General features: G+C 43.0%; 1 protein-coding gene, 1 non-coding gene and 1 pseudogene across 5 annotated transcripts; all 3 read left to right on the forward strand.

The window, feature by feature from the left end:
• The first annotated feature begins 20,498 nt into the window (after positions 1 to 20,498).
• On the forward strand, positions 20,499 to 20,572 carry TRNAN-GUU (transfer RNA asparagine (anticodon GUU)). Its single transcript has one exon. It is a non-coding gene; the product is annotated as a tRNA-Asn (tRNA).
• A 110-nt stretch (positions 20,573 to 20,682) lies between these two features.
• On the forward strand, positions 20,683 to 76,995 carry LOC147897983 (RNA-binding (RRM/RBD/RNP motifs) family protein). 4 transcript variants are annotated; one of them, XR_015541695.1, is made up of 7 exons: positions 20,683 to 21,028; positions 21,131 to 21,607; positions 40,805 to 40,982; positions 49,452 to 49,549; positions 49,696 to 49,763; positions 68,016 to 68,112; positions 76,323 to 76,335. XR_015541695.1 is itself a non-coding variant. In XM_087380791.1 (7 exons), the coding sequence occupies exons 1-7, from the start codon at positions 20,816 to 20,818 to the stop codon at positions 76,606 to 76,608; spliced, it is 1,197 nt and encodes a 398-aa protein (XP_087236917.1). In that variant the 5' UTR covers positions 20,683 to 20,815; the 3' UTR covers positions 76,609 to 76,995. The 4 variants fall into 4 exon arrangements, 3 of the variants coding, with proteins under 3 accessions (XP_087236917.1, XP_087236918.1, XP_087236919.1); XM_087380791.1 differs by lacking the exon at positions 49,696 to 49,763 and adding an exon at positions 76,561 to 76,995 and having other exon boundaries at positions 76,323 to 76,408; XM_087380792.1 differs by lacking the exon at positions 49,696 to 49,763 and adding an exon at positions 76,561 to 76,995 and having other exon boundaries at positions 21,131 to 21,604; positions 76,323 to 76,408.
• Positions 26,696 to 27,466, forward strand: LOC147897984 (uncharacterized; annotated as a pseudogene).
• Positions 76,996 to 144,179: the final 67,184 nt, after the last annotated feature.

The raw sequence follows: 144,179 nt of genomic DNA on the forward strand, positions 1-144,179 counted from the left end.
GGTGATATTTCACTCTATTGTGGCATACACATTTGGGTGCACCTGGTATTTGGTGTGATTCTCTCTTGAGGCACTAGCATTTGGGATTTTGTTTCATTTGCATCATGGCATTCTCTTCCAAGTCTGAAAAGGAGTTTTTCAGCATTAAAAAGTTTGATGGGACAAACTTTTCTTTGTGGAAAGAACGAATAAGGAATGTGCTTATTCAAAAGAAGCAGATTAAACCCTTGGCAGGGATTGAAGCTAACCTGCAAATATGTCTGAGGATGATTGGAATGAGTTGGATGCATTAGCAAAGTCTACTATTAGACTTCATCTTGCAGAGTCAGTTTATTTCACAGTAGTAAATGAGTAGACTACGGAAGATTTGTGGAAGAAACTGTGTGCCACTTATGAGAAGGAAACTGCCTCTAATAAAGTTTACCTCATGAAGAGGTTGTTTGAGCTGCAGATGAAGCAAGGGGTCTCCATTGCTTCTCACTTGAATGAATTCAATATTATTTTCAGCCAGCTTCAGGCTCAGAAAATGAATTTTGATGCGGAGACTAAGGCAATATTTCTCTTATGTTCATTGCCATCCTCATGGGATACCTTCCGTACAGCTGTCAGTAACTCTGCACTTGGTGGAGTACTGAAATTTGATGATGTAGTGGGTAGCTTGTTGGCCGAGGAGATTAGACGGAAGTCTATGGATGGCAACAAGCAGGATGCAGCCTTAAATGTGCAAAGAGGTAGATCATAGTTCAGGGGGAAGTCCCAAGAAAGAGGGAAGTCTCGTAGCAAATCCAGGGCACGGAACATTGAGTGTTACCATTGTGGCAAGAAGGGCCATATGAAAAAGGATTGCTACAAGCTGAAAAGAGAGCAAAAGAATAAGAAAAAGAATGCAAATTGGGGTGCAAATCAAAAGGAAGAAAGTCCAAGGGAAGACAAAGCAAAAGTAAAGATCGAGGAGATCAATGCAGTCACACATGATAGTGACAATGACGTTCTCTTCATGTCTAGTTTATCTGCAGAGTTGCTTACCACTTTAGATGATGCATATTCCCAGGATTGGATTTTGGATTCTGGTGCTTCATTCCATGTTACTCCCCATAGGGAATGGTTCTCCACTTATGATAGTGGAAACACAGGTTGTGTGCATCTTGGAAATGACTATGCATGTGACATAGTGGGAGCAGGTGACAAAGTTTTCTTTTGCAAATGGGTCTGCATTTGTTTTGAAACATGTGAGACATGTGCCTAAGCTGACCAAGAGTCTTATTTCAGTGGGTCAGCTAGATGATGCTGGTTTTCACACCACTTTTGGCTTTCAGAGTTGAAAAATTCAGAAGGGCTCTATGCTTTTGGCCAGGGGTGCCAAGTGTGGGACTTTGTATCCCTTACATGTATCAGGGGTATTTGATCATGTTGTTGCAATAACCGAGCAGCCAAGCACTTCTTTGTGGCATTGCAGGTTGGGGCACATGAGCTAGAATGGAATGAAACTCTTATGCCATTTGGGTTATGTACCGCATTTGAGTTTCTCTGATTTTGAATTTTGTGAGCATTGTCTCTATGGGAAGCAGACTAAATCAGCCCATAAAAGAAGGGGAAATAAAGAGTTTGAAAAGCTTGATTTGGTGCATTCAGATGTATGCGGTCCCATGCCTACACGGTCATTAGGCGGGGCTGAATACTATGTGACATTCATTGATGATGCAACTAGGAAAGTGTGGGTTATGCTATAGCTCGGAAGAGTGATGTGTTCCAGGTATTTCAGAAATGACTGGCCTTGGTTGAGAATCAGTCAGGTAGAACGCTTAAATGCCTACGGACTGACAATGGTGGAGAGTATCTCTCTCATGACTTTCAGCATTTCTGTGATACACGTGGGATTAAGAGGGAGCTCACATCCCCTCGTACTCCAGAGCAAAATCCAGTTGCAGAAAAGATGAATCGTACCATTCAAGAAAGGTTGCAATGCATGCTTTCCAATGCAAGTCTTTCTGGTGGTTTTTGGGCTGAGGCAATGAAGACTGCAGTGCATGTGATCAATAGATCACCTAGTAATAAGCGTTTGGATGGTGGTATTCTTGAAGAGGCATGGAGTGGCAAGAAGCCCTCTTACTCTCATTTGCATATATTTGGGTGTGAGGCATATGCACATGTGGCCAAAGAGCTTCGAAAGAAGCTAGATCCTAAGTCTAGGAAATGCATCTTTCTGGGTTATGGTGAAAGTGGAGAGATGGGCTATCGTCTCTAGGATCCAGAAGCAAAGAAGATCATACGCAGCCATGACGTGGTCTTCAATGAGAAGAAGATGCATAAGGCACCCATGAGGGATGTGGAAATGAGGAGAATCACTTTCCAGGATGTGAATCCACCTGCATATGTTGATAGACAGCAAGCTATCCATGCACCAAATGTGCAAGAAATGGTACAACCAAGTACTCCCACAGGTATACAATCAAGGGTAGATGATGGATCATCTATTGGTGGAAATGATGAGCCAAATGTGGCTGATATTATGCAAGTGGGACAGCAAGCTGAAATGCCATTGAGAAGATCATCTAGAGTGTCTAGACCGCCTGATAGGTTTGTTCCAGGGGTAGACTGTGTGATGCTTACTGATTGCGGGGAGCCTTCTTGCTACAGAGAGGCTATGATGTGTGAGGATCAACGCAAGTGGGAGTATGCTATGCAATCAGAGATGAGTTCACTTATGAAGAATAAGACTTGGGACTTGGTTTCTTTGCCACATGGAAAGAAAGCATTGCCATGTAAATGGGTCTACAAAATGAAGGTCACAGGTGATGATGTGCCTAGGTACAAGGCCCGTTTGGTTGCTAAAGGGTTCAAGCAAGAGAAGGGTGTGGACTTTGATGAGATATTCTCTCCAGTTGTGAAGATGACCACACTTAGATGCATGCTTGGACTAGTGGCAGCAGAGGATATGGAGCTTATGCAGATGGATGTCAAGACAGCTTTCTTGCATGGGGATTTGCATGAGGAAACTTACATGGTGCAACCGGAAGGCTTTGAAGAAAAGGGCAAAGAGCATTTAGTTTGCAAGCTGAAAAAGAGTCTCTATGGTCTTAAGCAAGCACCTAGAGAATGATATCAGAAGTTTGATGCTTTCATTCGGTCCCAGGGTTTTAGAAGGAGTGAAATTGATCACTGCCTCTACACTAAAAGGGCTAAGGATAATAGCCTGATAATCCTGGCACTATATGTGGATGATATGCTATTGCCTAGCAAGAATACTTATGAGCTAGATGCATTAAAGGCCAAGTTGCATGAGGCCTTTGATATGAAGGATTTGGGACTTGCAGGTCATATTCTTGGTATGCGCATCACGCGTGATCGGAGTAGGAAACTCCTTTGGCTTTCACAAAAAGAGTATGTTACAAAAGTATTGCAGCGTTTCAATATGGAGGGGGGGAAGGCAGTGAGTACTCCATTGCCTCCATATGTGAAACTGAGTCATACAGATAGTCCCAAATCAGAAGAGGAGAGGGCCATGATGGCTAACGTTCCTTATGCATCAGCGATTGGGAGTCTTATGTATGCTATGATAGCTACTAGACCAGACATTGCATTTACAGTGGGAGTTGTTAGCAGGTATATGGCTAATCCAGGAAAGAGGCATTGGGAGGCAGTTAAGTGCATCATGAGGTACATGAAGGGTACCAAGGAGATGTGCATCTGCTTTGGTAAAGGAGACATGCGTGTACTTGGGTACATAGATTCAGACTATGCAGGGCATGTGGATAGTAGGAGATCCACTTCTGGTTATGTGTTCACCTTTACAGGTGGTGCAGTGTCGTGGATGTCTCGTGCACAGAAGTGCATTGCTTTGTCTACCACAGAGGCTGAGTATGTTGCAGCCATAGAGGGTTGCAAGGAGGCTATATGGCTTGATCGGCTAGTGGGAGATTTGGGGATTCATACAGGTGTACCGACATTGCATAGTGATTCCATGAGTGCTATTCAGCTAGCACGGAATCCGGTCTTTCATGCAAAGACCAAACACATTGAGCTCAGGTACCATTTCATTAGGGAGGTACTTGAGGACAAGCGCATAGAGCTTGTCAAGGTTCATACAGATGATAACCCTGCAGATATGCTGACGAAGAGTCTACCTAGTCAGCGGTTTGAGTATTGTCGTGTATTGATGGGCATTGGATAGTATGCTCACTGGTTGTTCTCCCTTAAAGGCACATTGTCCTTTAAGTGGGAGGTTGTGGGGGTTAAAGGTCACTGTGCCTTCACCCCAGTTATGTACAATACTCAAACACATATATAAATGAATGAAAAAGAAGATTAGGGTGGTTCTGCACCCACCAAAACTTGTGTGGCTCTCTGTCTCCCTCTCTCTCTCTCTCTCCTTCTTCCGTTCTTGCTTCCGTTGAGAGCACTCTCATAGGGAAGGTGGCATTCACTCCCTAGAGAGAGCAGCGTGGGATGCCTTCCTTTTTCAGTACAGTGGCACGGATGCTTGGCATGATGATGCTTTTCACACTCAGCCACATTCTCTCCTATTTTCTTGGTGGAACAGGAGATTGCAGATGCCTATACATGCACGGATTGACAGAATTTATATGGGTGATTGGGCTCTTGATAGAGGTAGTACTGTTTACATTGTAGCTAGGTTGTCCACTTCGTATCATTTTCTAGTGGTTTTGATGGTCTCAGATCCCCATGTGAGGTGTCGCTCTGCCAGTATTAGGATTCCAAATTTCTTTCTATGCAAAGGAGGGCCTTACATCTTTCTATGCAAAGTGGTTTTGATGGTCTCAGATCCCCATGTGAGGTGTCACTCTGCCAGTATTAGGATTCCAAATTTCTTTCTATGCAAAGGAGGACCTGGGTATCTCATTTGCAGGATGGCCAGCTTTCTCCTTCAGACTTAGCCACAAGCCTCTCTAATATCACTGACTTTAATCTTTCAGTTGCTTGTATCAGAAGGGGTGAGATCCTCAGGCGTGAGATAGGTATCCACTAGTAGTTGGATGCCCTCTAGAGGGAGGAGCAGAAGAGGCCTTCAGATGCTTGGATTCGAAGAATCCAACCCCCTTGGCATCTTCCATTCTTGAAGGAATGCTACATTGGAAGATCTATGGTAGCCTGCGCGATTCATTCAAGGGGTGATGGCACCGTTGAAGGTGTGGCGCTCCTACATTCAACCCTCCCATCACCTCGACACATGGCAGGTTGGCCTCGCCTCGACACATGGCAGGTTGGCTTCTCTCCTCCCTCCTTGATAGAATAGATAGAAATTCCAAAGTTTTAGGCATTCTACACACTATCATGTATGTTGCAAGTGGGCAAAATGAGCTGTACTTTTGTTATGCTCTACGAGGACAATGAAGGAGCCCACACAATTCTTGGCCAAGGAAGGATGAAACATGCTTAATTCACGGTGAATTGTTTTCACTCCATGAAACTTTTGAACACAAAGCTTCATTATTGCTTCATTGCTTAGCACATCCTTTTAGAGCAACATTCTATTTTAGACAGTCTAGGTCACCTCCATATTCTGCTCTTGACCAATATGTTTTTTACACAGATTGTGGCTTTAATTACACTGCTTTCACTATAGCCCTACAAATATAAACAATGCAAGTGGCATCAACACAAAGCATTGGATGCGTCAATTTTACGAGCAAAAACCTATGAGCAGGTTTATACGAGTGTGTTTTTTAAGAGATTTTAAAAATAGTATTTCTTTAGGAAACATGGTTTTTACACTTTTATTTTAATTAGAACTAGATCCCTTTATCATAAAAATATACAAACTAGTCACTCATTCATTTTTACATAACATAAATCTTCTTATTCATAGACATCCCTTTGTACCCTTGTTATTGCCTTAAAAAAGTATTAAAAAATAATTCATTTAAGAAACGTCCCTTATAATCACTCTCAACATAATAATATTATACATAAATAATTACTTATTAAACACATTTATATCATATGGCAATATCTTTCAAGTGTTTTTATAGTATTAATAACAATATATTTATGGACATGTTTCTACAGAAGTTTAAATTACTGTAAATAAGTATTAACTTGGGCTTATATATCACTCTCATAAAATACATGTAATATTTAATACTATATATGCAAGTTTTTCCAAAATATAACCCCATAGATGTGCTCAAATGGGGTTTTCCGATCAATTTGAGTGGCTGAATGACTATATTTGGACATTGGATGTGAAAGTTATGTCACTTTTAAAAGTGCTGTCCAAGGTAGTTTCACCAGCGAAACTACCTTGAAAGACCTTATTCAAAGGGGTTTCACTGGTGAAACTACCTTGATAGCTTGCTTCAATGAGTTTTCTTTGGAGAAACCCTTTCATGAAGATAGGGTGAGAGAGGTTTTTCAATGTCACCCCCTATTAAGTAAAAAGTTGTAAGAAGGATCATAAGGGAATTTTCATAGAGAAGTCTACTCTACATTCTTCAAAAGCCATCCCATTATGTTCTCACCATTCCCAAAGATTCACATAAATATTCGTGTATAAAATAGGCATTCCTATAATACTTTTCATATTTCTAAGTGAAACTATGTTTTCTTCTGATCCATTTTTGTCATATTTTTGCATAGTTGGAAGCTTTTTTTCCCCTTCGCTCAGACGCTCGGAAGATTTCGCTCGGAAAATGCTCGTCCCCCAAAGCATTGAAGTAAGCTATGTCTTTTTTTGACAATTGAATGGCCACTTTCAATGACAGTGTATCTTTCGTCTGCTTTCAATGTTTTCTGGAAACAAGTGAGGGGAAAGCTCCCCTATGTTTATTATATATGGAGAGAACTATGCTAACTCTCCATCATGCATTACGTGTTTTTTTCTTCAAGCTCAAATTTTGTCACACTTACATAAGCACGAAAGTGATGTGATGTGATTAATGTCATGAAAATCGCATTCAAATGTGCTAGTATTCGTTTATCTTGCAAGGTGCTTACCCACACACCATTTATTATCTTCTTTGTTGATTTGGATTGTTTTGATGTCAATGTTATGTGTAATGTCCAACTTTAGCAGTGTCTCTAATAGGGTCATTGAGACCCCAAAGCCATGGGATTAAGGGCCATAAATGGCCACCGCTACACACATGTGCAAAGAGGGCTCTTGGATTATAATTTTGTAAACCAGGGCAAAAATGAGAACACAAGAAAATTTGTGAACTCGAGCAAGTTTAAAGATTTGGTAGTGTTTATAATATTTATGTACTATGTGCATGGGGCGCACAATGTGCATGAGGGTATAGTGGGAAAGGTTGTGGATTTGAATCTTGATTGAGATGCCCGTAATATTGGTCACGAGTGTCATTTTTTTTTAAATGGTCAGTTGATCGAATAGCCCATATTCATGGCCCTTGATTGAGGTTGTAATGACCTAATTAGGCAAGGCTCTCTCCAACCTTGGGCACACAATGGACCACAGCCTTGGATGGTAGAGTGCACAAGTGCGCATGAGCACTGTTAAAGCAGTTATCAAAAGGTAGCTCTAGAAGCTTCCTATCACATCTCCATAACACACTTGCAAGAAACAAATTGACCACATCCACACCATACATTTAGTCTTTAACCTTATTAAAAACTAGATTTGCGGAGGCAGCCTTTCCATCGTGGAGCACATTACTACTAAGTCAAAATTGAACTTGAATCCTAGCATTTTATCAAACATTTAAAGGAAAAAAATGAACGAGTGAAAATATGGACATGAGACACAACACAGTGTCTGTTAGGACCCAAACCTCCCTGCAAATGTCAAGGGTGGTGATTTATTATTGAGTAGCTTGGGTTTCCTCACTCCCTTGCATTGAGAACATGAATCAAAAGAGAGGAATGTTGTAGGAATTCACATTGAAAACAAGCAATTTTGAATGGACGAGCAATTGAAGATATTTGTATGATAATATATAGTATATAATTATTATAACCACACATAGTGTGGATGGAGAAGTGGCGTGCTTCCTTCCCCAAAGAGTTGTAATCCAGGGGAACGGGCCCTTCCCTGGGTGCTGAGAATATAAGCGCGAAGAATAAGTCTCGTGAATGGATAAGATACTGGCATATTACCTGGATGTCAATAGTTGTAATCGCTCAGCCCGTCGATGTCTATCTTGGTGGAGTTTGCATTATTGTGATCACTACATTGATCAACTCCATCACATCTTCGACTTGCACGTAGCTTCCTACTTGTAGCACTAAAATCATAGGATGTTGTTGTGATGCAGGGGATTAAGGGAGAAGCGATCTGCTCCACTAGGCAATTGGGCATAAACATCGAAAGGGCAAGCTTGTTGCGAAATGCTTTTCCTTCTCCTTTGATCACATATGGCTGATACGATTAACCGTTTGTTGGTGACAAAGAAAAGTAAAAAAGCATGTGGGAAGGCTTTTTTTTTTTTTTTGAACACACCCACACCACACTCACGCACCCCTGGTCCTATTGAGGGGCACCTCGCCTTGGACCGGTGGGCAATAGGTCCATAGCTGTGGCACTCACACACCCCACACACAGGCACCCAACCACAAGCTAGGACTGCATGCCCCAGCCTCCAAGACTTGAACCCATGACATGAACACTCAAACCACTAGGCCAAAGCCTTGGAGGCTTGGGAAGGCAAATTTGGAGCAAAGGAAATAAATTTGGAGGAAATTGAGAACCGTTGATCTTGACCAAATCAACATCTACAATTGTGACAATTGGTTTCCTCAAGGCTCAACGAATCAAAGCTTCTCTCTAACAACGATGCCGGAATTTGAAATTCTCTAGTCCTAAGAAGGCAGAGCTACACTTGAAATTTAGAAAAGAAGAGCTAACAAAACGCTAAGAAGCACTGCTTAACAAAACGCTGTGCAAATTGAAGAGTGTAGAACAAGCTGTTTATTTACTCAGGCTTGCGGCGTGCACCTAACGCAGGCCATGGCGGATGGAATCCTGGGCCGAGCTCCTCCAAGCGAGTGCAGTAGCTCCTCTACTAGTACATCCACGTGGTTAACGTTTTGGAGATCCTCTTCTGACACGTCGACAGCGAGCAAACTCCATCACTCCCCTACTAAAATCTATAGGCTTCCTCACCATGACCTAATACTTAACTTCCAAGCTTGGTGTCACATTTTGGTACAATCAGTCATCTTAGATGGAGGGGAGGTGTTGGATCTCTCAAGGCTACATGACCTCATGGATTACCCTAGATTCCTTGACTGAAGGTCTTTGCTGGCTAACTATGGTAGGATGGGAGGAGGCCATTTTTGTGAGAGACTACCTTCATAGTTATAACATGCACACCTATCACCCCTCCAATATCATTGCCCTATATAACATGACTTTGGAAGAACTCCATAGGATGCACATCACTGGCATTAACTCCATAAGACGCATGCCACTGGCATTAAATCTTTTAATGGGGAGTTAATAAGCATGTAGCATATCTCTCAAACCTACCAAAGTTAGAATGGGACCTCACAGGAGCCACTTTTGCCTCCATCGATCTAATCCCCTTGCCACCACCACCACCACCACCTCCCCCATTCGATACTAACCCTCCTTTGATTAACCACCTTTTTCTTCCACAAAATGTTGAAATAGTTAGTGATGCTAGTCACATTGTATGAATTGAAGAGAGGTTAGAAGAGTGGTAGGACAAGAAAAGTATATGATTGGAAGAGAGTGATATAAAAGGTTGTGATTGGATGACCATGATTGAGAGGATTATAAGGATCATGTATCTCTGCCTATTTAAGGAGGCATCTTTTAATGGAAGTACCAACCCTTTTCTCTATTCCTGTATACTTGCCATGGCAATCCTTTTTTATCCTCCCTAGACTCCCAAGACACACAAACATACCTACCCCAACCACAAGCACACCACCACCTAATAATACTGTAATAATTCTCACTAAACCACTTGCACTAGCTCTCAGCATTGCATTCACCACTACTACTATTCCCATTGCATGCATGGAGCCATTGAGAGTGTTTGTTGAGGACCTTGCAAATATCTTACAACACTCATAGGCAACCAACCAAACTCCAACCAGAAGACCTACCGAAGTAGCCCCAACCAACCCAGAAGAGTAATGAGGAGAAGCCACTTGGCATAATGATGATCTAGGATCCCAACCTCCTAATCTACAAAGATTTCATGATAGTCAGCATGTCATGGGTATACCTAGTGAGATGTCACTGCAAGACATAACATCATTACAAAGGTGAAAATAAAGTTTAGTAGATCTAAAGACCACAATGGCCCAGGTGATGGAGATATGTGCCCTAACCTATCTCATCGCCAAAAATTATTGAAGGTGGGGTAGACAACATCTGTGCACCACTCGAGGCAGCTACCAACTAATGAATCCAAACCTCGAAGAATCCAACCCCCTTGGCATCTTCCATTCTTGAAGGAATGCTACATTGGAAGATCTATGGTAGCCTTTATGGTACATGATGAATACATGGAAGATCTATGGTACATGATGAAGGTATGCCGCATTGGAATATCTATGGTACATGATGAATACACCCCATTTATATGCCTATCCTTCACCAATGGGGTTGGACAGAGTTTGCAAAGTTGAAGGAAGACAATCCAACTATAAAATATCAAATTTCCCTCTTTTGTTATATAGACTGCACCCATACTATTATAAGTCTTGCGTATTTAATGGTAGAATTTAATAGGCAGCATAAGAAAGTCCCAAATTTGGCTGGGCAACTATAATGCACCTTTTTTGGATGCTGATTCTTTTGCCAAAGATGTCACCAACAAGGCAAGATCTTTATAGCCTAATAGTATGAGCATACAAAGGGTCCTAGGAGAGAGTCCTGATCTATGGGGTGGAAGCATGTCCATCAATTGATGACGTTTTTTTTCCAGCTTTTAGAAAATCAAATGGCCTAGATTTGGGAGCATTGATCCCATAGCTCTCCCATTGTGGGAGATAAGGAGGGGGGCCTAGTTAGAGCACAAAACAACATCATAACAACGTGGCTTTATAAACATGGCATAACTACTAGTTTACATAATGTATGCAAGGGCCACCTCTCATGATTGTTTTTATTCTCTTTAGGTGCATTTTTTTATGAAGTACAAATGTGATAATATTGAGTAGCTTCTCTTCATATGAGCATTAAGTGTTTGCCTTAAGCAAATTGATATTTATTGCTTCCATTACATGCCTTGCAAGGTCTATTACAAATTCCTTGTTTAGGCAAGGTATTTAAGCATTTCACCATGATTGCTTTATGATGCCCTTTTGGACACAAGTGCTAGACACAATTCATTGTCATTAGATGTTGGGAATCAATTACGCACACATTTGGTTGAAACTACTCTCAAAGTTTAAGAAATAATAACATACGAGTAACTTGACCCGTCTATGACAGGCTAGCGACCCGCTCCGCCGGGTCTCAAGACGCTAAAATGTCTGAAACCAACAATATAACAAAAGAAACATTTAATTGCAAGCAACATACTCTAACTAAAAAAAATCTCTATGACATAGTACTTCAAAATATTACATCCGAAAGTGAAGCCAGAGAACTCATTGATATGTCCAAATACACATCCCTAAACAAAGTCATAACTGAACATACAAAATCTACAATAGACACACAAACATCCCTAAAGGGAAAAGTCTGCAGCCGTGTACTATAGGGAAAAGCCTGCGCTAGCCATGTACTCCACATCCGCCACATCCAAAAAAAATTCTCTATGACAGAGTACTTCAAAATATCACATCCAAAAGTGTAGTCACATGTCTGAACATGCAATAGCTACATCAAAGAACTGATTGATATATCCAAATACATAGCCGTAAATAAAGTCATAACTGAACATACAAAATCTACAATAGACACACAAACATCCCTAAGGGAAAAGTCTGCGGCCATGTACTGCAGGGAAAAGCCTGCGACGGCCATTCACTCCACATCCACCACGTCCGCCATGTCTACCGCGGCTACGAACATAAATCGGAGTACCAACAATCGTATCTGGACCAGCATCACATAGAAAGATAATTTAGGAACTATAATTATTGAGCCATAAAACTTTTATACATGTATGTTGGTAAAACCCAACTCATTCTTTAGAGTACTTACTCAGATGCAAAGGGCTATCAACAACGCTCACAAAGGTGTACGTGTAGTCCCCATTTTGCCCTTGATAGAAAATTCGTGTTCGCACACATTCATAGTATCCCAACCAGCGAACAGTGATGGTCTGTGGTCCATCATCCCTATGAAGCCGGCAAGCCAGGACAGCATAATATCCCAAATGGACTCGTCCATCCAAAGGATTGTGGACGTAGAGATTCATTAGAAACCTTGAATCAGGAACAGTCCTAAAAGACAAACAATAGCATGTTTCCCCACTCACATATAATCCAAAAAACCTTTTGTTTTAACAAAAATAAAGCAACAAACAATGTACACAGTTCTTACCCAAGGTAGCTCTCCAGCTCAAGCAAATCCAACAATAGTTATGTGCTCTCCAGAGATCCCCAACCCGCAGGATCTGCAATTTTCTAAAAGTGAGTGACTATACTATTAAACATGTCAACATAAAATGTGGTTGTCAAGCAACTATGTACCTTGCACCTGCGCTCTTGTTTCGGTGACAAACGTGAACTGCCTAGACATCCTATCGCATTGCAAAAAAAGAACGCACGTGTCAATCTACATATACTGGAAAAAACAATAGGCTTTGAAGAGAAAATAGCCTGTAGTATATTGCAAACCCATAACTCAAATGAAAAATGAAATCCAAACATTATCAAGGACAAAGTCATGAAATATTACATCTCACTTCATATTTATATAAATAGCCAACATTCCCGAAGACCTATGATAGTTGGAATATTGAAAGAACTTAAAAAAAGCAAGTCTGATAATACACTATACAAACCCCTAATATGAGGACTATGGCTGAAGAGGTTTATTGCACTTAGGGTTCTAGGAAAGTCCTCTAAGTTAAAACTGATATGACATAGGAAGGCTCAAATGGTTAAGTGGGTACTAGGGTTAAGCATAAAAAAGAATAATAATAAGGGCAAATAGCTAAACTAGCAATGTCTCGAGGACCAATGACAGGTTCCCTGCCTATTGATTATGACTCTTCTAAGCCATGTAAGGACCTTTCAGCATCCTCTTTTAAGGGTTGTAGGGTGGGGTCTTCTTCAAACATTCATTGCATTAGGGTGGATCCCTCTATTGAAGGGCATGACACCCCTTCTTCATCTACCCTTTCATGTATTTGCAAGGCTTTTGAGGCTTGAGTATTTATCTCATGTCTTGGATGAATTGTATCAGCACTCTAGCTTGCCTTGAGCCTCTACTCACATTCCTCTTGGCACTTGGGTACCAATTTCTGTGCCTCGGTGAGACATTGTTTCCCCACCCATGGGTTGGGATATTCACCGTGACCCTTACGTGTTGTGGCTTGGCCATGGGCTGAGGCCCTTATTGTTCCCTCATTTGCCTCATGCAGGTGTTTGTTGCTGCCACTATTTGATAAGGTACCACCAGAGTAGGAGGAGGTTGCTAAGGAGACCGTGTCTTCATCTGACCCATCTTGGATGATGACCTTATTGTGTCCCTTCCCAATCTTCACTACACCCTTACGGCTTACTTAGTTGCCTCCCTACTAGGCTGAGCCGTGCTAGCTTTTTCCCTTTTGTGCGAAGCTCTTTATTAAGGGATTTAGCTTGCAACCTTGTGATTACATTCAAGGATATTAATGAGACTTGGCCTCTTTCAATGCTTAACAAGTTAAGGCTTATGGTCTTAGATGGCCTTCTCATCGGGCAATCCTTAAAAAGATGGTCCACACCACACCCAGTGCACAATGGTGGTGGTGTATTAGACGTTGGTGCACATGTGACATTCTGATTCATTGCTCCCTTGAGGGAACACTCATTGGATTTGTGGGGCCCTTGACACATAGGGCATTGAGTGGGTTGTGTCTTGGTGAAGTTGTTCCTATCTCCCATTGTTTGAGAAAGCGGTGCCATTTGGTAGACTAGAATGCATTGGTCATCTTGTATAATGTAGTGACTTATAGTGTTGGACCGATTTGCATTATCACCATATTAGGGGTACTCATTTCCACTAAAGGCAGGTTCAGGGTCGCCCCAATCACTAGGTAGCTCTTCCACCAATACTTGATTCAGGGGAGTAATTCATGGTTCTGGTGGTTGAGATCCCAATAATGGTGGGGCTAATGGAATATTTTAAGCCCTAAATAGCCCTTAATTGCCTGATCTAGCTCCTTGTATTGCCAATTGTGCCTGATTGGACAGATTGGGCAGTGCAGGCAATGGCAGATGTGGCCTTTGTTGATACATGGATTGCGGAATGACCCTAGGATAACGACATGAGATGTATCATGATTTCCCCAATGAACACAATGGGCACAATAGAGTGTTGGCCCTGCCCGGCCCTGCCCTAAGATGAGGGCACTCCTTAGTGGGATGATTTCCATTGCATACCCCACACCATATGTTATCTCTTTGTGGTTATAGATGGGGGTTACTAGGAGCATCTTTTGGTGCTTCTAACTTCCATTGTTGGCTCAACTGTTTAATAGATCTCTTGCCAACTCTTCCATGTTTAGCACCTTGGGCGTCATGCTTGTATCCTTAGTTGCTTCTGAGGTTGAAGCTTGTGCTATTTGGGACATATTAGAGAAAGCTAAGGATTTGCAATACACGAGGAGGTTGTAGTATGGTGGGCCCTATCCCATACTTTGGTGGTCCTAATGAAGGGTTCCATGGATTCGATGGCACAAGCTTCGGAGGGGAGAATCCAAGCCCACTAGGCGTTTGCATTGTGACTTGGGTTTGGTTGGGCCTAACAGGATGGATTGGAGGTCCTCTAGGGAGTGGTATGTTCCCTGCATGCATAGGCTTATAAGAGGCAGTAGTTGGGTAGGGAATATCTCCCATGTTTTGTTGCCAAGGAGGAATCATGGGGGCTTCCGAGGTGGAGGTTCTTAATTGTGGGCCTTTGAGGTTACCCCTTTGCTCTCACATTTGGGACCCTTGTGAGAATCTGGGTCCATATCCATCCCCATAAGACTGTCTATCATTAAATAATTGGTACAATGGGGGTTGATTGCCCATAGGTATAGTGGGACTTGGTTCCTAGAGCATTGCTTTTGACACTTGCGGGTGGGCTGGCACTTGAGGTTCTTATGGAGCTCTAGTTTGCCGAGCGAATGGGTTTAGCAATTCTGCTGGGTCTGTCAATCCAAACCTTCCCATGATATTGGAAAAGGTTTCCCTTATTCTAGTTGCCGGTGTAGATGGGGTAGGAGAGTGGAGATCATTAGAGATGGAGTTCAGAGCCACTGAGGCTCTAACATTAGAGAATTCACCCATGTCTCTATGACTCATGAACTATTCCGAGCAAAATAATTCACATGGCAATGGCTATTGCAAGATGTGAGAACCAACTTTTGAGCTTGTTGATCTTGAGGATGCCAAGCTAGGTATGGAGGTCGACAAGATGGTATTTGAGGCAATGTCTTTAGGCTCAGGATGAGCTTGTAAGACTCTTCCTGATCTCAAGATCCTGTGTTCATTGGCACAGTTGAGGCCCCAATTCTAAGTTGAGTCCACCTCTCGACGCAGGGTCAAGGGCGACAACCCCTTGTGGCTTCCCTACAGACGTGGGGATAGACCTAAGGCAATGATTGGCAGGATAGAGCTAAGGCCATGACCGATGGGATAGTAGGTTGGTGGGATAGAGTTAAAGCAACGACCAATGGGATAGCAGGTCGGTGGGATAGAGTTAAAGCAACGACCGACGGGATAGAGCTAAAGCAACGAGTCAACGCATGTTTGACTGGTGAGATAGAGCTAAAGCAACGATCGACTAGATAGCAGGTTGGTGGGATAGAGTTAAAGCAATGACCAGCGGGATAGAGCTAAAACAACGAGTCAATGCCTATTTGACCAGCAGGATAGTGCTAAAGCAACGACCCGTGGGGATTGAGCTAAGGCAACAACCAATGGGGATAGAGCTAAGGCAATGACCCGTGGGGATAGAGCTAAAGCAACGAGGCGTGGGGATAGAGCTAAAGTAACGATTGGTGGGATAGGGATAAGGCAACGAGTGAATGCCTATTTGACCGACGAGATAGAGCTAAAGCAACGACGGTTGGATAGAGCTAAAGTTCCAGGTCAACGCTTGTTTGATCGGAGGGATAGCTGACTACTGACAGTAATTAATTAGGGCGATGGGTTAGGTACTGACATGTGTCAGGTCATGGGGATAGGGCTAAGCCGATGGGTCATGGGGATAGGAGCTCGCAGTTTTATCGTATGGTTTTTGATGATTTTTTATGATTTTGAAGTTCTTGTTTGTGTTTTTTTGTGATAGGGGGATGCTAAACTACCTAGTCTACCTACTCAATGCAAAAAACAAGAAAGAAAAACAACATTTGAATGCAAAATGAGAGATTTCTTGAAGAGGTGACTGTTAACACTGAAAACCACTTCCATTTTCAGCATGATTCATCATTCTTGGTTGTTTTTTGTGAGTTTTGACACCATACACTCCTTAGCGATCTTCCATACTATCTTCCTACCAACTTAAAACACTAAAAACATAAAAAGCAAGCCTCAAATTATCCAAAATGTTTTCCAATAAAAAATGAATGCTTCTTCTTTTTCCTTCCACTAAAACTCATGCTTCTTCAATCATTCCACTCCTACAACTCCACTAACAAAGCTCCAAGTATCTTGAAGGAATGCTGATGGAGCCTCCACTCCAAGCTATTCCTTGTGAGAGCAATGCAAAGCACGAGCTGTCCGCAAGTGTCACTCAAGGGGCTCTCAGATTGTTGCAATGTGTTTCCACGAGAGAAAGAGGGAAAGAGGAGATGGGAGAAGAGAGGGAGAAGGGGAGGAGAAGAGGAGAATGAATGGGGATGGAGTGGCAAACACAAAGGCACTCAAGGAAACAAGAGAACACCCAAAAACACTCTTGGAAGAGAAGAGGGAGCTTGTATTCCAAACTTGTGCATCCAACAATGAAGACCAAAGTCAACCACTTGGCCTTTTATACATGTCACCTTTTGAAGGGAGGGCCAACTCTATTCCCTATATACCACTCTCTTTCCTCATTCTTTTACAACCATATTGGGCCTATTTGGCTCCAAGGCACAATCCTAGGTCTATGAATTTGCCATCATCCATCAAATGACATTGCCAACCGGCGGTGGTCTATTGTTAACCTATTGGTTAACACCATTAAATGACCCTTTCAACCTTGCATTTGTGCCCCTTTAATGGGCTCTCTTTACGCCAAATCCTGCCTTTTACCAGGGTGCCTAGCCCACATGTATGGGCCTTCCATGTGTCCCATGTGGCAAGCATGATGCTGCCCACATTTGGTTTCCTACTATTGACACAGCAAGATTATGCACATTAGCAACCACTCGCCATTTTAGATTTGTCCATGTGGCTGGCACCTACACATTGTCTTCACATGACAGCCATCTCAAGCCCATTACTGTGGGTGTCCTGCACCTCTTTCCTTATCATTTGGGGGTTTGCAAGTGCAATGGTGACCCATCCAACCCAACAATGCAAAATGGCGTGGTATCTGATCCTTTCCCCTCTCCTATGCAATCAAATGCTACATTAACTCTGCAGATAATAGCATCCCTCATCCACCACGCCAGCATGGCTACATGTAGAGATTATGCTAACAAAGCAGATCTCATTAGGCTTCAGCCCTTCATCCTGCATTTGATAAAAGAGATGAAAGGCTTTGTTGCTATTACCATGCTGGGCATATGCTGCAATCAAGGCAGTCCATGTTACCATACTTCTTTTGGTCATTGTTTTGAACAACTACCATGCATCCTCCACACTACCACACTTACCATACTCACCCTAACTAATCTCATTAGGCTTCAGCACTTCATCCTGCATTTGATAGAAGAGATGAAAGGCTTTGTTGCTATTACCATGCTGGGCATATCCTATAGTCAAGGCATTCCATGTTACCATACTGATTTTGGGCATTGTTTTGAACAACTCCCATGCATGATTGCCGTGATTCTGTTTTTCTTGGCTCATGGAATAAAATTAATAGTAGCCCTCGTCCACTAGGCTGCATGCAGATATTATGTTAACAAAGTTGATCTCATTAGGTTGCATTCCTTCATCCTGCATTTGATAGAAGAGATGAAAGGCTTTGTTGCCTATTAACATGTTGGGAATATGCTATAATCAAGGCTGTCCAGGTTACCATACTTATTTTTGGCATTGTTTTCAACAACTCCCATGCATCCTCCACACTACCACACTTACCATACATGTTGACAAGCGCATTACTTACAACCTCATGTGCTCGAAGCCACTCACATTAGCAAAGGCTTAGATCATCTTACACTCTTGGAGGGCTATCATGCTTGCACACGCAGATATGCATTTGTTGTTGAAAAAGCTAGACTTCCTCCTCTTGTTCTACATATATTGAGATCATGATATTCCAAGACACTATATTGCATTCAGGCAACTCATTTGGTTCCAAGCATTGTTCTTGCATCTATTGAACGAGTTCAAAAGCCTCTTGGCCATGCCCATGGTGATCATATGCTAAAATTATGGCATTCCATGACACCACACTCCTATCTTGTATTTTCTCAAACATGCTCCTTGCCTCGTTCACCCTCCCACATATATAGTACATGCAAAGGAGGGCATATTTCCCATAGTAGCCTCCATCCTCCTTGCCTCATCCACCCTCCAACATATACTATACATGCAAAGGAGGGCATTTCCCAAAGTAACCTCTCACCCAAGTCTACTATCAATGGCACTTACATGGATTGTTTTACCCTCTATTAGGGCTGCATGGCCATTGCACATCGACAAAACATTGACGTAGGTACTGCCATTTATTTTCATGCCTGCTAGTTGCATCTATGGAAAAAGCTATAGTTCCTCCTATTAGTATCCTTGTTCTACATATATTGAGATGATGATATTGAGATCATGATATTCCAAGACACTATATTGCATCCAGGCATTTTATCAAAGATAATTCGTGCTTCTTTTGGACGACTACAATTCCCAATAACCAATAAGACCCGTCTCCCAAATTCCCAAATTTAGTAAATCAAATAACCAAAAAAAGAGAATTAAACTTTAATAATTTATGTTAGCGAAATTGTTCATTGAGCCTCTCTTGATTTTACAAAACCATCAATTGTGGTTTATGAATGAGACAAGTCCTATGAATGGCCTTTTTTGTGTGCTAAAGTGCTCAATCTGAGCTTTCTAAATGAATTTGCAACTAAAAACTCCAACAATCAGCTTGTAGCAAGACTCATCATCTCTTTGAATACTTTAAGAGCAATCGACATGCGTGGAAGGTCTGATAGCCAAGGCAAAAAGAGATTCAATTCCTTCAATGAGTGCAATTCAAAGTTGTTTTTAAATCCAAAACATCAAAGTGCAAATATTGAGATGGATCGTAACACAAGGGCCCTCATCGAGTTCCTTCACGACCATTTTCATGCTGTCTTGGTGCTAGGTTGCATATCGGCTTCCCTTCTTTGTAGCGCAAGGTCATAATTGTTTCGCTCTTACTCTCCTTAGGCAGACTTGCTTACCCACAATGCAAAAAATCCCTCGCTCTATGATGAGGGAGCATTTGGTTCCTAGACGACGCATGCCTTCATGAAAAAACAGCTTATTCTTTGTCTCTGATGACTCTCTCCACTGCGTGCAGCCAGCTTCCTCAATTGCAGCTCCTCAATAGTTTTTTATACGCTCGTCCTACACCCATAGGTTTCTACGATGTGTCCATCGTGCCATAGTTTTTAGATTACTATATACAAAGAGAAATTACAATGACATGAATTTCAAAGGGGGCACACAGGCACGAGGGGAGGGTGTGGCAAGGAATCTCATGTCAAGCACATCTTGCAAAAATGAGGGGGAGTGTTGGCAGTGTGAGGATACACAATACCTAGAGTGAGCCCAGATGTGGATGCAATCGCGGGATATTTCTACCAAACCACTCTTCCAGATTGAAGCCAGAAAAGATCGATTTGTTGAGCATGAGTTAGTGCTAGAGGATGGGAGAACGGGGCCGATAACAATGGAAGCGAGCAAGGAGGCAATGATGGATGGGCTATTGGGAGGTTGAAGAAGACAAATCATGTGCAACAAAGATCGATCATGAGTCATGACAGGTGGATGGAAGTTATGAAAGGCTTAACACCCTTAAATCATAAGAAATCAAAGGGCTCCTTGTTGTTCGCGTGGCTTAAGGAGAGGCCTCCTTTCCCTTTCATGGACTAGGCTGTTCATGTAAAAATCTCTTAAAACTTATTGTTTTAAAAACATATTAAAAATATTATCATGTTAAAAACATCTCTCTCGAGGGGTTTTAGGCCAACTTAAAAAGAACATAGGTGGCAGAATTGACGTTAAAAAAAGAAATAATTTTGTGTTTTCCTTAATGAAGTACACACGCTGGAATAGCTCAGTTGGTTAGAGCGTGTGGCTGTTAACCACAAGGTCGGAGGTTCAAGCCCTCCTTCTAGCGTTTTGGAAGAGAGTGCAAGTTTTATGTTTTAGTGCAAAAGCGCACGTCTTGTGCCCTTTCTTTTTAAAGTGAACACTATTAACAACAAATTTTGCTACCCGTCCTCTTTTTCTCTTTCTCCAAGGCCTTGGCTAGCCTCTTTCAGAATTGCCCACATCGGCTATGTTGCTGTTGCAATCCTCTTTCCCGCAGGAGGGCGTCAAATAATTACCCCCTGCACAATTCACATACAGCAAAACCGAGATGGCCATGCTCCTCAGTGAATTGGAGCGCTTCGAGCAGGAGATGAAGGAATTGGGCTCCGAGCTTTCCGCTCCTCTGGTTCCCCGACCTCCTTTGCCTCCTCCCCCACGGCCCGTTCCAAGTCCAATTAGTGTCATTTCATCTCCCCCTGTTGCATCTTTGTCTGCCCAGCCTTCCACGTCTTCTTCGTCGACTTCCCTATTCCTATCACAGGTAACTGTCCTGGGATCTTTCACTGTTTCAGGGATTTTTTGCTTCTCATGTCTGCTTCCAATCAATTATAGCCCTTACATATTCTTTCTTGTTGAATTGCAGTCGCCTTCGAGACCTCCCCCTCCAAAACCACCTTCGCTTCCACCGCTAGCTAGCCCCCCCATTTCAACTGGACAGGTGACTGCTACCCCTTGGCTAGTCAGTCCTGCAGGGGGGACTTCAACCACGACAGTCTCGTCATCTCTTTCGGTGTCAGCCGGGCTTCCAACTTCTGCCTCTTCCCAATTCACATACTCGACATCTGGTTTAGCTTTTCCGCCACCTCCACCTTCAAATCCTGCTTCAAACCCTGGGACATCAGCTTCTTATTTTCCTGTGCCTATACACCTTCAGCAGCAGAACCCTCAGCCGCAGCAATATCAGCAGCAGCAGCAATATATGCAATATCAATCACAACAATACCAACCACAGACACAGCAGCCAGCCGTCGTGCAAGCCCCGCAATACACATACCAAGCTGTTTATCAGGCACCCCTCTCAACTGCAGACATCTTTTCTCTTCCACAACAACAGCAGGTGGTTGTTATCTACTATGTTAAACTGTACAATTGTGGATTTTGAGTTTATCTGCATATGTATAACTTCAATATGACACCCAGAATTATCGAATTCTGCACCTTATCCTGTATAATTCGCTCAATATGTGCTGATTATTTTCATATTGACGAACCCTATTTGCAGGATACCTCACTGCATGCAGTGTGGATTAAACAGGATGGCCTAGTCGAACAGGCTAGATGTTTGTCTAAGTCAATATAGGGTTAGGCTTCAGAGCTAAACCCTAATCCGAGGCAAATATCATTTAATGCATCTTACTGCTTCCGCTGGATTATGAGGATGACTTTAGGACTAGATTAGAAGAGCACACATCGCAATTAGTGCTGTGTAGATCTAGGCTAGGGAGTGAGTGGATTGGTCCACAATAGATGTTGATCTAAGTCACTATAGGGTTAGGCTTTATAATCAGAGCTAAAGCCTAATCCGAGGCAAATATCATTTGATGCATCTTACTGCTTTCGCTGGAGTTGTGAGCCCCATATGAGGATGATGTAGGGCTAGACTAGAACAGCACACATCACACTTAGGGCTTTGTAGATTTAGGCTAGGGAGTGAGTGGATTGGTCCACAATGGGCTGTTCATATGCCCGATCCATATGAGCTGTTTTAGGGACCGCGTGGGCCAGCCTTATGTATGCGTTTTGCAGCTGAGATGTGGTTTAAATTTTAGGTGAACGACGGCTATTTGGTGGGCAAGGTTGGCTTATCTCATGGTCGGCTGACAGGTGGAGTTGGTCTCTGCTTGGGATGGCTGATGTCTTCATGACTGGTTGGTCCTTCTAGGTCTGAATCGACTGGTCCAGGTAGGAGGGCAGGCTGCGCCTCACCATATATTGGTGTCAGCCCTTGGACAGACTAGGGACCAGTTTTAAGGGAAGGGGAGCAGACCAGCACCTCCCTCCCTTATTTAAGGGTCCATAGGGTTTTACTTCCCTCAACCAACAGCAAGCCAATGAAGCTCCAGAAGAGCACATGACAACAAGAGGAATGGGGACTTGTCGCAGTACCACATCGCACTATTTTGGTACCAGGCTGAGCACTTTAAGGGTCCATAGGGTTTTACTTCCTTCAACCAACAGCAAGCCAATGAAGCTCTAGAAGAGCACATGACAACAAGAGGAAAGGGGACTTGTCGCAGTACCACATCGCACTATTTTGGTACCAGGCTGAGCACCTTGAGTACTGCAGGTGTGAGGTACACCATGAGGGTGCGTTTGTATCGGATTTTGTATGTGTTAGATGTCATTTGTACTTGATTCCTGTGGGTTCCAATACCACACATTGTGACTTTCCACTCACACTAGGGGAATGTTAATAATTGCCCATGAAGGTGAAGGCTCTCATAGATTGACCAGTGGCGGTTGGTCAGAATATGGATAGCAATCATTTGTCTGCGCTCATAGCCAGCAAACTTCCAAGGAGCTACAATGGGTTGATGACAACCTTGTCAGTTTGAGAGAAATCCAAGCCACTCATGAAGCTCGGTCCATTGTCGTTCCAGGAGGTGGCTACAAAAGTTGTTTGAGAGAGTTGGTGATGACAAGGTCTTTGTTGCTTTGGGCAATGGCAAGGTTGGGGCTAAGGGTAAGCTCAAGAAGAAATATTCTAAGGGATCTGAAGATGACTTTAGTGAAGGATTTGTGAAAGCAAAGATCAAGGAGTTTCAGTCTTTGAAGTGAAAGCCTCAATTTCAGCATCTATCCGAGGAGATGATGACCAAGCAAGTTTCAATATCACCAAAAGAAAAGGGAGATCAAGAGCTTTCTCTCTTTTCTCCATCAAAAGACATCTCTAAGCATTCACATACTTCAAGGAAGTGTTCCTGGAGTCCTGCATCGCACCAGAAGCGTCATACTTCAAGAAAAGGAGGGACGAGCTCGAAGCCTCACAGGAGACGAAGCCGAAAGCATGGAAGAAGATCTCCCAATTCAAGCCTATCCTCTTCTAGTTCTTCTTCTTCTCTTCCGCATCTTCTTTTCGATCCCGGGACGCTCTCGTCATAAGCGCAGAAGAAGGAGATCCAGATCTCGAAGCAAAGACTTCAAGGAAGGTGGTAAGTCAGTCAAGTTTACTACTTTTAATGGAAAGTATGGAGCCACTCAAAATGCTTTGCAGCTCATTCATCAGTTTGATATAGCCTTCAAAACGGGGCACTATCGCGAGAAGTCCAAGTTAAAGATTGTAAGTCTTCACCTGATAAACAGTGCCAGTGCTTGGTGGGGAGCTCTTCTAGTTGCAGAAGAGACTCCAAAGACATGGAAAGACTTTAAGAAGCAGTTTTATGAGCAGTTTTTGCCCAAGAATTTCTTTGATGGTTCATTCAGCCTTGGAAAGTGTGTGCATGGCAGCCTCCAACACCATCGAGACATATAATCAAAAGTTTTGGACAGCTTATCTTCAGATCACACCCTTCAAAGAAATTTCAGAAAATCCGAAGATTTGGAAGTATCGAGCGGGATTGCTTCCCAACATACGAACTCAAGTAAGCATTGATTGATTCAAAGAAGACGAAGCTCGGAGATTTGATGCATTCAGCTTCTGTGGCTGAACTGTTAAGGGAAGACCTCCTTCACACTATGGCAGAAAATGGGAAGGGTGTGGATACAAGAGGGTTGTGGCACGAACCCAAGGCTCAAAGAGATCTTAGCCTCAGAAGCCGAGGGGCCCATTCAAGCCTTTCAAAGGGAAGTCAAAGTTTACTCCAGAACAAGTTGAAGGAGGGTAAGTGTTTCCTTTGTGGAAAAGAAGGGCATATGGCTACCTAGTGCCCCGAAAGGTCTGCGGGTCCAAGGGAGTAAAAAACGCCAAGAGAACTGCCAAACTTGTGGCGGGAGGAGTCCCATATATGTTGGGTAGAACCACAGAACCAGGAAACTAAGAACTTTGCCTCACATGGGGTAAAGTAAGAGATTAGAATGCCTTAATTCTTTTTGATCTAGGAGCTACCGATAATTTCATTTTAGAAGATCTAGATTTGAGACTAGGAATTAAGACAGAAGAATTGGGATTATCATTGGATGTAGAGCATGTTTTTGAAGGGGATCTAGTCAAAGTCACACCTTTGATTGGAAAGCTCAGAATTCATGTTTTTGCCGTACGCGTTCCGTATGGCCGTATGTACAGCTTTCCGTACGTGACTTTTTAGGGGGGGCGAAATCGGGATCTATACCTTATACTTTGATGTGCCTCCTATTTTCTATTCCGTACAACACGTTTGTGAAGGCTCCCGAATCTCGAGAAAGGCTGTACGCCCATGACCCGACTCTCCCGCCTGCAAACCGACCTTGCTGCCTCAAGAGCCTATTTAGGCAGCCCTTTGCCCTCTTCTTCAGCACATAGATGACAGTCCCGAGTCCCGACTCCCCTCAGACCTTCACTCTTGAGTTTGTGCAGCCTCTACCTACCTTGGAGGTGAGTGGTCACTGTACAGTTGCAGCCCGCAGCCTGCCTCTACGCTCTACCTACTCCAAGCGTCAAGGTAATTGCAATGGCTGCTCTCTTTCCCCGTTTTGCAGCAAGTGCTCTCTCTTTAGTTGATGCTAGATAACAGGGCTGCTTGCAAGGGCTTCAAGCCCTCTTTGGAAATTGTTCCTTTGCCCAATGCCTTATTTGCCCTCTTTTGCAAATTTGTAGCTTGCAGATCTGCAAATGGGAAGACAAAAAGGACCAGAATGGGAATTTGTAGAGGCCTTAAAGCCTTTGGGGAAGGGCCAATACACTTGCAAATGTAAATATTGCCCTCATTCATGGGATGGAGGACCGACACGTATAAGGACATATTTTCTTGGGCTCACAGGCTTGGGGGTTGACGCTCCTCCCAAAAATGTGAAAGATACTTGTCGAAGATTGCAGGCAAAGGCGGCTTTGAAAACTGCTACAAAACATCTTGTTGAAGATGTGGCTGATTTGGGAGATGCCTCAGTGAGTTTTATTGCAAGTGGAAATGCATTTGTCAATGCATATGTGCCAAAGCAAAAGAAGCAGAAGATGTCAAAGGGAGCCTTGGCCAAGGCATGGGAGTCACAGGCACGGAAGGATGCATACATTGCTCTCCGTCGTTTTTTCTTTGCAGAGGATATTCCTCATTGGAAGGTGAGGAGCCCTTACTTTTGGAGATGGTTCGTGCCATTGACCAAGTTGGGTCTACCTTCAAGCCTCCATCCCACAATGTTTTGCGCACAACGGAGCTAACTAATGAAGCAGTATGCATAGATCAAGAGATGCTACAGTTCCGGGATAAGTGGAAAAAATATGGCTGCACCATAACTTGTGATGGCTGGTCTGACACTCGGCACCGGCCTATAATCAATATCATGGTCTTATGCATATTTGGTTCAGCCTTCTTGAAGTCCGTGGACACAAGTGGGCAGTATAAGGTAGGGGAGTACATCTTTGGGATACTGAAAGATGCCATTCTTGATGTTGGGGCTGAAAATGTGGTGCATGTGTGTGGGCAATGCATGTAAGTGTGTGCGACTAGGAGAATTGGTGGAGGAAGAGTGGCCTCACATTTTCTATACTAGATGCACATGCCATTGCCTTGACCTCTTGTTTGAGGACATTGGAAAGCTTGCATGGGTGAAGCCAGTGTTGGTACATGCTAACATGATTGTGACATTTGTTACCCGGAAACACACCGTGTTAGCAATGTATAGAAAATTCAACAAGAAGGAATTGGTGAAGCCAACACAAACACGGTTTGCTTACATGTTTATCATGTTAGCAAACTTGTTGGATGAGAGGGTATACAATGGATTGCGCCGCATGGTTGTCAGTGATGAGTATTGCAAGAAGAAGGTGTTACACATTGTGAAAGCACAACAGGTGTCTTCTATTATATTGGGTGCTTCATTTTGGCAAGATGCAAGACTCATTGTGAAGCTTTGTGCACCTATTTTGAAGATCCTTCGCCTGGCTGACAGGGAAGGGGCTACCATGGGACTTGTATATGAACTCACTGATCGGATGGTCAAGAAGATGGCAACTATTGATGGGATTAACTTCCCAAAGTTGGCTGATGTTAGAGCCTTGTGTGTTGATAGGTGGGATATGATGCATTCTCCATTGCATGCGGCAGCTTTTGTTCTCCATCCTATTTGGAGAGAGAAAAATCTAGATAGTGACAAGGAGGTGCACGATGGGTGGATGGATGCCATAGAGCAGTACACCAAGTATGATGTTGACAGCCAGGGCACCTTATGTGAAGAGTTGGATATTTACAAATCCATGTCGGGCACATTTGCTCGTGCGATTGCAAAGGATGATAAGAGAATGCACCAAGGGGTGAAATGGTGGGAGACATTTGGGGCTCACACCCCAAATTTGCAGCGGCTAGCTCTGTGAGTGCTCTTGCAAGGCACATGTGCTTCTCCTTGTGAGAGGAGTTGGAGCACATTCTCTCTTATCCATACTAAAAGAAGGAATAGGCTGCTTCCAAAGAATACTGAGAAATTAGTATACATCCATACTAATTTGCGTCTCATTTCCAAAATCAAGGAAAGGGGATTTGAGAAGATAGAAGTGACCCTAGAAATGATCAACAAGGAGAAGGATGATGATAGGCTGCTAGCGAGGCAAGCAGATACAGAGGGAGAAGACATTGCAGCCCCTATTGTTACACTTACAAGAACGGTGGATGTTACTGCAGCTTCAAGCAGCTCTAGTCTTTTGGAGTTCCATGGCGAGGCAGATGAGGATGATAGTGATGAGGAGGAGGAGGAGGAGGATGAGGAGGGTGCGGGCATTGATGCAGATGATGATGATGATGATGATGAGGAGGAGGAGGATGAGCACGAGGATGAGGATGAAGATGCAGCTTGAGGCTTGAGCCTCATCGGTTGTGAACTGTCATGCATTTCAGGCTTTATTTCTGGGCTGTGGCAGCCTTTTCTTTATGATGTTTTGCCTTTCATGTTTTGGTGTGGGTGGACCATTCATTGCTAGGATTAGGCTGCCATGTGGGCAGCACATGGGCAGCACATGGGCTGCCATGTGGGCAGCAGAGAAAGAGAGGAGATACCTGGCAGGTCAGGTCCACCATGGTGGGTAGAAGTGGCGCAGGAGTGCCACAGGGCTGTCCATGGATGGCGAGGACAAGCATATGCAGGGAAACCTCAGTATGGACTGGCTGGAACCCTTCTAGGGCCTGGAACAGGGCTGAACAGAGTTGCAAGAGAGGCAGCAAGTTATGGAAGGCCGATAAGCAGGTTTGGGGCTGGTAATGACCCCATGAACAGGCTGGAATATGGGCAGGCCTGCCTGGGCCAGTGGTAGCCTGCCACGGGGCCAGGAAGGGACAGCCACAGGCTGGAGGAATGCCCCCAAGGGGGGCTTTATAGGCATCACAAGAAGGGATCGATGGAGGCCTGTTTGAGTTGGCTGGTAGAGGGCAGAAAGTCGGCCAGTACGAGGGGGCAAGCAGCCCCTATAAAAGGGGGACCTAGGGGCCTCCCCTATAAAAGGGGGCCCTAGGGGCCTCATTTGTCATCACTTGGAGTAGCCCTCAGAACAATAGACAGGAGCAGCATAGGGGCAGCCTTGGGCCTACATTTAGGAGGAGAAGGTGACCCAGAAGAAGCTGCAGATTGAACTAGAGTGGCAGCCCACCTAGGCTGGTATCCAGACAGTAAGGTGGAAGATATCGTTTGGACAGAGAGTCTCCATATGCTCAGTGGAGCACGCGGGCTTAGAGATCTAGAGTTGTCAAGCATATAGTAGGAGGACATTTTGGTATTGTATTGTGTTTGGTTTTGGACGGACAAAAATATATAAGTGTTGCATCTATATTTGTCTTTGAGCACAATCTATTTGCTGGCTCGCACACACATGAATGGTACTTGGGTCCATCTATCAGTCTTCCACTGCGGGATCCCTTTTGGTGGGATTTCATTTTCTAACACTTTTACGCAGGCCGTCTGCTTGCTAGGAATAAGTATGCAAAAATTACTAAAGCTATTAACTATAGTTAAACAATAAGTATTGCGTGTACTTGGTGATGTCGGAAGGGGTCCCATGAAATCCATGGTGATGTCCTGGAAAGGACTTTTGGGAATATGCAATGGCATAAGCAAACCTGCTACCTTATTATGGGACACTTTTGATTTTTTGGTAGATCTGACATCCCTGCACATAACTGTAAAATGACCTTTTGCATTTTAGGCCAATAAAAGCAGGGTTCTAACTTCTCCCAATGTACGATTGATGGCTTGTTGGCCACCTGCCAGGGAGTTGTGGCCATCATGGAGAAGCATTTGTTGCTTGTCTTTCAGCACATATAATCGATTCTTGTAGGAACTCCACCCATATTGAATTGAATAGTGGTTGGGTACGAGAGTAGTGGCTACCTGCCAGGGAGTCGTGGGCATCATGGAGAAGCGTTTGTCGCTTGTCTTTCAGCACATATAATCGATTCTTGTACAAACTCCACCCGTCTTGAATTGAATAGTGGCTAACTGAAATGGAGCATCGGCTGGGTTGTTTTTACCAGGAACATATTCAATTATACCCCCGAACTGTTGAAAAATCTGACTCCATCTGTATTGCTGATCACTCCACTGTGAGTTTGGCATTGTTTGAAGCCGTTTCATGGCTTCATGATGAGTTGAACCGTGAAAGCCAGTATCTCCCAGGTAGAATCCACATCAGCATGTAATGTGTTAGAATTATTAATATATTCTAGGTAGTGGCCAATGTAATGTAATAAGTGAGTTAGGGGCACTTTTCCCTCTTAGAGGTTTTCCCCCTAAGCACGGTCTAATCTCTAACTACGGTTAGTGATTAGATAGGGTTTTATTACTAAGACAAAACCCTTATCTCTTTCTTTGTACTCACACGTCATTCACTTCAGTTTAGTACACTTCGGGAGTGAACTACGTTCAGCTTCCAGCTTCTTGCTTCTAGCTACCGCATTTCAGCTCAATCACCAAGCGCCATCTCCCGTTCATCCGTATAGCTCCATCGCGACATGATGTCCGTATAGCCCATACAACTGTACGGATTCCGTACCACGGCTTCTTTCGTCCGTACACATGCGCAGCATTCTGTTTGTACAGTCCGTACGACTGTATGGATTTCCGTACATGCGTGTCAATTCGTTCGTACAGGCCGTACAGTTCTGCATTTTCGTTGTCCATACAGATTTCACCGTCCGTACCGCCCACACATTTCCTTACAATTGTCCGTACTCTGTACGGATTCCGTACAGTTCTGTACTTGCAGTTTTTTAATAGGCTAAAGGTGTCCGGTGTCCGTCATTTGCAGGCAGAGTTCATTTGCAGGCTCACTAGTGCATTCAACCATTGTTTGGCTTATCTTTTGGGAGCACATTTGAAGCTTTAGCAAACATTGCAGTAGATTTGCAAGTTTTGGAGAATTTTTGGGGCTTTTGCAATTGCATTGCAATCTGGTAGTGAAATTTGGGGCTTTTGCAGGCAGAGCGCAATATGTGTAACATTTGGGGCTTTCAGATCATTTGCCCTCTTATGTATGCAATTTCCCGCAAGAAATTGGGGCTTTTGCATTTGGGTTGCAATTTTGCAAGTAAAAGAGCATTTTGGAAGTTTGCAAGCAGTTCTGGACTCAGTACGAGTCAATTTGCAGACTTTTGCCATTTTTGCAGATTTTTGGGCATTCAGCAGGGCATTGAGGTACATTTTGAGCCTTTGATAGGCTGTGACATTATTTGTTACTATGGGCAGATTTTCTTTGGAGATTTTACTTGTGCATTTGACATCCCAAAAAGGGATTTTACTTGGTCAATTTGTTGTGTTTTTTGAGATTATTGAGGTGCATTTTGAGCCTTTGATAGGCTGTGACATTATTTGTCACTGTGGGCAGATTTTCTTTGTAGATTTTACTTGTGCATTTGACATCCCAGAAAGGGATTTTACTTGGTTAGTTTGCTGTGTTTTTTGAGATTATCTGGTGAAAATGGCTCATAACAACCCCAATGAGGTGTTCGTAGTTCTCACATAGGAGGATAAGTTGGATGGCACCAACTACTCCTTGTGGAGTTTCATGGTTCGCAATATCTTGGTTGGCAGACATCTTTGGGATTATGTTAATGGAGATGAAGCAAGACCAGATACAGTGGCTACACTTGTCACTCCTACAGCTGGAGGCAGGGGTAGAGGTACAAATGCAGCACAAGTAGTTGGAGCAGCCGCTCTAGGAGCTCTCACAGCAGAGCAGAAAAGATGGGAATCTAGAGATGCATAAGCTCTTTCAGTGATTTCTCTATCTGTCAAGAGGTTCATTATACCTCACATTCGGTCATGTAAGACATCTATGGCAGCTTGGGAGATACTAGAGAGTATGTTTGCAGCAAGAAATGATGCCAGAGTTTCCTTTCTGAAGCGAGAGCTTTCCCATACACATATGGATGAGGGAGATTCCATGAATTCTCATCTCACAAAGCTTTAGGACTTGAGGGAACAGTTGCTGAATATTGATGAAGTCATTCCGGATTCATAGATGATCACCACTACTCTGAACTCTCTTCCTAAGTCCTATCTCGGTTTCCATTCCTCGCTGAATTTGTCATTGAGGGGGAGGGCAGCAATCCTCTCTCTTTTCACGAGTTGGTAGGACTTCTGTTGCAGGAGGAGCAGACTCGTAGAAATATGGCAACCCGGGCTTGGCGAGCATGCCATGCTCCAAGTTCAAGCCCAAGGATAAAGGGCAGCAAAAGCCACATGCCAATCAGCCCACACATCAGCATAAAGCTGATTTAGGACAATCCTCTTATAAGGCTAAGGGTGATGCAGATAAGCAGAAAAAGAAGGGCATTTGTCACTATTGCAAGAAGCCGGGTCATTATATTGGAGAATGCAAGAAGCGCATAGCCAAAGAGAAGAAAAGGGATTCCGGTATGGCTGTGTTAGATGCATCAGCTCCTCATTCTCATGATGGGGGAGATGTTGCAGCCAACTTTGTGGAAGAGCACTATGCCTTTCTGTCTTGCACTTCAGATTTTTCAGTGGGTAGTTCAGATGCTACAGCCAGTAATGATGATGACCCTTATGCTTTCTTGACTTGTATGATCCTTCAAAGGATGCATGCTCTCTTAATGTCAATGAGACACTTCATACTTGGTATTTTGACAGTGGTGCTTCAAAGCACATCACTTCCAAGAAGAGTCTGTTTGTATGTTTGCATCCTCCACCCACCAAAAAGAAGGTGACTTGTGTAAATAATTCTTCTTATTCAGTGTGTGGAGTGGGAGACATTATTTGCACACCCATTGATGGCACGGATTTCAGAATTTTAGATGTTCTCTATGTGCCAGGCATAAAGAAGAATTTGCTTTCAGTGTCCTCACTCAATAGAGGAGGATTTCAGGTTGTTTTTGATGATGATAAGTGTGCAGTCAGAGACAAAGAGAATGACTATGCTTTGATGTTGTCTGGCACTTTGTATCGGGGTCTTTTTCAGCTTGATCTATATGAAAAAAGATCCGATCTTGCATTATCAGTGAGCACTCCCACTGCTGCGATGCAGAATGGGGAGTTATGGCATGTTTGGTATGGGCACATGGCAGCTTAACGACACTTTAGAGGCATGATATGGTTGATGCATTGCCTCCTTCAGAGTCTCCTACTCCTCATGCATGTGAAGGTTGCATCCTTGGCAAGATGCATAGACTTCCTTTCAAGAAGGATGGTGCAGTGTGAGCTACGCGGAAATTACAGCTTATTCAGAGTGATGTCTGCGGTCCCATGAGGACACTTGCTTTTGGGGGTTATCTCTATTTTGTTACATTCATAGATGACTTCACCACCTACACTTGGGTCTATGGTCTCAAGGCAAAATCAGAAGTGTTAATGCATTTCAAGCACTTTGTGGCTATGGTTGAGAATGAGACAGGACTCAAGGTGCAGACACTTCGCACAGATCCAAGGGGAGAGTATATGTCTCATGAATTTGAGGCATTTTTGAAGGAGAGAGGTATCACGCATTAGCTTACAGTGAGGCTTACACCTCAACAGAATGGCAAAGTTGAGCGGAAGAATCGCACTGCCATGGAGATGGATAGATGCATGCTTATAAGTAAGAAGTTGCCTCACAGGTTTTGGCTTGAAGGCCTCATGTGTGCCAACTATATTTTGAATCGGGCTCCCACAAAGGCAATCACTCCCTATGAGGCATGGCATGGGAGAAAGCCTTCAGTGGACCATTTCAGAGTTTTTGGTTGTGTTGCATATGCCCACGTGCTTGTGGAGTTGCGACACAAGTTGTTAGATAAAGCACTTAAATGCATTTTTGTGGGATATAGTTCACAAAGCAAAGGCTATCATCTCTACAATCCTGCTACACGTAAGATTTTTGTTAGTAGAGATATTATATTCTCTGAAACTTCAGCACATATAATGCTGAATTTCAGATTCCAGCTTCTTCAGATGATGTGTTTGAGGGGATGCTTACTATAACATTTGGTTCCTCGCTGAAAATCAGAATTTACAGCAACCTCTTCCAGATCCACATGCCCCGATTCAGCCAATGGCACCTCCATAGGGTGTGGATGAAGTTGTTAGGCAAGAGATTCAAGAGAGACATGCAGCCAATGTTGGAAAGGTCACCTCCCCATCTGTAAGCCCCCAAATGAGGAGAGCGTGGGGGAGGGAGACCTAGGGCAGGATGTGCCCAAAGAGAGATTACCTGGATGTGTAGATCTGGGACAGATCTGGAGCATTCATGGTTGGTGGGGTATCCCAAGGATGAAAGGCTGCATCAGGAGCAGCTCATGTGCAGGAAGATGATGGGGACACAGTGTCTTGGATTAGGCCTGGCATGAGGCACTCAGTGGACTGCAGCAGGACCCTATGAAAGGCGCGCTGACATTAGCATGTGTACGGAGCAGGGTACAAAGCTGTACGGATCTGTACGGGCTGCTGCAGGGCAGTGTACGGAAGAGGTACGGCCAGGACAAGGCGCCGGCAAAGGGCTGCAGCAAGGTGCAGTATAATGGGGGTCTATGGGCAGGTCTATGGCTTGCAAGCAGGGCTGACAGGTGGCAGGACAGCAGCAAAGGAGCTGGACCCTGCATGGAACAAAGGGCCAGCAAAGGGCCCTTATATAGGGCTGGTTGGGCTGAGCCAACCAGGTCGGTTGGGCCAGCCAACCTGGTCTGTCCAGTCGGCCCGGTCAGGGCAGACTGGTCGGTATTTTTGCCAGGCCTTAGGGCCTATAAAAGGAGAGGCTTGTGGCCTCATTTCACATCCAACAGTTCAGCAAAAGCAGGAGCAGACAGGAGCAGCCAGGAGCCACTCCCTTGGGCCTCACACTGGGGGTGAAGGAGAGTTGACGGTGAGCTGCAGACTGAGTTCCTAGAGGCTGGACCTTGGCTGTCTTCTAGGGCAGCAAGGTGTTGTGATCACATTCTCTGGAGCAGCCCTCTGACAGCAAACAGGAGCAGTAAGAAGGCAAGCCTTGGGCCTATACACAGGAGGTGAAGGTGACCGTGAAGGAGCTGCAGACTGAGCTTGAGTGGCAGCCCACCTAGGCTGGTTTCCAGACAGCAAGGTGGAGAGGATCGTTCTGGACGGAAAGTCTACAGACGCTCGAGGTGGAGCACAGCCAGTAGATTGGAGAAGGAACTTGTGGTTAGATCAGAGGACCACACCATTGGTGGTGGGACTCTGGATCCATCTATTTTGCATTGTGTCCATAGTTTTGGACGGAAATATATATTTTGGTGGTTTCTCTATCTGGCTGGTTCATTGTCTATTGATGAGTCTGCACATCTATATTGAATGCACATAAGTAAAGAAGTTTGTGATTCCACACCCCACACGCACACTGTGTGAGCTCCTGGGCATTACTATAAGTCTTCCGTTGTGTGTACCCTCTGTTGGGTAAAATTCTAACAGCCAAAACAGTCGTGAAATGGTTGCTACAGACTCTCAGGGAGAGGAGGCTTGAGGCCCCATTGCCTTACTCTTTTGAAGAAGCAAAGGATAATGTGCATTGGATACATGCCATGCACAATGAGTTGCAGTCCATAGAGAAAAATCAGACTTGGGATGTTGTGGATTTGCCACTAGGTAAGCATGCCATTGGTACCAAGTGGGTTTTCAAGGTGAAAAGGAAGCCAGATTGGGTCTATTGACAAGTACAAGGCACGGCTGGTTGCAAAAGGCTATGCACAGAAGAAGGGCATAGATTATGAGGAGACGTTTGCTCCTACATCCCGGATGACCACCATACGGTCAGTTATTGCAATGGCTGCAATTTTGTGTGGAATGTCCATCAGTTGACTGTTGGACATAAAAACAGCTTTCGTTAATGGGGACTTGCAGGAAGAGGTTTATGTCAAGAAACCTCCTGGATTTGAACTTTTTGGCAATGCACTTCAGGTTTGCAAGCTTAACAAAGCTTTATATGGGCTGAAACAAGCCCCACGTGCATGGTATGCCAAGATAGATGCATTCTTGGCAAGTAAGGGATTACACAATAGTCCCACGAAAAGCACCCTCTACATCAAGAAGGATGGGGGATATTTTAGTCATCATTATTTATGTAGATGACATGCTGCTCACAGGGTCAAATGAGGATATAATTGCAGATTTCAAAGCTGAGCTGAAAGCTGAATTTGACATGACAGATTTGGGCATGTTCAATTTTTATTTGGGGATCCAATTTATACAAGACAAGCGTGGCAGTATGTCTCAATCCAAGTATGTGCAGAAGCTCTTGGATAGGTTCAACATGCATGATTGTAAGCCTATTGCCACTCCCATGGAGCTGGGGCTGAAGCTTACTATGTATGATGCTGGTGAATCAATGGATGTCACACTTTACAGCTAGGCTGTTGGATGCCTCATATACTTGTGCAATACCAGGCCCGATATTCAGTATGCAATATCTTAGGTGAGCATATATATGCACAGCCCAAAGACAACACATTGGCAGGTTGTAAAACGCATCTTCAGATATTTGCAAGGCACAAAGTCTTTTGGCTTGATGTTTCCCAGGGGGGTGACTTGCAGATGCATGCTTACAGTGATTCAGATTGGGCTGGAGACTATGATACCAGACAGTCCACTAGTGGTAATTGTTTCTTTTTGGGCAACGCTTGCATTTCTTGGCTGAGCAAGAAGCAATCTACAATGGCTACTTCCTCATGTGAAGCTGAGTACAGGGCAGCTTTCACAACGACAGTTGAGTGTGTTTGGCTGCGACGTTTGTTCGCTGATCTTCGTCTCAGATGGGGTACAGTAGTGATGGAGCAGGAGCCAGCAGCAAGGAATGTTATGCTCTAGCCAATATAGCATGACCTCGGAAAGATCGGTAGGGCATTTTCTCTTAGATGACCGACTTCCGTAATATTTTACGTGCGTAAATTAAATGGTCAAGGGAAGTAACTGCCAAGGTCCTAGGTGAGGGTGTATTGGCATCGACTAGGTGGTTCTGAGTGCTCAGGCCTAGGTGCACCTAAATGTGTAAGAATGCCAAGGGGCAAATGTTTTAATTGTGCCCCAAGAGAGGGGTAAATGGTGTACCAAGCTAAAGGTCTAAAATGGTGACATGTGGCAAGAGGGAACCATCTAGGGAATTGTGGGCTTGTGGATAGGCATGAAGGAAAGGAATTACATATCTTTGGTGTGCATGCAATCCATGAGTGAGGCTGGGAGGATAATCGGATGCCAGCGCCTGTAATTGTGCCGGGAAATAGAAGAGATTTAAATTAGAGCTTATCATTTGGTATCAGAGCGCAGGCACGGGATGTGTGACGACGGACAGTACGTAGTGTGATAGTCACGAACGTCATCACAGGCGCGGGATTTCTTGGCGTGAGGACCTGGCTTCTCGCGTCATGGCTACTTGAAGAGGGAAGATGCGTGGCTGACTGGCTTGACGAGGTACGGCGAGGACACGACCAGAGTTGGGGGATGGAATTGACGTGCATCTTCTCCATAATGGTCGTTCGCTCGGAGCCTATCTTTTGCAAGTTCCCTCGCTTGTGCACCCTAAGACGAGTCGCTTGCGCACCCTAAGACGAGTCGCTTGCTGAGTTGGCGCTTTGTTTCCTTCAAAGGTCTGATCGACGCTGGCCTATAACGCTCTGCTCGCTTCCATGCGGGGCAGAGATATGATTATGAAGTTTGGAGTTCCAAAGGTGACTCTGATATTGATACCGGCACGATCGAAAGTGTTGCAAGCGCTGATCAACCTGAAGCGGAGTCTTCTGAAGAGGATCGCTACATAGCTGTTCCGAAGGTCACCCGGTTCTTCAAAGGAAATCGGGATATCTGCATTATGTGGAGTTTCAAGGGGGCATTTTTTTCCTTCTATATAAATTTACAGTTTCCAGTTTGCAGTCGATTTATTCCTGTACAACAGAGGGAAAGTTGAAGAAAAAAAAAACTATTTTCCCTTTTGAAAGAATGGAGGCAGAGGGACAAGATTCCAGGGTAAATCCTGGTAAATCTAGAGCGCGATCTACGCAACAAGTGTCCCATCACACAACACCTACTCTGGTGGGTAGGATTTCTGTACTAGAAGATGCCTTACAACAGATCATGAACCAATAGCTTCAAGTGAATGCTAGTCAAAATGAAATTAGAGAGATGGTGCAAGCCTTGTCGGCTAGACCATCTAGAAATGAAAAGGGCAAAGCTCCAGCAGAGCCAGAGCCCAGTATACACTCGTCGGAACGTGCGAAGGTCAAGGTACCTAATATTGCTAATTATAGACCGAAAAAGTACGCTGGTCAGATGACCGAGCGCAGTTCTGATGTGATTGAGGTTTGGTTACACAAGTGGGAAGAAGCCTTTGCCATTTGTGAAATCAGATCTGATCTAAAGAAAATTCACGAGACCACTCACCTGTTTATTGAGGCAACGGATAGGTGGTGGATAAAACAACAAAAAGATCAGGTTGTCCCTACCACCTGGAAAGGGTTTAAGGCTGAATTTAAGAAACACTTTCTTCCACCTGACGAAGAGTCCCGAGCTTGGGATGCTTACAGAAACCTTCGCCATAGGAATTTGTCGGTGGCAGAGTACACTGACAAGTTCAGGGAATGTGTTATGAAAATAACAGACCCTCTCCCTATGTCGGTTCAGCTGAAGGACTATATCTATGGACTGAACGATAAGATTAAAATGGAAGTTCGGGCTAAATATGTGACTACATTAGATGAATCTATTGCAGTAGCCCTGAACTATGAGGATGCCAAAGGCAGACCTAGTGGGTTTGTGCAGGCAGGGACTCAGCATGAGTACCCGAGAAAAGGGAGATTTCAGAGGAAATGGACTTCAAAGCCAAGTGTCTCGCAGCCAAGTGGCCAAACCAAGGAGGTGAAGCCGGTTGAGGGACAAGCAAAGACAAGCACCACCGTTGGGGTGAAAAGAAAAGTAACTCCAATGGCAGCCCGGGCTTGGTCAAAGTCCTCGTTGACCCCTGAGCAAAAAGAAAAAGCTAGGAAAGAAGGATTGTGCTTTGGCTGCCTTCAATGACATCAAGACCGTCGCACGGCCGATATGATAATCTCTGAATGCGACGTGAAAATGCAGGAGAGTCCTAATGCGGAACATATGCAGATGCAATTGGCGGGACCTTCTCAGAGGTTAGTACGTGTGTTGTTAAGTGTGTCTGTTACTAAGTTAGTAAGCGGTGCACCTGATAACATCCTTTCAAGGCCCGCAGCAACGGGGTATACGGTTTTCGATGAGCCCGAGTTGATTAAAATGAAAGGACAAGTAGTCAATCATGATGTGATTGTATTGTTTGACTCAGCGTCAACGCACAATGTAATTAACTCGAAGCTTATTAAGAGGCTTAAGTTGAAAACTAGTCCGTCTGACTATGCTTAGACGGTCAGGATGGCAATAGACCTCCCTATAGATTAAGCTTTACAGAAGAAGCTGAGGTGCGAAGACAACTGGAAGAATACCTCAAGCTGGGGCAGATTCAACCCAGTTTTTCACCTTTTGCTTCCCCAGTGATATTAAAGAGGAAGAAAGATGATACTTTTCGCCTTTGTATAGATTACACAGCATTGAATAATATCACTATTAAGCACAGGTATCCGATGGCTCGAATCGATGATTTGGTAGATGCATTACATGGGGCCTTAATTTTCAGTAAGATAGATCTTAAGTGTGGCTACCATCAGATCCGTATTAGAGTCGAGGAGGTGCATAAAACCGCTTTTAGAAGCAGGTTTGGACATTATGAGTTTTTGGTAATGCCCTTTGGACTTACCAATGCTCCAGCTACATTCGTCATGCTTATGAACGATTTACTACGTCCGTATATCGGAAAGTTTGTAGTATACTTTATTGATGATATTCTGGTATTCAGTAAAAGTATTACTGAGCATCATGGACACTTAAGAATAGTGTTCAGTACTTTGAGGAAAGCCAGTCTTTATGTAAATAAGAAGAAAACTATACTGTGTATGGTCAGACTTGAATATTTAGGATTCATAATTACTCCTGAGGGGGTAGAAATGGATCAAAAGAAAGTGGCTGCGATACTGACTTAGCCAATCCCTCAGAGTTTGACCGCTTTGCGATCATTCTTGGGATTTGTCCAATTTTATCGAAGGCATATCAAAGGATATTATCGCCATTGGCTGATCTGACCTCAGATAAAGTACCTTTTATATGGGGATAGAATCAACAGGAAAGTTTTAACACCATAAAACAAGCTGTGGTCACAGGACCGGTGTTAAAAATAGTTGATCCCCAAAACCGTTGTTCCTTGAAACTGATGCAAGTGGCATTGCGGTAGGAGCAATTCTCCTCCAAGAGGGAAGGCCAGTAGCCTTTGAAAGCAAGAAGCTCTCTCCCTCTCAACGAAATTGGCCAACTCATGAATTAGAGTTGTATGCTGTTGTCCATGCTTTGAAAACATGGAGACATTATTTGTATGGATCAGAGTTTTATGTGGATGTTGATCATGATACTCTGAAACATTTTTGTAAACAACCTGACTTTAGAGGCCGCCAAGCTAGGTGGGCAGAATTCATGCAGGAGTTTAATTTGACGATTCGGTACTGAAGAGGGAAGGATAATAAAGTTGCTGATGCGTTGTCACGCATTATGCATAACATGAGTTTCACGGTGTTAGAGAGTGCCTCACTGAGGGGCATCACTTGGTGCATACTGACAGCCAAAGGAGAGCACGTGGGTACAGGAGAGTGCTATCCAATGAATGTGCACAACAAACGTTCGCCGAAGCTCACTAAAGAGCACACAGTGCAACCTGAGGAGTACAAGGACAGAAGTAGGAGCAGTACTTGTGCTCACCACAGCATCCAGGGCAGTGGATTGCTGCATGTTTGGGAATCTCTGGTGTAGCTTTGTGTAAGGAGTGTTTAGCTCAGATTTTGTGCAATAGACTCCGATATTTTTGGACTGTTCTACTGTTGTCGATCTCCTTAATTCTCTTGTAGGAGTTTTGGATTAGAGCATTCCCTTCTCTTCTCTCAAGGTTCTTCTGTTTATCCATTTCTATTGTTGCTGCATGGAGAAACTAGCCAAGGGTCTAGTTTTTTCTAACCAGATGGTAGTTCACCAGTCGCAATCAATTGAAGTTCATTATGTTAATGGGCCGGCACCTTGCTTTTAAAAGCTCAATGCTTCGTTCTGTTTGTCCAGTTGTGGCTTTCATATTATTGAGGTTGTTTTCACCATAGATATGGATGTTGCCACAGATGTGGATGTTCTTTCTAGCCTAGATGAAGTTGATGCACACCCTTTCAACTGTTCATAGATTTCATAAGGGGTGTACTTGAGTGTCATACATATTTCATAGAACTGTCTTGTTTCCAGTGGCAAATATGGGTAACGCCATCCTTCTCCCCTGGTTTTGTAAGTAAATAGTTGCTTGACAGGGCCTCTTCTGTTGTCTTTTTTACTGAGAGATTCCTCCTGTGTTGGTGGTGCTGAAGGACCTTTCAGGGAGAGTAAAGTTGAGTTTTTTTGAAGCCTCCAAACAGTTTGCCGAAGTTTTCATGCTCATTGTTAGTGTCATTTTATGACTTCTTGTTGTGACTGATGATTAATACTGAGAAAATACTTGACTCCTGATTAATGCTGAGGAAATACTAAGGTACATGTTTGTTGATTTGGCATTGCTAGTTGCATAGTTCGCATGATTAAACCCAGAAATTTCATGTCCATATGTTCTACTTTGTGTGCAAGCTGGCAGGCTCAGCAGTTATTCCAAAGGGATGCACAGACCATCACACCCGAAGCTCTTGAAAGTGTGAAGGCAGCTCTAGCAAGTGGAGATAATGAACATAAGGCTGAAACCAAGAAAAAAGCCATCCCACGAAAGGCAGCAGGGCAGACTTGGGAAGATCCAACACTAGCAGATTGGCCTGAAAGTATGGTTTCTATAAAATTTAGTCATTAATGTATTTCTTTGAAGCCAGCTAAAAATGTAATTGTGTGCTCAGCAGAGAATGAGAAACGATGGAACTGAAATTTTTTGACAGTGGGAAATTAGAGGTAAAATAAATCTCACAACTGTTGAAGAAATCAGCACAGGGGAGAACGTGAATACGTGGAACTGAAATTTTGTGACGGGGCAAGTAGAGCTAAAATAAATGTCAAAAGGTGGATCTCAAGCTTTTTGACTGGTACTGAGTGCTAAAGTGCACTACTAGGCTGCATGGTGGGTGTGCATGAATGGTAGGACTGAGATTTCCTATTCCAAGGTTGTACTAATTTCAATGATTTATTTTAGCAGTAAGGCATGCCGCATAGTTGCATATTGTACACAAGCTTTGGTTGAATAGATTTTGATAATATTTTCATGAAGAGTGTGTGCTGTAGTTTATGGTAAAGCATACATTATTTGCAGTATTAGCATAGGGACAAATAAAGGGTCGAGTGGCATCACCTTGAATTCCTCAATCAGGGTGCTGAAGCTTGCATTTGACTCTCGCCGTCATAGATTAGCACCTTGTATTATGTTATGCGTCTTCATCTGGATCTGCATGTAATTTGACAAGCATATTAGTGTTATCTTCAAGGCTTAGAGTAGCAAAATATGAAATCAGAGTGTAACTGAGCTTAATACAGTGAATGCTTCACTGCTATTGAATAGAAGAAGATAGGAGGTTTATTGCAAATGCACAAGCCTAGTACACAGCATTGGCAAGCAGTGAAGCGGGTCTTTCGATACTTGAAGGCCACCCAGCATTTGGGTTTACTCTGTGGTTCAGAGGTCCCACTTGTTTTGCATGCATTCACGGACAGCGACTGGGCAGGATGTTACGACACTAGGGTGTCACACAGCGGCAACTGTTTTATGCTTGGAGCTTCATGCATGTGTTGGTTCAGCAAGAAGCAGCCTATAGTTGCCACATCTAGTTGTGAGGTTGAGTACAGAGTAGCTTTCACAGCTATAGTAGAGTGCGTTTGGCTTCACAAGTTACTTGCAGATCTTGTGTTTGGCGGTTGCTAGAAACCCATTGTTTCATGCGCGCACAAAGCATATTGAAGTCCACTATCACTATGTTCGAGAGCGATTGTCTAGTGGAGACATCCAGTTGTCCTATGCTCCCACCGAGGATAACTTGGTAGATCTTTTCACAAAAGCTTTACCGCGGCCTAAGTTTGAGGCATTTCGACATGCTTTACACTTGGCTTCTTTTGTTATGTGAGGGATCACTCTGTACATATCATAGGTTGCTATATCCCTCTGGGACGAATATGTGCAACCATGATGTAGTTTCTAGGTATTCCTGAGATATTTATAGGATACTTCAGCCATACCATGCAGGGGTTTGTTAGCACTTAGCCCTAGTATGAGCCTTGTAGGTCAGGTCAACTCTATGAGTTGACTTCTTTGGTCAACCATATGGTTGACTTGGGGGCCATATAGGCTACCCTTTGTATTTTCCTCTTATCCACTTGAGCAGTACTACGTTTTGCTCTAGCTTGTTGTTTGCTTCCCGCACTCCACTCCCGTTCCATTGCTTCTTGTACCCAACAATTTGAGACCAAACATGGCCTCCCGAGCGGAGTACCGTCATCTAGTCCATCGGAAGAAACGAGTCTTTGTTCACCGAAACTAGAGATACTCAGATTGGCACACCTATGCCCGCACATTATATGACATCCCCAATGAGCCCACTTTTGATCTCTCGCACACACCATGACCCATCTCTTGCACTATATTCACTAAGGGGGGCGTCAATGACGCAATAATGAAGCTTTATAATGGTCGAGTGAAAGATCACAAGGGTTTATGCACTGAGTTGCAGACTGGATTGATATCCTAGCCTCGATCCTAGCAAAGCTTTTCAATGAAGCAGTTTGCCTCGGTTTTCCACGCACATGGACCCTCAACACCATCACACCTATTCACAAGGTAGGGGATCCCATGAGCTTAGAAAACTACAGGACCATTGATCGGGCATGTCATGTCTAAGATATATGCCTCAGTACTTGACATGCCGCTATGCAGGGGACTCAGGGCAGGCAGGGCTCCAATGTGATTACGGGACAATGGACTACATACTTGCACTCAAGAGTGACATAGAGGAGGCCAGGGCACGGAAGCATAGGGTCTATTGTTGCTTTGACCTTTGATAGGCCACTGGTTTGAGATTATCTCATCATACACATACCTTGGGGTTCTATTTTTTGGCCCTATGTTCACGATGAGTTCGGCGATGCAGGCCTACCTGAGCACAGGATACGCCTCTCTTGTGCTTCCACTCACACTTCTAGGACCCACGGACCAAGGTTCTCCTCTTTGACTCCTTTGTCCGACCTGCAGGCATGTATGGCGGCCCTTGCTAGGAGCCAGATCTCTCCTATACAGAGTGGACTCGAGTGGAGAGATTACAGGTTCTTTTGCTACACAGATGATCTGTAGTAAGCCATTAGTTCCCCATCAGATCATTCAAGCTGAGTTCGGGGCATGTCTATGGCAGTTAGATGCGACATTCTAGACTATCACTTACCTATACCGCGTGCGAGACCAAGGCTCTTGTACTGTAGGGTGATGTAGACTACCTTGGTTGGTGCTGTCCTCTTCTATGGCATCAGCAGCTTAGGGTGATCAGAGATGCTGGTATGCACACACATGCTAGGATGATGGTTCGAGAGACTATTTCCATATAGACAGGCTACCACCCTTGATGCCCCATTTGTTTCGTTTCGGGGCGACGAGCTGAACCAGATCATTTGAGAGGATCTTTTACAGCTACACACATTCAGGACCTGGTTGGCACCGATAGAGGTCCCTATGAAGCTCAGCTTCTATAGGGATCAGTGCTTACGCATCTCCAAGGAGGATGTCATTGACCCGCCAGGGTACACTCAGCTCCACCTACCACACTCACTTAGGATTGCCATTGGGCAGTCCCATGTTTTGTCCCACCGACTCCGTATCGAGGTTGGATGAGTGGAGGGCATCCCAAGAGAGAGTCGTATTGCACACTATGTGATCGACATGAGATCGAGTCAGAGAATCACTTTGCCTTTCGTTGCCTAGTCTACTTCGAGATTCGTGGACGATACCACGCCTCTTTAGAGACGGCTTCGGGCCCTTTTTCAGACTTCTTCATACCCAGAGTAGAGGTGCCTCTGCGCTTTCATTCATGAGGCGGTCCGACATAGAGACAGGGCCAAGAGGTGTTATCAAACTCATCTTAGAGTGTGATCACGGAGTTCTTCCAGCCATAGCATACTACCCCCTTGATCACGGATAGCAAGCGAGGTAGAGACCACGAGATCGAGACGTGGCACATTTGAAAGAGGAGAGATGCACATATCACACTAGCTGACATCTCATCTATGTTCAGACCCAAGGTACGGCGACAGGGGTTATTGTGGCACTTGTCAGACGTAGAGCCACTGCCAGGAGGTCACGACAGACTAAACTTCTAGACAATAGACAATGATCTATCACGGGCTTTTTGCATGCACATCCTAGTCCGTCACTGGGCATATTTTGAGATTTCATGTTGTGTTGTATATCAGATTAGGTTGTATTTGGTATGATAATGATGATGTGTGAGGACTATGACTATGGTGATATTAATGATGATGACATTGACTATCTCCTACACAGTTTTTCTAGCATGGGTTGGTTGGGATGCTCATGTAGTAGCTCCACCCTTTTTGCTCATTGTATCAGGTTTTCTATCAGTCTCATAGACCCATTAGTCTTTAGTAGACTTCAATAAACTTACTTTCTTTCATTCTTTCCTATAGCCTTGGAGCCCCTCAAGCTTGTGCCTTCTCTCCCCTCTCTCACATGCAGCCTTGCAGTCTTGAGCCCCTCCCCCATGCAACTACTTTGCTCACTCTTGCTCATTGTATCTGATTTTTTCAGTCTCATAGACCCTTCGGTCTTTCAAAGACTTTAATAAACTTCTTTCTTTCTTTCTTTTTACTGCAAAGCATAGCCATTTGTTGGAGATATCATAGCCAAAGAGTATATAAAGGTTTGTACTTCACTTGTCTTGTCATACTCGATGAATGAATCAAAGCCTTAATGGATTCTACATTTGTGTACCACTTCTTCACTCCCTAGCCTATCTCTCTCTCTCTCTCTCTCTCTCACTCACACAATGTTTTTAACATGGTATCAGAGCAGGCTCACCTTGCCATGTCATTCCAGACCTAACCCTAACCCAAAACCCTAATTCTGCTTAAGCCCTTCTTCTTGCAGCTGCCTCAGCTCTGCTCATTTCCGCTTCAGATTCAGCCTCATTTCCATCTCTGCACAGCCGCCTTCTACCTGTTTAGGGTTTCTGCACAGCCGCCATCCTTGCTGCCCTCATTTTGCATCTTTTTGTGACCATTTCTGCTCGTTTTTCAAGAGGCGGTTGCACACGTGCTGCTGGTCGGCATCTTCTTTAAGTGGTGTCTACATCAGAGGTGATTTCGGGTGTTTTTGTCATCTGCTCGAGCATTTCAAAATCCTAAATCACCTTGGGGCTGCATTTCCAGCCACCTTCGAGCCACTCTTAGCCTCCAGCTCATCTACAACAGTTGTGGAGGCCTGCTACTTCATTTCGAATTGTTCTAGGGAGCTGCCTTCCACATGGACAGCCTGTTTTTACACTTCAGAGTGCTCTGGTCACTGGTGAGCTGTTGTGAGGAGTCCAGACCTGCTGCAGCACTCAGCTCTACATTTCAGGGCATATAGCTGCTGGTTTTTGATTCGGGTTCATTCAGTTGTCCATTTCGAGGCGTATTCTTGTTGCTTTCCATTAGGGTTTGCATTTTGGCACCTTCGAGGTTATCCAACAGCAGCTGGACACGTTTATTCACTCCTTTCTCAAGCTGCTAATTCATTTCAGAGCCCTAGACATGCTCCTTTATTGGCTGGTTATGCATTTCATCTTGCTTCCTTTGCTACCTCAGTTTGACAGTATGGAGCCTCGTCCTTGTGGTGCAGACTCATCTGCACTCCCTTTAGCTAGGGATGAGCAGCATGACAAAGCATTGATGCTTATTGGTATGAGTTTGGTCAACAAATTGCTTCATCATTTTGACCTCACCACTTTAGCTAAGGAGAACAAGCTCAAGAATGTTTATGCTACATCTACTCGACCTGAGCAGGAAGCTTCATCTTCTATGTTGCATGATCTATTCCTATCTGAGGAGTTAGATGATGCTTAGCTCTTTGTGTGTTTGTGTTGAGTCAATAAAGGTTCTCCGCCTTGAGTTGTCCCTCTAAATTGAATGCATTTGGAGTCAATAAGAGGTACTCTGCCCTGGGTTGTCCCCCAAAAATGAATGTTTTGTTTTTAACTTTGGTTGGATGGTATTGACCACCCAGTTCCGAGTAGGGGGGGGTGACGAGTGATGGTTTATCCATGCTGTCCACAAGCTAACTGAGAAGTCACTATCACACCGGAGGTGTTGGATAGTTGGACTTGCTCTTTGCAGTATTGCGGTGGAGGGGGGGTTGGTCTACTCCTTGCATGTTGGGTCTCACAATCTTTGCTCTGAAGGGGGGTGTTGGAGATATCATAGCCAAAGAGTTGTTGATGTGATGCTTGGTGTGTAGTACTAGGAGATCTAGTACTAGCGTGAGTCATGTGTGAGTGCCACGTGTCACTATGGGACTTATCCCATATGCACTTGGTGCAAGTGTGTGAGTGTTTAGCCTATATAAAGGCTTGTAGTTCACTTGTCTTGTCATACTTTGAAACCGGCCTCTAATCACTCAGAGGGCAGTGGAACTAAACCTTTAATCACTTCAGCACTTATTTACAGCTCACAAAGCATATATCACAACCATTAACCATTGCATGATAACCATTTGGCATTTACCCATTTGTTCACAAACAAAACCACTGAAAAAGGGATGGAGGCTAGAATGCCCCTGCTCAACAAACATAGACAAGTGCACCTGATTGGCCCCAAACACTGTGGCGCCCCTTTCGGTATTTCTTTATATTTCATAGTGAAATGATTACAAGTTGCATCTGGGAGACCTTCCCTGCAACTGAGCACGCAGCTCTAATTCACTAAGCCTTCGCAAGGCTTTCAAGCATAGAACACCATCACATAAGTGCACTTAACCCATAGGCTCAACCCAAAGGCATTCTCTTTTATGAGTGCAATTCCATTGGCTGTCCAGATGCAATCACACTGCACCCCAGCTGCACTCTCTTTGAGTGGTTTCCAGATGGCATTCACAAAGCTTTTCAAAGCTCCAAAATAAAATCAGCAAAGTACCCAACCAAAGAATGACTCATGTAGCACTGCCTGGGCACCTGTGAGCCAAGAAAGAGGCGGCACACGAGGCCAACCAATAGCTTATGGCAAAAAGAAATTGGAGCAGCAAAATCACAACTCACCAAGCCCTGAAAACTCGAACCAAGTCCTCAATCGCCAAGAGGACATAGTAGCCAATGCCCAATTGCATTCTCAGCCAAAGAGGAGTACAAAGGCATGAAGAAAGAGCATTTACAAGAGCCGACCAGCAAGAATTCCATTGAAAAATGCGAAAAGAAGCACTTGTGTCGCGAAGAAATGGGAGTTCTTGGGCTCAAAAGAAGCGTGCTTTAGAGAGGCTTGCATTGAGAAGGTTTTGGAGAAGTTTCATCGCTGGAAGGTCCTCTAAAGCTGAGAAAAACCAGTCAACCAGCGCGTGGGACCACTCGAAATTCAACAGAAAGCTGTAGCTTTGCAAGAGGAGAGGCCCAGGAGGCGGTAGAAGCAAAAAGGTCTAGAAAAAGCCACTTTGGCAAATTCGACCAGCAAAAGAACCGCTCAGCTCTGCCCGTTTTACCAAACGCACGGAGGGAAAAGCATATCACTACGAAGGGGAGACAGAGGGGAAGCCATTGGGCCAAATGGAAGTCGAGGAATCCAAACGGGTGAGGAGTTATGAAGAAAAACGGAATTCAGCTGAAGGAGGCTGAAAAACCAGTCCAAAATCTCAACAAAGGGAGAAGATGAGAGAGAAAACCACACATGTGAAGTTTAGAAGGCCCAAGAAGGTCCAGGAATGGCAAAGGAGCATGTAGAGGAATGGCAAAGGAACGGAAGTCGAGGAATCCAAACGGGTGAGGAGCTATGAAGAAAAACGGAATTCAGCTGAAGGAGGCTGAAAAACCAGTCCAAAATCTCAACAAAGGGAGAAGATGAGAGAGAAAACCACACATGTGAAGTTTAGAAGGCCCAAGAAGGTCCAGGAATGGCAAAGGAGCATGTAGAAGGTACTAGAGCCACCTGGAACTCTAGGGGGGCCACTGAAGGTACATGGCCCTCTAGGGGGGCCCATTAAAAATGCCACATCATCATTTCCCAACAACCACTCTTTTAATCCCTTGGAGTGCCTTTGGGCCTAGGGATTACGCTTATGTGCTAGGCACCATGCCGCGTTTAATTACACATTATTAAGCCCATGCTTGGACTTTTAAAACCAAAGTTGTCACGGTCTTGTAGTATATTAAAGTACTTAGAATTTCACGCCCACGTGACATACTTGATGAATGAATGAAAGCCTTCATGGATTCTACATTTGTATACCACTTCTTCACTCCCTAGCGTATCTCTCTCTCTCACTCACACCATGTTTTTTACACCATTACCTGTCCTCTTCTCTTCTCTTAAAACAGCCAGTTCCTTGCTGGTCCCTTTTTTACTTAGCTGTATAGCCGACTTTCACCTGATAGCAACCAATTAATTGCCACCCCCTTTGCTCAGCAATGCAGCCAGCTACAGCCTGCAACAGCAAGCCATCTTTTCCATACTTCATGCTCAGTTAAACAAGCTGCTACAGACATTTTTTGGCAGCCCTAGTGCTCTGCTAACATTCAGCCATTAGCTAGCTACAGCCAGCTATCTACCAGCCCCTGGATCAGTTCCAGCCAGATTTGGAGCACTATGCTTAGCACATTACTAGGAGACATACTTCAGCCAAGCAAGCAAGTATGCACTATGTAGAAATGCTCGATGTATTCGTCTTGGTTATGCCTTTTGGCAAACTAATGCCTAAAGGTTCACACCCTAAGGCCATTGTTAACAATATAGAGAAATAGGGCCTAAAGGTTCGCACCCTAAGGCCATGGTAAACAATATAGAGAAATAGGGCATAAAGGGTTTCCTTCTCAATTTTTACCAAACCAGTGCGATTCGATATACAAGACCTCCCCTTTGCCAATTGCTTGTCAGCTTTGTGAGCTTACATGCTAATATTCCACAAACTTCAAAGTAGGATACATGTTGTGTGTACGTCATTTGCACTAGTTAAGTTTTTAACAGTCCTCAGTCTACTCACCATGTCGTGCATGCTTTCTTGACTTGTACACTTCGTCCATATGCATGTCATTATGTGATCATGAAACATGTTACCTTATACTTTTTTGCAGATGATTATCGGTTGTTTTGTGGAGACTTGGGGAATGAGGTGAACGATGAGGTTTTGACGAAGGCATTTTCGAGGTTTTCTGCTTTCAATATGGCTAGGGTAAGCTATTTTCCTCATGAAGCGTTTGTGCAGTTAACATGTACAAAGGTTTTGAAAATAAATTTTTTGGGGGTGAGAAATTAGCATTAAGAAACATGGGGTGTATTTTGTGAACGCTTTTAAACATTTTGGGCGTTTTTGTGTAGATGCTGATCCAACCAAAGTTTAAATACAAGGGGTGTTTTCAAGGGAGTTGTTGTCCATGACTATCTGCGTAAGTTTATTGCACACCTGAACAAGCCTTTTAAACATAATACACCTATATGCCAAGTGTGCCTTGCTGGTTTTACCGGCTGTGATCGTAATGCCACCTTAAAAGCGGCTAGAGACATCTGAGAAGTTTGTCCATGTTTCATGTTGTTCTTCCTAGTATCTTACATGCGAACCAGGGCTTTCCTAGGTTGCTGAAGCATATATGTAGCATACGAGATGTGCATGGTCTCTTTAAATACAGACTAGACACTTGAAAGGAGGTTTCATCTTGCCCTCCATTCATCATTGTAAAACTAACACTAGACTAAGCACCTTATTTGAGGCTTCCTTTTGCTCTCCATTTGTGGTTGTAAAGTCAACAACCATTGGGATGACCGCATATGCAACTGTGGTTTGTTCTTTTTTACATAATCTGTAGGAAGAGTCTGATGCACCTTTACTTTGAGTTGTCTACATAATTTGGGCATAGGATTCTGCTTCTATATTGAACCCATAAGTCTGGCTAAATAAGCTCCATTATATACAAGTTAAAACTTCGTTGGATCGCTTCTTAAAACTAAAAGCTTCCTTTCAAAGCAAAGAACTCTATCTAAATAGGGAACTCTTGATTTCTATTTTTACTTCTCCTTCTCTTGACAAGGTAGGCTTGAACTCAATTTTGAAGTCTCTTGAGGTAATGTGAGAAGAATTTGGAAGTATGTAAAAACTTCGAGACAAAAGGCTTTCAACTATGGAGAGATAGGTAAAAGGCTTTTAGAGCATCCAAAATCTTCTATCCTTAGAGAACCTTGTTGTTGTAAAAGTAAGAGATTCCAAAGCTTTATTGATGTTGATTTAGGACATGTAGTCACGGAGCTGATACTTCAATTTTGGTTTCCAGTAACTTAAGGGACCTTTTCATGAAAGAGCGAAATTTTGATTGTACTCTTCAAAAAGAATCTTGCCTTTTAAAAGCTATTGATAAGGGAATCTCAAAGTTGCTGTGCACATAGAAGAAAGTTTAGGAAAGGGAAGACTTTGAAGAAAGTTGCTTTGAAACTAGAAGTCATTCCTTCAGTTAATTGCTCAAAGCAAAGTAACGATCTTTCTAAAGAAGATGAAAGTCTTCTTTGAAAATTCCATAGGAAATTTGTCATATCTTATATGGACAAATGTTCCCATAACTTTGTTTTATTTGCAATAAGTTTACTTAGAATGTCTTCTGATAGAAGTGAACTCGTTTGCCAAAACTTAGGTTCCAGCCTTAGTTTCTCTAAAGGATTTGATCTCAAAACATAAGAGTTTTTGCAAGTCTTCAGGGTGGGTTTGCAATCCAAGTATCCTTTTTCTTTGTGTTGCTTGAAAGTTTCACAAAACTCCAAAAAAGCCAAGATTTATTGCAGCTGCTTGTGAGACTACTTTAACAGATGTCTCTAAATGGCTAAGCTAGTGTTTCAAAGCCATGTTGCCTAGTGCCCATGAACTTTGGAGAGACGTATTAAAGGAGGCAGATGTGCCCTTGCATTCAAGCTGCATTTTAAATGACTCTGTAGGATTGATTCCTATTGTAAATTTTTTAAATTCCTCTCAAAGAATTCAAGAAAAAGAGTCTCCTATTCTCCTCCAAACCTATAATTTTACTTTTCTTTATACAAAGATCGAGCTGGTAGATCTAAAGTTTAGAATAAAAAAGCTAATGGCTGAAGTTATTAAGCTGAGATTTGACAAAGATAGGTACAAAGTGCTAAAAGTTGAGAAAACAGCTTTATTTTTTGACATTTTGTGGCTGAATAATAAAGATAATGACATTGGTTGTAAAAAAATATACACAAAGGACGTAAGTGTTTGCTCTTGGATAGATTTTTAGATAATCTTTACATCACAAAAGGTGATTCTTTGTTTCAACAAATTATAGGAATCCCTATGGGCACTAATTGTGCTGTCCTTTTAGCCAACTTTAATCTTTTCACTTATGAATTTGAGTTTATGCAACGTTTTATTTCTATCAAGACCTGCCCTATCATTTTACATAAGCTTATCCAAGTTAGGCGTTTTATAGATGATCTATTCGTACCAGACGTTCCTGACTTTCAAGACTTTATGTACAAAGACACTTGTGCTTTTGGAGAAAGAATCTATCCTCGTGACTCTAGTGAACTGGATTGCATTTGAAGAGGGGATTCTTGTGTTTCCTAGATCTTAGACTTTCTGAATCGATCGGAGGATTAGAGGTTGATATATATGATAAACGTGAACAACCTGAATATAGTGGTTTACACATTATATCTATGGTATTTCGGCCGTAAGCATGTTTAAAATGATTGAACATAAGCTGAAAATGAAAAGCGGGAGCTAAACAGCCCGTTTTTCTTTTAGTTTCAAAAGAGAGTTTGATTGAGTATGCATGTGCTTTCTAAGTCAGGAATGTAATTTTGCATCTTTGTAGGAAGCGGTACATAGGTGTAAAAGGTTCATTTGGTTTTTTTTGTTTTAAATAATTCATTCATTCTGTGAATTCTTTCTTGATTCCTACATGAGAGAGAGAGAGGAGAGATTTTATTCCCGTTTTTTGGTTGTTTTTGTTTCTTGATTTGTTTGCTTATTTTTGCTTAGTCACCTTCTTCCTTTCTTCTTTATTTCATGTTTTCTTTCTCTTTTGTTTATTTGGTGTGTTTTAGTAAGCACTTGGTTTGCCCAAGAGACTCTGTGGGTCTTTAGAAACCCAGTATAGCTGCTTATGCTTGGGCACTGATGACAACATAAGTGTTGCTTTGCTTGCTGAGTATGTCTACTTTTTGTTTTTCAAAAATTTTGTTACCTCATTTTTCTTCTCTTTTCATTTTCTTTGTAGAATTTCAGACTTTAGAACAACAAAAATATGAATTTGTATGATTGGATATATTCTAGTCTTAGAAAGGTATATGAATGTATTGGTAGTGACATAGACATTGCACTTATAAAAATGGTTGTAAAAACCAACTCCTCATTAGATCAACCTTCGTTACATTGAGCACGTTTCTTTAGCAACCTAGCTTTTGCAACTAGGTAGAGTTACTTGGTCCTACTACTTGAGCTAATCGATAGCATCTTAATTCAAGCTTAACATATATTTTTTCATATAATACATGCCTTGACTCATGACCACTGTCAATTTGGTAGCTGTGGCCTTTAGAAAACTAGTCAAATAGTGATTTTTATGCGAGAGACTTTTTCACATGGTGTTTACGATGTGTAAATTCCAACGTAGAATGCACCAGTTGATGCATGCTACACTATAAGTCATGTCAGCCCTAAGAATGCAAAAAGACATATACACATCGGCCTATAGCTTATTGAAAGGTCTATGTAGCCATCAATTTATTAGCTAGGCGTTAGAACTGAGATACAACAGAATATATCATTTTTCCTTGAAGCACAAACTTTTTGTAAGGAAAAAGGAACCAAAATAGGGTGACGTGACAAGCAAACTGACTATCGTGAGATTGAAACTGCACTATGTTCTGTTTTTAGAGGATGAGTTTGGATATGTTCCTGGATTCATCTAGGTATATGCTTCTGCTGTATTAGCGAACGTGCAAGTTTCACCTTGTGAAGTTTTCGTCCAAGTTACGGCCTGCTAGTATTGCGATAATTCTTTCTATCTTAAATGGTGCGTTGCCCTCTCAGCTAGATTTAGATGCTCGTTTGGGAGAGACTTTCATAAGCAGTTGTAGCTTGAATCAAGAGATTTGGACTACTTTTTGATTAGCCTTCTCTTTTAGTGCTAGCCTTTGTCATGGCTGAGTTTGCCCTTCACCTCCCGAGTGCCGACAGAAACTCAGTACGAAGACTTTGTATAAATGGATGCTCCAGTATGTGTGGGTGTGTGGATTTGTATGTGTGAGAGCATATTTTTATACTATGGTCTACACCCACTGTTGGGCACTGATGACGTCAATGGGGATGTCATAGTAGCTAGTCCTTGCTCTGCGTGATGGAGTTTATGGTTTTCAATCTTATGAGTGACTATCGTGAGATTGAAACTGCACTATGTTGTGTTTTTAGAGGATGAGTTTGGGAATGCTCCTTGATTCATCTAGGTTTATAAACTTTGAATGACAATGGAAGTTATAATTTTATCTTGAAGCAAAAGAAAGACAGCTCTTAGCCCTCAAGAGGGCACATAATTGAATTGAAGTCGAAGTTGAAGTAACTTGATTGGGACAACCCTCTACTAATTGCAACAATTATCATCTAGGCCGGGAATATACAATCCAGTAATAGATTAAGAAAACAAGGGGGCAACCACCCAGCAAGAACAGGAGGGAGAACTAGGGTCAAGGGAAGAACATGATGAAGCTGAACAAACAAAAAGGAGAAGCTTAGACAGGAACTGAAGCTAGCCTCCCAGATTCTACTGAACAAAATAGTAAACCATTGCTTCAGCTCAAACTTTGACTAGCTCCATGCTCACATCATTTGGCTATGATGCTCATGGAAGTCGCTCCTCGTTCACCATACACTCTTACACACAACTGACCTATGATGTGATGCTCCTGAGTTCAACAGTGGCAATTTGTGTCGTTCCATGCCCACCCATTGCCAAAGATGAACATTGTTGAACATTGATGAAGCTATACCTGATAGTTAGCTTATATCTACAACTCTGAATTCTTTGCTAGAGACTTATTTGTCTTTTCATACTTCTTTGAATTTGTCCATAGTATAATTCCACTTACGTTTTAGGAACTTGTGGGTGGTTGTTGCAGAAATAATAGACAAGGAAAAATGTGTCTGTTGACATGCTCAAACCTTGTTGGTTGAACTTCTTTCTGTAGTCTGTACTAGTGTAGAGAGAGAGAGAGGTGCAAACAATAAATGACTAGTGTTGGCGAAAGCAAGAAAGAAAGAAAGGTGTATTAACATCTTCAGGAGACCTCGCGGGTCTATGGGAGAAGATACAAGATATATGTAACCCATACAAGCCACTGTGAGCTGAAGCAAAGGGCTCACTGAGGCCCTTGCTGAGTGCTAAGTGCTAAGAATGCAAAAAGCTAGTAGTTAGTACAAAATATATAGGAAAAAAGAGCAATCAAGTACTGCTCAGAATCAGAGCTCCAAGTACATGTGGAGGCTCTATATAACCTGGCTCCCCTGATGGCCCTCTGATGTGATGCAAAGAGCTCAGGTATCTATGTCTCTATCGGACTGTCACCCGTAGTGGCAGGGGGCACACTCTTTTGGATCTCTGTATCCGATGGGCTACATTGAGAGTAATGCCTCATCTTTGGCGGTCCCCTTTGAGGACGGCAGAGATAGGTCAAACCTCAATTGTCGGTGCTTTGGTCACCCCACGTGTCGTGTGTGGTCTCCGTGTCTCTCGTCCAGCCACATCTTGGTGATGGGGCTCACTGCTGCTGATCCATAGTGCTCTGGTCTCCTCGAGCTCCTCCCCCTCAATCTCATCTAGTGTTGGCTCGAATGCGTAAAAATCAGTGACGCGTGTCTGTGCTTGGTCTAGCTCGGTGTCTTGAGGCATCGACTGTAGCTGATCTTTGGCTGGCCGCACAAGGGAATCTCTGTGTCTCCGTGTCTCAATTCGGTAGAGCCCAATGCAAACCTGGTCGGGGAAATGTATTAGTCGTGTGAGTGATCCGAAGCCGAGCCCCTCCTGAAAGAGACAGTGGTATCGCTCTCGGATCTCATAGTAGGCCGGACAAACACATAGAAAAATCTCGACCTCCCCAATCGTGCATAGTCTACAGACCCACTGCTCTCTAGGTATGTCGGCCCTTCTCCCAGCAACTGGTGGGACGAGACTCGTATTTGTCCGATAGCAATCCGCAAGGTGTGTGAGACTCTCCTAGCCTCGAGGTATTGGGGCTTGATGATGAGACCATGCTCCGATATCCTCAGTTGTGGTCATGATAGAACTGGGTCTTGGTGGGAAACTGTTGATCCCCCCCCCCCCCCCCCCCCCCAAAGCCCGAGATGTGTCAAGTTGGAGAAGGTCTAACGAGCTGTAAAATAGTCCCCCGACCGCTTCTCAAGGTTTTCTTGCTGATTTCATCACCAAAACTTGCTGAAGTTTGTTAGGGCAGGTGCATAATCGCTACATGATTTCTCCTCCATACGACTTGTTTGTATAGCCGTATGCGGTCTACTTTTAGAACTGCGATTTCACTGCACACCAAAGACTATGATTCCTAACCCTTCCACAGAGTCGAGAGTCCTCGGTAACGAAGCCATGTGAAGAAAACGATTGTGCTCATATTGTAACACATATTTTGGGCCCAGTCTCTACCAATTTTTACATTGTTTCAGTTGCTATTTTTTGCTATAGGCTGTTGCTGCTTGGAGCTTGCATTTGCAAGACAATCAAGTAAGTTGACTTTCAGACTGTCAGGTGTGTCACAAAATTTGGGGCTTTTGGTACGTTTGCAGTCTATTGAAGTGATATTTGGCATTGGGAGCATTTGCCTCTTTTTAACACAGGGATATCCACCCAAAATTTGGGGCTTTTCTCTATAATTGAGGCTTTTATCTAATTTCTTGCACATTTGGTGCTTGGACAAAATTTACCCTCTTTCCCCCCAAATTTTTGGGTCACATTTGGGGCTTTTGGCAGTCTGGTTTGTGCGTTGGTCCAAGTGCATTGGGTATATCCTAAAACCAAGGAAAATCTGTTTCCTTGTGCACCAATTGCTTGTGCAATGACTGCAACCACCAATGACCACTGCCAACAATGACTGTGATAATAGTATTACTTATATTAAAGTTGAAACTTAAAAGAGATTACACCTGGTGAGTATGATAACTTAGACTACCACTTTAGGTACATTTGAGCAAATTTGAGTTGACATTTGTCTTTGAATTTGAGGCTGGCATGGGGTTTTCTTGGAGAGAGATTTGGAGAAATTTACAGTCAGACTTTGCAGGATATATTTTGGGGATAGTTTTTTGCATTTGGCTCAGTGTTGAGCAGTCCATTTGGCATTCAAATTTGCTAAGCATTGCTTTCATCTTTCACTTGACATTTGCAACTTGCAGTCAAATATTTGGGCAACCAACTCATTGCAGTGATGGCCTTGAGGCTTTAACATTTGTGGGGCACTTTATTTTTTTGGGGATTTTTGCAATGGCCAACGATGACTTGCTTGGAATGCTGTCTGATGAGGACAAGCTTGATGGTATAACTATCCCATTTGGTCGTACGTGGTGCATCACTCGTTGGTATCCAATAATTTTACTTGGTCCAGACCAGACGTGTCTGTTAGGCATAGCCACGTGCTGCCACCCTCCCACTACAGGTGGGGCTACTACATGATCCACTACCTTGTTGCCATGGTGCCTCCCATGACGGAATATAATGTTGGGATCAGAGGGATGCACAACACGTGTCACGGGGATGTGAATTTCAATGTGCAACTAAACCCGTGGACATTTTGGGACTGGCCTAGAGGAAGCGCCAACTTCCTAGAAGTACCTAGTCCAGTTTGAAGTGCACCCACTAGGCCCAAATGCTAGGTCAAGGCAAGGCTAAGAGGAGTCTAATTATTGGGCCCAAGGTGAAACCAACGTTTCATTGGTTAGGAGGGTTAGGACTTTAATGTGGGGAGCAAACCAACTGTTTCATTGGTTAATGAGAGGCCATGTGGCAATCCTTCATGCATGCTTCTTTCCTCCTTCACCCTTCTAGACGTTTTTGGAGGCAAAAACCATAGAGTATGGATTATCACGCCTATCTATCTATCTCACTCACGCATTTTGGGGTATCTCACGTCACGCGTTTTGGAGAGAGCTACGATTGGAACTGACAGAAGTAAAGGCTCGACTTCACATTCTGGAAGGGCCTGGTAAGCAGGCAGTAATTGATGAGGCTGTAAAATCTTGTAAGGATTCCCCCCCTACCCCGCAGCTAGTCTCTACAATCAAAGATCTTGTTCACATTAAGTACAAACTGTTAAGAAAGAAGTGATTGTGGAAGTGGACACCAAAGCAAGTCTGTCTGATATTCAAGCAGAGATTAAAGAACATGAAGCTAGATGTGATAATGCGCTGAAGATTAGAACAAAGGGACTCTCAGAAGATTGGTACAAAGTCGAGGACACATGTAGTGAAATATTGACAAAGATAAAAGCAGGATTGCCCAACATTGAATGGACGGATGATGATGAGCACGATGACGACGAATCCAGTCCAGCTTCTATGACACACTATAAAGGTCATGCAATCCTTACACTGAAGTCAAAAGATATGCGGATCAAGCTTCTTCGACAATCTTACAAGCAGAAGGGTACCAAAGTATGGATAGCTGAGGAGCTCACACAAGCTCAACTTAAGAGTAAGGCAACTGAATTAGCTAAAGTCAAGGCTGCGAGAAAGGATGTTTATCGTGAAGGCGTAGCTCTAATCAAAGAGTTTAAATCAAAACCAAAAGACTCCCAGTTTTAAACTGATGTATGGCTGATAACTCTTTCAGACTATTATGTAGGTACTCTAAATAAATTGGGGTTGCTTTTGTACTCCTTGGGAGCTGCCATGTGCTCTCCCTTAAGCGGATGTACTAGAGAGTTTCTTGCTGTCCCATAGACCTTTTGGTCTCTAGTGGATGTTAATAGACTTTCTTTCTTTCTCTAGCTTGGCACGCATCCCAAGGTGCCTCCATGCTGTTGTACATCCTTCATAGATGCTGCATAGATTAATAAAAGCCCAGGACTGTAATGTAATACAGATACATAGAATGGCTGGCATATTTGTCCCTACGCTCACGATATGCAGTCAGCTTTTCTTTCACTTGGCTTTTGTGAGATGAGCAAATTTAGGCAAGCAAACAAGTTGCAAGAGAGAAAAGGCAGAGATGGCAAACCATGTTGTAGCTTATCTCTATTCCATAAGCTCTATAGCTTGAGTCATTTGACAGGCTCTCAAAGTGGATGATCCACTCATTAGCAATGCGAGTGTCATAAGAGCAAGCAAAAAAAGAGCAACCCACTCAATCTACACAACTAGCAGTAATCCTTGTGAGTAAATCTTGCATGTATTCTCTAGTGAAATGAACAGGCATGACTATAGATGACTGGAGGTCCAAATGTCTTCTATGGCAACGCAGCTACAGTGCAATGGCAATGTTAGATCGAGTGCAAGCTAGAATGTGTGTAGTTGTAGCAACTAGAATGTGCTACTATGTATCTGTTTAGTCAAGAAAATATACGTACTTGCAATGGAAAATCCCAGATCTACGTATATTGTGGTTCTTTCTCTGCTGTACGGCTCTCCTTCCTGCATTTTGAGGCTGCTCCTCTGCTGCCCGGCGAGCATTCTACGCTGCCTTTCAGTTCCTCCTCTTCCTAGTTGCCGTTTCTTGCTGCTGTTCTCTTGCCCTGTGAATCTGCTGCACCCTGGAGGTGTTCCAGCTTGGACAGAGCACCTGGGAGCTGGTTGAAAGCATCTGGAGCTGGTTCGGGTCTTTTTGCTGCTGTTTTTCGACTCCATTGCGACTGAGGGTCATTGTGCTTGCTGGGGGCCTGGACAGAGGATAGGTGCGAGGATAGAGTTTGCCCCTCTTCCAAGGACAGTGGGTATGGTCGTTCTGACCCTCCTTTTGACTTCATTTGTAGTTTTTGAGCTTTACTCTTTTGGTAATCGAGGTTTCTCCCCTGGCCACTCAGGCTTAACAGACACCCAGTCACTGAGGGTGTGCCTAGATTGCTGTCAGAGGAAGAATGTTGAGTTTTTCTTCCAGCTTTGAGGTCACTTGTGCTGTTTGGGATCTGTGTTGGTGCATTGTCGCCTTGAGAGGCTGGATAGTGGATTGTGGGATTGCCAAACCCTCCAGAGCAAGTTGGATGCTGTGTGTAATGCATTGCCACTCACAGTTGGACACAGATAGTGGAAATGCCTTAGCCTTGCTTGCCAGTTGGGTGCTAATGTGCACTGGAATTGGATGCAGGTTGTAGCCAATGATTGGCATGCACCGTGGAATTGCCAGTGAAGCAAAGTACAAGGGTGAGCGCTTGCAAGATGGAATCAGTGAAGCAAAGTACAAGGGTGAGGCCTTTCTCTCGTGTTTTTCTCTGAACCTGCAAGTTGGTTGCTAGGTCTAGGGCTGTGTGCCAGCTTTGGACAGCAAGGTTTCAATGTATGGAATTCACTACCAGTTTGTACATGGAGGATCTTCTTCTATATTTCGGTCAGCTATAATATCCACAGCTGGACAACAAAGGATTGGCATGCCGCACGGGTAATAGCTTGGGTAGAGCTGTGTGGCTGAGGCTAGTTGTTGGAAACAGCTCCGGGTTGTGTGCAAACTTTCTGTGCCAGAGGGATTGATGCTGGACAGTGCCTAGTCAGTTTATGTGGATTCTTGGAGCAGCTCTCCAAGAGCTACCTTCAGACTGTTTCCTACTGTCCAATGCTGCATGTCAATAGCATGATCATCAAGTGGCTGCAAATCAGGCTGAACATTGGCATCTTCAGGAGGTTATGAAGTGCCAGAAGCTTTGTGATTTGTACCCTGCCAAATCTGATCTGAATCTGTGTTTGAATGAAAGAGAGGCAGCAAGGAATCAAACACATCAGATGCATCTACTGATAGCTGTTTTTTACAGTCTAGTCAAGGTAAAGCTGCATTCTCAGCCAAAACCACGTCTCTATTAACAGTAACCCTGCCTGTGCTAGTTTGATACAACCTGTATTCTTTCCTCTATGAGATGTAGCCAATAAAAATGGCATTCAACAACCTGTGGAAATCTGATGGTAGTGTATGAAGGGTCAATGGCAAAAGAGAGAGAGTACAGTTACGTTAGAGTCGCACTAGTCTTAGCCGTCACATCAAACTTGGATAATAAAAAAATAGAGAGTACAAGGTACTTGTACCTAGACCTAGGACTAAGTGTCCTATGTGGCCTAAAAGGCACTAACACTACAGGTGCCTCTATTTATGCCTACAAGGCACATACCATGGCCTATAGGGCATCACTAGAACCACCAGGAGATGGCCTACAAACCCCCCTCCAAGGGATGGGCTGAAGTACTCTGGAAACGTCTCAGAATACATGGTATTTTCAGGTCATGGTGGCACATGTTCATCCAAAAGGATATAGCCACCTATGAATGTACAAGGGATGTCAGATCATGTAACAAAGGGAACCAAGTGTAAAGTGTGTCGGAAGACTTTGAGCTTGGGACGAGGAAGTGCCTTTGTAAACATATCTGCTATGTTGTCCTCTGTGGGAAGATAGGACAACTCTATGTCTCCTGCTGACAACCGCTCTCGAACATAATGATAGTGAACTTCAATATGCTTGGTACATGCATGAAACACTGAGTTACGCGCAATGGCCAAAGCACTCTTGCTGTCAGTGTAGACAATAGTGGAGGATGTCTGGCGAATACCAAGATCTGTAAGTAACTGTCGAAGCCAAACACACTCTATTGTAGTGGTGAAAGCTGCCCTGTACTCAGCCTCACAGCTAGATGTGGCAACTGTTGGTTGCTTCTTGTTGAGCCAGAGATACATGAATTGCCAAGCAAAAAACAATTGCGATTATGTGACACTTTGGTGTCGGAACATCTTGCCCAGTCACTATCCGTGTAAGCATGCATGGTAAGTGAACCTTGATCACCATAGAAGAGGGCTAAATCCTGAGTGCCTTTGAGATATCTGAAGACTCTCTTCACTGCCTGCCAATGCTGTGAACTGGGCATGTGCATGAATCTGCTGAGCTGAGATACTACATACTGTAAGTCAGGTCTAGTGTGACATAAATAAATAAGGCATCCAACAGCCTGCTGGTAAAGAGTGATATCGCATGGTGGGCTCCCATCATGAGCTGAGAATTTGAAGCCAGGGTCCACTGGAATAGAGATTGGCTTGCAATCCTCAAACTGAAAAGGATCAAGGAGCTGTCCAATATACTTGGACTGAGACATCATGATACCCCCCTCAACATGAGTAACCTGAATGCCCAAATAATAATGGAGCTGTCCCATGTCTGACATTTCAAAGACTTGCTGCAAATCAGTCTTGAAAGCTGCAATTTGCTGAGTATTTGGGCCCGTGATGAGCATATCATCCACATAAAATCAGCACTAAAGAATCAGATCCACTCCCACGGACATAAAGAGTGGGTTCTGTGGGACTATTTTGAAAACCAAGGGATAGTAAGTGTGCATGAATTTTGGCATACCATGCCCTGGGTGCCTGCTTCAAACCATAAAGGGCTTTTCTAAGCCGGCATACCTTATTTTTAGAATTAACAACCTCAAAGCTAGGAGGTTGTGTGACATATACTTCTTCCTGCAGATCCCCATGAATAAAAGCAGTCTTGATGTCAAGTTGGTGCACTTGCTAATGATGATGGGCTGCAATGGCAATGACACATCTAATGGTAGTAATCCTGGATGTGGGAGCAAATGTCTCCTCAAAGTCAATGCCTTGTTGTTGGGCATACCCTTTTGCAACAAGACGGGCTTTGTATCGATCTAGGCTGCCATCAGATTTCCTTTTTAATTTGTAGACCCACCGGGTTCCAATGGCATGCTTGCCTGGAGGGAGATCTACTAATTCCCATGTGTCATTTTTAGCAATGGAATGTAAGTCAGCTCTCATTGCATCCATCCACTCTTTGCTGTCAAAAGCATCTTTATGGCACAAGGGCTCTTCATTGCAAGCTGTAGCAAGGAGTGCAAACTCAAGAAAGTGACCATGCATGTGTCTATTCCCTGATCTTGTCCGATCTTGTTTGTTGTCCCTCAATGTATCAAGAAGCCATCTGGGAACTTGCCTTTGCTGTCTATTGACAGCTCTTTCTTCAATGACTGCATCATGAATGGTGGGATCATTTTGTATCAGAAGAGAAACTTGCAAATCAGCATGAGGTAGTGGCTGATTATTGCTTGGTGGAGGGCCTGGAGGAGGCTCATCTTGCTGGTCAAAGTCCTCTTCTGAGGATGGCAGAGGTAACCGAGATTCAAAAGCATCAAACATGTCAACATCTGGCTTAGCTTTGCAGTCCACAAGAGGAGAAGCTGAATGTTCAGCAAAGATTACATATGTAATGACAATAATCTTCCCAGTGTTTGGTGGATATAACCGATACCCTCTGCTCTCCTGGCTGTACCCAATAAATATGCATTTGATTGCCTTGTCATCAAGCTTATGTCTTAGCTGAGATGGTACATGAACATATGCAAGAGACCCAAAAACTCTCATGTGTGAAAGTGAAGGCTTCTTGCCTTTCCATGCTTCATAAGGTGTAACAGTCTTCAATGCCCGTGTAGGTGATGTATTCAGCACATAGTTGGCACACATCACTGCATCAAGCCAAAATTTATTGGGCAAAGACTTGGCCTTAAGCATGCATCTGACCATCTCCATTGTGGACCTGTTTTTCCTTTCAGAAACAGGATTCTGCTGAGGAGTGTAAGGAGTAGTGCATGAGTGAATAATGCCCCGTGAAGACAGAAATGCATCAAACTCCTTTGACATATACTCTCCCCCCCTATCTGTGTTGAGGGTGACAAGCTTGCATCCTGATTCATTCTCAACCATATTCAGCCACCTCTGAAAGCATGAGAAAACTTCAGATTTGGCTTTTAAAGGATATATTCAGCAATATCTCGTGAAATCATCAATGAGAGTCATGAAATACTTATACCCCCCAACGGCATTTGTCCTCATTGGGCCACAGACATCATTGTGTACTAGCTGCAATTTTCTTTGTGAGAGTTTTGGACAATTCTTTTGAAAAGGAAACCACCCAAAAGACAACCCTCACACACATGTTTGGAAACTGTGTGAGTTTGAGGTACATCATTTGCCATCTACTGTGAATGTAGCTTTGCAAGAGCTCTATAATTAGATGACCCATTCTCTCATGCCAAAGATGAGTTTCAGCAAGCTGTGAATCTGAAATTGCAAATGCTTCAATAGAAAGTGCAGCTAAGTGACTTTTGCATCTGAAATTGCAAATGCTTCAATAGAAAGTGCAGCAGAGTGATGATCAAGGTGATAAAGCCCCTTTTGCAAAGTGCCAGTGAGAACTATGGCATTGTCATCACGAATATCATATACTAGGCATCTATAGCCTTAAAAAATCACTCTGAAACCTGAAGTAGCAATTGCTGAAATTGAGATTCCAGGGACAAAGAGAACATTTGTCAAAGTGACAGGATGGCTTGAAATGGATGTGAGCTGCACATCCACTCCTTTTACAGCATATGAAGCATTATTAGCACATGTAACAATCCCCCCTCGAGGTGCATCAGCGAAAGAATGAAACAACTGTCTGCAAGATGTGACATGCTTGGAAGCACCACTATCAAAGTACCAGGACTGAGCATCATTAGCAGTAAGGAATGCATCAGCTTTGGAGGGATCAAATGAGCAATGGACAGCCCATGCCCAATCATCCTGAAGAGCATGTGCATGTGAAGCCTCATGAGATTCAATAGCATGTGAGGCATTAATTGTCAATCTTGCTTTCTTTTTCTCCGAAGCAATGTGCTTTTTGCATGTTGAAATGTCATGTCTAGGCTTGCGACAATAGTTGCATCTTTTCTTCTTTGACTTATCTGCTGTATTTTTGGATGCATGGGAGGAATTGCAGCTGCTATGGGCAGATTTTGGCTTGCCCATAGGCTTGGAAGCCTTGCTTTTTCCTGTCTGCTGTGAAGCAAATGCATGATCAGGAATAATGGCTTGTCTATTAGCTCGACTTTGCTCTTCCTGCAAAAGCAAAGTAACTAGCTGATCAAAAGAATAGTGGTCTGGATTACCCATGGCCACTAATCGAAGGGTTGTAGCAAACCCTGATATGTATCTGGCAGTTCATTCAGTGTGGTACTGACAAGCTGTGAATTTGGCACCACCTCATCAATGTTGGCAAGTTGTTCCATAAGGTCCTTGACCTTTGTTAGGTATGCATCCATAGAGTCACCTTCATTCATACTGACTTTCTGTAATTGCCTTCTCAAATATGCAACACGTGCTTCATTGCGAATCTGATAGAGAGAAGCCAATTTGTCCCAAGCATCCTTTGCTGTCCTGCAAGACCGGATGTGTGGAATAATGATTCTCTTGCATGATAAAGCAATACATGAATGTGCATTTGCATCTCTTGCATCCCATCTTGACTGTTCCTGAGTTGGAAGAGCAGTAGCAGGAGTGCTAGAGGATGAGGCATCAGGAGTAGTACCCCCGGCAGAGGGACCAGCAGTAGAGGCAACCAATGTGGCATTGGCTGGCCTCAGATAAACCCCAGAAACAATATTCCACAAATGCTTTGCAATAAGAATATGTTTCATGAGATAAGAACACATCGGATAGTTGGTGCCATCCAACTTATCATCTTCACGAAGAACACCAAATAAATCTTGATTGTTCCCAGCCATAGCAAATGTGATACCCTGAAAGAGACCTGAAAACCCAAAAGCCTCAAGGCTATCACTGCAAAAAGCTGGCTGTCCAAAAATGACAGCAAATATCTGCAAATTTCCGACCTAAATCAAAGGGCAAATGCAGATATGACCCAAATGTGACTGTGGCAAGCAATGTTCACTGAAAAAACAGCAAATCTGGCAAAAGCCCTAAATTTAATGAGGGCAAATAGGCCAAAAAAAGAGCAAATGCAGAAAAGCCCCAAATTTTACTGAAATTTCTGCAAATGTGACCCAATGTATGATAATCTGACTCAATGTCCTGCAAAAGTGACTCAATGTCCTGCAATCTGACCCAATGTATTGCAAACAAACAAGAGATTGCAGACCAAACTCCAAAGCCCCAATGTTCTTGCAAGAAATTGCAACCAAAGAAGGTGAAAGAACTGGAAGTCCCAAAAAAATACCAATGTCCTGAATATGACCTTGTACGTGCAAAACCTGTACAAAGATCTCGAAAGAAGTACTAGCTTATGGGCAGCTCAAGTACAATGTACAGTGACTGTACGGATCAAGTATACCGTACAATGTACGGTATATGGCTGAAGTACAGAGCCTTGAAGTACGGCTGAAGTACGGAGGCTCCCACGTGCAGGTATGACGTGTAGTACGGACAAGTACACAGTGCACGTACAAATTAGTTACTAGACCTTTCGTACGCTTGTACGGAAGATGTACGACGATGCATGTACTAATGTATGGAACGTAGGTACTCTGTACGACGGCGCAAGTACAAATGTACGATTCAGGTGTGTAACAGGTACCGTGTACGGAATATACCACGTAGATACGTACGGAGGTAAGCGCAGATACGTATGGTGGCGTAGACTAAATGTAGGTACGTTGTACGATGGCGCAGGTACATCAATGTACGACGAGTGTACGGGCAGCTGGTACAGACCGTACGGAAAAGGTGCACAGGAAGAAGATTTGGGCTCTGATACCACTACAGTTACATTAGAGTTGCACTAGTCTTAGCCGTCACATCAAACTTGGATAATAAAAAAATAGAGAGTACAAGGTACTTGTACCTAGACCTAGGACTAAGTGTCCTAGGTGTCACATAGGACTAAGTGTCCTATGTGGCCTTAAAGGCACTAATACTACAAGTGCCTCTATTTATGCCTACAAGGCACATACCATGGCCTATAGGGCATCACTAGAACCACCAGGAGATGGCCTACAGTGTAGGCCGGTATAAAGCCCGCCTTGTTGCAAAAGGTTATGCTCAGCAACATGGCATTGACTTTGAAGAGACTTTTTCTCCTACTTCATGCATCACTACCATTCAATGTGTCATAGCCATTGCATCCCACATGCATTAGGCACCAACTTACATTAAGACAGCTTTCCTTCGCGGTGATCACTTGAAGAAGTCTAGGCTAGCCAACCTCCCGATTTTGAGATTGAAGGTTCTGAAAATCAGCCGGATGAAAAAGACCCTTTATGGATTGAAGCATGCACCTAGGCATGGTATGCCAAAATACATTCACATTTGTTGTGCCTTGGATTTTAGAACAGCCCCATAAAGGCCCCCGAACATGTGTGCTAGAGATCAGACTTCCATGCCGCCCCATACCACCAGAACCCGTTACCAACGAACCATCAGCACAACATTTTGTGAACCCCATGTAGAAGCCAGGAGTCTAGGATCAAGATCTAGATGAGACCACCCAGTGGTGTGCACTCGCTGATTATCAACACAATAGCCTTGGCCACTCTTACATAGAAGAGCATCTTGCTTTATGGAAAGCGTTCTAGCTAAATATAACCAACTAACCCTTTGCTAGTGTTCAAGTCCTCTAGTCCCACGCTAGCATACTCCCCTTAATCCCAAAGTCCCCTAACACGGATGGATTAAGTTCACTAATCTGAGGATTACTATCTAGGTACATTAGAAGGTTGCCTCACTCAGTGTGAGTGATGTCTCAGATGTTGTTTGGAAATTTGACAGTGGTGCTTCTAGGCACATTACTTCCAAGAAGAATGTATTTGTAGATTTGCAGCCTGCTCCTGTTGGCAAAAGACCCAACAATTCTTCATATCCTGTGAAAGAAGTTGGGGGGATTTTGTTGTCATCAGTTGATGGTACTACTTTATACCTTCCAAATGTCGTATGGTAGATGTGCTAAGTTGTTTTGCACGTCTTTGCTTTACTTATTTAATGTGCATTGTTTTTGACTTGCAGTTGTGCGAGTTCTGAATATTTCTCAAATACTGAGATCAATGTACCATTGTCACATTGAAAATAAAGTGTACAGGAAGTTGGAGAATTGTGAGTCATACGTGATGACTCAAATTTACAATTAGAAATAGGCTCTTGAGAAACGTTTTTTGTATTGACTTTTTAAGGTTCTTTTAGGGAAGTTATATTCTTACTGTTGATTACCTATCAAATTCAATGCATCTGTCTAAACAAGTTGCCCCTTGTTGTCACGGACCTCATTGAGAGATGTGGATTATTGTCTTGAGATGTGAAACATGCATATCTATTTGGTCTCTTTCTTTGAACAAGACTTCTACGAATTTTCTAATGTGACACAAAGAAAAAGAATAGTTCCTATGTTACTTTGATTATTAAATAAAAATGTGTTGCTGGAGAAAGATGCTTTTGGTGAAAAATTGAGAGCATGCTTATCAAATTTACTTGTTTAGGATGAACCTTATTTATTTGAGAGTTGGTGTTATGATATTTTTCTCGTATACATCTTTTCGTTCTTCTCATTGTTTGACACAAATTGTTAAATTGGTTTTAATGGATAGATAATCTTTTCCTTTCTTTCTAGATGTGAAAGGTGTGCATGAGGTCAATCAATATACTGATTTAAACTCTTTGTGAACATCCTAAACACAGGTAGTTCGAGACAAGCGCACTGGAAAAACAAAGGGTTATGGGTTTGTTAGCTTTTCAACTCCGTCGGAGCTTGCTCTAGCCCTGAAGGAAATGAATGGTATGTACATGTGAAAGCTAACTGTGGTCTTCTTCATAACCTCTTTTGGTTTATTGACACGCTTAGTATATGTTCATCTCATTTATCCATGTTTTATGTTGAAATGCACTAGAAAATGAAAGGAGTAGTTCTTTTTCATTTTAAATACATCTAGTACACCATCAGACTTGAAGGTGATGAAGGTTGGGGAAGATGTGAAGAACTAGAAATTCTTGAACGCAAATGGGTGCAATGCTTGCAGAGTTTTGACATTGATTAGGCCCTCATTTGCGAAAAGAGCGCTCTTGTGAGAGCATTTGTTTCTGTAGAGAATAATACGTGTGTTCACAATGAAGGGGAGGATACCCCTTAATTAATGTCCCTTGAGATCATGCAAGGTCCATCTTCCCATACCCTTACCCTATGACCCATGCACCTACAACACTCTAATTTTTTCCTTCCCTTTCCTATAACCCCTAGGACCTAGACACATGGGTGCACATCTTCATTTATAATAACATTACATAGTTTAGCGGTATCATCTTCACCGCCCGATCTGTTATAAATACAAACATATGCTGCACCATCAAATTGGAGCTTAATGTTATAAGGTTCTAATGAATATTAATTAATAAATATTCACTCCTTTTTGCTTCTACCATCCATTGTCCCTTTATAGTCTGTGGGCATCTGTGAAATATCTTTTTGCTTCTACCATCCATTGTGCATCGTTTGCTGGCTGCTTTTTAATATATATATATATATATATATCTTCTTTCCACGGTACTCTTCTCTACAATTTGCTTTGGAGCCAAAACTTCAATCCCATCTTCAAGTTCAGGCTTCTCTTGATACTGAATATCAAAAAATGCAGAAGTATTGCCTCGTTATCTCTTCAAATTTCTCACATGAAAGACATTCTTCGTGCGGATTGGGCTGGTAATCCGAAGTCGTATGCTTGGGATCCTTGTTCTTAATACAAGGTCGCTGAAATATGAAATGGACCATAAAATTCTGGTGCTAGCTTGACATGTTTTGTACTTCCCTTCACCAACCTGATTGTTGTTTTACTTGCTTGATAACATGTGACATATCCTCAACAAACTGGTCAGCAAGAAAACTTCAGTCCTCTAGGTGTGCTATTGGAGTACGTAAGGATTGCCTATACATGATTTCAAATGGGGCTTTCTTGGTGGAAGTATTTGTCACCAAATTAGTACTCCTCCCACGACATAAAGAGGAATCTTTATAACATTGAAAGTTGACCTTGGTTAACTAGAGTAAGCTTTGTTTTACTTTTTCTTTGCATTGATAAAAAGAGAACTATGGGAATGCCCCCAAGGGACTAGGATTAGTCCAAGATTAGAATGCATGCATTTGGCAATGGGTCAAAGTGTTGGTATTTACACAATATACCACTTTCCCTATACTAGGGAAATTCCTGCAAATCAACTGTGATTGAAGCACACAGGTGTTGGAATATGGAAGAAAGAACTAGAACTAGAAACTAGAAATGAGATGACAAGACTGAAAAATAAGAAATACCTTGAGAAGAGTGTAGACAAGACACAAGCTAGACTGATTGATTACAATGATGTGGCCCATTGAATATATGGGCCAAAGTACAAGACATAAAGCAAGAGTGCTTATGGGATAATTGTAGAAGTGCCACATGGCACACACTAAAGACTAGACTTAGACTTAGACATATGTAGACTAGGAAATAGTACTTAGTGTGCACTTATCTCCAACACCCTCCTTAGTAAGACAGAAAGACAAGACTAGAAGACAGACTTGATAGACTGAGAGATAGAAAACATGACAGACAAATGATCCTAAGACACCCCTCCTCAAGTGATATCCTCATATGGGTCCACAAGGGTAAGGACAAGATGGATATAAAACACAGTCAGATTGATAGACAAATAGACAGACAGACAAGACTAGATAGACAGAAGACTGACTGTAGACAAATAGAACGACCAAGACACTAGAACCCCTTGACCTACATCATCGGTGGTCAAGGTGGTAGACAAAACATAGAAGTAATCAGAAAGCCCACTTCTCATCATGTGAGGAAGGAACAGCAGGATCAGCTGATGGAGATGTTGCAGCAACATGGGCTGAGGTAGTTGCAGGAACTGATGTAGAGGTTTTGGAGTAGCAGTCCTTCTCCCGGTGATTATCATGGCCACAAATGGTGCATGGATGAGCCTTGAAACAGTCCTTCTCCACATGATTAGTTTTGCCACAATGGGTGCAAGGCTTTCTTACCTTAGAACTTCCTTTCTTTGCTAAAAATGCAGTGTCAGTTACCTTTCGTTGTTGAGTTCTTTCTTCCTCTTGGAGAGCATTGATGATACCCTCAAGAGAAGGATTATTATGATACTTGAAGGTAGTGACAAGAGTATCATAGGAGTCAGGTAAGCTTTTGAGAAGCACAGCAATAGCAATATCTTCGGAGATGGGAGACTTGACTGACGCAAGCTGAACCATAAGACTGCGAAGATAATTGACATGAGAGGCTATAGTAGCTCCTTCCTGCATATGTAGATCAAAGAATGAGATCATAAGTGCAATCTTAGAGTTTTTTGATCGGGCTCCAAAAAGAGTATCCAGAGTGATCCATGCTTGAGGAGCAGACTGTATGTCGGAGATGTGATGAATGTAATCATCTCCAAGGCCGAGCAATATGATAGCATAGGCTTTGTCGTTCTTGGCAGCAACAACTTGCTCAGATGGACCTTCGGGAGCATCACGGTGAACAATGTCCCAAAGGCCTTCTTTCATAAGATGGCACTTGATTTTGATCTGCCAAGTATGAAAGTTGGACCCATTGAATTTGTCGATAGATATGAGAGAATGAGAGGAAGATGCCATGTAGGAAGGTCTTACCTCTTGCTAGGATGCAAGGGCAGTGTCTATTCCCTTACAATTTTGCAGAAATAAATGAGAGGAAGAGATCCCAGAAGCCGGTTCTCTCACCACTTTGTCAAGGCCATAGCATATGACAGCCCATTGAAGCAGGAGGAACCAGCAAAAAAGGAGAGAATGTTCAGCAAACTGAAAGAGGCAAAAGCTCAATACCTTAATTCCGGGCAGAAGTAGAAGTGTAAAAAGGATGTAGATCTCCGTGAAGATGGAGCAGGAGAAGTCGTCAGCCTGTGCAGGTACGGATTCCGTACAGTCGTACGGACTGTACGGACAGCTGTACGGACGACGTACGGTAGAGTATGGACGTACGGACGACGGCGAGCAGAGTACGGATGACGGCGCAGAGTACGGACGACAGATTTACACAGATCTGGCGCTACAGCAGATCTGCGCTCAGATCTGCGGCTGAGCTGCACAGATCTGAAGCGCAGATCTGGCGCAGAGACTTGGAGCAGGCGGAGCACGCAGATCTGAGCGCAATGGCGGGGCAGAAAGAGGGCAGATCTGGGAGGAGGCGGCCAGCAAAAGCGTAGAGGAGGGCGGTGCAGAGGTAGAGGTGCCACGAGAGGCTGAAGACAGAGATGCCGGAGGGAGAGGTAAACTGAAAGGAGAAGACGAAGCTATGGCTACAGCAGAGTGAGAGGAGAGGAGAGGGGATCTACATGCTCTGATACCATGTTGGAATATGGAAGAAAGAACTAGAACTAGAAACTAGAAATGAGATGACAAGACTGAAAAATAAGAAATACCTTGAGAAGAGTGTAGACAAGACACAAGCTAGACTGATTGATTACAATGATGTGACCCATTGAATATATGGGCTAAAGTACAAGACATAAAGCAAGAGTGCTTATGGGATAATTGTAGAAGTGCCACATGGCACACACTAAAGACTAGACTTAGACTTAGACATATGTAGACTAGGAAATAGTACTTAGTGTGCACTTATCTCCAACAACAGGCATATGCACAGGCATAATCTGTCTTTGCTATAGCATCGAACCTTCATGCAGACTAATCATTTACGAGACCCTCTTCACGTAAGCGGAGCATCAACAGAGACTAATCAGGAAAAAAAAAACAGAGTTGACGGAAGCTCCCTGGTTGATCGCTCCTGCCTCTCGATTTGGTACCGTGATACCAAATGAACCAGACTTTCTCTATTTTCTGTAGATAAGTTATGACGCTGCCCGCACTAGCCGCCACGGCCTAGCCAATTCACAACGAAACGATAGACTCTCTGTTTGGAATCTGTCTCTGCCTACGAGCTGCCTGCGTGGCCTTGGAGGGCTCTAACTGTAAGTCTGCCAGGGAAGCATGTCGAAATCTATTACTAGCCAGATAGCCACGTAGCACATCGAAGGCCTCCCGTAACACGAACCCCTGTTAAGCCCGAGCAAATATTACAGACAGTGCGGGAGGGCCACCACGTCGTTCGTTGTCACGGGCAGCAACCCCTCCAAAATTCGTCGATCACGTATCACTTCGCAGGCCAGCGCCGATCAAACCCACGAACCACCACGCATCCCGTGTCTGCGCTCCAAGTCTGCTGTCCACTACCAACGAGCAACTGATACGTTCTTCAATTGATAGCAATTATACGCTTCACGTTCCGTTAGATCACCGCACAGTTACTATCGTCGACCAAAATTCGCCCATCCCTTGATCTCAACTTCGCTCTGATACCAAATGTTATAAACTTTCCTACTAACTACAACAGAATCACGGGAGTAGCACCACGATTATCCTCCCAGCCAATTCCTGTTAGAGCATGAGAGCTAACAGAGAAGTCGAAAAATAAAAAAATCACGTAAAAAGCCATTCTCCTTTCTCTTACTAACTCCAACAAGCCCCATCTCCCTAGATGGATCTAGATGGCACATGTCATCATCATAGGGCCTTCCTAATGCATCTTTTCACCCCTCTCTTGGGATACTTTAAATTTCCTTTGCCCCTAGGCACATTTCTTGCATTAGGCCCTTAGCCTTAGATCCACCTAGTCTGGTGCTATCAGCCCTCACCTAGGACCTTGACATTAATTCCCTCTCGATCATTTACATGAAGCGCAAACAAATATATTACAAACATAGATCCTTAAAGGGAAATGTCGAATGATTCTTCCGAGGTCATGCTACCTCGGCTAGAGCGTAACAAGTACTGCTCAAATGCAGCTCAGCCTACCATCCCCTGCCTACAGATACACTGCTGTGAGGTTCTCATATGTGGGCTCACAGGTGGCTCAGTGATCTTTTCTAATAGTGTCTTCATTCATATTGATTCTTTGGTATGTTTTCCTCTTGTGTGTGGTACAATGTGAAACTACTCGATGCTACGTGCTCAATTTTGGGCTGTATTTTCCTAGCTCTCCTGCAATCTCACATGTTGTTCGTGAGTTGCCTCCCTCACTTCCTCTTCCTTCACTTCCCCCTCCTTTAGTTCCTTTAACTTCCTCAGTTCCAAGAGTTTTTTCTTCTCGAGACTATAAAAGAAGACTACTCTACCTAGATAGATTAATGTCTCTGGGTCTTTTTTCAATAAAAGTTTTTGAAAAATATAATGTCAAAGTTTTTTTTAAACTTCAATACACCTTGGAAAACTTCTCTTTTGAGGATTTGAATCTAAATAAGCTCCATTATATACAACTTAAAACTTCGTTGGATCGCTTCTTAAAAGTAAAAGCTTCCTTTCAAAGCAAAGAAGTCTATCTAAATAAGGAACTCTTGATTTGTATTTTTACTTCTCCCTCACTTGACAATAAGGCTTAAACTCAATTTTGAAGTCTCCTGAAGTAATGGATTCTCTCCCTCATTTTGTGAGAAGAATTTGGAAGCATCCAGTAGTAGCTTGGAAGTATGTAAAACTTTAGGACAAAAGGCTTTCAAACATGGAGAGATAGGTAAAAGGATTTCAGAGAATTCAAAATCTTCTATCCTTAGAGAACCCTGTTGTTGTAAAAGTAAGAGATTCCAAAGCTTTATTGATGCTGATTTCGGACATGTAGTCACAGCTGATACCTCAATTTTGCTTTCTAGTAACTTAAGAGACCTTTTCATGAAAGGCACGAAATTTCGATTGTATTCTTTTAAAGAGTCTTGCCTTTTAAAAGCTATCGATAAGGGAATCTCAAAGTTTGTTTTGCAATTAGAAGAATGTTTAGGAGTTCAAAATATCTTATCAGAATGGAAAGGGAAGATTTTGAAGAAAGTTGCTTTGAAACTAGAAGAAGTCCCTTCGGTAATTGCTCAAAGCAAAGTAACCATCTTTCTAAAGAAGATGAAACTCTCCTTTGAAAATTCCATAGGAATTTTGTCATTTCTTGTATGGACAAATGTTCCAATAACTTTGTTTTTATTTGCAAAAAGTTTTACTTAGAATGTCTTTTGAGAGAAGTGAACTTGCTTGCTAAAACTTACGCCCCTGCCTTAGTTTCTCAAAAGGATTTGATCTCAAAACATCAGAGTTTTTGCAAGTCTTCTGGGTTTGTTTGCAATCCAAGTATAACTTTCCTTTGTGCTGCTTGGAAGTTTCACAAAACTCCCAAAAAGCCAAGATTTATTGCAGTTGCTTGTGAGACTACTTTGACGGATGTCTCTAAATGGCTAAGCTACTGCTTCAAAGCCATGTTGCCTAGTATCCATGAACTTTGGAGGGACTTATTAAAAGAGGCAGATGTCGCCTCGCACTCAAGCTGGGTTTTAAATGACTTTGTAGGAGTGATTCCTGTTGTAAAATTTTTTAATTCCTCTCGAAGCATTCAAGAAAAAGAGTCTCCTATTCTCCTTCAAACCTATGATTTTACGATGCTTTACACAAAGATTGAGCTGGAAGATCTGAAGTTTAGCATAAAAAAGCTAGTGGCTGAAGTTTTCAATCTGAGATTTGACAAAGATAGATGCGAAGTGCTAAAAGTTGAGAAAACAGCCTTATGCTTTGACTTCTTGTGGCTAAAAAATAAAGATCATGACATAGGTTCTAAAAAGAAAAGATACACAAAGGTAGTAAGTGTGGAAGATGTTTGCTCTTGGATAGATTTTCTTTTAGATAATCTTTATATCACAATAGGTGATTCTTTGTTTCAACAAATTATAGGAATCCCCATGGGCACTAATTGTGCCGTCTTTTTAGCAAACTTTTATCTTTTCACTTATGAATTTGAGTTTATGCAACGTCTTATTTCTATCAATACCTGCCCTATCATTTTACATAAGCTTAGCCAAGTTAGGTGTTTTATAGATGATTTATTTGTACCAGATGTTCCTAACTTTCAAGACTTTATGTACAAAGACTCTAGTGCTTTTGGAGAAGGAATCTATCCTCGTGACTCTTGTGAACTGAACTGCACTTCAAGAGGGGATTCTTGTGTTTTCTTAGATCTTAGAATTTCTCAATCTACCATAGGATTAGAGGTTGATATATACGATAAACGTGAACAACCTGAATATAGTGGTTTACACATTATAAAATGCTTCACATTGACTCAAACATTTCTGATTTGGCAAAATATGGAGTCATTTCTTCCCAATTCCATAGATTTTCCCGCCTTTGTACAACTAAGGAGTCTTTTATCACTCAATGTAGTAATTTGATCACTTTACTATTACACAAGAGGTATAATCCAAGGAAAATAATGAAAAAAGTACGCACAATCTTACATATGAAGGCTTTTATCTATGGTGTATCGGCCTTAGGTATGTTTAGAATGATTGAACATAAGCTGAAAACAAAAAGTGAGTTTCAAAAGAGAGTTTGTTTGAGTATGCTTGTGCTTTCTAATGTATTTTTGACTCTTTGTAGGAAACAATACATAAGTGTAAAGGACCATTTAGCTTTTTACGTTTTAAATAAGAGTGAGAGTGAGAGTGAGAGAGAGAGAGAGAGAGATATTCCAGTTTTTTGGAAGATTTTGTTTCTTGACTTGCTTGTTTATTTTTGCTTAGTCACCTGCTTCCTTTCTTCTTTATTTCTTGTTTTCTTTCTCTTTTGTTTATTTGACGTATTTTAGTAAGCCCTGGGTTTGCCCAAGAGACTCCGCGGGTCTTTAGAAACCCAGTATAGCTGCTTATGCTTGGGCACTGATGACGACATAAGTGTTGCTTTGCTTGCTAAGTATGTCTTCCTTTTGTTTTTCTTAAAAGTTTTTGTTTACCTCTTTTTTCTTCTCTTTCATATTCTCTTTTATTTTCTCTTTTATTTTCTGTGTAGATTTTTGATCTTTAGAACAACAAAAAATCTAAATTTGTATGATTGGACTTATTCTAGTCTTACAAAGGTATATGTATTTTGTAATAAAATTGCAGGCAAATATGTGGGAAACAGGCCTATAAAACTCCGTAAGAGTACCTGGAAGGAACGGACAGACATGGAGGCTCTAGAAAAACATAAGGTCAGGGTTGACTCTCCTGATTTTCTGTATCAACTGCTGGGTATTGCTTGCTTTGGTTAGTCAGGTTTTGTAACGTAGCTCCATCTGTTGTTTACAAAGCTATGTGCAGTGTAGTTGTGTCTTCTCTGTAACTTTTCTCTACTGTGCTGCAGAATCACAAACGTCCGAAGACCTCAAAGAAAAATGTTCTGCACAAGTAAGGATGTGGAAGATATTTTAATGAGAATGGGCTTGAAGGAGAGAAGAAAGAGGAGCCTTATTTTTTCTTGTTGTGGCTCAGAATTTATTTTTAAGGCTTGCATTTAGGCTTCTTGGAAATGAGGCTTCGCCACCATTTGTAACTGCTCTAGGAATGCAAGATCATCTGTTGTTCTGGCTGTACTGTAGTTCTGCCCTTGACCCTTGAATAAAGTATACATAGACTTTAGTAATCATCATGTTATCTAATGCTGGCCTTACAGCTTGAATTTGTAGCTTATTTAAAAGAAGGGTTTGGGATGACTGATTGTAGAAATGAATGTGCTAAGAGTGACACAAGCGTTGAAGTTTGGAACCTTAAACTTTATATAATGTCTCACTTCAGTCAATATCTGGTATCATCTGATAAGATTTGAGTCTTATTTGCCTTTTTGTCAAACCCTTGTTGGGTATCAAAGCTTTGCTTCATTTGCGAATGAGAAAACATGTATTCGAGGCAATGATAAAAGCGCGATGTCTAGGAAGGCTGTCTTGAACCTCCGGTGCTTTGTGAAGTAGCTCATTTCTCAAACAGTAGGTTGTTAGCTTGACGAATGCTGAAGTTTTGCCGACATTCGTTTATGCACTGTTTAGGAGTTGTGAGACATTTGAAGTGCATGCTCACTTTGTGGCAGGTTTGATGCCTCACGGGGTTGGAGATAGTTGCAAATGTCATGGTAGTCAAAATCTTTTACACTTAAGGCGAAATTTGTAGTCAAGGTATTTGATGACCATTTTCAGAGTAGTTTCAAGACGTTTTCTCAAATTTTTTCTTGGTATGTTCTTTCTTTCCTTGAATTAGCAATGAGTAGATTGAGAAGCACTCCTATCACTAGTGTAAGGCCTATTATGGAGATGTAGTAGGTATGCGCTTGGTGGAGTAAGGGAAGGGGGATATTTATTTTTTAGTGGAGGAACGTCATGGATCTAAATCTATCTCTTACCCTATATCCTAGGCCATTAGGATGGGAATACTCACTTACATGCTAGGTTTCCAAATTTTATACATTAAGGAAACCTAGTAGCATTGCTATGTTGTCAATCTTGCACACGAAGCTTCGGAGTTTGGGCGTCTCTTGGATTTCTTGCAAGGGTTGCAGTGCCCTACGTGAGTTCCTGCATAGTCGATTGCACATCTCTCTCTCTCTCTCTCTCTTTCTCTACATTGACGAGCTTGAGACAATGATGCAGACATTGGGGGGGGATGGATGCTCTCTAGTTGGCACGTTGATCCGGATATTGCTATATGCAAATGATGTGGCACTTTTATCTTCATCAGCAGAGGGCCTCTAGAGACACCTTGATGCACTACAGTCCTTGTATGAGTCCCATGATTTAAAGAGTAACCTTGGTAAACCAAGGTCGTGATCTTCAATACATCTCGAGCCGTTATGCGGTAGGAGTAATTCATGCTTAATGGATCACCTGTTGAGATCGTTTCATCATATACATACCTGGGTGTTATCTTCTCTGGATCTATCTTCTCCATGAGACGCGCGATAAGCCCGCTTGAGCATGGGAATACGCTTCATTGGTCATATTAGAGAGGCAGTGTGTGTTCCGCTTATACTTTTAGGATCGGTGGACCAAGGGATTGCTGTTGGACTCCTTGGTCCATCCAGCGGGGGTGTACGACAGTCCTTATTAGAGCTCAGGTCTATTAGATATAGAGTGGGCTCGTGTGGTGTGGCTACAGGTTCTCATGCTATCGCGGATGATTTGTGGTAAGCTATCTGTTTCTCTCTAGATTATTCATGCTGAGTTTGGGTCATCCCCACTACAGTTGGATGCATCATTTCAGGTTATCATCTGCCTATACTAGGTGGGGGGTACGGGGATTGCACTTTTGGGCGCAGCAGATTACCATAGCTAGCATTGTCCTCTTCAATGGCACTATCAGTAACAGGTGACCAGAGATGCTGATATGCATGCATAGAGATATGGTTTAAGTGATTGGGGCTCCACATGGAAAGACTCCCTCCTTTCAGTATAGCATTGACGTGCCATTCTCTCCTCTCTTGTGACCTAAGATCAAGTAGATCATTCGCAAGGATCTCTTACAGCTACACATATTTTGGACCTGGTTGGGACCGAGCGAGCTTCCAGTGAAGCTCAGCTTCTACAGGAATCATTGTTTACACATTATAAAGGAGGGTTTCATTGACCTACCATGATATACGCAGATCCACGTACCCCCCTCATTGAGGTTTCCTACTGGACAGTTTCGGGTCTTTTCACATAGACTGTGCATTGAGAGTGGCAGGGCAGAGGGTCTACTCCGGAAGAGGTGCACATGCACATTATGTGACACACAGGAGGTCGAGTTGGAGGAGCATTTCATTTTTAGGTGCCCAGTTTACCATGAGATTCGAGGACGCTTCTCTGGCCTCTTCAGAGAGTTCTGGGGTGCTGTCCCGGTTTCTCTCCTATCCAGACCAAAGATGCTTGGCGGCTTTCATTGAGGCAGTTAGGCACTATGATCATCTACTTCGATCACGGAGACAGGAGTAGACCTCCTTAGTAGACCCTTCTCAGAGCTCGATCACAGAGTTCTTTCAGCCCGAGCAAGGGGACCCCATACTATGAGGCCCCTTCATGATTAGGATCCAGAGGCAACGACACGATTGCTCAGACTAAGGATTGACAGAGATTACACTTGGAGATATCCTCTCTCTGTTTAGAGTAGGAGCTCGACTGACAGGGGTCATTGTAGCCCTTGACAGGCGTAGAGCTATGATCAGGAGATGACACAAGACCACGCCCGTGAATAGCCGACAACACTATCGTTGAGTTCATGCTCCCACTGTCTCATCCACCTGGATGAATTGATGATGATGATGATGATACTGATGTGTAATCGATCACTCTGACTTGACTATGTACTACTTAGCAGTAGCTTTTTGCATTCTGCATTGGTGTGGATGCTCGTTTAGTAGCTCCACCCTCACAGTTTGTTTGTATCGGGATTCTCACAGTCTCATAGACCCATTGGTCTTCCGAAGACTTTAATAGTGTGTGTGTGTGTGTGCGACCTATGAGATGTCCATGACCACCTTTTGTTGAAAGCCAAAAAATTACACAAAGGCATTGCACTGTGCCACATATTGGTCTTTTCTTACATTAGGCCAAACCCATATAAAAAATCTCCTACACACGGGTTGGTATTTTGAGGTTTACAAATTCTATAGTGAGCTTGTGCAAAGAAAGCACAAGGACTCTCATTTGTCAACCATAATGTGCTTGGCCATGGGCAAATAAAGCAATATTTTATGCAAGCTTGAGAAGAAAGTTATTTAGCTTCTTGTGAAAATGAATATAAGGAATCTGAGCTAGAAATGTCTAGAGGTGTCCCTCTCACCCCTCGTGCACTCCTATTCTTGTAGTCTGTGTGCTCATACATCATGTGACATTGGTGATCTTCACAACTATTATTTAAATATGAATTAGATCACCTTCATGCATGGGCAAAGTCAGGTGGTCTTTGGCCATGAGATTTCTTTGAATGAGATGGTGGTGGTTGCCATGTGGAAAGCACAGGGATAGATCTAATTCACATAACAATTATTACGTAAGCAGTTGTGAGGTATTGCTACCACGACGACGTGTAAATACGAAAACCAACGCATAGCAATTAAGTAATTCACACGTCTAGGCCCTTGCGAATGCAAAGAGCATTGTGAAGCCATATGCCCAAATTTCTTACATTCAAAACAAGCTCCTACAAATAGACCCCACTTGAGCTTGTAGAAAGCACTTCCCATGGCAACATTATTTACAGTAACAAAGTAAGACTCTGGAGTGGGATTATTAGTATCCCACAAAATGTAAAATCTATTTGAATTCCCATTCGGTCTAGGAGTACATACCACCTTGCCTAGAGATGCAGCAATTTCAGGAAAAAGGGAAGCCAAACATTGTGGGAAATCCACCACATCTACCCAAACTAGACATCTATGACAAATGAGGGCTTCATAGTCCCTGGTCGGTGACCATGGCAGGACATGTACCCTTGGCTACCCAAAAAGGAGAGGAGAATGCTCCAAGAGTATCTGCTTATGCTCCTCGTCCATCATGGTAAACTCAAAAAATCCCCGTGCTGCATAATGAACTTTTTAAACAAAATGAACCTCTAAGAGTCCTTTTCAACCAATTTCCAACATTTGTAGCAACAGGCATGTAGCTTGGAAAGAAAATAATGATAGCATGCTTGGCATAATCCCTCACAGGGTTAAGAATGATATCCACCTCAAACATAAGACCCAGAGTGGGGACTGGGTCTTTCTAGGCTTTATGAGTGTCTTAACACACACACACACACACACACACGATAAATTTGATTTGTAAATGTATCTCACACACACACACACACACACACACACACACACACACACACACATGAATACTTCCCTAACTATGAATTATTCTTTTATGTACCCCCGTGAAATCTTCCCTTTACACTTTCTTTTTAACCACCCCACATACCAAGCCCACTAATCGTCCCATACCTTCTCTAATCCATTCTTAACCCATGCACTCATTCACTCCTTAGTCCACTTGTGACTTAAACTTCTCTTAAGAATCCATATGGTTGTCTATTTTCCTAGGTAAAGCGATAACAAGCTAGGGAAAACAGACATTACCTATCTACCCAAACATAACTATGATGTTCTAGTTTGTTTGGATGGTGGTAGGTAAGTGGACCCCGACCTCAGAACCTGGACTGCCTGAGGATTCGACATATTTTTTCAATATTATATTTGTCAAACTCAATATTATTAAAAAATTCTTTATTTGATCGAAATTTTTGCAAACTCTAGTTGCATTTTTTAACTTAGATGTCTCAAACATTTTTTCCTAATCCTTTTTTAAACTTTTTATCCAATTGATGGAATTAATTATATGGCGATTAGAATTTTTAATCTAAATACACACACACACACACTTTTTCACTTACACATCCTTTCACAACCCCCCCCCCCCCTTGCCCCCCCCTAAACCTATTATTCCCCTTTTTTGTTGACCCCATACACGTAATATATTGCTAACCTTCATTGTCCCCTCCCCCAACACTCAACATTGACACCCCACTCTAGTGTCGCCCATTCTTTTCTCCTTTTCTTTATTGTCTCATTATCTGGCACTTATTAGCTTTTTTTGTTAAAACCCCGCTAGCTTTAATTGTCAACCTCCCATAATTTTTCCTTATCTTTTTCTCCCTAATCTAAACACACACACAAAATAACCCCTTTTATTTTACTCATACACACAACACATACACACACACACACACACACACACACACACACACACACACACACACACACACACACACTTCTTTGCTTTTAACCATCACTGGTAGTCATTTTTTACCCACACTTACATGACTTTGTTATAATTTCTTATTTCCTTTGCATATATGATACTTGATCATATGGCTTTAACTGACAATAAACACTTTAAGTGTTATATTATGATGGATTTTTTATACATTAGCTTTATTTGATTGATTTATACAAACTTAACCACATGCAAGAAAACCCAAACCTACCATTCCCACCACAATGACTGCCGTTTTCCACCGCCCATGCAATTTACCCTTCCCACACTTCCTTCTTTGCCGTTATCCAATGCCCATGCAAAGGTCCTTTTTATACTCTCTGCACCCTTCACCTCCCTATCCTTCTCTCATGGCCTCCTTCACTTATCCCTCTACTTAGCCACCCTAGTCTTTCATTGCTTTTCCTCTACCTTTCATGACACCTTATAGCTCTTTTCCTCTACGGTTTTAACGATGGCGGATGTTCCTCTTCTTGTTTATTGAGCTCTCCTTTTGGCTAGCCCTACTTCGCAGGTCCACGATAATCAACAACACCTCCTCATTCTCCTCTTCCTCGCTCGCTTTCTTGCTCTACCTGCGCTTTCACGACTTTCAGGCTTCCTTGCAAATTCACACAATCGGCAGTGTTGACATAAATAGCCACCTTGGGTTCTTGCTCTCATCTTTCTTCCTCACGTTCCCCAACTCGGAGCCTTGAATTTCTCATGCAAAGAAACCTCATGGCCAAATGAATATAATCTAGATACCATCTCATGCAAGTTAATCTCATGGCCAACCTAGAAAGCATTGGCCACTGTGGTATTTGGCTCAAGTGAGGGCCCCCGTTGTGGTTGGATGAGACCTATTTAACAGTCACCACGATGGTTGGATGAGACCTAATTGATGCCAAGCGTGTGTGATTAATTGGCAGCTTGAATTTTGATACTGAATGTGGACCATGATGCCAGGCATGGCAGCTCCTTCATGATTATTTGGACAAGCTTGCATGCGAGTATATTATACTGATGTTGTTAATTACCAGTCACACACCACACTAGCATGTGATTAATTGGGTGGTTGATTGGCGGCTCAAATTTGATTAATTGGATGCAGCTCATAATTATTTGGAATGCACAACCAAGATTGTATGCGATTTAGTAGAGTGCAATTAATTACCCGTCATCTTAGTGGCCCATGATGTTAGGCATGGCGGCTCCTTCATGTTTCTTTGGATGGGCTTGCATGCAATTATTTTGAGTGTAGTTAATTACCACTCACGGTGGTGGCATGTGATTAAATGGTGGTTCATGATTCTATAATTGGATGGGAGCATGAGATTATATTGAGTGCAGTTAATTGCCAGTCATCGCGGTGGCCCATGATGCCAAGCATGTGATTAATTGATGGCTTGAATTTTGACTAATTGATGGTGGCTCACGATTATTTGAATGGCACCATCAGGCTTGCATACGTGGGTGCAACTGATCTTCTAGTCACCACGGTGGCCCATGAGTGATTTATTGGTGGCTTGAATTTTGAATAATTAAAGGTGGCTCCATTTGACTCCAGTATTAATATTTAAGTGTGGCCCCAAACATGGAGAATGCTATTTGGACACTTTTCTTCATGCGCCCCACAGCAACTCTCATCCGCTCATCCAATCCCACTCATCTGCTCCACTGCTCATTCACTCCCCTGTTTCAGTATTGTCAACTCTTTTCACATCTTCATTATTTCAAGCTTGCTACTGACCCTAATTTTAGCCCCCCTTGTATTAACATCATCCCCATATTATCTGATTTCTCCTACAAGGCAATCATTCCTTGCACGTGCACAATCTTCGGATTCTCTAGCAGCTCCCCAAAAATCTCCACATCATCACCTTGGATAGGATGTACATAGCTGGCCTCTTTTTAGTTGTGTTCCATGGATAACCTATAGATGTTAATGAAGGAATAAGTATTTTTATGGAAGAGTTTTCTCATCTTGTTATCAGCCTTAGATTTTGATGTTGGGAATTGTGCACGGTCTTCGAACTCTCCATCAGCTCCCAAAAAATCTCAACATTGCCTCCATCAACTCCCCAAAACGTTAGACTTGAATGAGATGCAACAAGTGGGACTTTATGAATACGATTATTAGTGTTGTTGTCTATCATCAAAACTTTGTAGTGTTCAATAAAGGTACTCAATGAGGCTCTCCAATTTTTAATCCTCTGTGGACGTAATATCTTTTGTTTAACTTTTGCTCAGTGAGGCTCTCAACAATGGTTGAATTATGATCCTCGTCGGATGAAATCTCTTTTGTTTCAAATGTAATATAATCCTATTATTGCAAATACTATCTTATCTCTTTTGTTCAACTTTTGCTCAATGAGACTTTCAGCAATGGCAGAGTTATAATCCTCAGCGGATGAAATCTCTTTTGTTTGAGCTGTAATATAATACTATTATCGTAAAAACTATCTTTAGGTGTAATCTCTTTATTCAAAATTTTCTCAATGAGGCTCTCATCACAATGGTTGAGCTGTTATTCTCGTCAGATCTAATTCTTTTATTTCAACTTTAATCTAATACTATTATCACAAAAGTTGTTGTTATTGATACTTATTGAGTGAAAATGATTTAGGATTAACTAGAACGAGTACTAAAATAGCTCCAAGAACTAGCATGGTCGTTGCACAAGAAAATGCATTTTCCTTAGTTTAGGATTAAGTAAATACCCCTTGTTTTGCACTATTAATTACACCCTCATTACACTATAACAACATCTTTCAACCATCGGGCTGCATTTAAAACTACCCACCTAATGGCACACTAAGAATATAAATTAAACTATTGAAAAATACAATTATTTATATGGATCTTGAGGGGATGCCTTTAGGGTTAAGGGTAGTATCGACATGCCATTAGACATATACGGTATGGTGATATGGCCCTTGCCCCTAAAGGAGACCCTTCAAACACCATATTGACATGCAAGGGAATCCCTTAAGGCAACTGATGCGAAATATATGAATGGGACCCATCTAGAATCTACAAAAAAACTCCATTGTTGTGGGACTCCAACATGGGTCTCACATGGCCTAGCCAATGAATGTCTAGGTGGTTGCATAAGGAAATAAATATTCCTTGGCTTAGAAGTAACTACAACCAGTACTAAAATAACTCCAAGGACCAGTGCGGTGGTCAATTGTCGAAGCCAAAATCAACACCTTGTAAGTGCGGTGGTCGCACATGATTTAAGCATGGATTTTGTGACTCTAGATCTATTAATAAAGTACATTTTACTTGTACCAGTGTGGAAAAGTTGTGGGTAGATGATAGGTGGCAAGCTATGACAAAAGTCCTATAGATAGATGATAGGTGGCGAGCTGCTGCTGCGGGTAGATGGGAGGGGGTGAGTTGCGGGTAGATGACAGGGTGTATCCTAAGTCAAACATTAGACTATGTAGTTAGGACAAGCTGTGAATAATTTGATGCACAAAGATGCAGCACAGAGACTGCGTGGAGGAGGGCAGTTTTCCTCTGCATGCTCATGGAGCAAATGCATGTAGTGACATGTGTGAAGATCTATACTGTTGAGAACAATAAGTTTTGACATATTGTGTTTCCTTATTATGTCAGTGAAACAATCATTAAGCCAAGAAAAAATGTGATGAGAGCATGAGTTCGCCCCAAATCCAAAATCTCACCCACTAGTGTGCCACATCATGGCCCCAAAATTGCCCCTAAAATAGTTCCACAATTGGCTACACTTGATCATGCATTGACTCGACCATGGAAACCGATTATAAAATACCGAAGCGGCAGCAGAAGACACATTTGCAACGAATACAGAGAGACAGACAGTCTAGACAAATACCTCCTTGTTGAGCAACTAGTCTTGAATGCAAGAGATGCACCCATTTGAGTAGTGCCATGAAACAAAGAACATGAGTTGTGGTTTCAAAAGGGTAGGAGCATTTGAGATAGAAACATTAGGTCATTTGAGGAACTACCAAGCTCACGTGCTCAAAATATTTACCTTGCACTCAAGGATTCATCGAAGGTCCACTCTTCCAATACCCTAGGAGTTACATATATAAGAGGTCATACTCTCTAACCTAAGGGATGGCCTCTACAATTGAAAGGGGTGCATAGCTTAGATTAGCTAGCTACCAAGAGGGAGGAATTAGCTATGTTATTTTCATCTAAAATAAACATGAAATGGCTTGGGCAATGTCAAGGATATTGGCTGTTAGAAGGACCAATGTGATTCCAGTGATTGGTAGCAGTTTAGTGGAAGCAATACAACCCAATGTGAGAAGCTTGTGGGCATCAATTAATTGCTAGAAAAGGAGAGATTGTCTAGCTGAGAAAGTTGTCATTGCAGTGGCATTGCTTTGGCACAATAATATGAGAGTTTCTCCAAACAAGAAGGATTTTTGTAAGTTGTGAATTCAACACAAGCAAAAAGAGGAGCACATCATACACATGCTTGACACAATGTAGGTCAATCAGACTTCCAATGTTGTCTTTGGCTTTTCCCCCCCCTTGCAAATCATTATGTGAGAGAGAGAGAGAGAGAGAGAGAGAGAGAGAGAGAGAGAGAGAGAGAGAGAGAGAGAGAGAGAGAATTCTTTTCCAAGCCTGGTGATTCAACCACCGTGCAGATTCTAGTTGGATGTAGCCATTTTTTGTAGAGTTTGAGGTGACGACGGAGAGCCAATATTTGTTTGTTAGGGAGTCTTGCAATCGAGAGAGAGGGAGATGCTTATCGAGGAGGGGAGAAATGGGGGAGAAATAGCAATGGTTGCAACCAAATTTTATTTTTTTGGCTGTATTTTGCTATTACCCTAGTCAATTTTCATTTGCATTTTATGAAATTCAGGGAGTTTGGGGGTTGAGGAGGGGAGAAATAGCAATGGTTGCAGTCAATTTTCATTTGCATTTTATGAAATTCAAGGGGTTGGGGGTTGAGGAGGGGAGAAATAGCAATGGTTGCAGCCAATTTTTATTTTTTGGTTGTATTCTACTATTACCCTAGTCAATTTTCATCTGCATTTTATGAAATTCGGGAGGTTGGGGGTGATTGATATTTGTGTTGTGCTGGCTGAGCACTTCTTAGCAATGTTCAGTAGTTTTATGTTTTGGCATATCCACTTGTTTTTGTTACATTATGAGCAATGTAATAGAACTTCTTGAGCACATATTAGTGCTTGTTAATAGTTTTTAAAGATGTTATCTTATGAAATGAGGGTCTATGTGGAGAGAGAGAGAGAGAAAGAGAGAGAGAGAGAGAGAGAGAGAGAGAGAGAGAGAGAGAGAGAGAGAGAGAGAGAGAGTTACTTTTGGCAAGAAAAAACCATTGTGTTGGTTGAAGCCACCATGCTGGATAAAGCCACGGTGCTGGTTGAAACCATAGGTTTTATGAATACTCTTTCAAATTTGTTAGATGAGTAGGCAGAGATAGAGTTCAAATTTAGGGATGAGAATCCTAACATAAGGATCGAGCAAAGAAGCTTTGAGAATTTCAAACCTTGGTATGTCAAGAGACCCAAAGAAAGGAATATGTGTTGCTGCAAAACACAAAGGCACTACAAGGGAAACAAGAGAACACCCAAAGACACTCTTGGAAGAGAAGAGGGAGCTTGTATTCCAAACTTGTGCATACAAAAATGAGGAACAATGTCAACCATTTGGTCTTTTATACAAGCTACCTTTTGACGGGAGGGCCAATCCTTTTCCTTTCTGCAACTCCCTTTCTTTACATTCATAAGGCTCTTGGGCCTGTAGGGTGCCAAGGCATCTTTACTATCCTTTCCATCTCTCCTTTATTGTCCACTGTTGTGTGTGGGTAATAGCACTTGTGTTAACCATATAAGAGTGCCAAATAGTGCTTGTGTTAGCCTCGTGCCTTCGAGTCCAAAGCCATATGAGGCTCAAAACCTGTATACAAGGCTCAAAACCTAGAGTGGTGAGGCCGATCTTGAGCTATTTGTGGCTCAAGCCCCATGACGCCTACAACTGCTTAGGTTATTTGTGACTCAAACCCTGTGAAGCCTGCACTGTACTCCCTCCATGGTTACACATTGAAGTAAATCATGAAACCTAATCACCTCTAATCACTCATTACCCTAATCACCTCTAATCACTCATCACCCTCCATTCTGCGAATGTACTCTGTGGATGATAACATGCCCCCCTTTCTGTTGTTGAGCCGCCCTTGGATCAACCATGTTGGAGGAGGTGGGTAGAGAGGAGCATCTGGAGGCTGTGTAGCAGTCCAATTGGTGGGTAGTGAGCTGAGGTATGAGTGGAACTTCCAAAAATGGATGGTGTGCATGTCCTGGTATATGTGGATGTGATGGCCATGGAGATTGCGGACTCGGAGGTAGAGGCGGAGGTTTGTATCGCGAAGGCTCCACTGTAGGTCTGCATCCAATTGATGTCGGCTTGAAGACTATCAGGAGTGCTGACCCATAGGCTTGGTTAATTGCATCACATCATTGCCCTAGGGATAATTTGTGGACTCTATGATGATTAGACACCATGCCTAGAAGTTAAGAAAAATTGGGTGGGCGGCAAGGGTTTGGAGGTTTGAGGAACGAAGGAGAGAGAGACTAGATGGCTAAAGGTCTAGCGAGAAATAAGACATGGCAAGAATGGTGTGACAAAGATCGGGATTACGGAGGGAGTGGAGCAGTGAGATCGAGGTGGAAGATGAGATTTCTGTGCACGAAGGGCGTCAAAGTGCATTTGGAGGGTTTGGGGGATAGTGCGTGGGGCGACTTGTATGCGGCTGACTATGTGGAGGCCTCCGTGTACATTTGAAATTATTGCTGCTCATGGTCTTCGAACCAAGAATCCTCTGGGTGGCTGGGGATACGTAGCCACTCATTCTCTTCCTGCATTGACACAGTTAGTGCCCGTTCTTGTGCCAAGAGATCTTGGAGGGTCTGGATCTGGTGGTCATAGCCCTCCTGAGTCCTTGCTTGCTATGCCTCTGCTTGCGCTCAGTTGTTCCATCTATAGTTCACATGCAGAACTCTGCCTTGTCGACCTTGTTCATGAGTGTTTGGACCATGGATTCACTTGTGGTGAGCTCATCCTTGAGCTTGGTGACTGAGAGCTTGAGCTCCTCTGCCTTATTGCGGTACTCCTCTACTTGATCGAGGGTAGTTTTCCCTGTGTCTTGGGCGGTGACCATTAATGTGTGGCTATCACGCACGGAGAGCTAAGTGTGAAGGAGAGTTGGGAGGCATGTTCCTTCCGTCTCTGTAGAATTATTCGTGCCAATTGTGGGAGCTGGGCCATTGCCTCAAATAATTGCTACTCCATTTGATCGGCATGGGAGAGTTGCTCGACCGTCATGTGGCTGTATCCACTTGGGGCCTAATAATGGGGCCCACAACAAAACTATAGAGCTTCGGTGAGGCTTGCCCATGGAGAGGATGAGGAGCTAGTGAGACGAAGGAGGTGGTCTCCTGTGGGTGGGCCGTAGTGGAAGCCGAGACTTGGGGCGCAGAGGGGGTTGTTGAATAGTTTGAGCTCCTGGGTGGAGGCCAATGTAGATCGTCTCATCTCCCGAGAGATCGTCAACCATGATGGGCTCCTATTGTACACCCTTGCCTTTGGCTTGGGGTTCCAAGTGCTTGATGCGATATTGTCAGCTTAAGAACGCTTGCACCTGGCAATCCTCATATTAGGTGAGCAACTGATTGTGGTCAAGTTGAGTGGGGCGGCTGACTGGAGTGGCACTAGGCTTTGTTCATTCTCGCTTCAGGGTGATCTCTGCCTCCTCTTAATCTATTGGTACTAGTCCTTTGGCATTTTTATCGGGCAACCCATAGCCGATTGGTGGTTGTTGCTGCAGCATGTGATAGAGAATGGGCATGTACAAGATGGGGTGGCCGATGAGGTCTTTCGGCATTTGATTACAAAAGTAATATGCCTAATTAGTAACTTAGGGGGCTGCTAGTCTCGCCAAGATGTTGGACACGATCGATTGGTGGTGATTTGTGTGCTTGACTTGGGTTAACCATTGTAGGACTCGTGCCTGCTTTTCCATGTCTAGCTTGATGATTTCGAGAAATGAATGTGCCCCTTGCTCTTGTTGTGATCGTACCGAAAGATGTCACAGAACCTCGGGCATCTTCTTCTTTATAGAGTATTTGTCATTGATGACCAGTAGGTCGAAGGCGGCTCACACCACGTCCGCGTTGAGGTGGTAGAAGTGGGGAGTGCCCATCGCATCATGAAGGATGCAAACATTCGTATCAGAGTTGTAAGGCTAGAGAAATTCTCCCAAGAGCCTCATATCCAAGTGATAGGGAAGGTGGCAGTCTGCCATAGGTCCTAGACCTATCACTATGAGCGAATCTTGAAAGGCCGACTCCTTAAGCACTTGATATGCTGCTGCATTAGGGTGTAGTTGTGACCCTCGTATGCATAGCGGGAGTGGATGGCACACTCGTCGAGCTGTTGGAGCCATGCCTCTCCAAGCGGCAAGTGCGTTTGTGATCACACAATTTTGTATTCCCCTTATGTGAGAGCCGGGGTGCACTTCCTTGATGTCCTTGTGGGGGGTGCCTGTCATTTTAGGCACCTCTTTAAATGGAGTGGCTGATAGGAAGAATAGATCTCTCATGGAGATGGACACGTATATGCTAAAGGGTAAATGCTTGCCTAATAGATTTTGGATGGAGGCCATAATGTGTGCAAACTATGCCCCTACACATCCTACTTGGTGTCACCTTCCTGGAGGAGATATGTCACCACATTTTGGAGTTTCCAGCTTCTGCAAGGAGTTTCATCGCATGAAAGAGGCAAAATGCTAGCCGCCTCTTCTTTAATAGCATCCACTTAGCAAATCGCCTCTTTTTGGAGCCATTTTGGGTTGATCCTGAGCAAAACCACGAGTGATTTTACAAAACCACCTGCGAAATCAGTTGGTTTTGCTGCTGTTTTATATCACCTTTAATGAAACCGGCCTCTAATCACTCAGAGGGTAGTGGAACTAAACCTTTAATCAGTTCAACACTTATTTATAGCTCACAAGAATATATCACAACCATTAACCATTGCATGATCACCATTTGGCATTTACCCATTTGTTCACAAACAAAACCACTGAAAAAGAGATGGAGGCTAGAATGCCCTTGCTCAACAAACATAGACAAGTGCACTCGATTGGCCCCAAACACAATGGTGCCCCTTTTGGTATTTCTTTATATTTCACACTGAAATGATTACAAGTTGCATTTGGGAGACCTTCCTTGAGCACGCAGCCCCAATTCACTAAGCCTTTGCAAGGCTTTCAAGCATAGAACACCATCACATAAGTGCACTTAACCCATAGGCTCAACCCAAAGGCATTCTCTTTTCTGAGTGCAATTCCATTGGCTGTCCAGATGTAATCACACTGCACCCCAGCTGCACTCTCTTTGAGTGGTTTCCAGATGGCATTCACAAAGCTTTTCAAAGCTCCAAAATAAAATCAACAAAGTACCCAACCAAAGAATGACTCATGTAGCACTACCTGGGCACTTGTGAGCCAAGAAAGAGGCAGCACATGAGACCAACCAATAGCTTATGGCAAAAAGAAATTGGAGCAGCAAAATCACAACTCACCAAGCCCTGAAAACTCGAACCAATTTCTCAATCGCCAAGAGGACATAGTAGCCAATGCCCAATTGCATTCTCAGCCAAAGAGGAGTGCAAAGGCATGAAAAAAGAGCATTTACAAGAGTCGATCAACAAGAATTCCATTGAAAAATGCGAAAAGAAGCACTTCTGTCGTGAAGAAATGGGAGTTCTTAGGCTCAAAAGAAGCGTGCTTCAGAGAGGAATGCATTGAGAAGGTTTTGGAGAAGTTTCATCGCCGAAAAGTCCTCCAGAACTGAGAAAAACCAGTCAACCAGTGCGTGGGACCACTCGAAATTCAACAGAAAGCTGTAGCTTTGCAAGAGGAGAGGCCTAGGAGGCGGTAGAAGCAAAAATGTCCAGAAAAAGCCACTTTTGCAAATTCGACCAGCAAAAGAAGTGCTCAGCTTTGCCCGTTCTACCAAACGCATGGAGGGAGAAGAAAATCACTACGAAGGGGAGGCAGAGGGGAAGCCATCGGGCCAAATGGAAGTCGAGGAATCCAAACAGGTGAGGAGTTATGAAGAAAAACGGAATTCAGCTGAAGGAGGCTGAAAAACCAGTCTAAAATCTCAACAAAGGGAGAAGATGAGAGAGAAAACCACACATGTGAACTTTAGAAGGCCCAAGAAGGTCCAGGAATGGCAAAGGAGCATGTAGAAGGCACTAGAGCCACTTGGAACTCTAGGGGGGGCCACTGAAGGTACATGGCCCTCTAGGGGCCCATTAAAAATGCCACATCATCATTTCCCAACAACCACTCTTTTAATTCCTTGGAATGCCTTTGGGCCTAGGGATTAATTACGCTTATGTGCTAGGCACCATGCCGCGTTTAATTACACATTATTAAGCCCATGCTTGGACTTTCAAAACCAAAGTTGTCACGGTCTTGTAGTACATTAAAGTACTTAGAATTTGATGCCCTTGTGACATACCCCTCTCTTGAAACAGCAAACCATAGTTTGCTGCCCCAAAACACAAGAGTGAGCATGAAATATAGCATAAAAGAGTATACAAGAAAGCCGCAGCTATAGTATACAGAGACAGTGAAAATATGGCTAGGAGAGGCATGCATACATCCATATACATTGCTCAAAATCTATGTGATCCTCGGCGATCAATAGTCAAGATGCATCAATATCATGAAGTCTCACAGTAGAAATACCGTCAGCTCAGTATCTCGGATGAAACATACAGTGTCATCAAGCAACCTCATGAAATTACAGTGAGCCCATCCATATTGAGGGAGTGGAGATGCTACCCCCCTCTTGAACACCAGGTAATGCTCCAGACGCTCGCTCTGCTGAACTACCTGTAGGAGCCCGGACCACAGTCAGCTCTAATTGGAAAGCATCAAGGTAAAGCTACAATATCCCAGGTGAATCTACCAGTTCACCTTCCCTCATCCATTTCGCATCAAGTGATGGGTAATTTTGAAATTTTACCAAGTAGCGACGGATAACTTTATCCTTGAGCTTTCTATCTCTGTGTGCCAGAATCTGCTTTGGGACCAGAAGTTCATCCTATTCTTCCACTTCAGGCTGCACCTCATTAGGTAAATCCTCAGGAATATCTCCATGATATTGCTTTAATAAGCTCACATGAAAGGCATTATGTATCTTCCAATGCAGAGGCAACTTCAGCCTGTAAGCTACCTCATTAATCTTTTCAGAAACCTGGAAAGGACCATAGTAACGTATGTTCAACTTTGTGTACAACCTTTCCTTGCCTTTCTTATTTTTCAGCCTTGCCTTCTAAAAATGCAGCAAAACCCAATCACCTTCTATAAATACCAATTCCCTGTAGTGCTTATCTGCTGCTCTTTTTTGCTTGTCCTGACTTCTTTGCAAGGTATATTTGATCTTCGTGTAAGCCTCTTCAAAGCTTTCCACAAAACGATCAGCTTCGAAGAGTTTCTCTTTTGTATGCAAAATGGGAGGTATCTTCTTGGCACCTTCCACTATTTCAAAAGGTGCTTCACCTGTGGATGTGTGCACCGTATTATTGTAAGAATATTCTAGCAAAGGCAAATAATGCTCCCATTTGCTTTTGTGGTCTGAGACATAGCATTTAAACATATCCAAGATGGTAGAGTTTTCCTGCTCTGATTGTCCATCAGATTGAGGGTGAAAAGATGACGAAAAATTCAGGGTAGTGCCCATATTTTCAAACAGCCCTCTCCAAAAGAGGCTGGTCATCCGTGGATCTCTATCACTGATCAGGCATCCCATGATACTTGAAGACATGCTGCAGAAACAATTTGGCCATTTGATCTACTATAATTTTCTTTCTTACTGGCACAAAGTGGGCTTGTTTGCTAAACCTGCAAATTATTGTCCACAATCCATCATGTCTAGTAGGAGAAAGTGGAAGATCAAACACAAAATCCATAGCTATGCTTTGCCATGGTCTATCCGGAATCGGCAAAGGGTGTAACAACCCAGGTGCCTTCTGCCTGTCAAACTTTACTTTCTGACAAACCATGCATGTTCTCACATATTGTTCCACATCTTTCCTCAAAGATGGCCAATAAAAGTATTGCTCCACTGCTGTAATTGTTGCTGTAATTCCCCTATGTCCTGCATATGGAGGAGCATGAATTTCCATTATGAATTTCTATCACATCTGATCAGTGACATAGAGTCGTCCATGCATCAAAATTGAACCCTCTTTCAACATATAGTGATCATGCCTTTGACCATCAGAAAGCTGATCATAAATAGTTGAAAAATCAGCATCATTAAATATTGATCTTTCATCACATCTAACACATTGTTGTAAGCAATGCTCACTGCTGAAACACTGGGTTTCTTGGAGACTGCTTTAGGCTGTGGTTTCTTGGAAAGTGCATCAGCCACGACATTTTTGTTACCCGGCACATGTACAATTTGAAAATGGAACATTGAGAGGAAGTTAGCCCATGTCATGTGCTTTTCAGATAATTTTCTCTACGTGAGAAAATATCTAAGTGACTGATGATCTGTATGCACATAAAAATCAGCTCCAAGAAGGTAACGTTTCCATGTGGTCAAAGCATGTATCACTGCTAACATTTCCTTCTCGTAGGTCTGCAAGTACAATTTAGCATCTTTGAGAACTCTACTCTCATATGCAACCACTCTGCCATCCTGCATGAAAGTGCCTCCTATGCTATTCCCACATGCATCACAAGTTATAGCAAAGGGTTTTGCAAGATCTGGCAAGATAATAACGGGTTCAGAACACAACTTTTGCTTCAGCTCTTCAAAAGCTGCATTTTCCTTTGGTCCCCACCGAAACGGTACAGCTTTCTTTTGTAAAGCATGCAAGGGAGAAGCTTTTTTTGCAAAGTACCTTATAAACCTCCGATAGTATGAACACAACCCAAGAAAGCTTCTGACTTCATGCAGATTTTTCAAAATTGGCCAACTCCTTATGGCCTCAACTTTTGCAGGATCCACCATCCTTTGACACTATATGACCGAGAAAATGAATCTCATGCATAAAGAACTCACTTTTCTTGGTGTTTATTAATAGCTTGTGTCTTTTCAACTCTTGAAACACAATAGTGAGGTGTTTCCTATGCTCCTGCTCATTTTTAGAGAACACAACTATCCTGGTGTTTGGCAGCCCGTTTGTTGTCTTCTTTCTTGCTATCCATAAAGCCCAAATTCTTCTCTTGCATCCATGCATATGCTGTCCTTGCATTCTCAATTAATTAAGTCATAGAACCCACCTTGGTTTTGATGCAATAATCATGTAGCTCACTAGGCAATCCACAACATTACCTCTCTATTTGCTCTTTCAAAGAAACATGCCTGTAAGATCTCAATGGCAGCAAAACATCCCAAAACCTCTAGGTGTAATCATCAAGATTCTTGCAAAGTTTGTATGATAAGTCATGCCAGTGTGAAAGTACTTCAACTTCAAAAGTTGGAGTAAGCCAAGTAGAAGAGAACATGCTTCAATTCTAGCCAAGGAGCAGGTGCATCTCCATGAAGCATAAGGTTGGTGTACCACTTAAGTGCATTGCCTTTCAAAAATGTGGTGACCTTCCTCATCTTGGATGCTTCTGTAAACAAATCCCCAAGAAGTGCAGTATCAAACTGTTGAAGGGATGTGAGGGCTTTGTACCTGTCCTGTACTCCATTATATGTATCAAACTTGACATGAGAACCACCATCCTTAAATTCTTTATATACATTTGATATTGGCTGTCCCAAAGATGGTTGTATATTTGTAGCATTCCCTTCACTAGGGAGAGCCATGCTTGGCTGAACATTAGGCATGGGAGCATATGCTGTGGCTTGCATGCCTGGCTATATTCCCACATTGTCATACATGGCTTGCTTTCTATGCCCAATTGGTGGTGAAATTAACATAGCATCAAAGATAGAATCTGAACCAAAATATTCACGTTGCTGCCTCAAATATGGTTGAGGTGGTTGAGCCACATTTATCGACTCCACATTATTATTTTGAGGAGTAGAAGTACCCAAACCAAGGCCCTGTGCTGGCTGCTCATACTGTTGCACTAGCTGTACTTTTTGTACCTCTTTCTCAAGTGCTCTTTTGGGTGATCCCTCTCTCTTGGAAGTCACTTTCTGTGTCATTTTTGATGGCTGTCCCTCATGGGAAACTGATGCATGAGTGTGTGGTATGCCATGAGAAGCTAATGCATGTGTGTACTCACTCTTTCCGTGCTTGTGCTTTATTGATTTCTTCTTCTTCTTGGCATTTTTTTACACAATCTGAGCCAAATTTTGAGCAGGTGAGTCAAAGTAGTCACTGCACTTGCAAGCTATGCATTCAACATAGTAGCATCATCTGACTCACTTCTAGAACTAGTATCACCATTGAGCTCAGTTGTAGCTTCATGTGTAGCCTGCTCAAAAGGCATTTGTTGTGCTCCCTGCAGCTATACACTAGTTGGATCATTAAGGCTTTCCTACCTTCTCCTTTGAGGAGTTGTGGAGCTCTCTTGCTCATGGGTACTCACCATGTTTATGGTTGTAATATTTAGCTGCCAAAAAGTGCAGCAAAGATATCCTTCCACCAAACTACTGAGGCCCACCTCTTGAGAAAGAGTGTGTGGTATCCCAGCAATGGAACCAATGAAACCAGCCTCTAATCACTCAGAGGGCAGTGGAACTAAACCTTCAATCACTTCAGCACTTATTTATAGCTCACAAAGCATATATCACAACCACTAACCATTGCATGATCACCATTTGGCATTTACCAATTTGTTCACAAACAAAACCACTGAAAAAGGGATGGAGGCTAGAATGCCCCTGCTCAACAAACATAGACAAGTGCACCCGATTGGCCCCAAACACCGTGGTGCCCCTTTCGGTATTTCTTTATATTTCACACTAAAATGATTACAAGTTGCATCTGGGAGACCTTCCCTGCAACTGAGCATGCAGCCCTAATTCACTAAGCCTTCGCAAGGCTTTCAAGCATAGAACACCATCACATAAGTGCACTTAACCCATAGGCTCAACCCAAAGGCATTCTCTTTTATGAGTGCAATTCCATTGGCTGTCCAGATGCAATCACACTGCACCCCAGCTGCACTCTCTTTGAGTGGTTTCCAAATGGCATTCACAAAGCTTTTCAAAGCTCCAAAATGAAATCAGCAAAGTACCCAACCAAAGAATGACTCATGTAGCACTGCCTGGGCACCTGTGAGTCAAGAAAGAGGTGGCACATGAGGCCAACCAATAGCTTATGGCAAAAAGAAATTGGAGCAGCAAAATCACAACTCACCAAGCCCTGAAAACTCGAACCAAGTCCTCAATCGCCAAGAGGACATAGTAGCCAATGCCCAATTGCATTCTCAGCCAAAGAGGAGTACAAAGGCATGAAGAAAGAGCATTTACAAGAGCCGACCAACAAGAATTCCATTGAAAAATGCGAAAAGAAGCACTTGTGTTGCAAAGAAATGGGAGTTCTTGGGCTCAAAAGAAGCATGCTTCAGAGAGGAATGCATTGAGAAGGTTTTGGAGAAGTTTCATCACCGAAAAGTCCTCCAAAACTGAGAAAAACCAGTCAACCAGCGCGTGGGACCACTCAAAATTCAACAGAAAGCTGTAGCTTTGCAAGAGGAGAGGCCCAGGAGGCGGTAGAAGCAAAAAGGTCCAGAAAAAGCCACTTTTGCAAATTCGACTAGCAAAAGAAGTGCTCAGCTCTACCCGTTCTACCAAACGCATGGAGGGAAAAGCATATCACTACGAAGGCAGAGCATATCACTACGAAGGCAGAGGGGAAGCCATCGGGCCAAACGGAAGTTGAGGAATTCAAACAGGTGAGGAGTTATGAAGAAAAACGGAATTCAGCTGAAGGAGGCTGAAAAACCAGTCCAAAATCTCAACAAAGGGAGAAGATGAGAGAGAAAACCACACATGTGAAGTTTAGAATGCCCAAGAAGGTGCAAGAATGGCAAAGGAGCATGTAGAAGGCACTAGAGCCACCTGGAACTCTAGGGGGGGCCACTGAAGGTACATGGGCCTCTAGGGGGCCCATTAAAAATGCCACATCATCATTTCCCAACAACCACTCTTTTAATACCTTGGAATGCCTTTGGGTCTAGGGATTAATTATGCTTATGTGCTAGGCACCATGCCGCGTTTAATTACACATTATTAAGCCCATGCTTGGACTTTTAAAATTGAGGGGGATGTGGAGGTGCAGGCAGAGGTACCAACTTCCGCAGACCCATTATGTGCTAGAGATGTGGCGAGTACGGCAACAACCGAGATGACTGTACACAAATGTTCTCGAGGGACCCTCTTGTACACAGTGCAAACACAATCAACCACTACACCAGAGATTGTCCCAATGGCAGAGGGAAATCAACATGGTTGATGTAGTGACAGGGGAGGGTGACAAACCCCATTTGATTGGTGCAATGTTGGGAGCTGTGACAATGTCACAAATGAAAGGTGACAGTAGTAAGGATGACTTCACATCAATATCAAATGCCTCATCTCCAACTAGTACCAACTCAGTCACTAGGGGAGCATCGCCACCTCCTTCCTCCAAGGTGGACAATGGGCACAGGAATGCATCACCCTGGTCCTTCTCTGCTAGTGGATCAGAGAGACCCCAAAGGGTTTTACAAAAGGCCTGTCACTAGCTCTAAGAGTACCTCAACTCCAAGTGAGCAATCTATGCCTTCAAGGTACCATGAGGTGGTCAAGAGTGTCACCAAAGATCTTCAATCCAATTCTGAGGATAAAGGTAACACACCTCAATTTCCTTCCCGCAACTCTAGAACAGTGAGTTTTGCAATAGAGGTGACAACTCTATGACAAAAATGTAAGAAGGAAGCACAAGCAAACCCATCTCTCTTACAACTCGAAGAGGGAACAAGTATGCCCTGATTGCTATAGACTATGGCACTAAGTGGGTGGAGGCGAAGGCCTGCACTACTCAAGTCGTGGCCTCATTCTTGTAATATCAAATCATCTCTAGGTTTGGGTGTCCTATGGAATTGATGCATGACAGAGGTATCCCTTTTCTCAATGATGTCATTACTGACCTCATCACCCAACTGCAAATCGTTCACAAGACATCTAGTTCATACTACCCTCAAATGGTTTGGCTAAGAGCTCCAATCAGACCATGTCTCATATTGTAGCTTGTTTATGTCTTCATTCCTTGCCGGATTGGGATATTCTACTACTAGCCCCTCTTTTTGTTGCTTACAGGATAGCATACAAGGCCAGCACTGGATACTCACCATTCCAACTAGTTTATGGCTTGGAGGTTGTTATGCCCTATGAGTTCCACATGAAGACTACTAGGGCCATGGCAGAGATGGATGATACCTTGGAGGCATGCACACTCGAGCGATTATGGGATCTTGAAGCCTTGGACGAACATCGTCATGAAGAAATCCTTGCCTAGGAAGTATGGCAAAGGAGGCACAAAGCATGGCATGATAGACATCTCAGAAAGAGGGAATTCCAAGTTGGTGACTTGGTCTTGTTATATTCCAGTAAGTTCCTAAAGCATAAGCCCAAATTTGTCAGTGGCTAGACAAAGCCTTTCTTTATCACAAGGATTATTCCCAGTGGAGGGGTTTACTTGGCCACCTTGGAGGGCAAGTTACCAACACCCGTGAATGGCCCACGGGTAAAGAAATATCATCCTCATTGAGACTTTCTCTATGGATGATGATTACCATGCCTTTTATTTGGATTTTATTTATTCAAAAAAAAAAGTGTATCCTTTTTTTGGTGGGAGATCAATAAACTGTTACTCATGCTTTTTCCTCGTCCTCTGGCTAGATGGAAATAGCAAGGGCTGTGGACAAGTGGCTGGGTGTAACCATTTCCCTAAATTCCACATGGGGCTCTGGGCTCCCTCTTCACCTCCTTGTCACCCAAGTTCACCCCTCTGTCACTCCTTGTTCACACCTATGTCACCCCTTGGTCACCCCTCTATCACCCATGTTCACACCTACGTCACCCCTTGTTCACCCCTAGGTCACACCTATGTCCCCTCTATCACCCCTTGTTCACCCTATGTTCACCCCTCTATCACCCAAGTTCAGCCCTCTGTCACCCCTTGTTCACACCTATGTCAACCCTCGGTCACCCCCTTGTCATTCCTTGTTCACCCCATGTTCACCCCTTGTTCACCCTATGTTCACCCCTCTGTCACCCATGTTCACACCTAGGTCACCCCATGTTCACCCTTAGGTCACCCCTTGTTCACACCTAGGTCACTCCTTGTTCACCCTTTTGTCACCCCTTTGTCACCCCTTGTTCACACCTATGTCACCCCTTGGTCACCACTCTGTCACCCCTTGTTCACTCTATGTTCACCCCTTGTTCACTCTATGTTAGGTCACCCCTTGTTTACCCCTAGGTCACATCTATGTCACCCCTTGTTCACTTCTTGTTCACCCCATGTTCACCCTTAGGTCACCCCTAGGTCACCCCTTGTTCACACCTAGATCACTCCTTGTTCACCCATGTTCACCTCTCCATCACCCCTTGTTTACTCCCAGTTCAGCCCTTGTTCATCCCTGTTCACCCCTATGTCACCCCATCTTCACACCCATGTTCTACCCCAGGTCACCTATTGTTCATCCCTTTGTCACCCATGTTCACCCCTAGGTCACACCTATGGCACCCCATCTTCACACCTCTTGTTCTATCCTAGGTCACCTCTTGTTCACCCCTTGTTCACCCCTATGTCACCCCTAGGTTACTGCTTGTTCACCTCTCTATCACCCCTTGTTCACTCCTAGTTCAGCCCTTGTTCACCCCTGTTCACCCCTATGTCACCCCATCTTCACACCCATGTTCTATCCTCGTTCACCCCTATGTCACCCCTAGGTTACTCCTTGTTCACCCCTAGGTCACCCCTTTGTCACTCCTTGTTCACCCCTTGTTCACCCCATGTTCACCCCTCTGTCCCCCATTGTTCACACCTAGGTCACCCCTTGTTCACGCCTATAGGTCACCCCTCTCACCCATATTCACCCCTATGTCACCCTTGTTCACCCCTTGTTCACACCTTGTTCACCCCTCTATCACCCATGTTCACCCCTAGGTTACTCTTTCTTGATACCTAGGTCACCCCTAGGTTACCCTTTGTTGATACCTAGGTCACCCCTTGGTCACCCCATGTTCACCCCATGTTCACCCCTTGTTCCCTGTGCCATCTTTCCATCTTTTCTCTCACTTTTGGAGTGGCCACGTCTCTAGCCATGTACATTTAAATTTTTGAACTTTGCGGGATTTTGAAAATCCATCGCCTTGTGCATCCTACCACCTAGCTATTTATGGTGAGGGCCTTGTTATTTTTGGCAGCCCTTGGCCAAAGCTACATGGATCTTGCATCCCTTCTTCCCAAAGGATATTTTTAGCTTACCTGCTATTATTAGCCATCCTACTACATCACCAAAGGTATTTGTGTGTATCTGAATGCTGTCTTCACTATCACTCAGGACGATTTCGCATCGCTATTCTATTCCAAAATTTGGGCGATTGGACGAAATCGCACACGCAAAGGTACATGCACCTATACTTGTGGACCTCATCTCACCTACCTATTGCACCTTGTCTTCTTCCACCTCCCTCCCATACTTCCTCTTCTTCTCTTGGTCCACCTTCATCTATTGTTGTTCCCCTCTTCACATCAACCTCTTCCCCACAGGTTTCACTAGCTGCCACTTCAGTGCCAAAATCTTATTGCCTCTCCCTCTCCTGTCTCTCACCACATCCCTATCTACAGGACTTGTCTCATGGCCATCCCCTCTTGCTAGCCTTTGGTGCTTTTGCATCCATCCCTCTCAAGGCTCATGCCTTTCCATCCGTTTCTCTCGAGATAGAATCAAATTTCCATGATGATGTTCTTCAGGTCACTCCTCAACCCTCCTCAAGTCTCACCCATGGCATGACATCACCACTTACCTCCTTCACCGACCCAATCATCACATCAGTATTAGCAAGCTGCATAGGTACTCACCTATCCTCTATAGCATAGGATGGACAACCTTCAGTAGTCATGGGAGCAATAACCTCTGCCTTGGAATCTCACGCCGGAGAGGCATCCGAGCAATGCAGGCTATTGGATTTGAATCTTACTTTGGGAATCTCTGCTGATGCGAAGACATTTCCTCGAGTAGCTCGACGACTAACACCTGATCAGACTATGGAGGATGCTGACCAGGACCCACTTGATACACGACCCGTGAAGGTATTTTTGCAGCGGATAAGTTACCGCTTTCAACTCATTGTCCTCCATTGCCACAAAATGATATGCAAGATATATACTTTGCCTCCTCTTTGGGAGAATTCTTCACCCATGAAGTACAGATCGAGGAGCAGATCCAAGATCTCAAACGGCTTCTGTATGCATTAAAGCGCAAGAGGTCTCTTGTTTGCATAAAAGAGGAGAACCTAGATCAAATCTTCACAATCCCCTTACAAGAGACCCTTGCTTGCAACAGGAAAGCGTCCAGGGCTCCGAGCTATTATCTGGATATTGACACACTCGCTCCAGTGGCAGCTCTAGAGACCCCGGAAGATGAAGAAATGCAGGCAGCCTTTGAAGAATATGGTGAAATCATGGACATGACAGATCGCATGACCTATTGGAATAGGTATGCATGGGCCAAACGATCACTTCACATGGCTCAACGCATCATGGATGACAGCTTCATTCAGATGGGTGCTCCTCTCTTCAATACTACATGGAAAATTTGCAAGTTATTGTCACAGAAGCAACATCTCCGGTTGGAACATGAAAAAATGGTGGCAAATCAGCGTAAAGAATGGGATGCAACCTTAGAAGCAAAAGAAGCTGAGTGGAAACAACTTTACAAGCAAGGGAGGCTCAATGGAAAGCTCAGTAAGATGAGCTTGAGCAGTGTCTTTGGGTGAAGGAGGCCGCATCAAAAAGGCTATGGAGGACATTCACTCAGCCTAGTAGGCTGAGTCAGAGGGAGCTTGCAGCCCTACGGGATAGATACACCTCTTTGACAGAGGGCAAAAACTCTGTTGACCAACAGGTAGAGGTGTTGCAGAGTCACATATCTTCTATGGAACAATCTCAGAAGCATATTCTCAAGGAGAAAGACCATCTCCAGGTTTCACATTCCAAGTTGCAGGAAGATTTTTCATGGGCTACAAACAAAAAATTTTGCTCTCAAATATAAGCATGATCATTATAGGTCTGGGTATCATCGCTACAAATCCAAGTATGAAGACATGCGCAACATCATGGACATGATCGAGGAGGAGGCTAAGACCAACCCCGCGACATCCACACACCCACCACCCCCTCCCCCTCCCCCTGCCCCTCCCTGACCTTCAACTAGCAAGTAGTGGCTCCTAGATTTCTTTATTTTCTTGCTCTATGCATTTGGATTTTGCAGTTCTCATGTACTTCCTTTTATTCTACTTCACTGTACAAAGAACACGAGGTGTGGTATGTAGATAATGGAATTTTGGAGATGTCAGACCATGAGCTAGTTTTATTTTAGTTTCGAAGATGTAGGGCCATGAGCCAGTTTTATTTCAGTTTTGGAGATGTACCGCCATGAGCCAGTTTTATTTCAGATTTGGAGATGTAAGGCCATGAGCCATTTTTATTTCAGTTTTACGGATGTAAGGCTCAAAGCCATTTTTATTTGAACAATCTGTACTTGTAGTTTTATAACATAGAACCTCAGTCATTCACCAGGATGATGACATCATGGTCACCTGAGTAGCATGCCGAGATGGTTAGACCTTGGTCACACCTGGTCGCAGCGTGTTCACACCTTGGTCACTCTGGAGTGACTAGTACATGACTTGGACATGATTGGAGTAGTACATGACTTGGACATGATTGGAGCAGTACATGACTGGGACATGACTGGAGCAGTACATGACTTGGACATGACTGGAGCAGTACATGACTGGAACAGTACATGACTTGCATATGACGGGAGCAGTACATGACTGGAGGAGTACCAAGCCTTGACCTCGACCTCGACCTCGACCGCAAAGCTGATCATAGTGAAGTACTAGTGAACTGGGCTGTAGCAGTTAAGAGAGTGCACATGTGGTACACATGTTGGTGCACATGGGGATCCAGCAGTTAAGAGATACAGGTGGTGCACCAATGCTCACCACCAACTAGTGTCAAGTGCATATGGATTAGATAGGAGTACACATACTCATTGACTCCGAAGAGGTTGGAGAGTTGCAAAAGCCATGAAGGATGAAGCAATGGATAAATGGTGGAAAGGCTAAGGATGTGAAGTACCAGTGTTCTCAAGAATGCAAATGTGTGCAATGCATGCAGAATTTGAATGCCGATTGGTCCTCCAATGGGGAAGAGTGCCCTGATGAGAGTACTTGTTTCTAATTTGACCTACATGCAAGGTGTGTGAGAGATGGCGGATGAATGCAAGGTGAATGAAGAATGCTATGTGAGATTTACAATGAAAGGGTGATACCCTTTCATTAATGTCCCTTGAGATCACTCAAGTTCCATCTTCCCATTTACACCTACCCTTAGCCTATGACCCATGCATCTACCACTCAATGCATCTTAATGCAACCTTCCCTTCCTATTGCCCCTAGGGCCTAGACACGTGTGTGCACATTTTTATTAATAGAATAAGTATTACATGTCTAAATTTGATGCCGTCTAAAGCAGCGGCTCCAGTTCAACTAGTCCTTTTTTCTGAGATGATCCACTGCCATAACAAATCGGTCGGTGTCCATCATAAATACAAATACATGTTACACCATTGGCGTATAATATATAATAATGTTTTAATGTCTACTAATCATAGATTAGTGATTTCTCTTGTCATGACACTCCCTTTTGCTTGAATGGGCAGAAGTCCTCTTCTGGATCCTTTCTTGTCTCTTTCCCTTGCAAACGCTTTTCTCTTTTACTTCTGCATTTGTATCTCCTCTTCATAATCTGCAAATAATCTTCTCTTGGTAGTACACTATCTCTTTCAAATCAGAACTTAAATCTCATCTTCAAGTTCTGGTTCCTCTTGATGTTGAATATTCAAAATGCAAAAGTACCAATGCAGTGCCTCTTCAATATCTCTTCATGCTCAAAATCCTCTTTTGAAAACTTAGCTGCCGAAATGTCTTTATAGTAACCTGCTCAATAAGCTAAAACATATTCTCAACAAACTGGTCAGTATTAAAATGATTCTCTCACCCAAATGTTTCATTGAACTAGGTAGACCTTGGCTATATACCTTTGTAAGACTAGAATAAGTCCAATCATACAAATTTAGACTTTTTTTATTGTTCTAATCTACAAAGAATATAAAAGAGAAAATGAAAGAGAAGAAAAAAGAGGTAAACAAAAACTTTTATGAAAAACAAAAGGAAGACATACTTAGCAAGCAAAGCAACACTTATGTCATCCTCAGTGCCCAAGCATAAGCAGCTATACTGGGTTTCTAAAGACCTGCGGAGTCTCTTGGGCAAACCCAGTGCTTACTAAAATAGGTCAAATAAACAAAAGATGAAAACAAGAAATAAAGAAGAAATGAAGTAGGTGACTAAGCAAAAATAAACAAGCAAGTCAAGAAACAAAATATTCCAAAAAACTAGAAACTCTCTCTCTTATTTAAAACATAAAAAGCTAAATGGTCCTTTACACTTATGTATCGTTTCTACAAAGAGGCAAAAATACATTTCTAACTTAGGAAGCACAAGCATACTCAAACAAACACTCTTTTGAAACTAAAAGAAAAACGGGCTATTCAGCTCCCCGCTTTTTGTTTTCAGCTTATGTTCAATCATTCTAAACATACCTAAGGCCGATACACCATAGATAAAAGACTTCATATCTAAGAATGTGCGAACTTTTTTCATTGTTTTCCTTGGATTATACCTCTTGTGTAATAGTAAAGTGATCAAAATACTACATTGAGTGATAAAAGACTCCTTAGTTGTACAAAGGCAAGAAAATCTATGGAATTGGGAAGAAATGACTCCATATTTTGCCAAATTAGAAATGTTTGAGTCAATGTAAGGAATTTTTATAATGTGTAAACCACTATATTCAGGTTGTTCACATTTATCGTATATGTCAACCTCTAATCCTATTGTAGATTGAGAAAGTCTAAGATCTAAGAAAACACAAGAATCCGCTCTTGAAGTGCAGTTCAGTTCACAAGAGTCACGAGGATAGATTCCTTCTCCAAAAGCTCTAGCGTCTTTAGCCTTAGATGATTTTGTGATGGAGAACTACTTAATCTATAGAAACTATAGACCTTCAATCACTTTTTCCAACTCTTCTATTTCAGCCCTCTTCATCCTATAAGATGCTCTATGGAGAGGAGAAAAATATTTATTCCCTATCCATACTCTATAATAAATATGCCTACTCTCTATTCAATTTATACATCCATATACTAGTGTTGGATGAATGGATAGCATTTACTCTTGGTTCTATGTTCACCGTAGAGTCCTGGGATAAGTAAGTAGAAGCCTCACCCTCCTGCTTGAATGCTTTGCCTTTTTCTTTTACAAAATTGGTTTTGACAATTTTGGCTAATAGAGTAGGACATGTATGCCATGGATGCCCTGGCTTATGTTTCTTACATCCAAAACATTTACCCTCCTTAATTATCTTTTTCTTCTCATCATCAGTCATGGGAGGAAATGGTATCCATCCAGGACGTGATTGGCTGTTAACATTTTGTACAATAGCTTTCTCCTTTCCTTTATTCAAGGGTTTACGAGGATTCAATTTTCTCTTAGCAATCTCAGCCAATTTAGTGAGGTCTTTCAAGGTGGTTGGGTTGAACATCTCAACCTCATATCTCACTTTCGGGGTTAGGGCTACTAAATACTTCTTCCTTCTATCATTCTCACTCTTCTCATGTAACTCTAAAGAGAGTTTCCAGAACCTAGCTGTAAATTTAGCGTTATTCTCATTATCGAATTGCTTGAACCTTTTCCAGTGGAAGGTCAATTCTTCTTCATGCCTCGGAGGCATGAAAGTGGCCTTAAGCTGCTCTACAAATTTAGACCATTGAAGAATAGGCTCTTTTTCCGTTTGTAATAAGGACCACCACATCAAAGCATCCTTCTGTAGATGCAGTGTGGCAAGAGCAAGCTTCTCGTGGTTGGTCTTATCTTGATGGGCAAAATATAGCTCAAAATGGCGAATCTAATTGAGGATTTTATCTGCCTCTCTTGCTCCATCATACTTTGGAAATTATATTCTCTCTCACAATTGGAATTTAGCTCTCTTTGAGGGGGTACTTAAATCATCATCCCCAAAGTTCAGTCCTCTCTTAGTCCCTAATTTTGTCATAATGGACTGTTCAATCGTATGGCTAAGCTGACAAACCAACTTATCAATGGGAAGACACCTCGTTCCCTGTCCAAAAACCCAAAAAATTAGAGAAAGCCCTTACCCCAAAGACTATGATTCAGAGATTGCATTTCAAAAGCCCCTTGCTTCACATGAAAACCAGAAGCCCGCTCTTACGTCATAGACTGCGCTTCTCGTGCACTACTGGTCAAGGCGTTGCCTCGTCGTGCATCGTCTTTAGAGCATGGTGTCTCTCCCATATGTCATCTTCTGAGTATGGCACCTCTTCAATCCATTGGTCCCTCCCGTACATCATCTTCTAAGTGTGGCACCTCTTCCATCCATTGGTCTGCCCTTCGTGCTCACACCTTCTCTCACATTGATCTGTTGCATGTGGCTTGTGAGTACGGGTCCTTCTTCTATGCTGCGCTTCCAAGCCCAGGACTTTGTTTTGCATGCTTTCGCCCTGTCTCGCTGCACTCTTGCTCTTCTCCTGTTGTCCCTTTCATGAATTGTCGCTGCTCTGATACCGAATGTGAAGAACCAGCCTTCTCAATAATGCAAATGTGTGCAATGCATGTAGAATTTGAATGTCGATTGGCCCTCCCATTTGCCTCCCCATCTGTAAGCCACCAAATGAGGAGAGCATGGGGGCCCAAGGCAGGATGTGCCCAAGAGAGAAGAAAGAGAGGGAGCTGCCACATGGGCAGCACCTCACAGCCAAGAGTGAAGAGATGGCTACCACATGACAGCCAAGGCTGTCATGTGGGCAGTACTGCTGAAGAGCATCCTAGAGAGCTTGGAGCAAAGTCGCGGTATAGGCGGGTCTGGAGCGCAAGTGTACGGAGCGGGTCAAGAGCGCAAGTGTATGGAGCAGGGTACAAGGCTGTGCAGATCTAGGATAGGTGGCACTGACATCAACATGTGTATGGAGGAGGGTACAAAGTTGTACGGGCTGAATGAGGCCTGGTGGAGCAGAAAATGGGGCTTCCAGTGGGCAGTGGCATGCCTTATATAGGGCTGGGCCCTTGCCTCAATTGGAGGGCCAAAGGCCCTAGAAGTCTGGGCCAAAGGGCCCCGGTTTCAGAGTCCTTAAAGGGTTGGACCAGCCATAGTCTGGTCACTAGTCGGCCAGATTAGGGCAGGCTGGTCAGTTTTTTTACAGCAAGCCTTGGGGCCTATAAAATCAGAGGCCTCAGGCCTCATTTCACATCCAGCATAGCCAGCAGTTCTAGGGCAGAAAGGAGCGCAGTAGGAAGCCTACTCTCTGGGCCTATCTACAAGAGGTGCAAGAGTGCAACAAGTGCTGCAGATTTAGCTCCAGGGAGAGGCTGAACCTAGACTATCTTCTAGGGCAGAAGATTGTTGAGATCATCATCACTTGCAACAGCAAATAGCCAACAGATAGGAGCAGCAAAGGAGCTTCCCTTGGGCCTATGTTCAGGAGGTGAAGGACGGCGGATACTCTACAGAAGCTCGAGGTGGAGCACGTAGACTCGAGTCTAGAGATAATTGGCTGATAGGAGAAGGACCTTGTAGTAAGATAAGATGACCACACCATTGGTGGGACTTTGGATCTATATCTTTTGTATTGTGTCCATAGTTTTGGATGGAAATATATTTTGGTGGTTTCTCTATCTGGCTGGTTCATTGTCTATTGATGAGTCTACACATCTTATCTATGTGACGCACATTAAGTAAAGAAGTTTACGATTCCACATCCCACACGCACATTGTGTGAGCTCCTAGGCATTACTATAAGTCTTCTGCTATGCATACCCTCTGTTGGGTCTTTTCTAACACCACCGCCATAACAAATCGATCGGTGCCCATAAATACAAATAAATGTTACACCATTGGCGTATAATATATAATAATGTTTCAATGTCTACTAATCATAGATTAGTGATTTCTCTTGTCATTACAAAGGATACAAGAAGACAACCAATAGGAAGGAGGGAAGGTGATTTGCAACAAGGAGGAGCAGATGAGGGGAAGGTGAAGAGGGGAAAAAGGAGAGGAAGGGGGCATTGGAGGGGGGCATTCCAATATAGGCGCGAAGGGCGTGGGTGAGAAAATGAGGCTAGAGTCAAGAGCTCGCCTAGTGTCTATCTTCTCTAGGTGTATGAGTCATTTGGTGTAACTCTCATGAGTGCATGATTCATTCCTTCTAATAAACTATGCTTCTTCCCATCTTTGCTCGCTCCTCTAGCATCTCTTCCCATTGTATTCTCCTCCCCTCCTTTCCCTTCACCTAGTATAATGGACCCTATGTCATGTGGTTGGAAATCTGCTCCGTTCATGTCGAGGGTTGTCTTTTGTGATTTTGTTCCACTTTAGTTTTCCTCTTGCTCACATCACTCTTACACTTGTACCACTCACGCATCATTGACACCATGGACTAGCACTCGCCCCACGCACCATCCGTGACACCCATGGCACCTCCAGCTTGCTTCTCGCACGAGTGGTGCTAGGCCTCCGATAATACTTCTGGAAGTGGTAGGAACCCCCCCCTCAGACAGGTACAACGTGGGTGTATAAGCTTAAATGAAAAGCTGATGGTACAATGGACCACCGTTACAAAGCAAGGTTGGTCGCAAAGGGATATGCTCAACAGAAAGGGATTAACTTCGAGGAGACCTTTGCTCCCACATCATGGATGACCACTATCAGATGCATAATTGTTATGGCTTCCCATCATGTTTGGATTGTCCATCAGTTGGATATCAAGACTGCCTTTTTGCATGGGGATTTGCATGAAGAGGTGTATGTCACTCAGCCTTGTGGTTTTGTACAGAAAGGTCTTGACGATAAGGTGTGCAAACTCTGAAAAGCTCTATATGGCCTTAAGCAGGCAACTCGAGCTTGGTATGAGAAGATCCACACTCATCTTGTTCCATAGGGCTTCTGCAACAGCCCAACTGAGTGTACTCTCTATATCAGGAGGAGTACACATGATTTTCTAGTCATTGTTTTATACATTGATGGCATGCTACTCAGCGGACCCAATGAGCAGAGTATTGTAGCCTTTAAGGTTGAATTGCTTTCAACTTTTAAGATGAGCAAGAATTGGCAGGCTGTGTAGCTGGTGTTCCGCTACTTGTAGGGTACTTAGCACCTTGGATTGTTCTACCCTAGGGGGGGTAATGCACGGCTGCATGCTTTCTGTGACTCGGATTGGGCAGGCTCCACATCAAGGTTTTGCTTCTACTTTGGTGCCTCATTTTATGGTTGAGTAAGAAGCAGCCTTTAGTGGCCACCTCCAGCTGTGAGGCTGAGTACAGGTCAGCCTTCACAACCACTGTGTAGTGTGTTTGACTCAGAAGATTATATGCTGATTTGGGTATGGGACAACAATCTGCTACCTCTATTTTCACAGATGGTCAGAGTTCTTTGGCAGTTGTGAAGAATCCTATCTTCCATATGCTCGCACAAGGCACATTAAGGTGCACTATCATCATGTCAGAGAGCAATTGTCTATAGGAGAAATCAGCATGATTTATGTGCTTACACATGACAATGTGGCACATATATTCACCAAGGCTTTGCCTCCTGAAAAGTTTGAAAGCTTTCGCAAGCTTTTAGACTTGTTACCTTTTGGTGATGGACATCACATCCTACCTTGTACATTGTCATCACTCCACTCTAGGGGGGTTTGTTATCATATGTGAAAAACCAGAATTTTTGAGAATGCAAATGTGTGCAATGCATGCAGAATTTGAATGCCAATTGGCCCTCCAATGGGGAAGAGCGCCCTCGTGATAGTACTTGTTTCTATTTCGAGCTACATGCAAGGTGGGAGAGAGATGGTGGATGAATGCAATGTGGTAGAGAGAATGCTACGTGAGATTCACAATGAAAGGGTGATACCCTTTCATTAATGTCCCTTGAGATCACTCAAGTTCCATCTTCCCATTTACACCTACCCTTATCCTATGACCCATGCACCTACCATTCAATGCACTCTAATGCACCCTTTCCCTCTCCTATTGCCCCTAGGACCTTAGAGTTTATGGTTTTCAATCTTATGAGTGACTATCGTGAGATTGAAATTGCACTATGTTGTATTTTTAGAGGATGAGTTTGGGAATGTTCTTGGATTCATCTAGGTATTTACCCCTAGAACCTAGACACGTGTGTGCACATCTTTATTACTAATCATTGGCCAATGTCATAGTTTTGGTGGTACTATTTACACCGCTTGGTCGATCATAAATACAAACATATAACCACACCATCAAAGTGGCGCCTAACAATAATAAGGTTCTAATGACTATTAATTAACTAAATAATCATTTCTCTTGTCATGACACTCCCTCCTGCTTGAATGAGCAGAAGTCCTCTTCTAGATTATTGCTTGTCTCTTCCTCTTACGTGCACTTTCTCTTGTTACTTTTGCAATTGCATCGCCTATTTATAATCTATGAGTATCTGTCAAAAATCTGTAAAGAACTCTTCTTCCATCCATTGTGCATCACTAGCTGGCTGGTTTTTAAACTTCAGTAAATACATATATCTCTTCTTTCCACGAGTACTCTTCTCTTTATGGTACACGATCTGTTCCGGAGTAAGAACTTCAGCCCCACCTTCAAGTTCAGGTTCTTATTGATGCCGAGTATCCAAAAATGCAGAAGTATCGCCATGATATCTCGTCAAATTGCTCACATGAAAGATATTCTTCATATGCGCAAGTGGGCTAGTAATTTCAGTTCATACGCTCTGGATCTTTCTTCTAGATATAAAGCTGCTGAAATCTAAAATGGACCATGAAACTTCGGTGCTAACTTGACATGTTTTGTACTTCCTGTCACTGACTTGATTCTTCTTTTATCAATCTTCAGTAAAACCCAATCCTCCTCCTTGTAATAAACTTCTTTTCTTTTTTTATTGGCTGCCTTGGATTGTTGAACCTGGGCCTTCTTAATATGTTCTTTTACCTGTTCAATAACCTGTGACATATCCTCATCAAACTGGTCAGCAACAAAAATTCGCTCCCCCAAGTGTGTTATTGGAGTGGGTAAACATTGCCCATAGATGATTTCAAATGGGGCTTTCTTGGTGGAAATATGTACAGTGTTATTATAAGCAAACTCTAACATGGGTAAGAACTCTGGCCACCTTCTAGGTTGGTCATGGACATAAGCTCGAAGTAAAGTAATTATGGTTTGATTCCATCTCCTTGAGGATGGAAGGCTGTAGTAAATTTCAGTTTGGTTTCGAGATTCTCTAATAGGACTGTCCAAAAGATGCTAATGAAACGGCCATGATTATCGGATACAATAGATTTTGGTAACCCATGTAACCTAAAGATTTCCTTAATGAATAATCTTGTTGTTTCACGAGCAGACAAGTCCTTTTTATAGGGAATAAAATGAGCCTGTTTACTTAGCCTATCTATAACAGTGAAAATTTGCTCAAACTGACCAACCTTGGGGAAACCTGACACAAAATCCATTGTAATGTGTTCCCACCTTTCAGAGGGAATAGGCAAAGGCTGCAAAAGACCAGCAGTCTTACTTGTGTTAGATTTAATGCGGTGACATGCATCACATTGTTGAACAAAGGTAGAAACTTCTTTGTGAAGTTCAGGCCAATGGAAGTACCTCTCAATATTGTCCATGGTCCCTCTACTGCCTCTATGTCTAGAATATGGACTCGCATGTAACTCACTCATGACTAGATACCAAAATGTTTTGGGTACACATATGGCACGTCCCAAAAATAAGTATCCATCCATGATGGAATAAGCCTCTAAACCCCCAACCTCATTACGTTGAATCTTCCCAAAATGTCAGCAAAGTCCTCATCTAAAGGATAAGCTTCAACCATTGGTCCTAATGATTTCTCCTTAATTATAGAAATTTGATTAACTTGGGCTGTCTACTCAAAGCATCAGCTACTAAATTCTCCTTTCCTGGCTGATATTCAATATTTGGTTGCCCAAAGGATTGAATATATTCAGCCCATTTGATTTTTCTTGAAGAAACAATGGGTTGAGAAAACAAGTGGTTGGTACTTTGATGTTCAGTCTTAATCTTGAAAGTAGAACCATATCAATAATGCTTCCATAACTGTAAAGCATGAATGACTTCCAGTAACTCCTTCTCATACGTGATATATTTCAATTCAGCCCCTTGAATTTTTCTACTCTCATAAGCAATGGGATGTCCTCCTTGCATCAACGCTGCCCTAATCAAGGTATCACTCGCATCCGTACATACAACAAAGAACTCTTTATCCATGTCCAGAAGTGTTAACACTCGTGTAGTGACTAATGTTCTCTTATGCTCCTCAAAAGGTACTTGGTGAACCTCTCCCCTCATACAAGGAATGCTACTTCAACAAATCTGTTAGTGGAGAAGCAAGACGTGCAAAATTCTTAATGAATGTGTGATAATAACTACACATCCCTAGGAAGGATCTCAACTTATGTATATTTTTGGGTATTGGCCATTCACTTATGGCCTTGACCTTTTTAGGATCAACCCGAATTCCCTCAGCAGACACAATGTGTCCCAAATACTCTATTTGTATATTGAAGAACTCACTCTTCTTGGTATTTAGGAACAATCAACTCCATCACCTTAGCAAGGTGATTCTTATGCTCTTCCTCATTTTGGCTGAAAACTAAAATGTTGTCAAAGAAGACTATGACAAATTTTCCCAAGTAGGGTCGCAAAACCCTTCTCATCAGCCTACTAAAAGTGGTTGGAGTATTAGTTAGGCCAAAAGGCATGACCAAAAACTCATAATGTCCAGTGAGAGTGCAAAAAGCAGTTTATGTTCATCTCCAGCTTTCATCCGAAGTTGATGATAACCAGATTTCAAATCCAATTCGCTAAAAACTTTAGCACCTTCAAACATATCCAATAAATCATCCACTCTTGGAATCGGATACCAGTTCTTAATTGTAAGTTTATTCAAAGCACGGTAATCTATACACATACAATATGATCCATCCTTCTTCTTGACCAATAATACAGATGCTCCAAATGGAGAACTGCTTGGTCGAATTAGGCCTATTTGCAATAGATGTTCAATTTGTTTTTCTACCTCCTCCATTTCTATCCTATTCATCCTATATGGGGCTCTACATGGAGGAGATACTCATGGCTCTAAGTTTACGGCATGATCATCTTCTCTCTCCATAGGCAATTCGAATGAGTCATCTCTTGAAAATTCATCCTCATAACCTCTAAGGAACTCATTTCTCTTCCGATCTTCTTTTGAGATATGAAGATCTCGTGAATCCCGTATATACACAAGATTACAATCTACCCCTTTTTTTACCAATCGTTTCGCTTGGGTTGGAGTAATCAATGGAATTATATACACGTCTCGATCTCCTACGATTCTTATGTTTTCATCCTTATGTACAAAGCAACAATGATGAGTATAAGGATGAATAGCAGGGTTAAAATCATACCGCCATGGTTTACCTAGAATCATGTCAATGTCTTGTAAAGGAGCTACTAGAAAATCCCTTCGATCTCTATATTTTTGTATATGAAAAGGAATATTCCATACTATGGATATGTCTTCTTCATTGTGTTCCCTAAAAGCTCTTGAGAGCGGCATGTTTTGTATAGGTTCTAGTTTAAGATGGAGTAATTTTACCAATCTATCACTCACTAAGTCATAATTACATCCATCGTCTAGGAGAACCACTATTCTCTGTCCATTCATGAATCCATACACCTTAAAAAGATCATGAGGCCCAAAGGTATTGGCTGAATGGAAAGCATTCACTATTGGCTCAATAGTCACAGTAGATTTCAAGGGTGACAAGGTAGAAGCCTCATCCTCCTGCTTGGATGCCTTGGCTTTCCCTTTTATTGAATTCGTCTTGGCAATCTTAGCCAAGAGAACGGGACACTTATGGCATACGTGCCGTGGCTTATGTTTCTTACACCCAAAACATTTTCCTTCCTTAATCAACTTCCCCTTCTCTTCATCTATCATAGAAGGAAATGGCACCCATTCAGGACGTGATTGACTATTCACATTCCTTACAAGAGCTTTACCCTTCCCTTTATTATTCTTAAACCGCTTTGGTTTCCTAAAAGTGGGTATATTGTTGGTCTTAGATGATGACCCACCCTCCTTAAGTTACAATTACTACCTTCCATGCTACTAAATAGAAGTGGTAAGAATCCTGGAGGCCTCTTGCGTAATTATATGCGTAATTATATACTAATGTACACAAATCAAATGTTACTTGATTTTCGTAGCCAATCTATTGAATATGTCGATGAAACTGTTGGGGAACTGAAGGGAAAGCATGAAGTGAACACAAAATGAGAATGCTTGCTTATAGAATGAAGAAAGGTGAGGTCCTTATGCAGGCACCTCTTAGATGATCACTGACATCACTGATGACCTCTGAGCTCCACAATCATCTCCTCAATCTGCTCCTAGATTCTCTCAATCATCCTATGTGGCATCTAATACCACCTAACAATGCTTATGGGCACCTAACTGTGCCTCTAGCACACACACATAGAAACCAAGGTGTGCCTGGGGAATACACCTTGAGATATCCCATCATACCCCCCCTCAAGGGAATGCCTCACGCTATGTCAAGGATACATCTAGTCTCATAGTTTCTCATGCCATCTCATGGTGGTCAAGGATAAATCTATGACTAGGTTCTCATGCTAGCAAGGGGTTCCTAAGGGTGTGAAGTAAAAAAAAGGGATACAAAAGACCTTCCAATGGTTATCTCCCCTGCATGTACATGCACACAATGTCTGCAGGAGGTACCATGGAGCAAAACACATACACATGGCCTACATCATATGGTGACCAGAGGTGTTTACAAAGAACACAATAGTTTATTTCATTCATTTTGGAGGACTATCCAGGCTGAGTACCTTGACTCAATATAAAAAAGGGAGATTTGGAGCATATATGGAGATGATTCAAAAAGCATAATCTTCATAGGATGCCTCATCTTGTGGAGGCACATCAACTAAAAGTAGATTGGCAGTTTCTGACTTTGTAGTTGCTTCCTTTTTGGCTCTACAAAACTTTTCATGGTGATTGTTTTTGCCACAATGTTTGCATGGATTGATCTTGAAGCAGTCTTTTGAAAGGTGATTAGTCTTCCCACAATGTTTGCAAGGTGAAAACTTGCCCTTTTGGATTTTTATGGCATAGGTTGTGTCATTGCTTCTCCAGAGTTCCATGTACCTTTCTTCTTCTTGAAGAGCAGAAATAATATCTTCAAGATTAGGATTAGGAAGATTTTTCAAAGTGGTAACAACATGATCATAATCTTCAGGCATACTCTTGGGCAACACTGCCATTGCATCATCTGTAGTGATTGGAGAGTTGATAGAAGCAAGTTGAGTCATGAGACTCCGCATATGATTGACATGGGCAGCCAAAGGAGTGCCACTAACCATCTTCAATTCAAAGAAAGCAATCTTAAGTGACAATTTTGAGATGTGAGAGCTAGCACCAAAAATAATGTCAAGCTTGCCAACCTTCTAGAATAGCTGGCTTTTTCTAAAAATAAAGCTTTTTCTAACTTTAGTTTATACACTTAGCCAAGCCACTAATATTCCAAAATTCAAATATGTACATAAGCTTTTGTAATATCAAAAGTTAGGCATAAGCCTTATTCATCCCTGCATCCCCGACAAAAATGAAGATTTGGGAAACCAAGTCTTCCTTAGTTAGGATTAGATTGTATCATGAGCACTACTAGCATATGCACATTTTTGCACATTTAGAAAGACCTAATCAATTTCGTATTAGGGATGATTGAGTGGGATGATTGAGTCTTAGTTTCCCTATTAAATCCCACAAATAAGCATATAGTTAGACACATCACGTGTACTCACATGATTTTGCATAGGCACCACGGGGGATTCACTAGTAGTAATAAGGAGACGTCACCTGCGTGCAATAAATATATGAAAATTTCTCTTATCTACCCCCTATTTACGGAACCTTACCTTATAAAATGTACCTTCCTTCCCTTATATAACCCCCCTCCCTTACACTCACGTGGTACCATATGATAAACCCTAGTGGACCCCTCAAGATAGGCACATAATAGATTGCATCAATAATAGTATCACACACTTTCATTCCATACTCTCAAAGCATGCAATGAATTCACAAGCAGGACAAGAAGCTATGCCAAAACTCAAGATGAATTGGAAAAAGAGTCTACAGCCTCAGCAATGAGACCCCCGCCAAACATCACAGCCGTCTCCTATATGCAAAAATATTAGACTTGCATACAAATTATCTACAAGCTCAATGATACGGGTGCAATCGCATCCAACATGTATGCAAGATAGCAAGAAATGCCAACCTCAACAACGAGACCCCCACCAAACCTCTTCCCAAGAAGATTCGATGGCAAAGTCCGCAACCTCAGCAATGAGATCCCCTCTGAAATTCAAAGCCGTCTACCCCTCTCTAAGAGGAGGAGGATTCAATTTCCTCTCGACTATTTCAGCCAGCTTAGTGAGGTCCTTAAGTGTGGTAAGGTTAAACATTTCAACCTCGTACCTTACTTTCGGTTGCTAAATACTTTACTTCTTTCTCCTATCTTCCTCACTCTTTTTAGGTAACTCTAGAGAGAGTTTCCAAAATTTGGCTGTAAAATCTACATTACTGTCATTATCGAACTGCCTAAACCTCTCCCAATGAAAGGTTAGGTTCTCTTCATGCCTCGGTGGCATGAAAGTGGCTTTTAGTTGCTCCACGAACTTAGCCCATTCATGAATAGGATCTTTTTCTATTTGTGACAAAGACCACCACATTAAAGCATCCTTCTGTAGATGCAATGTGGCAAGAGCAAGCTTCTCTTGCTCGGTCTTGTCTTGATGGGCAAAGTATAGCTCAAAATGGGGAATCCAATTGAGGATTTTGTTAGCCTCCCTTGCCCCATCATATTTGGGGAACCCAATTCTCTCTCGCGGTTGGAATTTGGACCTCTTAGAAGGGGTACTCAACTCTTCATCCCGAAAGTTTAAAGTCCTTTTATCCCTAATCTTGTCATAATGGATTGCTCAATCATATTGCTAAGCTGGAAAATCAGCTTATCAATAGGAGTCTCCTCTCTTCCTCTTGCACTTGGATTATAATCCATGTGTGCTGGGTTTTAGTTGAAGGTGTAAACTCATCACCTTGTTCTTGGCTGGTCTCATTTCTTCTTTCATTACGAAAGGAGCTAAAAATTTAGCTTATCAATAGGAGTCTCCTCTCTTCCTCTTGCACTTGGATTATAATCCATGTCTGCCACGTTTTGAGTTGAAGGCGTAAACTCATCACCTTGTTCTTGGCTGGTCTCATTTCTTCTTTCATTACTAAAGGAGAACTCCCTATCAAGAGGTTCTTGAAGGAGAGACTGCTGTAAATCTATTTGTGGGTTATCATAATCAAGATGTGTATAACTCTCACCTAATCCATCCTCTTCAAGAGGGGGTGAAGGTGTTCTTTCTCTCTCTGCTTGGGGTAATGGAGGAAAAGGAATAAGTTCATTGTTATATCTCCCTTCCCCTTTCATTCTTTCCTTTTAGTAATACAAGAGAGAAAATGACTTGCTGTAATTTCAAAAAAGGGGTTTATTTTACAACAAAAGTCAAGTGTTATAGAGTTGGTGGTACTTATCTGGCTCCTGCTTCATTTGTGTTGAGAAGACTCTTAAAATGACCTCTTCTTCCTTCTCTTTTAAGATTTTCTTCTTCTATTTCTGCTATAAATTGGTACGCTCCATTTGGGCTACTTGTTTTGAGCAGATTGGAGCTCTAGATACCATTATAGGGGGTATTTGATGGGTGGATCACCTCCTTAAAATCTTGTTTCGATCCGACTTTCCATTGGGGAGAACAGGGGGGTCTCTTTTCCTCATGGTTTAAGGATTTTAAGGATACATACACACCGGGGGGGCGAGTCACCCCGTTCACCATTCAAGACAAAAATTTCAAAAAACCCCTTGCTTCAAAACCTCAAGAATTCAGGGTTGGCCAAGAAGGAGATGTGTTCCCTAGTCATGGGTGCCTCTTGCTGCTGCGTACCGTTCCTTGGTCCTACCTTCTGTTGCGCCTTTCATGCCTACTCCCGATGCCCGTTGTGCTTCTCTTCCGTCATCCATGACTGTTGCGGACTGTACCTCCCACTAGTGCTTCCGCCATGTCTATCACAATTCTGCACATTCCTCTCTCGCCCTCTTCTCGTCCCGGTTGTGGACTGTCACCGTTCTGATACCACATGTGAAAACCAAACTTTTCGAGAATGCAATGTGAAATGCATGCAGAATTTGAATGCCAATTGGCCCTCCAATGGGGAAGAGCACCCTCGTGAGAATACTTGTTTCTATTTCGACCTACATGCAAGGTGGGAGAGAGATGGCGGATGAATGCAATGTGGTAGAGAGAATGCTACGACAGATTCACAACGAAAGGGTGATACCCTTTCATTAATGTCCCTTGAGATCACTCAAGTTCCATCTTCCCATTTAGATCTACCCTTATCCTATGACCCATGCTGCTACCATTCAATGCACTCTAATGCTGGGAGTGTAGGGTGACACCTTAGGTGTAGAGACTGGGGCATTTTTTACTCCAATTGGTGGAGGCTTTTTCCCCAGGCTGATTTGTGCTTAGGTGGCACAATTCATGTGACCACCAGGTGTGCTTAGTATGAACAACCCTATCCTTTATGTTTGTATCCTTTGATGTGACACTCACTTGTCACACTCCATTATGTATTCTCTTGTTTCTCATCTTCCTGTGTGTTTCATTTGCTTCTCTTGCATCCCAACTCCAACAGTTTTGCTGGATAGAGTTTCACTCAGAAGCATAGATCCTTGACACTACACTTGTCAAAGAATCCCTCAACTTCACAAATGTACGCACCTCCTTCTCCTCATCATTCAAGAAGCTAAATACAATTAATCGAAGATTAATCCATGGTTAGTAATTATGAAGGCATATTTATATTATGGCCCATGGGCCATGCTATGCTGCCTCTATACCTCAATGAGCCACCCATCTTGCCTGAAGTGTGCCATGCTTACTTACCTTTTTGTCTTGAGAAATTACTTCTAAAACTGCTGCATCAGCATCACAATAGTTACTTCATTTCTCAACATCTGCAAGAGCGTTAACTATAGAGTCCTTCATATACCAACTCTGAGACTTCTTATAAGAATCACCATATCCTGAGATGAAAAATCAAATTTTCATATTTGCTCCATCTCCAGAACCATGCAAAGCCATCACAATCTTTTCCACCCTAAATTTCAGAAAACAATGAAGAGACCCAAAAATTGAGATGGGTTGTTAAAAAGGGTCTCAACTTACAATCTGAAGCTGAATAGTGTTGGAATCAAGCTGTATCCTGTGTGTACACACTGCAAATCAGGAAAAACACTATGAAAGATGTCTTCAAATTGAACAATGAATAATGAGCCCAACCGAAAAATATTGCATACTTACAATGCCAGCAATGGAACCACTGTCAAGCCCCTCTTGAAATGAATTAGTATGTTAGAAAATGTACACAACTCATGGTCTTATAAAACTCCTGATTCTTCGAGATAAGGTTAATGTCAAAACCAAATGCAAATAATCGAGATAAAATCGTGCAAAGTGACCCATTGATTTCTGAAGCCAGAACTTACATAAAGATGACATAGTAGTGAGCTGATTGTTGAATCCCTATAGATGGCATCGACACATGCAAGTGGGCAGGATTGAAGTCATGTATTTCTAAACTACTTTCATTGAAAAACCACACATGCTCATCCTCTATTGTTCCCTAGTGCAATAATAACACGATCCTGTAACATAAGAGGACTGAAAATTTTGAAACTGTGATCAAAAGGAGAAAACATGGCAACTAGTGAAGATAACTCCCCCCAAACTTGAGCTTCAGCACCCACACCCCTTGCACTTTATTGACTACCTCTCCCTTAAAGAGCTTAAGACTCCTACAAAAAGAAGTACTATATCCAAGGAAAAGATAAAGTGAAGATGGGATGGCGATGTATATAATCACATGTTGGATGGAAATATAATAGCACATGGGATGTGTATAATAGCACGTGGGATGGCATATAGCCCCCCATACATATCCTAGCCAGTTCACTGATGTGAGAAAAACCTAAGACTGAGGCTAGGAGTGTCAAGATCATACCAAGATCTAATCCTAATCACAACCGTGGTAGTAGTTAGTAACAAACAATCATGGGGCAACAACCACCCTCGAGCACGTGGGAGCCCAGCTCCATCTAGAGGCCTATGCCTAAGACCTTGGTGTTCCATACCACCAGAGCTGCCCACAAGGGACCTAGCATAGCATCTTGCTATTGCCATGTACCTAGCAAAGACCTTGGCTCATGATCCAAGCTAGCAGGCCTTCAGAAAAGGAGCGCTCAGCTCAACTTGTGCACAATAGCTCTAGCCACTCTTATGTACAAGAGCATCCCACCATAAATAGTGTACCCCACCAAATATAGCATACTGGCCCCAAGTTATTGTCCATGGCTCTATTACCCACGTAAGACTGTCAATCCTGGCCCCTAACCCTACAGGTTAATTCCACTAATTCAAGGTTAGCATTATGGAAACATAACATGCTTCCCCTCTTCAAACGTTTACTCCTAAATGAATCCTGGAAAGTTTCTCTACAATCTAGTAATCAACTCCCAAGTCAAATCTTCTCCTCACCTATCTTTCCACTTAATCTTGAACTTTGGAATAATCTTATTCCTCAGTTCTCTTTCTCTGAAATCAATAGACTTTTTAAGTTCATGTGGAATATAAGTCAGTTCCTTAACTTCCATAAGTTCGTGGGGAGAAACAAGACTATCCCCAGATCATAGTATGTCTTTTAGTCTACTGACATAAAAGACTAGATGAAGTTTGACATGTGGAGGCAATTTTGTAGGCAACATCACTAATCTTTCTTAGGACTAGAAAAGGTCCACATTACCTAGGGGAAAGCTTCTCTACCAACCTAGTCCGTAATGTCTTTGAGTCCTTAGGTTTTTGTAAATACACTAGCATCCTTTCATAACCTCTCGAGGCAAACGCTGCCTATCAACATAAAACTCTGCTCTATCCTGAGAACTCCTAATAGATTCCCATACAAATTCTTGTTGGAATATGAAGCCAAAGTGAGTCTAAAATGAGTGTTCTAGGTGGTCTAGGTGTGGTTTTATAGTCTAGTGAGTCCTAGATATGCCACGTGTCATATTGGGAGATATCCCATAGACATTGTGACTTTCTAAAGTCTAGTAGCACACTATATAGTGTTGTACTTGTCTATTGTCTAACACATTAGTCAACATCAAGCTCTTTTGGTATCATGTGAGTACTTGTCCATTGCTTTCATTTGCTTTCCATTTCATTTCCATTATGCTTGTTATCTTTCCTTTCCATTCCTAGTGTTAGCTTGCTTCTCTCCCTACCACTATGATCTTTCGTGTGGTATAAGAGCCATCTAGCATGCTCTCTCTTTTCCTTTCCCTTCCAAGAGGTTGAGGTGAGGGAGGCCAATGAAGCTACTCTACCTCATCCTCCTTAGAAGGTTGTCCTCTCCTCTCCTTCCTTGAGCACTACCTCTTTGACCTAAGCCTCACCATGTTCTTTTCATGCCATCAACTACCCCCTCCTCTCCTTCCTTGAGCACTCCCTCTTCTACCCAAGCCTCACCATGCTCTTTTCTCGCCATCAACTACCCCCTCTTCAGCTACTACAACCCACTGCAAATAGGCCATACGACCTATTGTAAGTAGGCCATATAGGCTGTACAGTCCGTATGGACTATTTTCCTGCAGTCTCGCTTGCTCGTATAGCCTCGAAATGCATGTCAACTCTAGCTGCTCTTGCCCTCGATTGAAGCGCTACTAGAAATCGCCTCTGCCCTCACCATGTTGCCTTGGGACTGCTACCTATAGTAGCTGCTCCAACCTCGATTGCAGCGCCATATTTGCTCGTTGTGATCAACATTCTCTTGGAGCTATTGCCCGCAACCATGGAGTCTTCAAAATCAACTACCATTTCGTTCGAAAAGATTAAGGGTAAGAATTTTCCTACATGGCAAACAAAGATGTGTCTTGTACTTATGAAAGATGGAGTGTGGAATGTTGTGCATGGCAAGGAGAAAAAGCCACCATCAGATGAAAAGAAAATTGCACACTGGGAGAATTTGAATGACAAAGCTCTTTCTCTCATTGGTTTGGAGTTGGGTGATGACGTTATTCATCATTTTGATTTTGATTCCACTGCTCATGTAGGGACCTGACATGTCAGAGATAGAGTGGACGTGGGTGGAGTGCCTGTAGATCCTCATGCTCTCACGGATGATATGGGGGAAACCATCTGTACCACATCATATCATTTAGGCCGAGTTTGGTGCTTCTCCACTCTAGCTAGATGCATCCTTTCAGAACATCACATATCTACACCGGGTTAGATCATATGGGGACTGCACATCAGGGAGAAAGAGGTTGCCATGGTTGGCTCTCGATTCCTCCATGAGGTTGGCAGCAGAGGGAGACGAGTGATGCTAGAATGCATGGACTCATAGATGGTTTGTGAGACTAGGGTCTCACATCGATAGGATACCTCCTTTTCAGTATAGGTATCATCACACCGCCTCTGCATAGAGAGCGGCAAAGCAGAGGGGATCCCTAGGGAGCATCGCATATGCACATTGTGCGACTGTCAGGAGGTTGAGTTGGAGACATTTTATTTTTAGGTGCCCAGTGTACTACGACATCCGAGGTTGCTACCACTGTCTCTTCAGAGACACAACTCCGGGCTCCTTTCCAGATTCCTCGCCTACCCAGATTAGAGATTCCTCACGGCCTTCATTCACGAGGGGGTCCGACACAAAGAGTATTTACTTAGGCGACGGGTCTTGGCCACACCATCAGACACCTCTCAGAGCAGGATCACAGAGTTCTTCCCATCAAATGACATTGATCATCCAATCTCTAGCCACAGACATGATAGAGACCCCGACCCGATGACTGTAGCATGCCACATGAGACATCGAGGGGACACACCGATCACTCTGGGGGACCTCTCGTCATTGTTTAGACCTGGTACATGTCCCACAAGAGTCACGATGGCTCTAGTCTTGTGTTGAGCCTCCTCTAGGAGACCGAGATGCACGACACTCCTTGATGGATGCCAGCATCCCATCACCGGCTATGCACCAACTAGGGCGACATGGCATACGGAGGATTCCGCTCCACTCCAGTCTTTTTTCTTTTCATTGTCACACCCAGATGTATTTGATCATGTATGATCAGACTTAGGACTCAGCACGGGTGATGATGCTCATTTAGTAGCTCTAGCCTTACTATGATTTGTATCAGGTTTTCTTTCAGTCTCATAGACCCATCGATCTTTCGAAGACTCTAATAAATTTTCTTTCTTTCTTTTCTTTCTCTCTATTCAGAGGTCTATGTACCTAATGATTGGTACTTTTGTTTCTGATCTATTATTCCTATAGCTTGATGTAGTTTGGGGTCCTCTGCCCTGGATAGTCCCCCTAAACTGATATGTATTGAGTGTTTGGTTTTCATTGAGTCTAAAGGTCCTCTGCCTTGGATAGTCCTCCTAAAAAGATGTATTGGTTTTCCTATTTTGGTGTGTGGCTTCCTAACATGTCCTGTTATGAAGCCAAGGGGAAATGTGTTGAGATATCAAGCTCTACCCCCGATATATCTCCTGGATGACTATCATTTATGTCACCGCCTATGTTAGTTGTACTCGTGGTGTAGTTAGACTACCACGTATGTTTTTGGTTTGGGTTCACATATGAACCACGTATTCTAGGGTTTGACATATAGGGTATTTCCCTCTTCTATTGTATTGTTGTTGTGTGCAAAAGTGAAGAAAGGCTTCACCCTCCAACCTTGTGTCCTCTCTCTTTTGTGTGTTGTGAAGAAAGTTGCACTTGAGTCTCCTATCTCTCTCCCTTATTCTTTACATGGTATCAGAGCCTTGTTCGTGGTAAGGGGCTCAAGAAAGCAAGCCAAGTTTGTGGTGTCCTGGTAAGAGGACCAGTGTTGCTTTCCTATTTTGAGTTTGGGAGCAAATCTTTACAGGTAGCACAGCCAGAAGTGCAGGAGTGCACTGTTTCAGATTGAGGGGCCCTTCGCGGTGTGGCGAGAGCGCAGTATATGCTCTGCGGGCAAGGGCGAAGCCCTTGGTGACTTTATTTTTTTGATTTGAGGCCGTTTCGGGGCCCGTTTTGAAGGCGGAAGTTCTTCGCAGGCACTCAGAAAAAGGCCCTGTTTTTCGCTGTGCGACCACTGCGCGGCTAGTCGGTGGAAAGGTGCCACAGAAATTGCATCGTATGCCTGTGTGCAAAGATATTGGGAGTTGCAGATTCATGCCTGTTGCCTGTTGATGCAAAATCGTCACTAGGAAGTGACTGTGTGGTGAAATACCACTTTCATCAGTGTTGCGGATCTACCCCTGTGAGGCTGTTTGCAGAAGTTTTGCTATTTGCCCTTGTGAGGCATTTGCTGTGTTTACAGGTTGCTGTTGCAATTCGTGATTTGTAAAATGTCTGAGAATCTGTCTACCATTGTCAGTGAGAAGCTTGACAAGAACAACTTCCAAGCATGGAAGTTCAGGATGACAAACTTCCTTATGGGAAAGGGAGTTTGGGATTACATCAGTGGTGAAACTGCAGAACCAATTTTGGGTGCAGCTTCCACTCCTGCTGAATTGAAGGCCTTTAAAGAATGGCATGAAAAAGCCAGAAAATGCTTGTATTGGCTGTCTGTTAGCATTTCAGATTCTATGATTGTGCATATACAGGATGTAGAGACGCCTAAGGAGGCATGGGATACATTGGTGAAACTGTATAGCACAAATACCAAAGCACGAAAGATGCAGCTAAAGCAGGAGTTGCACAATGTGCAAAGGAAAAATCTGAATATAAATGAGTATTCCTTGAAGGTGAAAGGCCTTGCAGATTCTCTTGCCTCCATTGGAGCACCTGTTGATGATGAGGACTTAGTGTCCGTGACCTTGAATGGTCTTGGGAAAGATTATGCATAGTTTCGGACATCCATTGGAGTCCGTGAAACATTTCCTGATTTTCAGGAACTTATTGCTCTCTTGCTGAGTGAAGAGCAAAGGAATGGTGGTTCAGCCACCTCAACTTCTCAAGAGACTGCTTTCTACTCGAATATAGGTAGAGGTAGGGGTAGAGGAAGAGGCCGTTTTGGTGGCCGTGCAGGAAATCAGAACCAACAGCAACAACAGGAAAACCAGTCCTATGGAGGAGGACGTGGTAGTTCTAGAGGCAGGGGGAGCCAAAGAGGCCGTGGTTCATGGCAAAGGAACCAGTAAGTAAATAGCATCACAGAATGCTATTATTGTGGAAAGCCTGGACACAAGGAGAATACATGCTATAAAAAGCAGAATGACATCAAAAGTGGGAAGTTGCAGCAAAGCAACTATGCATCATCAAGTGGGCATGGTGACGACAGAAATGAGCACCTTTTTGTGATGCAGCATATGGTTAACTCCATGTCAGGAGATGCTGTAGCTTGCAATGATGTTTGGTATGTTGATTCAGGTGCCTCTAACCACATGACCAGTCATGGTGAGTGGTTTCATGATGTTAGAAATTTGGATAATCCAGGTTATGTTGAAACAGGTGATGATACTGCGCACCCAATTACGCAGGTTGGTAAAGTGCCATTGGCTATGCAGGATGGCAAAACGAAGTACTTGGCAGATGTACTTCATGTTCCAAAAATCACTAAGAACCTGGTTTCAGTTGGCCAGATGGTTGAGCAAGGTCTGCAGGTTAGATTTAATCCTGATGGATGCTTTGTTGAGGACTTGAAAAATAAGTGCCGCTTGGTTGCAAAAGGCAACAAAAATGGCAGAATGTTCACCTTGGATGTTGATATGCCTGAGTTGAAAGCTGCTATGTTTGCGCATGGGAGAGGTGTCATTGCAGATATTGAGATATGGCACAAGCGCATTGGGCACGTGAATATACAAAGGCTGAAATCTATGCAAATGAAAAACATTGTTACAGGTTTGCCTAAATTCAGAGTTGAGGGAATGCAAAAGGTATGTGAAGCATGCCAAATGGGTAAGCAGGCCAGACATGCATTTCCCAAAAATGCTAAGGTGAGCAGAAGACCTTTGGAAGTGATCCATTCAGATGTTTGGACAACCAAAGCTGCTTCTATTGGTGGATGCCATTATTATGTGACTTTTATTGATGACTACACTAGGAAGGTGTGGATTTATTGTATGAAGCACAAAAGTGAAGTGTTCAGCCATTTCAAGGCTTTTAAGGACATGGTTGAAAAAGAGAAAGGTGTGCATATTAAAGTGCTAAGATCTGATGGAGGGGGAGAGTACTTTTCAGAAGAATTTTGTGAATATCTGAAAGAACAAGGAATTCAAAGGAAGTACTCATCGTCATTGTCATGCTTTGTTCTTGGTTCCATTCCAGTAGTCTCTCACCTTGCCTTCATGGGGGGGTGTTGGAATATGAAGCCAAAGTGAGTCTAAAATGAGTGTTCTAGGTGGTCTAGGTGTGGTTTTATAGTCTAGTGAGTCCTAGACATGCCACATGTCATATTGAGAGATATCCCATAGACATTATGACTTTATAGAGTCTAGTGGCACACTATATAGTGTTGTACTTGTCTATTGTCTAACACATCAGTCAACATCAAGCTCTTTTGGTATCATGTGAGTACTTGTCCATTGCTTTCATTTTTTTTCCATTTCATTTCCATTATGCCTATTATCTTTCCTTTCCATTCCTAGTGTTAGCTCGCTTCTCTCCCTACCACTATGATCTTTCAATTCCAACATTTATTACAAATATTGCAAGAAATATCCAGCTGCATCTAACGAAACGCCCTTTATTTCAACCATCATAAGTGACTTAGGTTGGCGTCTGTACATAAATATAAACAAACAATAACCTATCAATGTATGCTTAGCACTATTGTAGGCAAATTCTACCATCAAAAGATACTTTTCCCGATCCCGTGGTCTCTTGGAAACATATACACGAAGCATAATCTTCAAGACCTGATTCACCCTCTTTGTTTGCCCATCAAACTAAGGATGATCAGAGGAACTCATGCTCAATGTAGTTCCTAACTTTGTTAAGACTTCCTGCCGGAAGTGCCCATATAACTTTGGATCTCTATCAATGAACTGTTGGAGATATCATAGCCAAAGGGTGTGTTGGTGTGATGTGTTGGTGTGTAGTACTAAGTGATCTAGTACTAGTTCATGTGTGTGAGTCATGTGTGAGTGCCACTTGTCATTATGGGACTTATCCCATATGCACTAGGTGCTAGTGTGTGAGTGAGTAGCCTATATAAGGCTTGTACTTCACTTATCTTGATATACTTGATGAATGAATGAAAGCCTTCATGGATTCTACATTTGTGTACCACTTCTTCACTCCCTAGCCTATCTCTCTCTCTCACTCACATCATGTTTCTAACTTGGTATCAGAGCCATCTTCCATAGCTATCACATCATCCTAGTCCTAACCCTAATTCAAAACCCTAATCTGATTTTAGCCTCCATCTCTATCTCGCCTTAGCCTTGACTCATTCTACCTCTCCCTGCAGCCTTTAGTCTCTTTGTCTGCCTCCTTCATAGCCACCGCCTCATCTCTTGCTGCCTCCTTTATTCTGTCCTTGCGAGTATTTTCGGTGTCCATTTTCCTCTCCTTGCTTGTTGGTCAGCGGCTTTGGCACTTTGAAGGCTGGCTAATTGGCACCATTTTCTTCTGCACGTGAGGGTTTCCAGGGCTATTTTAAGGCTATTTCATACCTTTTCAACACCCAAGATAGACTCAGCTTGCTGTTGCTGCATACCAAACCACCTGCAAGCAGCTCTAGCACCATAGTCGCCACCTTAGAGTAGTTTCCATATCTCCAAGTGCTACATACTGATCGAGCTCTCCATTTCAGATTATTCTCTTGCTACTATGTGCATTTTGGAGCACACTAGGCCTTTGAATATCTGCTACAGACATCTACAACACATCTACAACAGCCAACTTCTGCTTTGGTGACCAGCTGCACTAATTCGGACTTGTCTTAGTGAGCCGCCTTCCATATTTCAGACTTGTCTCTGCATTTTGAAGCCTCTCAGCCCATCGACTAGTAGCTAGAAATGTCCACCAAAGCATTTCTTCAGTCGTCTTTCATATGTGGAGTTTTCTACTCCATTTTAGAGCCCTAGACCAGTCGACTCACTTGCTGGTGCTTTATTTCAGGCTGCTTCCGACCTTCACAAAGCCCTCTTCAATCATGACTTCCTTGTGTTCAAGTTTCTTGCTCGTGGAGAAGTTCAAGGGGGAAGGCTTTCCCACGTGCCAAACCAAGATGCAATTACTGCTTATGCATGAAGGAGTTTGGGATATTGGTGAGGCTGACTAGGTTGAGTTACTTGATCAACAACACCAAAGGATTTGGAAGCAACATAATGCTAAGGCCATTGCCCTCATTGGTCTTTGCTTAGCCGACTCTCTCATCCATCATGTGGATTTCAAGTCGACAACTAAGCGGATTTGGAATCGGACTCGAGACCTTGTTTGGTAATAAAATCACCAACTCTAAAGTCTTTCTAAAGCTCAAGTTTATGATTTGAAAATGGAAGAGAGCGATGAGTCGAGTGATCATCTAGCCTGGTTTCAATCTCTTGTTCAACAACTTTCAAGTTTGAAGAGCCCACCTAAGATGAAGATAAGATGGCTATCCTTATGAAGAATATGCATGGAATTTCTCACTTTGAGCATACTCTTGAAGTCCTTCACCTTGCCACTGCCACATCTGATGATATGGTGGCACTCCTCATTGAGAAGGACCGTCGCAATAAGGAAGCCGCTCTTGCCTCTCCTAGTGATCAAACATTTTCTTCCACAAACAAATGGAACACCAACAAGAACATTATTTGCAAGTTTTGCAAGAGGAAAGCACACAGTGAAGCCCATTGCTTCAAGAAGAAGGAATAGGAACAAGGGAAGCATCATGCCAATCTCCTAGTTGAAGAACAAGCTGAACTTGAAGAGCTCTGGAGGAGATACATGCAGCTACAACAGAGGTTCACGGCCTCTCTCTTGAGGACGAGGATCCTTTCGACCAGGGTTGGGCTTTCTAGGTCCCTATGCTATGTGTGTTTGTGTTGATTCAATAAAGATTCTCAGCCTTGACTTGTCCCTCTAAATTGAATGTATTTAGAGTCAATAAGAGGTACTCTGCCCTGGGTTGTCTCCCCAAAAATTAATGCATTGTCTTTTACTTTGGTTTCATGATATTAACTACCCGATTCAGAGTAAGGGGGGGTAATGAGTGATAATTTGCCCTTGCTGGTCGCAAGTTGACTAAGAAGTGTGGGGGTTAAAGGTCACTGTGCCTTTACCCCGGTTATGTACAATACTCAAACACATATATAAATGAATGAAAAAGAAGATTAGGGTGGTTCTGCACCCACCAAAATCTCAACTGGTATTAGAGCCCGGGTGATCTAGCTGAGCGTGCGTGAATGCTTGAAAGCTCAGCAGCTCTGTGGGAGGAAGGAGAAGCTCTGCAGGAAGCTTTGTGGGTGACTTTACTTGCATCCGAGTGTGCAGAGACCTTGGAGGAACCTTTGGAAAATCACATTGGCTTTACGAAGTGGTTTTGAGAGCCTGTTAAGTGGTTTGAAAGAAAAAGTCGTTTTTTGAGCTTTTCCCTGTTTCGTTCGATGACAGAGACTCCGTATTGACTTGTAGAGGCAACTATTGCTTGGTGTCCACATTACTTCAGGAGCTTGGAAACACCTTCATTCTTGAATCTGGGATCATTTCATTGGATTTCTGAGTCACTGTGTCAATTCCTGCGTTTTTTGCCTGGGTGTTGGAACTCAAGTTTGGAGCAACCATTTGCAGATCTGTCAGTTCTGGTGGATGCAGGAGGTCCTAAAACTTCTATGTTGCTCATCATTCGCACTCCGGTGGAGTTTACAGATAGCTCTATTTTCAGAAAACGTTTTTCAGTCCGTGTGTTGGACCCAGTGATTGAGACCACGGTTTCCAAAACCGTCTGTCACATTGCGTTCCGGACGCCCAAAAACCCCTACCTATCAGTTCTTGCGCGATTCGGTGAAGGATTTTTAGAGTTATAAATCTCTGTGTATTCGATTTCGTCTCTCTGTTATGCATTTTTCATACTAAGGTTTTGAAACCTTAGATTTATGCCACATGGCAGTGGATAAGTGTTGACTCCCATTTCTCACTCATCGGTTGGGATTTTGGAGTTCTGGCAGAAGAGAGATATTTGCAGATTTTCTTGCTGAGTCCGATTATGCAATGGCGCCCATGTTTTGAAGCATCTCAGGTTCTATTTTCAGTAGCGCTCATTACCGTGGGACTATGATTTCTTGAGCATACCTTATGCAGATCACTCTAGTTGCAATTTGAGCAGTGTGCGCTCATTCGTGGTATGCATTGGGTTGCAATGGATGATTTATAGGCCATTTGGATGCATTGCGGTCCTTGTTGGATGCGTTGATAGGCCCAAATTGCCTTGTGGGATGCTATTTTTTATGGACGCTTTGCACATGGATGCTATTTTATGCTGAGGGACAGCTTTGACACATTGCTGGTGATGCACTGATAGTGCTATGCTCTCTTGGATGAGATATTATTGATGCATATGCCAGTGGACGGTGTTTATGCTTGATCATTTGGCACTTATTGGCATTTCCTTTTGGGCCAGATTTGCTCATATGGATGCATAGTATATGCACATGAATTGCGTTGCTTTGTCTACCACAGAGGCTGAGTATGTTGCAGCCACAGAGGGTTGCAAGGAGGCTATATGGCTTGATCGGCTAGTGGGAGATTTGGGGATTCATACAGGTGTACTGACATTGCATAGTGATTCCATGAGTGCTATTCAGCTAGCACCGAATCCGGTCTTTCATGCAAAGACCAAACACATTGAGGTCAGGTACCATTTCATCAGGGAGGTACTTGAGGACAAGCGCATAGAGCTTGTCAAGGTTCATACAGATGATAATCCTGCAGATATGCTGACGAAGAGTCTACCTAGTCAGCGGTTTGAGTATTGTCGTGTATTGATGGGCATTGGATAGTATGCTCACTAGTTGTTCTCTCTTAAAGGCACATTGTCCTTTAAGTGGAGGTTGTGGGGGTTAAAGGTCACTGTGCCTTTACCCCGGTTATGTACAATACTCAAACACATATATAAATGAATGAAAAAGAAGATTAGGGTGGTTCTGCACCCACCAAAATCTCAAGAAGTCGCTATCACACGGGAGGTGTTGGATAGTTGGACTTGCTCTTTGTAGTATTACGATGGAGGGGGGATCGGTCCACTCTTTGCGTGTTCGGTCGCACACTCTTTGCTCTAAAGGGGGGTGTTGGAGATATCATAGCCAAAGAGTGTGTTAGTGTGTAGTACTAGGTGATCTAGTACTAATTCATGTGTGTGAGTCATGTGTGAGTGCCACATCTCATTATGGGACTTATCTCATATGCACTAGGTGCTAGTGTGTGAGTGAGTAGCCTATATAAGGCTTGTACTTCACTTATCTTGATATACTTGATGAATGATTCTACATTTGTGTATCACTTCTTCACTCCCTAGCCTTTCTCTCTCTCTCACTGATACCATATTTCTAGCATTGACTATGTCACACAAGGAAAACCATACAATTTGAAGACGCTTAACAAATTGATGAGCTAGTTCAATAGTCTTTACATTTGTGTTTGTAGGTAAAAATATTGCCATCTTTGTCAATGTGCCTAATGTTGGTATGTAGCAATCCCACTATAAAATCAAAGGAAATACTTTCCCACTTTCCTATTGGGGTTTCTAGAGAATGTAACAACCCTCCACCCTTCAGGCATTCTACCTTATTCACCTTACATCCCTAGCACTTCACCACATAGTCAACAATCTCGGCCTTCATTTTAGGCTAGTAAAACATCCATTTTACTAAGTCATAGGTTCGCTGAATTCCTAAGTGACCCATTGTAGGAGAGTCATGACACTCCAAAGGTAGTGTCACTAGGAACACAAACCTTCACATTCAGAATGGCAACCCATTCCAAATGTAAAACTAACGTTGTGCCACCTCAAGGCATAATTTATGAGACTTGGTTTAAACAAGTGAAAATCCCTACTTGGATATGATGTCAATATCAGATAAAATACAAGTTGGTATAGCGAACTCCTATAGCTTTCATTCACAATACATATCACATTTTTTCTTTCCGTCATGCTCGTTTCAGAACCCACAGTTCCCTAGAGAGATCTAGATGCCACATCATCAATTCTAAAGACCACTCTTGATGCACTCTTTTGTACTTGCACTTGGGATACACAATTAATTCCCTTGCCCCTAGGCACATGCCAATATTCAAATGCATCCTACTCTTTGACCTTAGATTCGCCTCGATTAGTGAGTCATTTGGGTGAAAAACTGTTTTAAACGAGAAACATGAAACATTGGGTGCACCCTAGAACCTTGTGGTACTTCCAAGTTATAGGCCACCTTGCCTATTGTTTTCATAATTAACCATATGTAATAACCTGGTTACTATCATGGTCATGAAAACTATCAATCCATACATCACAAAAGATTCGGTTTTTGGATGTTTACAAGGAAGCTTTTCAGTTGAGGTCAACTGAATAGAAGCAGAGTGGATGTCACCAAGCTGTAAATATTCCAAAGTCAAAGCATAAGTTGACTATTTATTGATCATAATTATCGAGTTCTTCATTTATTTAATTATGTTCAAAGAGCTACTTTCAGTTAGTCAAAGTCTTGACTCCGGTCAAAGATACTTAACCTCAGTTAGGAAGATCTGGCTTCGGCCATGATGGTTAAGCATGGTTAACCAAGTAATTAAAGTGCTGACTTCGATTAGAGAGTGTTGATTGCGGTCAATGAGTCTTGGCTCATGCCAAGAGGGTCAACTTTGTTAACCAAGGTGTGCCAACTTTGGTTAATGGACTCAAAATCTCTAGCACAAAAGGCAATCACTTCACATTTTCTTTACCAACCACCCCATGCTAGAAATCATGTCATATTTTTCTAATGGGAAAACATAGAAATTGGACATGGACTCAAAATCATCTAGCACTTACTTGGCCACTAGCAAGTTTGAATCTTCATAGCATCCGAATTTTCTCTTTTATTCCAAAACTTTTAAGAGCATGTGGAGAATTGAAAGAATGTGTACTACTAGTGTCAATGAGGAATGCTAAAGAAATGGCATTAATAGTACCTGGAAGTTTGGTAAATGAGGCTAACTGGTGAATCTCACTACTACCATTAGGCCCTATTGCAATGCCTTCCTTCGACATTTTTTACCTGGTTTTAAAAGAAAAATGACATCTGTCGTTGATATTAATGAGAAAATGACATTCGTTACACATTAGCATTGATATTATAGTCCATATTAGCGTATATATTAATGACAATAGTTATGGTAATGTTGATATTATCATGTTGATATTTTTGTCGAAAAGGCTTCTGGAAAAAAACATAGCATCAAAATAGGTGTTGATAATATGAAAAAATCACTTTTTGAAGGATTTTGGATAGACAAAACGGGCTTCACCTTTTCCCTTGCAGAAATGAAATCAAATACAAACAGTACCATTGTAGTGTACCTAGCACTTAAAATGAATTAAGATAAAATTATTTTGTTGCTTTTTTCCCTTTGACATGTAGTCTAGATGCAGACTAACACCACTATAGAGGAGATCAAACTCCACCAAGCTAAGTAAGTCATTGCCACATTTTTAGATTAGTTCCCAGCAGTGTCAGCCCCATCAAATCTATCATCGGTGTACACATTCACACATCTGACACCAGCTCAGTCTCTTGGCATTTGGCGTTTCAGCACTTCAGTGTGACACTTGGTAGAGTGATCTTCCTCGGATTTAGGATTATTGCATTCTACTTGCATGCACATATGCCACCCATATACAATCGTATTCATTGACTATTTTTTGGCATTGGTTCCTATACATACATCAGCCTTGTACAGTCTCTTGGCTACTCCTGACACTCAGTTGTCATCACTTGATTATAGGCTTGATCTTTGGCATACACATGTTCTCACATGACTTGGTCCAAATTTGATAGTTTAGCATAAGCCCCACACTGGCAGCTCTCACATTGTGTTCTCATGTGGGTAGACACTCTTGCTGGTACACGGGTAAGCCTCTTGGATAGAGCACCAGACCACCTCTAGCATGGAGTTATTCACATCACACCGTTGATGATACATGTGTCATGAATCCGGATGAGACCCGTCAGTGGAAAGAGAACCTTCATGAACCATTTATTGCCACAGGCTATGTACCAGTCTATGACACAGACTTGAGCCTCATTGGCCTTGAGAGATTGGACACATATGTTACATGCTAGCATAGATCAGCACATAGCTTTTGATCATGAAAATTTGATTGCAAGTCCTCAGCATGAGGCATATTCGATGGTAAGCCCTTAGCATGAGGCACATTTGATGGTAAGCCCTCAGCACAAGGAGAGCACCAAGCAGTACCATCTACATCAACACCATCTTATTCTTATGATGCATCCATCATCTTCATGCATGGATCTGACTCCATTTACTCTATCACATTGGATGTAGATATATAGAGCAAGAGTTTACCCCATTGATCATGTAGTCTTACAGGTAAGTCCTTAGTACAAGGCACTCACATCTCTAGCGGCATGTAGAGATGTATGCCATAGTGCATTCAGCTCTTTAGGTGATTCCATTCTAGCATTTATCCCTGATGCTTTCACCCCTGATACGGAGCATACCTTGGACATAGTTTCCACAAGTAGTTCAGATTGATAGATCTTGAAGACATTCTAGCATCATTGCAGTCATGCCACATTGCACAACCCTTGGATCCAGTGATCACCACTTCTTTCGATCAACAGATCATTCCTCAGCATGAGGATACTTATGCATCAGTGCAGTCCTGCCCTAGTGCAGGCCCTAGTGCAATGGACATCATTAGGTTTAGCTATAGTGCAACATGGGGAGACTCAGTGTTTCATCATGCACTTATGGCTGTTGTATACAGTCCATACTTGTTGATACAGATAATTGGTTGGATCCAGGACTTGAGATCAGTCCGTATATCAGCATTCACCATTGCATATGCCTTAGGGACATATTATGTTTTTTCATGATAGATGCTACATCCCATGCCGATGGATGTTTAGCCATGCACACATTACACCCTTGTTTGCCACAACCTACCGGATTCCTTTTTCATAGCTACATCAATTAGCTTCACATTTGGATGCCTGTTCTACAAAGCAACTGTATAGTCCACGATGACTCATGACATGCTCAGCTTTGACATGTTCAGCATGCAGCCATACACACCATTCTTCATGCAGTCATGTTTTGATTGACCAGCCTTTAATCTAGGTGAGACTTTACTTTCTACATATTTCCTTCCTCTCCCTTTCAGCCTAGCTTATGGGTCTTATTCCCAAAGGCGAAGGTTGACCCACATCTCAAGAGGGAGAAATCCATGTTATGTAAAGGATCGTAAGTTGTACTACGTTGGTCCAAATGGCATAATAGATTGTCCCTCTCACTAGAGGCCAGGATGCTACTAGGGTGGAGGAGCATCCTGTAGTATCGCCAAGCAGCATCATTTTCCAGTTTAGTTTAAGGTGGGGGTTTGCCCCCGAGGCCCTAAGTGCCTTTTCGGTTGTGAGCCAGACTTGGCAAACTATCTAGCATCTCCAAAATAAATGGCGGATTGATTCTAGTGCAATATCACAGAAAGGGCAGAGAGGCTTTACTATGAAGCTTCCAGCCAACTTTGCCCAGACCAAGAGCCAGTTATGTATTAGTTTCCAAAGTAGGAAGGCAAACTTTTGATGCGATAGCCACTCCAGATGGCCGTAGCCATTTACCCCACCAAACCAGGGAGTGCCTCAGCACCCAGAGCTTGTTAAGGTCAATCTTCACATTGAGGTCCTCAAGGAGTGACCTATAAACTTGCCCTACTGTGGTTTTTCTGAGTTGCACCTTGCCCAAGAACTAGTGGAAAGTTCTTCTATGCTCCGGCAGGATATAGTTCGAGGGCTAGACGTTAGATCCGAGGGCCACTATCTTGTGTATTAAGGCCATCTCCCTTGTCGTTAGGGAGAAGTTGTAGCTGATGTCACAGAGAGACCATCATTTCCCCTAGTTAGGCAGCCATATTTATTGCCACCGTCGCAAGCCCTTTCTGAATATGCTCCGGGCGCTGGGGATATCCAGCCAAGCTAGGGCTTTCCCATTTTATTCGAGGGCTTTGCTCCACCAAATAATTTTGGTGCCCCGCATCTCCTCTGAGACTGCCTATTTGCTTCCAAGAGAGTTTAGACACCGTGGTCTTCCAAGCCACCACCAGCCCATGAATTAGAGAGGAACCACAGATGGACACATGGGAAATCTGAAAAGATTCAGCTCCCTCCAGACTCCCACTTTGTAGCTCATGCCTACTTCGATGAACCAATGCATGATTTTGACCCAAGCTAATCTATTGTTGAGAAGCTTATTAAGAAGCCATTTACTGACGAGGGGCACATTTTTTAGGAAGGGGTCAGGGAACCCTAAGTCTCCTCTTCGCTTTGGAAGCTTCAGCGCATTCCAAAGGATGAGGTGCATCCGCTTAGTGCCTCCATCCTCCGCCCATAGGAAGGACCTCAGGGTTCGTTGATTGAGAGCCAATGTGTCTTGTTGAAGAGGCAAACTGAGGCCACATAGGTGAGCATTGCTGAAAAAATGTGTTTCACTACGAGTGCTCTAGCATTCCAACCCAAGCATTGGCCACCCCATCCTCTGAGCTTTGAGAGTAATTTCTCTCTGAACAATGCGAAGCGCTGTTGCTGTGTGAGTCCCAACCCCACATGGGCACCTAAGTAGCAGATCACCTCCCCTTTAGCTATCCATTTAACTAGCATTGGGACCAGATCCACCCGCAACTCCCTGCCGGATTGCGAAGGATTTATTCCAGCTACACACTAAGCCTGAGGAGATACAAAAGGTTCGTAGGTAGTCTTCTAAGGAGGCAATCGACTCCATGTTCTCCTTGCAAAAGGCCAATAGATCATCGGCGAACATTTGAATGCCAAGCTGTGTTCCAGATGAAAGCGAGAGGCCTTTCAATCGGCCGTGTTGTCCTACACATTTTATCATTTGGATGAGGGGCACTGAGGCTAAGGCAAATAGGAGGGGGGCGAGGGGACAACCTTGGCGAATCGAGCATCTTATAGTGAACGAGCCCACCACTCCCCCATTAAGGCATAGGGCTATTGAGGCATTGCCGAATAGTGCTGTTACCTTCACAACAAAAGCAGCACTGAACCCTAGTTTGCTCATCACAGCTTCAATGTAATCCCAGCATATCTTGTCGTAAGCTTTGTCTAGGTCAATCCCAAACAAAATGAAATCCTGGTTCGAAGCATAGGCATAATCCAAGGCCGTGCTGACATTCAATATATTGTCGAATATATATTTGCCTTTTACAAACCCCGTTTGCTCCACATCCACCACCTGACTACAAATCATTCTGATCATAATGGCAAGCGCCTTAGCTATTATTTTGTAGGAGGAATTAAGCATGGTAAGAGGGCGCTAGTCACCCGAGAGGATTTTGTTAGGCCTTTTAGGAAAGAGCTTCAACAAGCCTGTGTTAACATCTTGGGAAAGAGCTCCTTTTCGAACTGCCTTGTCGGCCATGGAGACCAGGTCCTCAGGATGTCCTAGAAGGCTAGGTAGAATTCTATCGTTAGGCCAGCGGAGCCTGGTGACTTGTTCTTCTTTATTTTTTTAAGAGCCTCATGGAGTTCTAGGTCAGTGAAGTCGGCTACGAGCAGGTTCATTTGGGCCTCCAACAATTGGCTCTATCTCGCTTAAGCACTCGGATAGGTTATGGTTCCAGTCCTCGTTCTGAGTTGCGGGGGCCCCCACTATGCTGCTGAAGTGGTTTAGAAAGACTTGGGCAATATGCCAGTATTCTATCACTATCTTCCCATTAGGGGATTCTACTCTATCCACCCTATCCTGTTGCCTTTTTCTGTTAAGGGATTGGAAGAAGAATTTCAAGGGGCAATCCCCTAGTTGTAGCCAGTTTGTCTCTTATAGATTCTTGCAACCTCTGCCTTTTCCAATTCCCTGCGTTGTAGTTCTTGCTCCATCTCAGAGAGAAAAGTCGGGGCTGTTGGATCCTACGGGTTAATATGAATTGCCATTCTCAATGATTCCTTGACCTTGATCATGTGTTGCAACTCCCATTTTCTCTTGGCCCATTGTTTGGACCAATTTTTTGCAACAAGGAGCACCGCTCTAATGCACCGATCCCATCTTTCTCTTGGGTCGTGTGTGCCTATTCTATTCTGTGCCCATACATCTCTAATGATGTTGTGGGGGTTAAAGGTCACTGTGCCTTTACCCCGGTTATGTACAATACTCAAACACATATATAAATGAATGAAAAAGAAGATTAGGGTGGTTCTGCACCCACCAAAACTTGTGTGGCTCTCTGTTTCTCTCTCTCCCTCTTTTGTTCTTACTTCTGTTGAGAGCACTCTCAACTGGTATCAGAGCCCGGGTGATCTAGCTGAGCGTGCATGAATGCTTAGAAGCTCATTAGCTCTGTGGGAGGAAGGAGAAGCTCTGTGGGAAGCTTTGTGGGTGACTTTACTTGCATCCAAGTGTGCAGAGACCTTGGAGGAACCTTTGGAACAGTCATTTTGGTTTTGCGAAGTGGTTTTGAGAGCCTGTTAAGTGTTTTCAAAGAAAAAGTCGTTTTTTGAGCTTTTCCCTGTTCCGTTCAATGACAGAGACTCCGTATTGACTTGTAGAGGCAACTATTGCTTGCTTTTGGTGTCCACTTCACTTCAAAAGCTTGAAAACACCTTCATTCTTGAATCTGGGATCATTTCATTGGATTTCTGACTCACTGTGTCAGTTTCTGCGTTTTTCTACCCGGGTGTTGGAACTCAAGTTTGGAGCAACCATTTGCAGATCTGTCAGTTCTGGTGGACTCAGGAGGTCCTAAAACTTCTATGTTGCTCATCATTCACACTCCGGTGGAGTTTACTGAGAGTGCTCTCAACGGAAGCAAGAACGGAAGAAGGAGAGAGAGCGAGAGAGAGAGACAGAGAGCCACACAAGTTTGGTGGGTGCAGAACCACCCTAATCTTCTTTTCCATTCATTTATATATGTGTTTGAGTATTGTACATAACTGGGGTTAAGGCACAGTGACCTTTAACCCCACAACCTCCCACTTAAAGGACAATGTGCCTTTAAGGGAGAACAACCAGTGAGCATACTATCCAATGCCCATCAATACACGACAATACTCAAACCGCTGACTAGGTAGACTCTTCGTCAGCATATCTGCAGGGTTATCATATGTATGAACCTTGACAAGCTCTATGCGCTTGTCCTCAAGTACCTCCCTGATGAAATGATACCTGACCTCAATGTGTTTGGTCTTTGCATGAAAGACCGGATTCCGTGCTAGCTGAATAGCACTCATGGAATCACTATGCAATGTCGGTACACCTGTATGAATCCCCAAATCTCCCACTAGCCGATCAAGCCATATAGCCTCCTTGCAACCCTCTGTGGCTGCAACATACTCAGCCTCTGTGGTAGACAAAGCAATGCACTTCTGTGCACGAGACATCCACGACACTGCACCACCTGCAAAGGTGAACACATAACCGGAAGTGGATCTCCTACTATCCACATGCCCAACATAGTCTGAATCTGTGTACCCAAGTACACGCATGTCTCCTTTACCAAAGCAAATGCACATCTCCTTGGTACCCTTCATGTACCTCATGATGCACTTAATTGCCTCCCAATGCCTCTTTCCTGGATTAGCCATATACCGGCTAACAACTCCCACTGCAAATGCAATGTCTGGTCTAGTAGCTATCATAGCATACATAAGACTCCCAACTGCTGATGCATAAGGAACCTTGGCCATCATGGCCCTCTCCTCATCTGATTTGGGACTATCTGTATGACTCAGTTTCACATATGGAGGCAATGGAGTACTCACTGCCTTCCCCCCCTCCATATTGAAACGCTGCAATACTTTTGTAACATACTCTTTTTGTGAAAGCCAAAGGAGTTTCCTACTCCGATCACGCGTGATGCGCATACCAAGAATATGACCTGCAAGTCCCAAATCCTTCATATCAAAGGCCTCATGCAACTTGGCCTTTAAAGCATCTAGCTCATAAGTATTCTTGCTAGCCAATAGCATATCATCCACATATAGTGCCAGGATTATGAGGCTATTATCCTTAGCCCTTTTAGTGTAGAGGCAGTGATCAATTTCACTCCTTCTAAAACCCTGGGACGAATGAAAGCATCAAACTTCTGATACCATTCTCTAGGTGCTTGCTTAAGACCATAGAGACTCTTCTTCAGTTTGCAAACTAAATGCTCTTTGCCCTTTTCTTCAAAGCCTTCCGGCTGCACCATGTAGATGTCCTCATGCAAATCCCCATGCAAGAAAGCTGTCTTGACATCCATTTGCATAGGCTCCATATCCTCTACTGCCACTAGTCCAAGCATGCATCTAAGTGTGGTCATCTTCACAACCGGAGAGAATATCTCATCAAAGTCCACACCCTTCTCTTGCTTGAACCCTTTAGCAACCAAATGGGCCTTGTACCTAGGCACATCATCACCTGTGACCTTCATTTTGTAGACCCATTTACATGGCAATGCTTTCTTTCCATGTGGCAAAGAAACCAAGTCCCAAGTCTTATTCTTCATAAGTGAACTCATCTCTGATTGCATAATAGCATACTCCCACTTGCGTTGATCCTCACGCATCATAGCCTCTCTGTAGCAAGAAGGCTCCCCGCAATCAGTAAGCATCACATAGTCTACCCCTGGAACAAACCTATCAGGCGGTCTAGACACTCTAGATGATCTTCTCAAGGGCATTTCAGCTTGCTGTCCCACTTGCATATCAGCCACATTTGGCTCATCATTTCCACCAATAGATGATCCATCATCTACCCTTGATTGTATACCTGTGGGAGTACTTGGTTGTACCATTTCTTGCACATTTGGTGCATGGACAGCTTGCTGTCTATCAACATATGCAGGTGGATTCACATCCTGGAAAGTGATTCTCCTCATTTCCACATCCCTCATGGGTGCCTTATGCATCTTCTTCTCATTGAAGACCACATCATGGCTGCGTATGATCTTCTTTGCTTCTGGATCCCAGAGACGATAGCCCATCTCTCCACTTTCACCATAACCCAGAAAGATGCATTTCCTAGACTTAGGATCTAGCTTCTTTCGAAGCTCTTTTGGCACATGTGCATATGCCTCACACCCAAATATACGCAAATGAGAGTAAGAGGGCTTCTTGCCACTCCATGCCTCTTCAGGAATACCACCATCCAAACTCTTACTAGGTGATCTATTGATTAGATGCACTGCAGTCTTCATTGCCTCAGCCCAAAAACCACCAGAAAGACTTGCATTGGAAAGCATGCATTGCAACCTTTCTTGAATGGTACGATTCATCTTTTCTGCAACTGGATTTTGCTCTGGAGTACGAGGGGATGTGAGCTCCCTCTTAATCCCACGTGTATCACAGAAATGCTGAAAGTCATGAGAGAGATACTCTCCACCATTGTCAGTCCGTAGGCATTTAAGCATTCTACCTGACTGATTCTCAACCAAGGCCAGCCATTTCTGAAATACCTGGAATACATCACTCTTCCGAGCTATAGCATAAGCCCACACTTTCCTAGTTGCATCATCAATGAATGTCACATAGTATTCGGCCCCGCCTAATGACCGTGTAGGCATGGGTCCACATACATCTGAATGCACCAAATCAAGCATTTCAAACTCTTTCTTTCCCCTTCTTTTATGGGCTGATTTAGTCTGCTTCCCATAGAGACAATGCTCACAAAATTCAAAATCAGAGAAACTCAAATGCGGTACATAACCCAAATGGCATAAGAGTTTCATTCCATTCTGGCTCATGTGCCCCAACCTGCAATGCCACAAAGAAGTGCTTGGCTGCTCGGTTATTGCAACAACATGATCAAATACCCCTGATACATGTAAGGGATACAAAGTCCCACACTTGGCACCCCTAGCCAAAAGCATAGAGCCCTTTTGAATTTTCCAACTTTGAAAGCCAAAAGTGGTGTGAAAACCAGCATCATCTAGCTGACCCACTGAAATAAGACTCTTGGTCAACTTAGGCACATGTCTCACATGTTTCAAAACAAATGCAGACCCATTTGCAAAAGAAAACTTTATGTCACCTGCTCCCACTATGTCACATGCATAGTCATTTCCAAGATGCACACAACCTGTCTTTCCACTATCATAAGTGGAGAACCATTCCCTATGGGGAGTAACATGGAATGAAGCACCAGAATCCAAAATCCAATCCTGGGAATATGCATCATCTGAAGTGGTAAGCAACTCTGCAGATAAACTAGACATGAAGAGAACATCATTGTCACTATCATGTGTGACTGCATTGATCTCCTCCATCTTCACTTTTCCTTTGTCCTCCCTTGGACTCTCTTCCTTCTGATTTGCACCCCAATTTGCATTTTTTTTCTTATCCTTTTGCTCTCTTTTCAACTTGTAGCAATCCTTTTTCATATGCCCCTTCTTGCCACAGTGGTAACACTCAATGTTCTATGCCTTGGATTTGCTACGAGACTTCCCTCTTTCTTGGGACTTCCACCTGAACTG

Source organism: Dipteris shenzhenensis, chromosome 10, assembly GCF_047967505.1.
Source record: "Dipteris shenzhenensis isolate YYH24624 ecotype China chromosome 10, Dip_SZ_1.0, whole genome shotgun sequence".
In the NCBI taxonomy this organism is placed as follows: domain Eukaryota; kingdom Viridiplantae; phylum Streptophyta; class Polypodiopsida; order Gleicheniales; family Dipteridaceae; genus Dipteris; species Dipteris shenzhenensis.

Coding starts and splice junctions, on each gene's coding strand:
- LOC147897983 (XM_087380791.1), top strand. CDS start 20,816: ATGGCCATGCTCCTCAGTGAATTGGAGCGCTTCGAGCAGGAGATGAAG. Junction 68,113..76,322: donor AGCCCTGAAGGAAATGAATG/GTATGTACATGT, acceptor ATAAAATTGCAG/GCAAATATGTGGGAAACAGG. Junction 76,409..76,560: donor AGGCTCTAGAAAAACATAAG/GTCAGGGTTGAC, acceptor ACTGTGCTGCAG/AATCACAAACGTCCGAAGAC.